The sequence below is a fragment of the Xenopus laevis genome, chromosome 8S (genome assembly GCF_017654675.1).
Source record: "Xenopus laevis strain J_2021 chromosome 8S, Xenopus_laevis_v10.1, whole genome shotgun sequence".
NCBI classification, from domain to species: domain Eukaryota; kingdom Metazoa; phylum Chordata; class Amphibia; order Anura; family Pipidae; genus Xenopus; species Xenopus laevis.
The window spans coordinates 34,942,468-35,074,606 of record NC_054386.1 but is presented as its reverse complement, the minus strand read 5'-3'; the positions used below and the strand labels follow the sequence as shown (position 1 = coordinate 35,074,606).

The window sequence follows — 132,139 nt, the reverse complement described above, 5'->3', positions numbered from 1 at the left end:
TTGCATTGAACACAAATTCAGTACCCTCCAACCTCACACTTTGGGAAGCGCACAAAACTGTGATCAGGGGCCAGCTTATTTCGATAGCTTCATCCAGGAAAAAAAATTTCCAAGCTAGATCCAAAGAGTTGGAACAAGCGCTTAGAAAGGCCGAGAGACGGTTATATGCCAACCCAACAGTTTCACAACTAGCCAAAGTTATGGTCTATAGGAATCAACTTAAAGACCTAGCGATACACCATGTCCAAAAATATATGTTGTGGACCCGCCACAGATATTTTGAATATGGAGACAAGGCCCACACCCTACTAGCTAAGAAACTCAAAAATCAGCAAATGATCAGGAACATCCCGGCAATCAGGAATAAACAAGGGGGCACAGAATACATCACGGAGAAAATTTTAACCGTTTTTCACTCTTATTACCAATCTTTATATAATTTGAATGATGCAAATAGAACCCCGCAGGGTGACCGAGCTCTCATAGAGGCTTTGAAACTTAAACTCACATCTTGGATACCGCCAGAGGCCCTGCCATCCTTATCGACGACAAAGAACGATATCCTTAATGGGCCCATCACTGAATTAGATATACAAGAAACGCTTAAAAAACTCCCAACTAAAAAAGCTCCGGGCTCAGACGGTTTTACATACTGCTACTATAAAACTTTCAGCCACCTCTTAACTCCTCACTTAGTGACGATCTTCAACGAATTCTTGAAGGGAGAACCGGTACCGACCGGTATGAATACTTCTCACATCACAGTTATTCCAAAACCGGGAAAGGGTCCTTTGGAATGTGGCAACTATAGGCCAATTTCGCTGATCAATTCTGACCTAAAATTTTTTAGCAAAATCCTAGCTGATAGGCTATCAGTTATCATTCCTTCCTTGGTGAATGACGATCAAGTTGGCTTTGTGAAGGCAAGACAAGCAGGCGATAACACAAGGAAAGCAATCGACCTCATTGACCTTATCAACGCCAAGAAGGAACCTGTGCTGATACTGAGTCTAGATGCAGAAAAGGCCTTTGACCGCCTGGACTGGACTTATATGTTGGCACTTCTAGAATTAATGGGATTCCAGGATCAGTTCCTACAGGCGGTAAAGGCCCTATACTCCACCCCTTCAGCAGCTGTAACCCTTAATGGCACTCGCTCCCCATACTTCCGTATCTATAATGGAACATGACAGGGGTGCCCCCTCTCCCCTTTACTGTACATACTGTGTATCGAACCACTGGCCATAGCCATCCGGGAGAACCCGGACATCAAAGGCATCCAATACGGACATACTGAATTCAAAATTTCACTTTTTGCCGACGACGTGCTCCTGACGCTAGCCAGACCCGCAATTTCCCTGCCCAACCTACACAAAGTTATACAGGAATATGGTCTTCTTTCGGGTTACAAGATCAACGAACGTAAAACGGAGGCTCTTCCGCTACATATTCCCCCACATTTGCTTAAAACTCTAATACTTAACTTTAACTACAGCTGGTGAACACATTCCATTCGTTACTTGGGAATCTACTTAACAAAGGAATACAGCCTGCTATACGAGCACAATTACCCTGCCATAATTAAAAAAATTAAGGCTGAGATGGTACTGTGGAATCAAGGCACATTGGCGTGGTTTGGTAGGATAAACGCAGTTAAAATGAACGTCCTTCCGCGATTATTGTATCTGTTTGAAACACTCCCCATCCCGGTGCCTAACAAAGTTCTTATCTCCCTCCAATCTATGCTTATACACTTCATCTGGGCTGGCAAAAAACCAAGAATAGCTAAAGGAGTACTGGCGAAAAGACTATCACAAGGAGGACTATCTGTACCGGACATTAAGGCTTACTATTTAGCAGCCCACTTACGACATATCACTTACTGGACCACCTGTAACCCATACAGCAAATGGGCATTACTTGAAACTTTAGTGGTACATCCACTGCACCTGGGTACCACGATATGGGGACAGAGCCACCCTCCACTACTTAGTAGTTGCCCCCTACATTCAATCAAGTTTACCATATCGCTTTGGAACAGAGTCGTCAAACAGCATCACCTAATATCTAGACCCAGTCTTTTACAGTCCATCACTGGTAACCCGCAATTCCCGCCAGGACAGTCCATGTCCCTTCGGCGGGTCTGGCATGACCCTTTTAGCTTTCACTTATGGGACATTAAAAATCCTATAACGGGCAAGATTAAACCACAGCCGCAGATACAGGAGAAGATGGGGACTAAAACGATACCATACTATCAGTACGTCCAAATCACGAACTATGTCAGAACCATAACTAAAGGACAACTCAACCTATCTCTTCATCCTTTTGAAAGACTTGCCAAAGGCGGGCCCTCCCAGGGAAAACTGATCTCTAACATATATAACATGCTGGTCACACTGCCTACAGAACCCTTTCCGAAACACGCATATATGCGCTATTGGGAAGAGAGCTTGTCAACTAACTTACCCTATGAGGATTGGGAAGACATATGGGAAAATGCCAAAAAATCCTCCACATGTGTTCGGTATAAGGAGAACGTATACAAAATTCTACTTAATTGGTACTACACCCCAGATAAACTCCACGCCATATACCCAACCGCAACAGACAGATGTTGGAGAGGATGCAAACATCGAGGCACATTAGCACATATAATGTGGTTCTGTCCTATAATCGTCCCGTACTGGGAAAGAGTATCAACACTTTTGAGTAAAGTGATTTTCCGGACCATACCACTGGATCCCTGGATGTATATACTGGGTAAACCCCTTGAGGAGAACTCTAACGCAGACCAAAGGTTAATGAACCACATACTCACAGCGGCTCGGAGACTTATATGTTCAAAATGGAAACAAAGAGTAGCCCCTACGATGACTGAAGTGCAGGATAAGGTGGAAGATATACGTAGAATGGAATATATGTCGGCTATACATAGCCACAACAAGTCGGCTTACGATAAGATATGGACAAACTGGATATACCATTTTCCCAATATTTGCACTACAACTTAGTTGCTCCAACCTTTAGGAAGTTTGGGGCCCAGAGCGCCCTCACTACATATGTAGTTTGTGGCTGCAGAGAATGGACACAATTGCGTTCCTCGAGTAGGGCTGATCTGCGGCTACTTCCTCTCCGTTCCATTTATTCTGGGATGCTGTAGGCCTCCACCTCCAAAATTGATAACCCTTTTTGACTGGTTTGCCTAGATATTACACTCCAAACTCTGCTGTAGGGTGGGTCTGCACCTTGTGAAACCTTATAAAGCCATGACATTGCATTGTATTTAGTCAATCATATCCACAACTATGCATACTTCAGTTTCTCAACTGTGTAATTTTTTTTCTTTTTTCCTTTATGTTTTTTTTTTTCTGTTTTCTTATGTCTTTTATTATGTCTTACTTATTATTTGTGTAAAACTCATAAAACAACTTAAATAAAGAGTTATAAAAAAAAAATGAAAGAAAATTTGTGATTGGCTGCTGTGAATTACTGCACTGGGGCAAAGGCAAATGGCCAGTATAAATAAATGAACTTTTAGGGGACACATTTAACCCCCCCCCCAACACTACAAGCAGAGAATCCTCTTGTCACTTGGGATGTCATGCTTATTCCTTCTTATTAATGGTGTAGCAATGGTGCCTGTGTCAAGCAGCTTTTACTGTAGCTGGTGTGCATTATATCTAGCTATTATCAAGTGTCTGGGTGCCATCTACTGGAGAAGACAAGTGTGTGACACATATAACCACACTGTAACCCTGTTCACATGCAAACCAAAACCTGCAGATCCTAATATTGTCAGATCCCAAAACCCCTAATTAACTGATCTCCCTATGTTACATGGTCGCACCCCTTATGAATGCCTGAATATGAGGAAAAAAAAAATATGTGTGTGTGTGTGTTGTGTGTGTTGTGTGTGTGTGTGTTGTGTGTATAATATATATCTAGGTTACTAGTATAAATTGGACCCCAGCAACTAGACAGCAGCTGAAATTCCAAACTGGAGGGTTGCTGAACGAAAAAACATGGTGATTTAAACTTTCCTTCTCCTTTAACTTTTATTTCAGGGGACCCAAATTAAGTCAGTGAAATCAGCTTTGAACCGTACAACTAACAGTAGTTTTTTTAGTCAGCACTCACTCAATTTCCCCCTCTTTTTAGATTATGGTGCACGTGTCCAGTGGTCCACTAACCAGCTGAGTTAATTCCAATCCAGTACATGACACAGCTCCATGCAATGTTAGTTTAAAAAGCCTTTATTTGCTCATGGCTTTAGATCTACAGCATTACAACGTTTCTGGCCAATATCCAGCCCTTTGTCAAGTTACTGATACATTTACGGTGTAACAATTTATACTTCTTCTTACAGCGCCATCTCATGGCTACATTGTATCATAACTCCCAACAGTGCTACAAAAGAAAACAATTATTTTTATATCACTTATCTGAGTAACATTTAGGTTCAAATTTCTGTCTCATCAGTCATTCATTCTTAATAAATCTGTTTTGTTAAGGTAATCCGCACAGATCAGTCCAAATCTGTAAAATAGTAAAATACAATAAATATACATTAAAAACAACCTAAATAAAAATTCTCACCTATGACATGGGAAACTACCTAAAGATGGGGTGGAGATCATATTCCCGATTAAGGCCATGGGGCTCCAATGTTTCTAGCAAATGAATCCATTTAGCTTCTTTTCTTAATAGTTCTTTATTTCTATTGCCCCTCCCCGCCGTAATGTGGGGGCATGATCTATTATTTGGAATTTTAATTGGTGCACCCCATGGCCCTTTTCGGTAAAATGTGATGAAACAGCGCTTGATGATGAAACAACAGTTTTTTTAATTTTATGGCTGACTTGTGTTCAAGTCCAGGTCAGAGGGACGTAAATGGGGTCTAATGTGGCCCTGTCATATGCAAACATCTTTATGAACAATTTTGAGAACAGATATGTATACACAAATGAGAGTTTCCAAAAAAATTGCCTGTTATGGCTACAGCACTGGTCATGTGCCTTATTATAATACTATGTGCTACTGTAGAAACTTAAAATTATTAAACAGGACCACAGAGGCCCATCTTTGGGGCCTGACTTATAGATTTCTGGGACAATGATGTCTTCGGCTTTGTATTGTCACGTTCATATTCTCTTTAACAGTAGATTGAGAGTGGGACCCTAAGCTCAGGTAAGTGACAGTGCAGCCCAGAGCATGTGCTGGGAATCAGTAAAAAGAAGATGGTTTGTGATGGCCTTGGACTGGTACAGAAGCCCAAAACATAATATACAGCATTTCTACCCTACTTCTTTGTTAAAGGAATAGTAACACCAAAAAATTAAAGTGTTTTAAAGGACAAGGAAAGTGTATACATAAATCCTGCTTCAGATATAGGCATACCTTTTGTGTAGTCAGCCTTGCCTTCCAATCGTCTCTGTGTATAGCCTTTGGTGACATCTGCAGGCTGCTTACAGAATTAACCGCACAGTACTGTGTAAAAAAATCCCATGATGCATCCGATCTCAACACAGACAAAGGCAGAGGATTCTGCACACTGAAAGCGTTCAAAGGGAGCGCATGCGCAGTAGAGCTCATATGTGAACAAGCTAACAGAGCAGGAGGACGTGCAAACTGTGCACGAAGCTTGTCCTTGTGCCCTCCCACTGTATGCGCGCACCAATAGCAACACGTCTAAACGGTTGCTATGGTGACGCCTTGCCGGACTGCCTGTTACTTGTTAGGATCCGTTTTTTTTTTTTTTACTTTACTGTGACGCTCGCGCACGTGATGCGCGTAATAGATTTGGCGCATGCGCATATGAACAACCGGCGCCATCTTGAAGAAAGAAAATGTCGGCGCTGATAACGATGTGCTTCATTTACAGACTAGGATGCGGAACAGGAGAACAGAACGGATTTTGCACTAAAAAACCTAGCGACCAGGTACTTCATAGGGTGGACTTTACAATCATGGGGGATAAAAAAAAATACTTTCCTTGTCCTTTAAAGTTATAAAAATATAATGCAGTGTTGCCCTGCACTTGTAGAACTGGTGTGTTTGTTTCAGAAACACTACTATTGTTTATATAAATAAGCTGCTGTGTAGCAAATGGGGCAGCCATTCAAAGGTGAAACGGTTCAGGTTACACAGCAGATAAGCTCTGTAGAACATAATGTTATATGTTATCCACTATTTAACCTGTGCCATATAGCCTTTTTTTTATAATTCTCCCATTGCTACATAACAGCTTATTTATCAGGGCTGGATTTGTGGAAAAGCCACCAAGGCCCAGGCCTAGGGCAGCAGGATTTCAGGGGGCTGCATGCTGCCCAACCACACCCACATTGGTACAAAAACACTGGCGATCCGCAGGAGATATAATAGTTTTTTTTAAATTTTCAGTGCGCCAATCCCCATTTCTCTGGTTCAGATGATAAAAATTTGCACAAACAAAAGGGAGAGGACTGGATGACAAACGTCAGCAGGCCTAGGGGTGCCCACTATGTAAATCCAGCCCTGTTATTTATATGAACTATAGTAGTGTTTCTGAAGCAAACTCATCAGATTTACCAGTGCAGGGCAACCGTACATGATATTTTCATTACTAATTTTTTGGTGTTACTGTTCCTTTAAGGCTTAGTTCTCCTTTAAATAGGAGGCCATGAGTATTTTCCTGTTCTACAGAATAAATACAAAGGAGAACAGCCTGCCAAAGGATTTGACCAAGTACTGAACCAAAATGCTAATTTGCATATTTAAATGTAAGTTTGCAATGATTACAATACTATTCAACGCAATGTTTTGTCGCCTGAACACATGCAACAAAATACCATGACCCCTAAACTGCTTGCCTGCCAGGGATTGCATATTCTATGGCTCTCATCTGTCTGTGATCTGTCAGTGCAACAGAATATTTTACTTTTCTGGGTTCATCTTTGTTCTGTGCTGTATGTGTTTACTGGCAACACGCACACGCCTTTGTCAGGGAATGGGTTCCGTGCACCTTAGTACCGTTGTAAAAATATAAGGTGTTTTGTTTCTGTACTTACAGGAAAGCAACTGTAAACGACAGGGCCATATCCAGGATTACAGGTATTTACTGTATATATTAACCACTGTCCCACCCACCCCCGGTACATTGAGTGCACTGCCGCCATCTCTTCTGCTGTCTTAGCAATAATAACAGACTTGCTTCCCTATCAGTCCATTACCCTTTAAGGTTAATGACAGCCAGGGCAGCAGATTCCACCATCTGTTCCAATCTACATCCATAAATGGTTATATCTGTGTGCAAGAAGCCAGGAAGCACCACTCAAGTATAGGCTGGAAAAAAACTAAGACATTAAAATGATATATTGGATGGAAAATCCATATTTACTAGTATAACATGATATTACAGCACAGTGGCATCTTCACAGCTTATATTTGTGTCAATAATATCTGGCTACTACGGACCTGGCTACTGACATGGGTCAAGCACAGATCTGCTCGACCAAAGCCTCCCAGGTCTCTACGTCCAGCTACTGTTACCGATTGTCCAGCAACAAAAGCAACAAAATATACATTTATTATACAGTTTCAGTGAATTTAAAGTTAAATGCAACTGCTACTGAAAGCATATCTGAAAGTGTATCTGTCTCTGCACTGTTGGCTCTCACTTCTGAAACAATGTAGCAGGGAGCCAGTTGATTCACAGTACTGAAGGGGAACTGACCTGCTACAGTGTTCAAGAGTCGGAAACAGAGAGGAGAAAGTATAAACAAATACTGCTTTCAACAGTATTTCATTATTAATCACCAAACACTAATAAAGGGATGTGCTTGTCACATGACAGATGAATGCTCCACAGCGTTATACTCATCCATTATCAGCAGGTACATAGAGCCTCTTATCACAATGCTTATCAGGAAGGAAAACTGCAGAGGAACATCAAGGTCTAACCTTTATTATAGATGGAGTACAATCACTTCATTGTGTCCATAGAAACACTGCACTGTTCTGTGCTTGCCATTGTACATAGAATCACACAACTGCATAAATATACATAATATATATAGCCACTGGTAGTGTGCTGCCTCTGCATGTTATCACCTTCCAGCTGTATGGGCTGTGGCATAGTAGCCAATTCTCAGTGTTTAGCTGGCTTGGCAGCATTAGTATGCACGTCAGGCTTCCGTGCTTTGGACCATATTAAGCTTATCTGATCTTTGTGCCAAACTGCAGGCCTATGGGGACAGGCCAGGAAAGGACTGCCTCAATTTGCTGATGTGGTACTCCTTTGATGGGATTTTCAAAGCTCCTTGATAAATAACTGGCCAAATTTCAGCCTTCATGGGTCCCCACTTACCCAGGCCTGAGCAGCCTCCTGAAAAATTCAGACTAAGGACTAAGCAAAACTTACGTATAGCTCACTGGGAGGGGCGGGGGATTGCATACATCAGGAGGGGGCCTCTGGAGATCCCGAGGGGGCTCTTCACGTTGTGGCCCTATTGGGCCTCTGATGCCTCAGTATGATGCTGGGTAGGCTGCTGGGAGAGCTCATACATAAGCCAATAAACTGCCAATTTGTTAAAGATATTGGCATTATGACAGCGGGCTGGTAGACAAGAGGTTAAACTTGTAAAGCGCTGCTTCTAACTGTATTTCATGATGTTAGAATGAGTCCAATATGCTTCCCATGGCATGGTTCATTAATAAATCCACTCTCCCGTGGCAACTCCCACGCACTGCTGTCACCTATAACTATGTTAAAACAAGCTTTACAGTCAATCTTAGCTAGAGAAACACACATTGCTAGAAAGTAAACCAAAGTGAAAAATGATTAGGGGCATATTTATTAAACTGTGTAAAAAAAAGGTGCCATTAAAATACAGCCAACATCACCACAGACAATCAGTGGGCATTTCTCCACCAGCAAAGCTTCTGCCACCTGCACCCTTAGGCTGAAAGATGTGATAGGTGACGCACCTGAGAAGGGTGCAAAGATGGGAGTGGGGCACTGGGACCCATTCACAGAGAAGCATTAGGTGGGATGAGCATACCTCCCAACATTTTGGAAATAGAAAAAGGGACAAAAAAAATTCTGCAAGGAGCGCAGTAAAATTTTTGACTATGCCCATTTTTGTCACAACACCACCTAATTACCATGTCCATTTTACAAAATTTGGCAGGTGATGAAAGTTTGAACTAATTTCTGTTATTTATGTGGTATTACAGTTTTGCTAATGAAGGTGAATTGTCCTTTAAGCTGTGAGTCTAAGTTCTCCCAAGAAATTTTCTTAAATTGTTACAAAAGTATCAAAGTATATATTCTCGGCTCTCTGCCAAAAGTCAATTAAGTTAGGAACTTCGTATTTTTCTCTGGCTGTTCAGTGCAGAAGATCAAAGAGAAAGTCGGGTCATTTCAGTAACAAACCCGGGACTGCGGGTTGAGCTGTCAAAATCGTGACTGTCCCGCAATAAACAGGACAGTTGGGAGGTATGTACACTACTTTACACAAAGGTTTAAGTACCTGTAGGGCAGACAGCAGTAGGCAGCAAACAGAAACAATGCTAGCAAAGGCTGCCATTGCAACATGTGAAACACTACACGGGAAGCTACAAAGGTCAGTGATATTTAAGGCCCTGCCCTTCCTGTCCTGCCTTTTTCAACTCACTTCCTGTTCTGTCCTTGTTTAAAGTGGACAAAGAAAGGACTATGTGTGTCTGTAGACTTCACTTTTTTCATCTTTAGTTCTCTCACAGTATTAAGCTTCCAAATATGTGCTGCCCAACTTCATTTCCCCAAAGGGGAATCCTTCTAGCAAGCACTTTTAGGTACTTCCTTGTTTGTTCCCAGTTGCCACAAGTGCCCAATAATTGTCTAGAGAAGGGGCACCTGGTAAGCCTGGAGGTCACTGCAATTTGGGCTTTAATGATGTTTTGTCTTTAATTTTCTCTGTCTTTTGCTAAAACTGCTGTGCCCAGTGCTGGTAGGCTGCTCTTTGCCAAGGGTATATAAACTGTCCCGGGAACCAGGGGTGATTCTGAAAGTTGTGATGGCTCCTGAGATGCCGCCCCTTAGCATTTACCTTTCCTGTGCCAGAGGTGGTTGGGGGCACCAGGCCCGGATTGGCAATCTGTGGGTTCTGGCAAATGCCAGATGGGCTGCTTTAAATTGCCATAGACAGACACTATTTATTGGGGGGGGGGGCTGTTTGGATGTCTGTGTGGGCCTCTGTGTACCTGGGCCTATTTTGATTCCCAGTCCAGACCTGGAGGACACATTGCTAGTTCAGAGAGCACAATAGCGCATCTGCTCTTAAAATTATTAGATACAGCTTTTTCCACATTGTCTGCTTTATTATTGTGCACCCCCCCCCAAACCTGTTCCAAGCCCTCAAACCAAGCAAGGGTGGGAGTTATAGGGACAGATATAAATGTGGCACTGACTGTGGCTAATGGTATAGCATATGGGGCCTAGTTGAGGCGTGAGTGGGTTTAAACCAAGGGTGTAACTACAGAGGAAGCAGACCCTGCAGCTGCAGGGGGCCCAGGAGGTATAGGGGCCCCATGATGCCCTAACTGAGTAATTTCAACATATATATTGGTAAAAAAGGACATCCTTTGGTTATGTTGAAGGTCCTAAAATTAATTTGCTGTGGGTCCCAGTAACATCTAGTTATGCCACCGGTTGAAACCCCAGGCCCATCAATTACAAATCTCAGGGAGCCAGTACCGATGGCATAAGTGTGGTGTTTATACAAATGGCCTGTAGATGTCACTGTTCTCAAGACTTATACTGTGCATACTTTCTATACAGCTTGTGGTGTTAGCGTTGCTTACTGTTGTGTAATGGCTGCATGAGCCTGCTAATAAAGCACTGTTATACTCTGCTCATCCTCGGCTACCAAAACATAACAATAAGTACCTGTGGAGGAGGGTCTGAGGCTGCACCAGGGCGCCGGGGAGAGTTACCACTTGGCTGCTATTCTACTGGCCCGGACAGTAAAAATTATGCTTTATGCCAATGTTATCAGTAGTGAAAAAGAATAAAAATATTGGATGGATGCTATTTTTCTCCAGAAAAGTTTGCAAACTCTGGGCTGCCCACAAGACACTCGCTATATAACTGGCTGTTACCTGGTGTCCATGGCACTTTTTCGTTTTTGTACAAAACTCCCTGTTTTCAGGGGCAACAGCCATTGGCATTTCTAGCTGATATGTTGACATATTTGTTAGGGGTCACATGGATTTAGACCTCCTCCCCAGTCAGTCCTAGGAAGTATGGCCCCCTGCCCAGAATTTCCCTATATGAAAGGTGTCAACCTTAACTGGGAACAGCACAATCTCAAATCTATTTCAGTGTCCCTTTATAGTGAGTAGGGATGTAGCGAACCGCCGATAATGTGTTCGCGAACGCCGTTCGCGAACACCGGCAAAAAATGCGAACAGTTCGCGAACAGTTCGCGAACTTCGAACATCCGAAAATCGTTCGATTCGAACGATCGAACGATTTTCCTTCGAATCGAACGAAAATCGTTCGATTTTAGCGATCGAATGGTCGAATGATTTTGACGCGAACGCCTATTGGCGAACGTCGCGCGACGTTTGCGAACTTGCGGCGGACGCGAACAGCCGATGTTCGCCGCCGAACAGTCCGCGACATCCCTAATAGTGAGTTGAGCCGCTGCAGGGGAATCTTTTAGTAAATGATTTCTACAGCTACTCATGGTGGAGCAATGACAATGGCACCTGTACTGATGGGAACAGCAAACAGGTTCTACATACATTATTCTTTACATTTTAACACACTATCTGTTCTAGCACGTTTGCACAAGCAATGTAATAGAAGACTCATGTCAAATTTGCATAGGTGGGTGTGAACCCTTTGGGGAACAGAGAAATTACATTATACCTCTAGTTGGAGTGTTAAACACTATAACTCCCTTCCCAGAGACTATTATCCCACTGTTTCTATAGGCACCATCTCTCCCTACTATACCTGCTACCCCACAGTCACAGTCCCTTCCAAGAGACTATTATCCCATTGTTACTATAGGCACCATCTCTCCCTACTATACCTGCTATCCCACAGTCACACTCCCTTCCCAGAGACTATTATCCCACTGTTACTATAGGCACCATCTCTCCCTACTATACCTGTTATCCCACAGCCACAGTCCCTTCCAGGAGACTATTATCCACTGTTACTATAGGGACCATCTCTCCCTACTATACCTGTTATCCCACAGCCACAGTCCCTTCCAGGAGACTATTATCCAATGTTACTATAGGGACCATCTCTACCTCATGAACGCATGAGCCAATCGACGCAGAAGCGTAAGAGCAAACCAACGCGGATAGTCCAGACAGGAGAGAGGGACCGAACTAGGGGGAAGGAGCCAGAGAAGGTACGTGCCTGGCACCTCCCCCCCCAGCTTTGCACCCTAGGCACATGTCTACTCTGCCTACCCCTAGTTCTGGCCCTGCTCCCTACTATATCTGCTATCCCACAGCCACAGTCCCTTCCCAGAGACTATTATCCCACTGCTACTATAGGCACAATTTCTCCCTACTATACCTGCTATCTTACAGTGACACTCCCTTCCCAGAGACTATTATCCCACTGCTACTATAGGCACCATCTCTCCCTACTATACCTGCTATTCCACAGCCACAGTCCCTTCCCAGAGACTATTATCCTACTGTTACTATAGGCACCATCTCTCCCTACTATACCTGCTATCCCACAGTCACACTCCCTTCCCAGAGACTATTATCCCACTGCTACTATAGGCACCATCTCTCCCTACTATACCTACTATCCCACAGCCACAGTCCCTTCCCAGAGACTATTATCCTACTGTTATTATAGGCACCATCTCTCCCTACTATACCTGCTATCCCACAGTCACACTCCCTTCCCAGAGACTATTACCCCACTGCTACTGTAGGCACCATCTCTCCCTGCTATCTCACAGTCCCTTCTCAGAGACTATTATTCCACTGTTAGTACAGGCAACGTCTCTCACTATACCCGTTATCCCACAGTCACATTCCCTTCCCAGAGACTAATATCCCACTGTTACTATAGACATCATATCTCCCTACTATACCAGCTATCCCACAGTATTCCCAGAGTATTTTATCCCTACTGCTACTAGTGTTGAAATGTACTGATGTGCGGGTTCTCCATGAGTCTATAAATACTGACTGCTGGAAGAAGTGGGGCATAGTAAGGGTTGGGTGTGTGGAAGAAATATCCTGTACCCACCCATGATCTGTGACAGATATGTGGATGTAGGCCCAAACCTGTCTGTCCAGCAGGTAAAACCACAGTCCCACAGGTTTAAGGCCAGCCTGCACATCTCCTAGACAAGTCAACACTAAACACCGCTGTGCCTGCATCCGACAGTCGTGTCGCATCAACAGTGCGAAACAATCCGACAATAGCATTACTAATTTCCTTTGCATCTGACATCACGCCTGCGTTTTTGCGCAGCGCGTCGGAATCGTCCGTGGAGTCCTGCCCTAACATACAGGACTAGACAAAATATGGCCCGAAAGAAATTTATTCAAACAGAGTTGGCAGATTATCAGCCTGTGTATGTAGGGTTGCCACCTGGCCGGTATTTTACGGGCCTGGCCGGTAAAAATGATGGTTGATCCCAATGTTATTAATAGGGAAAAAAGATAAATATATAGGAATGCCTGTATTTTTTTCCAGAAAAGGTGGCAACCCTACATGTATGGGGTCCTTGGGAGGTCCTGCCCAATTAATATCTGGCTGAAAAATTGGGCATTTTCATTGGGCAAGTTTTTAAAATCCTGTACATGAGGTCCAAATCAGCTCATTGATGCAGTCCTCTCCTGACAGGACCCATTAGACCCGTTGATAAAGTTGTTCTTCCAGTCTTCCAACTGTATGATCGGTTTGTGGGCTCATGGGCCAAATGATCAGATCGGTCCAGTGCATGGGTGGCCAGATTGGGCAAAGATCTACAACTTTTAAAAACTCACATCATAAAATGACCCTTCAATGATGCTTACCATGCTTAGCCTGCTTAGTTGTGATCTGAGATTAGTGCAAACTTTCCATGCCACAAACAATGAGTGTAGAGGTCATTACACACATCTCAAAGGACACAGAGTTTAAGGAAAGGAAAAGATTATACAAAGACAAACAGTTAATGTGGAGGTTATTCACACAGCCCCAACCCTCCCTCGCACCGTATCAGTGCAGGAGCAAAGCTGTGATGATTCACGTCTGACAAACAAAACGCATTCCCACCTCAGCGCCCAGTCACTGAGCACAGAGATATCTATAGAACTGACACTAAGGTTAAAGGGATTGGTATTGGGTCAGGTTGGAACATTTACAGAATACCAAGCATGCAGCTTACATGGATTTCACCACAACAAAGTGCAACAAGCCGGCCTCTGCAACAAAACCGTTCTGCACAAAGCTACAAAACAACACAAGTCATTAAACATTTATGTTAAAGAAGAAGGAAAGCTACAGAAGCAGTTTATTGCCAATAGATTAGCCACAATAGTGCAAGCTATAAGACTTTATTTATTCTGCAGAATGCTTTACCATACCTGAGTAAACAGCCCTAGAAGATTTCTCTGTTTGTTTAGGATAACAGCTGCCATATTAGCTTTGTGTGACATCACTTCCTGCCTGAGTCTCTGACTGCTCACTCATAGCTCTGGGCTCAGATTACAGCAGGAAGTGGAGGAGGGGGAAAAGGGAGGGAGACAGGAGCAAACTGAGCATGCTCAAGCCCTAGCCCTGGAGGTTTATGCTGAAAACAGGAAGTGTGATACAGAAGTCCATGTGTACACAAAAGAAGGAAAGAAATGCAGTGTTTCTTTTGGCAGAGGACTCAGAGCAGCATTACTTTACTTGTATATATTTATATAGACCTTTCTGATAAAGCTTACTTAATTTTAGCCTTTCCTTCTCCTTTAATGGTGTTTTTTTTAATTCCTATTTGTCCAAAGACGATCAGGGATCTGTGCTGGTTGCAAATTTGAAGAGGTTGGAAAAGTGGTGGATATTCGGTCAACTCAACCACAAAGCAACGATTGGATCACATAGATCAGCCTGGAGATGACTGCAGCCATGACCCTACTGGGTCAGGACTTCATGGAATTCCTAGCCTGGTAACACTCTCTCCCCACCTCGACAATTCAGCTTCCCACCTCCACTCGCAAAGCCATATTTAGGATTGGTATGTGTCTAGGGCCCTAGTGCCACCGTCACCATTCTCTCTACCCCTAGTTTTAGCCCTATGTATCACACTGATAGGCTGTAAGTGCATTCTCTTTCATTTATTCAATGTCCACTTGTCCATTCAATTCTCCATTGTCCAATTTTGGATTGCAATGCCTAGGCTTTCCTTGAGAAAGTAGCATGGTAAAAGGCACCAGCAGCATTTCCTGCCTTCATGTAGCAACGGGGTCCTACAGAACCCAGGATCCCAAAAGGAAACTGTCATGGGAGAACATGTTTTTTTTTCTCAAAACGCATCAGTTAATAGTGCTGCTCCAGCAGAATTCTGCACTAAAATCCATTTCTCAAAAGAGCATTTTTTATATATTTAATTTTGAAATCTTACATGGGGATAGACATATTGTCGGTTTCCCCGCTGCCCCCAGTCATGTAACTTGTGCTCTGATAAACTTCAGTCACTCTTTACTGCTGTACTGCAAGTTGGAGTGATATCACCCACTTCCCTTCCCCCCAGCAGCCTAACAACAGTACAATGGGTAGGTAACCAGATAACAGCTCCCTAACACAAGATAACAGCTCCTTGGTAGATCTAAAAACAGCACTCAATAGCAAAAATCCAGGTCCCACTGTGACACATTCAGTTACATTGAGTAGGAGAAACAACAGCCTGCCAGAAAGCAGTTCTATCCTAAAGTGCTGGCTCTTTCTGAAAGCACATGACCAGGCAAAATGACCGGAGATGGCTGCCTACACACCAATATTATAAATAAATAAAAAATACATTTGCTGGTTCAGGAATGACATTTTATATTGTAGAGTGAATTATTTCCAGTGTAAACAGTGTAATTTAGAAATAAAAACTACACCATAAAAATCATGACAGAATCCCATTAAGTTGCCATCCAGCCTCGATGAAGCTTCTGCAACAGCTTCCAACAGGTCCATGCTTTGTATTATTCAATAGCAGTGATTTAGGGAAGACACACCATTTGCAACCAAACAATTAAACTTGAAATGCATATAATTGCTGCAACGAGAACATTAATATTGTTCGGGGAGTGTTGAGTCAGTATTGTCCATGTGGACTCCTCCATAGGGCCTAATAGAAACAAACTAAAGTGACTTTCTCCATAGTTAAGACAGATGCAGAAAAAAGTACTACTTTACAAATAAAATGACTAATTTAAAGTGATTGTTACAGTATAGTAATAAATGACAAAAAAAGTAGAACTTGAACATTCTTTATTTTAATTTACCAGAATCTTTATTTCCCATTACTATATAAAACACCCCTATAAAAATAGCTGTATTCCCCTCAGTGCAAGCTTACTGATCACAGGACTTTGGCTTCAGGTATTATGAATGGAATGGCTAAAGTAACAGGCATAAAAGCTTTCTGTAATATGAGTCGACTGACTTAAGTACGAGGCATGGTTTACCGTGAAACAATTCCTGTAAATCTGAACCCCAGCGGGAGAGCACAGACCTGTTATGAACAACTCTGATGCGTCATGTTATTTTATAGTATTAAGACATAGGGGATGCTGATGGTCTAATTGTTACTGGTAACTGCTGCATCACTGGAGTAACAGTGAAAAAAGGAACAGATAAAACAGGAAGTAGCTTAAAGGGGAAGTTAACTTTTTTTGTACCTCTCCAAAGTGAAAAGTGCTTGCTAGGGTAGATTATTTCTCTACAATCAGAAAGCAGTCTGGTTTTATTGTCATTAAATTCATTGCTTATCTTTCTATCCTTGTTTCTGGAGTAAATACCGATTTGTTATAGTTGTTGGAGAGCTTCAGAACAAATTAAATAATTATATTACATATATAAATTAAATGAAAATGTTAACTGAAGGCGATATTCCCCTTTAAAAACAAAATGAAATGGAATCGCAGTAAACATTCACAATATGGGATAGTTTAAGACTGCCCTAAAACCTTACAAACCGTAATGTAAATGTATAACAGAAACAGGAAATAAAATAAACAGGAATGAAAATAAATTATTTGCAGTTCTGAAATGACTGCTTCAAAGCAGAGGGGCATAGTCTGTGTCCCCTGTTAGTGGCAATCTCTGAGTTTCCCATAGACTGAGTGCAAAAGAACAATTAATAGCATTTCTGAAGTCCCGCTGAGGGCCACTAGAAACGGTGCTTGTGAAGAAAGATCAGCATCGGCGCGATGAAGGGAAAGCTGAAGAACAGCCAAGGCCAGCAGGCTGTTCTGCACCCCAACTTCTATGCTGACTGTCCTCCGCTGGGCAATGGGCAAGCGAAGGCAAGTAGCCATAAGGTATCCGACCAGCAAGCCCACTAATGGAACACTTATCCCAGCTACAATCAATATAGGGGGCACTTGACTGAGAAGAGAAGAACCCATCTGGTAGGCCATATAAAGGCCTCCGACCATAAGCAGGACACTAAAAGGCTTGATAACGTGGAGGAGGAGCTGGGACACCTTGGGAAAACGCCACTTTATCAACATACCAGTCGAAATTGGAATGGCTATGAAAAGAAGAGTGCCTACAATTTTTAGGAAAGGAATGTGAAGCGTCTGATGTACACCAAGAAAATGTCCATAAAGAAATGAAGAGAGGGGCATTAAACCCACCGCAACCACCGTAGAAATTAATGTCATTGATATAGCTAAGGTAACATCACCGCCCAATAGAAGGCTATAGAGGTAACCTCCACCACCACCTGGAGAAGAACATGTAACAACCAGCCCAAATGCTACAGGCTGGGAGAGACCTAAAAGGAGAGAGAGAACATATGCATACAAGGGCATCAACACAAACTGTCCTATAATGCCAAGGATTACAGGGTGGGGTTGGTGTCTCAGGCCCTTTAACACTTCCACGTCCACTTTGCATCCAAAGGCACACTTGTTAATAAGTAGGAGGGGTAGCAGAGCAAAAAGGAGAGGGCTCTCAGAGAAATGACTAGCTGCAGAGCCCACATACTCCTGATCATCATTTGGGACAACCTGTATGGCAAAGTCCTTTCTTTCATCCAGTTGGGATCCAAGCAGCTTCAGCTGCATATGAAGGGGGGCTGTGCCAGGCATCCCAGAGTATATGTGCACCAAGAAATAGCCAGGCAACCCTACCGTCCCGCGACTCACATTCAAGACTTTAAGCACTGAGGTGTCCAGCGAGCTCACAGTGAGGTCTGAGTTCTGAGCTGCAGATCCGGAGCTGATCACAATGACACCCTCTCTGTGCTCTGGAAAGTCAAACTGCAAGCAGCATCCATCCCCTATCTGCAAGAAGCCAGAGGCTGAGGCAGTGGGAGTGGAATCATCCAAAGAGATAGGTGGGGTGGGTGTGATGGATGCAGTGGACGCATTTAAGGACTGGTCAGCGCTAGGGATCACAGTGAGGGAATCGGAGAGTTGTATTGAGCCATTCTGAGTTCCCAGGAAGATTTGAGGCAATGAGGGGCACAGCTCAGTCCTCAGGAGCAGGAAAAGGAAAACGAAGAGATTGTGCATTTTATAGGGAATGGGCAGAAAGATTAGAATGGAGTCTGGCTGCCCATGTTTGTTGGTGTCACACACCCCCTGGTTCCATGGTATCCTTGGAATTCCCTCTCCTTATGTCAGCCCAAGGCAGGCTTCAGCTGAAATTCCACAAGCCCTGTTGTCTGTCTAGCAGAGCCTATTTATGTGCTGCTGTGCCTCAGGGGGCTGCTGTGGTGACAGTAAGGGCTGAGATTTCTTCACGTTCCCTCATTACAGTCCAATTCCCATAATCCCATCCGGCTCACATCAGGGCGACAGGGGAGCCCTCCGTCCTGTCGTCACACAGATTCTTGGTCACTTTCTCCGGCTGTCACTGTTTGCCTGTGTCAGGCGCTCGCAGCTCTGTCTCTCTCTCTCTGGAGCTTTTGTTCGCCCGGGCTGTCATCCTGTCTGCTGCTGCCCCGCCTCTCCCCCATACGCACTTGCTCGTCTTTCTTCATTTACCAATTATCACGTGACACCAGCCACGGCAAAATCCCCATAGCGGCTCTTCCGCGTTCCAGCTTCAGCTCAGCCGCAAGGAAAGCCGGGAATTGTAGTCTGGGCGCGGGTAGTTTTAAATTAAAACAAACACTTCAAATAAATTGCATTGTGTGGTAAATTGGTCAGGAGCTTTCTGATTTTATTATTATTATTTAACCAAACTAAATTGATATTTTTCATTTTTACTAACAGGGTGTTTTCTCTCCACAAGAAAAGCAGTTTGAGTGTGTCCTGAAACTTAAGCACAAATGCTTTATCATGACCAGCAAGCAACAATTGTAATCCCAGTGGAAGAAGAAATTATAGAGATGGGAAAAACATGGAGTGAGATCAAGAGAATAGCAAAAAATAGATCTGAATGGAGAGTCTTCACGGGTGCCCTATACTCTGGGAGTGGAAGGAATAGATGATAAAGTGGCAATCCTAGTCACAGCCTGAACTTTAGCTTTTGGGACAAAGAGCCATATATACACGGTGGCAACCCTAACCCTAGAAAGCATTGGGAACAAAGCTATTTTTTTAACAGCAATTCCCAACAGCCTGTGCAGGTGTGCATGTTCTCTAGGGGTGTTTATGCTTCTGTTGAGACAAGCTAAATGGCAGCTGCTAGAAGCCGCTGAACCTATTAATCGGCTCTGGAATCCCAAGAGGCATCGTATCCCAGTGGTTATTAAAAAAAAACTGCTACCAGGGAGCAATCTGGAATTGTAATGATTGAAATGTGAAATCTACAGGCACCACTGCTATTTCCCCATGGAACACTGCTGGTGCCTGACTGTACAGCAGTAAAATGCATTGCCTTGTTTACAAAGGCCTTACTTGTCTTACTCCTTACCTGCATAACTTACGGTTGCACACTTGCTAACCAAGGCTTAACTGGTGATGCCCCACCTGCACTCCTTACAAACCCAGGCCTGTACGATCTTGGCTGCACAGACAAATCTAAATTGTGCAACAGTCAGAAACACCACTAGGGTGTCTACAAACATCTGGTGTCTTTATTGTTAACCCCTGCACAAAGGCATATGGCATTGGCAGCTACCAGCAGAGCACGGGGTGCTATTGCACCAGGGCCTGCATCCCTTCAGGGCCTGCTGGCTGTTCTCATGCCCGCGTAGCGAGCAAGAAAATAGCTTCTGTAGGAGGGGTGGAGTCCCTGTATGGCCCGCACCTGGGCCCGGTGCCAGCTAGTTACGTTACTGCAGCCTAGTTTTCTAAATGGCTGTCCGGGTCAAAATTGCCCATTTTTCCAAATCAGGAAAACCGGGCAGGATTCCTTAGGAGATGCAGCGATCGGCCAATTGTTGATCGCCACGTCACAGCTCTGCCCCTAACATCACAACTCCGCCCAGTCACTGCCTTAACCCGATTAAATAAAAGCCCGCCCCCTGCCCGGAGTTAGACGGACCAAAAGGTGGCAACTCTAGTACCTCTTGCAGAATATTCTGTTCCTATCAACTTTACAATTAGTCTTTTTAATTATAAGCCTTGCTTTTCTATCTTTTTCTAGCTTTCAGATGGGGCTCATTGACCTCAGCAGACAAAAACTATTGCTCTCTGAGGCTACAATTTTATTGTTTTTACTTTTTTATTTTCCTATTCAGACCCTCTCCTATTTATATTCCAGTCTCTCATTCAAATCATTGCCTGTTTGCCATGGCAAATAAGATCCTAGCAACCAGATAGCTATGTAAATAAACTGGAGAGCTACTGAACAAAAAGCTAAATAACTGTGTGGGTGTGCAGTCTCCCCCATGCCAAAAACTTACACAGTGCTTTTCCTAGTGTCTGTGACAGGGATACTAGACCGTAAGCTCCACATGCATCTGTCGAATAAAAAACACATTAGTGCAATATAAATAAAGGTTAATAATCTTCTAGTGCATATTTGCCCCCAAAAGTCAGCTAAAAGAAAAACCTTTATTTAAAACATAAACTTAGTAGCAATGGTTCAAACTGAAACATTTTTATTGGTGAAAGTTTTGAGGATAGCCTTATCAATAATTACCCTTCCCATCATGCACTTCTGCAATAAAAAAAACATACATCCTTTGCCTATATACAGTATCTAGCTCCCTGGCTTGTGAATGCTCTTTCTGATGCATCACACAACTGGACAGAGTGTTAATGAACATGTACAATAGGTCAAATTTGTTATTCCCTGACAGACATTTATAAAGCCATATTTTTGCGCAAAACAAATAACTGCTCATTGCAGGTACTAAAACAACAAATGATTGAATGATGGGGGTTTCGATTGCATTGTAATGGTTACAGAGCCTCTTCAACACAGTGTTACGGGCCTTGAATTTTAAGAATATGCTGGTGCATGGATAGAAACTCTAAAATATTTCTGAATTTTCAATTAAAAAAAGGAAAAAAAATAATAAATTACAAGAAATCATTTTTCTCAACAGAAACAGGACTTGCAAGTATTTTCCATCACATAAAGTGCTGGTACGCTGCCAGATTCCTTGTATCCTTCTTAAGCACAAGGTTTCAAGTAATGCGATTCTCAAGCCTCATCCTGTAGTAATCATTAAGACTCTTGTGGTGCGAGCACGCTGGAGCCGGCTTTATGATCCACAGTCATATCAATTCAGATATCCCAAAGGAATAAGTCAGGGCTGAGAATGACACAAAGAACGGGGGAAGGCATAAATTGTGCCAGCAGCCGACTCTTTATGAGGAAGAATAGGCAGCAGCAGATGGAAGAATATCACCATGTGCTGACATTGCAATATGCCCAATATGGGCCACCACTATAGAGCACCTTTGCTTCATTAATATCTCTCCCATCACTCTTCTTCCACTGTGCGATGTGGGATACACCCTTCCAGTTCTACGGCTTCAGGCCAGCCCTCATACTTGTTGGTGTTTTTATTATTCTTAATGAGCTACAGAGAGAACAAATGAGATGATGTTGAAATGAGCAGTGTTTTTTTCCTGTGGTCAGAGCCCCCCACAGTTCATAGAACAACACTGGTTTATCATCCAATATCTCCCCCTAAACTGACAGTCATGCTGGACTTTCAGGAGTATCTAGATAAGCCAAAATGAGCCCCACTGTTCTAAACCTTCCACTAAGAGCAGCAGAAGTAACCGAATGTTACACATACAGAAAGGGTTTTCTAGCAGAAAAGACAATAGTACCTGTTCAAATGGGCTTTTGTCCTGCACACCCTTTGCTCCAACAAACGCCCAACTGTCTCTGAAACCAACGTCTTTAATTGAAGCACTGCCCAGCCCTGCAAATATCTTCCGAGCATCTTCATTCATCCTTAAATAGTCATACACAACAGAGAATTTGCCAGAGACATAACTTTACATACAGTTGCTATACGTGAACAAATGTAAAACAATACAATAAAATCTAGAATTACCCCCCAATGCCAAAGTTCACCCTTCATTTAGTCTCTCATAAAGAAGAAAGGTAACATAAAAAAGGGGTGCTAATATGTTAGCCCCCACCCTTTGGATAAAATTGTTCACTTACTACCCATGGCCATTACTACTTCTGTCAAACAAACTAGTCCAGGGGATCTTCCGGTTGTTCCCCTGTTCTTCATGTTTTTTTTGTTTCCCGGTATTCATGGCTGATCCTATCAAATGTGGGGCCCAATTGGGACCATGTTGGCGGGGCCCCTAGACAAAGTGTTGCTGGCTACTGACACACCAAGTATTTAGGAAAATAAGGGCATACAGGCACAAAATAGAAAGGAAAGGGGCAGACAAGGTAAGAGAGTGAGAGGGATGAAATAGGGGCACATAATAGGGGCACACAGGGTAAGAGAGAGAGGGAGGAAATAGGAGAGTGGACTGGGCCAATTAGTTTGGGGCAGGCTGGGCCGATTCAGCTTGGGAGCAGGCTTGGTTGGATTGGGGGCAGGCAGGGCCTATCAAGGTTGGAGGAAAGCTGGGCCTATGAGAGTTGGGGGCAGGCTAAGACCTATGGAGTTGGGGGATAGGCTGGCTTATCAGAGTTGGGGGTGGGCTGGACCTATGGATTTGGGGATGGGCTGGACAAAGTTGGGGGCAGGCCAGGCAGCATCATGTGCTGAGGGAAATATTATCTGTGCTGCCCTGTGGTGCGGGGCCCCCAGAGGTGCGGGGCCCTATTGGGCCCAATTGGTCCAATAGGCCTAAGGCCGGCCCTGCCGGTATTCATTGTACGACTCACAGTAAGGCAAATAGTAAGGTCCTTCTTGGTAGCTAGCAGTATTGAAAATGTGCCCAGCTAAATTGGCACAAAGGTGTTTGAGTCATCTCTTTCCAAACTTACTTTGTTGCCGGATCGTCAAAAGAAGCTACCAGTACGACAGTGCCCTCATGGATAGGCCGTAAGAAGTTCAGCAGCTCTGTCACATCTATAGAGAAGGGAAGCTATCAGTACGGGGGTAGATTTTTCTATCCACGGCTCTGTTAGACTATTAAAGGAATAGTTCAGCTTTAAATAAACTTTTAGTATGATGTAGACAATGATATTTTGAGATAATCTTGATCTTCATTGTATTGTTTCTGGTTTTTGAAAACCAGCAGTTTTCCAGTTTGAATTTTCAGCAGCTATCTAGTTTCTAGTATCCATTCTACCTTAGCAACAAGCAGTAGCCTGATTTAGTACGGTAACTAGAAGATGAATAGACAGAGGACTGAACAGACAGATAAGCAATTAAAAGTAACAATAATAAAATCGTAGCATCACCAGTTTTTTTTTGGACTACTGGGTTCAGTATCCCTTCATTTGAATTTGATGAACTAAGGAAGAAGCGGGCAAATAATTCAAAAACTATAAAAAATAAACAATTAAGATCTACTGAAAAGGTGCCAAGATAAGGTGATCCTATTACACACTAGATGTTAACTTAAGGGCGAATTACCACTATAAGTTAACAGTATGTTATAGAATGGTTTGTTCTTGGTCTTAACTTTTTTTTACAGTATTTTTTATTATTTGCATCCCTCTTTGCATCTGTCTCTTTCCAGCTTTCAATAGGAATTAATTACCCCCATAGCTATAAAACTATTGCTCCGCGAGGCTAAAATTTTATTGGTACCATTACTTTTTAATTCTTATTAATATCTTCCCATTCAGGCCCTCTCTTATTTGTCTTCCTATCTCTTACTCAAACCATGGCCTGCTTGCTAGGGTAAATTGGACCCTATCAAACAGATAGCAGCTGAGATCCCAAACTGGTGAGCTGCTGAAGAAAAAGCTGAATGATTCAAATTTTGATTCCCACCAACCCATAGGCAACACAACAAGCAAATTGCTCCGTAAACTATTATCAGTGCACACTTGATGATTTTCCTAGAATATTTTAGATTAGATTTAGTAGCCTTTTAGCAGGCCACAATCCAACCCACAAGCAATAAAATGCACTAGCTTACCTCCGCTCCACATATCAAAAGTTCTTGCATTGATGAGCTCTCCATTAACTCCTAAAAGGAAAAACAAAAATCACAGTTTTAACCAATTGTTATAATATTTTACTGCCCTCTTTGCTACGCTGTATTTTTCTATTTACACTTTAATACACTGCAAACAACTGGAGTTTGACATAATTTCATACACTAGTTCCATGCATTGAGAAACTTCGGCTTCCTGGCATTAAACTCCTTCTGTGCCACTAAATATCATACACAAGTTGCTAAGGGAAAGCTATAGCTCTCCATACATGACCATAAATCTCCCAGGTGGTGGACTAACAATCAAATAATAACAAGGGTCTATGCCCACCCATTGGAATATGATACCCAAAAAACTTGCCAGAAAGTATCTAGGTTACCAATGGCCATAATGGTTGTCATTATGGCTCCATACACTGGCCAATAAACTGTCCACGTATCTTGTTTGGCAGTCAGTGGCAGACTATGCATGGTCATCTTTGAAGTACACTTTCCAATCATTCTCGCATATTTTTTTGAAAGAGATTACAGCAGAACCCCTCTTTTATGGCTTTTATGGGACAACAAAATATGGTGTAAATCAGGGATATGCATTATATATAGGTGGGACAACAAAAACAGTGTAAATTGAGGGGAGACTTAAAATTGTGGTATGTAAAATTTGAGGTTTCATTGTTTAAAACTTCCTAACAGATATGCCATTTATAATTATCTGCTGGAAAAGGAAGTTAAGGTTGAAAAACAGTTCCATGGAGCAAAATCCCCACCCATTGTTGTGGTCAGGCTCTTTTATATGCAATTATGCTTTGTGCTGCAAACCTGTTGTACAAGTGTTCCTTGTTGAGGTGACTTGCCAAACAGGAGTGGATTTCTGTGATTAAAAGGCAACAACGCACCACAAATCACTAAACTTGAAACTTTTTTTTGAAACAATTTAGCCGGCTATAGAAGGGTCAAATTGAAATGGGTGTTCATGCTATAGTCACGTGGGGAGCCATGGCATTGACTATTGTTTACCTCCTTACTAAACCTAGCACTGTGCAAATGCGAACCTTTATGTCCTATTCCATCTGGCTCCATGGTTATATTTATATAAACTATTACATAGCCTCTAAACCAGGCAGCTTATTTAGTACAGTGCCTCTTAAAGGCTCACATTCCTCATATTACTGACCATTCACAAGAGCCACATTGAGTCCACGGCCCACATTATTCTTGATGCTGCTCAACAACCTGTAACAGGACAGAAAGAAACTTAATGCAAGAGACTTTGGAGTTGATGAGCATTATAACAAAGGTACCAGATATGTTGTAAGAGTGTGTTCCAGTTTTGCACAGCACTTACATTTTATCTTCCAAACAGATTTTTGGTCCAATGACGTTTGCAGCTCCGCTCACCACACGGAATGCAAAGTGCTTCTCTGGACAGGGCCGAGGCAGGCCACATTTAAACCTCCGAGGACGAGGGTCTGAGGGGTAGCAAGAGGTTTTATTGGATAAGTAACACAAACACTTGATAATGGAAGCAGCAATAAATATAGAAAGCTAGAGGGAGGGAACTAGGATGAAAAGCAAGGGGTGACCTGGAATGGAATGCAAGGGGAGGCCTGGAATGGAAAGCAAGGGGAGGCCTGGAATGGAAAGCAAATGGAGACCTGGAATGGAAGGCAAAGGGAGGCCTGGAATGAAAAGCAAGGGGTGGCCTGGAATGGAAAGCAATGGGAGGCCTGGAATGGAAAGCAAGGGGTTGGCCTGGAATGGAAAGCAAGGGGAGGCCTGGAATGGAAAGCAAGGGGAGGCCTGGAATGGAAAGCAAGGGGAGGCCTGGAATGGAAAGCAAGGGGAGGCCTGGAATGGAAAGCAAGGGGAGGCCTGGAATGGAAAGCAAGGAGAGGCCTGGAATAGAAAGCAAGGGGTGGCCTGGAATGGAAAGCAAGGGGTGACCTGGAATGGAAACAGGGTAATCTCACATTGGGATGCACAAGTTTTATCATTTTATCATGCAAAGAGTCCTTGTTAAAGGACCAGTAACATCAAAAAAAAATATTTAAAAATTCGTTAGTGCACAACGAAAAATAAACACCAAGACAAATGAAACTTTTAAATAGCAAAGCCTTTATTAAGAAGTAACTTACAGTATGTCCACTTCCTGTCCTCTTCAGAAACGGCGAAAAGGGGACCATCCATACAGCAGAGATTGATTTCTCCTCCCTGGCTATTCACTGACAGGCATCGTCCTTCATCCTCCTCCCGGTGTCCAGCAGCAACATTGTGGAATGAAGACTCCATTTGGACCTGAGCACACGGACCAAGCCAGTGCTCTGAAACTTAGTCCCTCAGCTCATCCCTCAGCTGGTGCGTTTGCGTCGCGGGCCACTGACATTATCCAGCACGGAACTACTCTGAAAGCTTCCGGTCTCCCGCAAAGTTTCCTGGCCAATCCCAGGCGCCTCTGCCGATTGAGGGGGTGGTGAACTCACGCGGCCGCCTGCTCGTGGATTGCAGGGAAGAGAGGGTGTCTGACCCCCTTCGGATGAGCATAGAAGCCAGTGGAGCTGATGAACATGCTGTGCGGATGATGATGGGGGGAGCCGGCGGCTGGGTGCTGCTCCCCTAACATGGCAGAAGTGGTCAATTCCCTCCTGAGGATGAAGTCCCTGCTGGTAGAGTAGCGAGAGTGAGGGTGAGCGACGCAAACGCATACTGGAGAAAGACTACTGCGCTTGCAGGAGAGGACAACCCGTGACACTGTTGCTGCTGGACACCGGGAGGAGGATAAAGGACGATGCCTGTCAGTGAATAGCCAGGGAGGAGAAATTGATCTCTGCTGTATGGATGGTCGCCTTTTCTGAAGAGGACAGGAAGTGGACATTCTGTAAGTTATTTCTTAATAAAGGCTTTGCTATTTAAAAGTTTCATTTGTCTTTGTGTTTATTTTTCGTTGTGCACTAACAAATTTTTAAATATTTTTTTTTAATGTTACAGGTACTTTAAAGGGAACCAGCCACTTGATGGAACAATGAAATAATCAAAGACTGATACTAACCTGCCGTGCTCATAGCTTCATGGCCTGTGACCAAGAAAGTAAATATGAGAAGCGAGGCATAATAAATACATTTGCTTGCACAATTAGCTCTGCTACATGGCAAAAACAATACAGTGTAAATAGCAATTCACTTTTCCGGCAAACACAATAGTTGACAGCTCCCATGAGTACCACGATCCAAGGGAAGCCACTCTGTGTCCATAGCATTAAGCTGGCTAATATCCATGTTAAATAGAAACCTTAGGAAGCATGGATAGTAGGAATAAAAGGACAAGCCTACCGCTTTCCACGATGGGTCCGGGTGCTCATGCCCCAGACCTTCAGCAAAGGGGAGCAACACACAGAAAACTTGAGTAGTGGGCAGCCACCACTCTGGAACACCAAAAATCAGTCAATCAGTAGAATCCATGAGCTCAAATTTTTGAAAAAGTACAAAAAGTCTTTACTTACATCATGTATAAAAGATAAAAGCCTGATGCGTTTGTGTCCTCCAAGGACACTTATCATAGGCTAACTTACTTCTGATACATACACAGTATTTAAAGGAAAAGGAGCCAATAGAAAATGTCATGGGCAGAGTCTTAATCAATCAACAGATATCTGTATGTCATTGCCCCCTAGTGGCTCCTTTATAGAAAGCATTCTAGTCCTTGGGGGACACGAAACGCGTCAGACTTTTATCTTTTATACATGATGTAAATAAAGACTTTTTGTACTATTTCAAAAATTTGAGCTCCTGGATTCCGGAGTGGTGCCTGCCCGCTACTCAAGTTTTCTGTGTACTGTACTGTTAGACCAATAGTAAGTAGAATCACAATAATAAGTACAGGACCTGACTTAAAACATGCTACTAAATGTTAATACCCTTTTGAGCTTAGCTAATGTATATACACATGGTTACAATGGCAATTCTAAACATCATCTTTTCATGTATATGGGGTAAGTTTTGTATTATTTACGCTGGTGTAACAAACCAGGTTTTCACGTATAGTTAGTTAATAGTTAAATAGGGTTGAAAAAAAGACAAAGTCCATCAAGTTCAACCTCTCCAAATGAAAATCCAGCACATACCCAGCATCCATACACACACCCCTCTATACTTTTTACACATTTTTTTTTTTTTTTGCATCTCTTTATTCTTTTTTTAATAGTTTTCCTAGTAGGGTTGTCCAGTCACTCAGCAAGCTCTTTGGGGTAACCAGAGACTCTCCCCTTTCTTCCTATAGTCACAACAATGCCACAGTAACGGGTTGGTCTGTCCCTCTACCATAATGACCTACCCACATCTGCCTAGGAAGCAAGATCCATATCTAGCCATCATTGTAGAAGGGGCTGATGAAGTGGAGACTCACCTCCCATTAGTGCTGGGATCCGAGGGAAGCCACTCTGTGTCCCCAGTATTACGCTGGCTAATATCCATGTTAGACCGACCGTAAGAATAATCACAATAATACGTACAGGACCTGAAAGGAATACATATTTTTACATTAAATTCCAAACTGAGCAGCAGTAAGACCACGTCAATGCATCAATGTGGTCCACACCAGACAGGATTTTCAAACCTGCACAATACGTATCTGGTCAATTTTCATCCAGGGATTGGGAGGGCCCCATAGATGTGCAGTTAAATGCCTACCCAGCTGGTTCTGAGCCTGCACTTTTTATTGGCCTGGGTGTGTTCATTTTAATAGATTAAGAGGGCACTGGTTTAGGGCTTGTGGGAATGCAGAGACTACACTTCCAGAAACCACAATATGGTCTATCGCTCATCTGTGCCATGTCCACATACCTAACTTGAGTGATAAGAAAATAAGGAATAAGAATGTACAACCTAACGCAATCCTCATCACAAGGACTGCACAGACACAATGCTTAATGAAACGAAATTGCCAAAATAAAAGATAACTTGGCTTCAGGGAAGTGAACAGTCAGATCCAATTTCTGGCTGCTAAGGTTTCCTATTTCTGTACTATTTTTTTGCCAGCATGACCAACTGAGCAGGTTGAACTATAATACTCCACCTTGTTGAATATCAAGACCTAGATCACATCAATTCCTGTTTTAGTGGATTTATAATAGTTGACTTGGGGGGGGGCTGATAAATAAATGGAATAACATTGGGTCCTGCTTATCGTTTCAAGAAGCAGCCGTAGGTAGGAGTGCGGATAGCAGGAAGGGAATGGTTTAATAGCAGCAGTAATTGTTTTGCCTGGGTCCTGCTGCCACTAATGACAGCCCACATTTGAATATAGCATTAGGTATTATGATTTCCCAATGTCTAAATACAATACAAATCTCTTTAATTCCTTTCTCTCATTATCCCTTAATAATGAGACACTTACCTACAATCCGCATAGTGCAGAAGGGGCAGCTACACTGTGCAGTCCAAGCTCTCCTGTTTCTGCTCTGTCTCCAGTCACTGGCAAAAGAAAGGAATGAGTTGTCAGTTGAACACTGTATATGTAGGAATAGCTACAGGCACATACCTGTACATGTACAACAGCAAGAGGAATGCAGAGGAAACAGTCGCACAGCACCCACCCCACACCGGCACTGCCTTAGTCTGCAAACACAGACAGCAGGGAGTGGATAGTGTGCATTGATGGTTGCCATATGTCATCAATAGTCATTATTTAAAGAGCACAAAGCTGAACAAGGGGTGTGTCCTCTAAAACATACCAGAGAGTAACCGGAGGTAGTGGCTAGTTAACATCAAGAGGGACAAGCCCATGTAATGGTTAGGTATGTAGATGGCATGCATACCAGTGCCCTGTAATCAACAGCCACACATAACTAACCATCCATTTATATGTTTGCCTTATAACACAAAACACCATATAGCTTAATTTGGAGGGGACTGTCTTGAAATAGAGGTAAGACAGGTTCTTATTGGCTCAGCCAATAATTTTGCCCCAGGGAAAAAAGATTCCCATGATCGAATACAATATCATGTATTTCTCTCTGCCCGGGGTCTCAAAGCAGGTGGTTTTTTTTTTTTAATTCCAGGCTTGGTTGTTCTAGTGCAGTGATCACCAACCAGCAGCTCGTGAGAAACATGTTGCTCTCCTACCCCTTGAATGTTGCTCTCAGTGGCCTCAAAGCAGGTGCTTATTTTTGAATTCCTGGTTTTTAGGCAAGTTTTGGTTGCATAAAAACCATGTGTACTGCCAAACAGAGCCTCCTGTAAGCTGCCAGTCCACATAGGGGCTACCAAATAGCCAATCACAGCCCTTATTTTGTACCCCAGGAACTTTTTGCATGCCTGTGTTGCTCACCGACTTTTTATTTTTGAATGTGGTTATATGTGATCAGCAGACAGTCAGCTACTGGATGGCTATAGGATTGCCTTGTCGGCAGGTGACGTCCCTGTATGGTCGACAGATGTCTAAGTATAGTCACTTTGTGAGGAATCAACAGATAGGGATGCCACCTAGCCGGTGCTACAAAGTTACCAGCAATGTACTTTCTTACTCTCCTTTTCTTTCCATCCATCTTTCTGCAATTATGCACCTGTTCTGCTCTCTTAAAAGAACAGTAACACCAAAAAACGAAAGTATGTACTGTTGCCCTGCACTGGTAAGACTGGCGTGTTTGCTTCAGAAACACTACTATAGTTCATATAAACAAGCTGATGTGTAGCAATAGTGGAATATGAAAAAAGGCTATATGGCACAGGTCAAATAGTGGATAACATGCCCAGGTTACACAGCAGATAGCAGATAAGCTCTGTAGAACATAATGGTATATACATGCTGTGTAACCTGGGCCTTTTCTCCTTTGAATGACTGCCCCATTGCTACACAACAGCTTGTTTATATAAACAATAGTAGTGTTTCTGAAGCAAACACACCAGTGCAGGGAAACAGTACATTATATTTTTATTACTTTAAAACACTTTTATGTTTTGATGTTACTGTTCCTTTAAGAGAGCAGAACAGGTGCATAACTGCAGAGAGATGGAAAAATTAAATTCTCCATCTCTTCAGACCTGCATCCGGTACGCCCAGTCCCCTCCCTGTGATGTAATTGCTGGCCAGTAATAATTGCTTGCAACATTGGTTATCCAATTGGCAGACATGTATGCCCATAGTCACTCTGCAAATGGGCGTCGCTGACCCCATCTAAAAAGCAAATGCTCTGTAAGGCTACAAATGTATTGTTATTGCTAATTTTTATTTCTCATATTTGTAGCAAGTTTGTCTCCTATTCATATTCCAGTGTTTTATTCAAATCAATGCATGCTAGGGTAAGTTGGACCCTAGCTATCAGATTGTTTGAGCTGCTGAATAAAAAGCTAAATAACTCAAAAAACACAAATAATAAAAAATGAAAATCAATTGCAAATTGTCTCAGAATATCACTTTCTATATCACACTAAAAGTTATCTCAACGGTGAACAACCCCTTTAAACAGCAGAGGCCTGAGAAGAAAGAGTAACAATAACATTCTAGCCTGAAAATAGTAATGGTTTTCTTTGATTGTCAGTGTCAGCGACCCCTACCAATAAGATTTTGAAGTAAATTGGAAGCTGGAACATGGCAATACAACAAAGAATAAAGACCAATTAGAGTGCTTAAAAGTCATAAGGAGAAACCCGAGTGATCTCCTGTCAGGTCACGTGACTCACTGAACCATGTCTATTATAAGAAATAATGTCTTGTCTATTATAAGAAATAATGTACCAGATGCTATAAAATACATTCCCTGTCCAACTGAAACACTGCTGAAATATGCACTAATGGTTAGTACTATATGAATATATAATTATAATTAACATGTGAATTATTAAATAAACTTGTAACTAATCATTATGACTAACCAGTGATTATACCTTTATGGATACTAGTTTGGTCTGACTTTTTTTTAATTTAAAATTAGAAAAATTCGAAAATTCGATTTGGCTTTCACATGACAACCAGAAAAAGTTTTGGTGTTTGCGCGACTACTCTAAAAAGTCGCGGTTTTGTGCGACAATCTGAAAAAGTTGGGATTTCTGCATGACAATCAGAAAAAGTTGGGGCTTCCGCATGACAATCTAAAAAAGTTGCAGTTTTCCGCATGACAATCCAAAAAAGCGGAGGTTTTCGTGTGACAATCTGAAAAAGTCGCGGCTTTTCACGATTCGATTTTTTTATTGGGTTTTTTAATGATAAATAAGGGTAAATCTTGGAATCTAGTTTGGTCTGACTTTTTTTTATTTAAAACATGAGAAAATTTTAATTTGAATTTTTGATAAATAACCCCTTCAGTGTTTCGAAACGTTGGATATATATACACACACATTGAGTCCAGGAAACGGCTTTTTCAGAAGGCCAACCTGAATCTGAATCATTAAAATCACGTGACTTTTTGTCACACAAACAAGTAAATTAGAAGAATAAACATTTTCCATGAAGGATTTGCCCAAATCCACTCAAATGGATTCTGTGCATCCCTAATATACACTATCCTTAATTAGAACCATAGTAACATAATAAAAAGAGCCATAGATGTTGAGATTTTTAAAAGATCAGATCCTCATCGTGAGACCACGATTTTCTCGGAACTAAAAAGACCAATTTGCCAGGAAAACAAAGCTGCCTGCTTGGCCCTGCAATCATAGATAGATTGCACTGGGACCGACAAAGACTTTTTGACCTGGCCGATCAATTTCCTGACAGATGTCGGCCGAAAAATCGTAAGATGAACGATCGTTCGAATCCCACTAACCACACGATAATTTCAAAGGATTGGTCGGACTTCCCTAAAATCGGTCGTTCGGCAAGAAGAATCGTCGCATCTATGGGGAGCTTTAAGGTGGTGTGTACCTTGAAATTAAGTTTCAGTAGCCTGTAGAAAACAATATTTCAAGGTCCGTTGCAATGTCGTTTTGTAATTTGACAGATCTTCAGTTTACCATTTAAACTGCATCTGTTGCTAGGGCACAACTTACCCTAGCAACCAGGACATGTTTTTAACAACAGATTAAAAGATAACATAACAGAGAGGACGATAACAGAACAGAGAGCCTTTGGAGTGAATGAACTTTCAGCAGTTGTGAGGCAGAGCAGAACAGAAAACTGTACATAACAAATAAAACAAAAAGGACAAGGACAGATTGTCTCAGGCAATGAAATAGTTTGTGCAACTTCCCAAAATACAGTGATTGCACATTTAGTTGAAATTGTTATTGAAAGCAGTGTTTAGGCCTTCGTGTGCTCTGGTTCTGACTCTTGAAACAATGTAGCAGAAGTCAGTTCTGCTTCTTTACAGTGTTGCACGAGTCAGAGCCAGCAGAGCAGATACTATAAACAGACAGGGCTTTCAATAACAATTCCATGTATCTATGACTTTAAATCCAAGGAATTCTCTTTTATGATACAACAGTTTATGGGGACCAGGCTGCCAACACAAGATTCGTTTCCCAAGAAGAGGCGTTCACCTACCTACTGTTCTCCTCACGTAGCGACAGCCAAATAATACCCCCATCAACAGGTTTGGTTTCCTCCCACAGCCGGAAGTATAATTCCTCCAATAAAGTGCGAGAACACCTAGTTCCTACCGTCTGACATCAAGGTCACATGACCCCACCATGCGACCGCCCCTCGGAGGATAGCTGTCATTCAGCGGCAGGAAAAGGATAAAGGAGAGTGCGGTGCTCTGTTATAATTTGCAGTCTGGAACTAAAGCCTCCGGGTATTAACTGTATGCCAATTCATACTCTAGGGTGGGAACCCTGTGCCACTTGTGGGGGTATGCACTGACTGTACCATTTGCTGGGGGGGGGGCAATGTATTACTGATTCTTGCCTTTTATATTAATTCATTCTTTAAAATAAAAAATGAGAAGTTTTGTTGGAATCGTTTGGGCAGTTTATTGGTTTTCCCTATAGTATTGGGAGTGACAGGGCGCCATATGATACTTACCCAGAAATACTATACCCCGAACAGTCTTCATTGTATTTTAAGTCTCTCGGGGAATGCTGGGTGCTGTAGTTCAACTGTGCAATTACTTTCAAATTATTTCAATCACTTGACAAAGCCATAACAGGAGTTTACTCTGCTAATGTAGACAAGGGGTATATTTATCAAAGAGTGAAGTTAGAGATCACCACAGTCCACTAGTGTGAAATTCCGCCACTCTCCATTCATTTCTATGGGATTTTTAGAAGTATTTATCAATGGGTGAAAGTTTACCCTTTGATAAATATGCCTGTAAAAATCCCATAGAAATAAATGGAGACTGGTGGAATTTCACACTAGAGGACTGTGGTGATCTCTAACTTCACGCTATGATAAATATACCCCAAGGTTCCTAGACAGGATTATAGTTTGCTTACTGCTGGATAAACTGACTAGTTTCTAGGATCAATGGTAAAGACATTCTGAAACTTGTAGTTCTGCAACACCTGAAAGGTTAAAGCTGGCCATAGACGCAATGATCCGATCGTACGAATCGTCGTGGATTCGTACAATTTTCGGACCGTGTGTGGAGAGTCCCAAAATTTTTCGTCCGGCGGAGATCAGTCGTTTGGTTGATCGGACAGGTTAGAAAATTTCTGTCGGCTGCCGATAAAATGCATGTATTGCCGATCATACAATTTTCAGTGGGAGACTGTCACTAGCTTTATCAGACATAACTATCGTACGATTGCTGTCAGAGGTAGAACATTGGCTGATCTGTTCTTTTACTACTTTATTTGATCGGAATGGTAAGACTTTGATCTTTATGGTTAGTGGCAGGTCGTGAGATGGGAAAGTCCGATTGTACGTTGATTCGTATAATCGGATCTTTGCGTCTATGGCCATCTTAAGGGGATCAAACCCAAAATAATTATTTATCAAATAAGTATTTAAAATTTAAAAAATGTATTTAAAATGTGAAATTTCAAATCCACTAGAGGGCGGCAACACCTTAAAAATGTCCGCTATCAGTGCAGCTACGTGGTGGTGGCAGCAAGTTGCAGAGTATATGAAATAAATAGGAACAATCATAAATGGATATTGTTTTTGGACTAAACCGCCGTAGCTGGAATTTTAAGAGCTGCACAGAATCAGTGTAGGAAAAAAGACAGTTTAGCTGTGAGGGGTGATGGGATTTGTAGTTCATCAGAGCCGGAGGTTATATAGTGATAGGTGTAAGCAATGCATGTACCAGGGCACAGTGCAGGCCCTGACTGTAGATCCTGACAAATGCATGGGGGGGTCACATTAAAGGAACAGTAACACCAAAAACTGTAAAGAAAATATAATGTACTGTTACCATGGACTGGTACAACTGGTGTGTTTGCTTCAGAAACTCTACTATAGTTTATATAAACAAGCTGTATAGCAATGGGGGCAGCCATTCAAGCAAAGGATACACAGTAGATAACAGATAAGTACTTCTATAGTTTATATAAACAAGCTGCTGTGTAGCCATGGGGGCAGCCATTAAAAGCTGAAAAGGCACAGGATACACAGCAGATAACAGATGAACTCTGTAGTATACAATGGGATTCTTCAGAACTTATCTGTTATCTACTGTGTATCCTGTGCTTGAATGGCTGTCCCCATGGCTACACAGCAGCCTGTTTATATAAACTATAGTAGCACTAATCTGTTATCTACTGTGTATCCTGTGTGGGAATGGATGGTCCCATGGCTACACAGCAGCCTGTTTATATAAACTATAGTAGAGTTTCTGAAGCAAACACACCAGTTGTACCAGTGCAGGGAAACACTTTTACTTTAGCAAAAAGAACCACTTGATACAGAAAAAAGGGACTCCAGGCCAATAAAGGGGTAATGTAATAGGTAGTATTTCACCTCTTTTGGTTCATATTTCCTTTATTCTATGCAACTCTTCATTTGATAGTTGGTTTCTAGAGTGTGGTTACCCTAGCAACCAGGTAGCAGTTTTCAAGCCTGAATGGAAGATGAATAGGAGAAGGCCGGAAAAGAAAGTTAAGCATTTAAAAATAAAAGTAACAAGACTGAACCAACGCATTAATTTTTTTGTTTTTTTTTGGTTGCTGGGTTTAGAGACCTCAACAACCAAGTAGCATTTCCAGTTGCAGGTTGAAGATTGTCAAAACAGGTAACTGTACCCTTTAAATTTTTTAGACATTTTTAAAAGGTAGTTGGTGCCTGTGGGTGTTTAGTAAGGAGGGACTGTCCCTTTATTGTCCATATGTTTTTAAATGGCTACAACTGGTCAGACCTGTCCATCTAGCCTTTACATCATCTTATGGCCATTTACTATGCATACTTCAAAGGCAAATGGAATCGACAAAGGACAAAGTGTCATCCTTAGATGGCTAATATACACCACTGCAGTTAATTGCTTGAGTTTCGCTAAGGACAGTGTTGCATGATTACCAGGCCAGCCCAAGGAACAGAAGCTAAAGGGAAAGGTGAATATAAAGGGGGCATTGGCAAAAAGTAAAATATGTGCTTGTGCCTTTAAACAGAAAAATATGTAAAAGTCAAAAGAAGTGCCACACTTACACTAGTGCGCTCTTTGGGGCGTCGGGTGCACAATGTAATCCTCTCTGCAAAGGTTAGTTCCACATGAAAATAATGACTCAATCATTCCGATCAGTGATTCAAACTTTTATTCATGCCACTAGCAAGGCAACATTTCGGGCTATACCAGCCTTTTATCAAGCCTTGATAAAGGGCTAATATAGCCCAAAATGTTACCTTGCTAGTGGCACGAATAAAAGTTTGAATCACTGATCGGAGTGCTGCTGGAGTCATTATTTTAATGTGCCTTTCAACAGGGGCTGTTGTTGAGCAGATTAGGGTCATTTGGGACATTTTTAAAAAGTAAAGTCACTGCTGTAACTGCATAGGGGAAATGGTCAAGGAAGGATCATTACTCTCAAAAGATGCTTCTCCTTGCTTTATGGCTGCTAATGAAACCTCAAAAAGCTGCATGTAAACTTTCAAGTAAATGGACCCCATTACTACCCCCTAGACGGCCCTAGAGAGATTCCAGTGATGATTTAAGCCACTGGCCCGACATAGTGATTAGGTTAAGGTAAAGGTAAGGTAAAGGACATAGTAGTCCACCAAAGATTTCTCACCCTTACTCAACGTGGAGACCCAGATGCCGAGGCAGGATATAGTATCTATAGAAGGGATCTTCATCTTGGGTGTACCTTCATTGGAGCTGTTTGGTTGGGTTGAGAATCCTACCCCCATCTGAGGTGGAGCTAAATGACCAACAACAAGTGGTTTCCTGGTTATATAACTCATCATTTATTAATGGGATTCTGCCATTAAGGAAGTGTCAGGTCTTTTCCCTACAATGGACAAGGAGGAGGAGAAAATAGCCCAGTTTCTGCCATAACATTTCTGGTGTCTTTGAGAGGGGGCTTGATCCAGTTTATAAATATGTACCCATGGCAATTCCTATTGTTTTGAAAAAATGAACAGCCAAGATGTTCCCAAATGTGACAATCCTACCTTCACTTGATTTAGAAGTGCCCAGTGATTGGCACTTAGTGGTCTTGGGTTGTAGGGAACTATCCTTGGACTTCTTGATGATATGATAATATTATTCTTCTTCTCAATCGCAGTTAAGCTGATACCAGCACAGTTGAACAGTATTGTTTTTTGTGTGACTTTTTTTGGTTTAAACGGTCCTTGGGGTTCAGATGTTGGTTAGCACCCCATTCAATTCAATATGGGCTATTTTGGGCTGATTCAGTCATCAGGACCCTGGACCACTGATAGTCATAAGGAAGCTTTCAACATCTGAACAAGCCTGGATTAGATATCAATCAGAGATGTCATTGTATTGGCCCCAAAACCAGGCCAGCCTATTCATGACAGTGGTGTCTGTGGCCAAAATATGGCAGTCTTTGGCTCACTTTATCTGCGTAAAGTTCTATAAGGACAGCAGATAAAATATTTGGGTAAATCCATTAGTGTGCATGGGGAGGCCCATTTATCAATGGTCGAATTTCGAATCACGTGAATCTTTTTTTAATTCGAATATACTCACAATTTGACTGGGAGGTTATTTAAGAAAAAAATTGAATGTCTATTATTCAATCTAATATTTCCGACCAGAAAATTAGATTTGTATTCAATTCACATGAATCAAGTTTTCAAATTTACATTCCAATAGGGGGATTAAAATTCGAATGTGTGGATTTTGAAAATTTGAATTTGAATTTTACTATACGACCCCTGATAAATCTGCCCCCTAGTGTTGTGTTCCAGATATAGCTCACATCTCTAGCAGAACATTTGAATAAATCACATTGTTTTTCCTATCAGCAACCAGTGAAAAATAACCGTATTCAGCCTCAATAGTGCAGACTGAATCCGGATTAACAGGCTGAGAAGCAGTGCAGAAGCCTACTTTGTAAGAGTGGGTCATGTTCTGCTTGTCCAAATACGTCTGCTATGCTTGTCCAAATACGTCTGCTACCTCTTGTGTACTGTCCTTCAATTACGTATCTTAAAAGGGGAAGTTAAAACAAAAATAGATTTTTGTTTTTTAGAGACTGAATATGATCTATTCAAATGATACCATTAATAAACATTCCTGGAAGATTCTTGTTGGCCTTGCATCACCAGTGAGAGAACTTACGTTAGTTCAGTCTGATTGCGTACCTCATGAATATTACATTATATGCTAATAGCTAAAGAACCAGTTACAGTCTTTCTAGGAAGAATCCTGTTGATGTCAGAAGTAACAACTCTGCATGATGATTGGCTTAGAGCATGCAATTAATTTAATGCATATAAATGAGTTAAGATGGCAACAGAATAGCACTTTTCAGAAGCAATGGCATTGACGTGCAACATAGCTGGCAAGGTATCAAGTGATATTATATGTCCTTCTCTATGTGCCATTATGCAGTGTGATTAAACCTACTGTTCTTGTTCAACGTGAGTTCAATGAAAAGGGCTTGTTGGTGCACTGGGCCAAAACTAGGTGAATGCAGGCACAAGAGGTACATGCCCAGCCGCCCCTACTGTTGCACCCTAGGCACATGCCTCTTCTGACTACCCCTTGTTCCTGCCCTAGTGCCGAAAATATTTTTTTTGGCCTGTTGTATTAATTAGGAATAAATACCAGTGCCCAGGTAAACCCCCTACATAATGAACTTCGGTCTCCTTATAAGCCAAAACACTCACATCAAATGATGAAGGGAGTGAGTTGTTTATATAGAGCTTATTCTATATGTTTAAACTAGCTCTGCTAATTACAAGTGAGATATTAAGTGTGAAAGACAATTCCCTGTTACTACTTTATAATAGGGGGTAGCAGGTAAGCTCGTAGCAGGGCTTATACATTCCAAGAATTTGTAATCTATTTATTCTGATGACAGTATCTCGTTCTTCCTACTGGATGCTGGCTAACTAATGTAGATACAACAGTGCACCAGTGTGGTTGCCTTAAGCAACCAGTAAGACCTTTGCTGTTGTTTTCTAACTTGTAGTCATCTGATACATGCTTCTCTATTCACTCCAGTGCCAGAAAATGTATAATTAAGCCAATCTACCCTCTCTATCTTCTGTTTTTTATGTTTTATTCCTGCCTTTCTTGGCCTTGCTTTCAACTATACTATACTATGTCTGTGGCTATGGCACAGGGATAGATGTTGGTGGTGCTCAGTTTGCCTGGATTTGCAAATTGAAATGCAACTAATATTATACTGTGTGGTTCTGCTAAATTATGCTGAGGGGATGGGTCATGGACCCAGTCAATTCTTGCTGCTTGGGGGCCCCATAGTTCTATAGATGGAAAAACTAGGAAAATTAGAAGTGGGTTCCCACTTTCAGAGCCCCACTCTATTCTAGTCCTAAATTGTTGTTGGGTGAGGCAGTAACTCAGTGGTTGGCAACAACTGGGCAGGGTTGTATAAAGTGGTCTAGGGTTCTTTTAATCATTACCCTAGCTCTCTAGGAATCCATGCTTGTGTTGACAAATTATCAATTGTCCAATGTAGTATTAAAGAGAAATATCAGTATCCCTATTAAAATCACCCAGTAACCACAAGATTTCAAACAATAAACGCACAGGTTAATGTGTGGTGCACTGGTGCTTGGAAATTATCAGGGATGTTAAACAAGTTCTGATTAATAAATGATGAGCAGCAGCATGTCCATACAGTTTGCTTGCCTGGCACACAACCCATGGGAAATTTATAGCCTTGGTCACACTTAAATATCTTGTTACTTGTTACTGCCACCCAGCCTATGATGCCAACTCAGTCCTACAATATTTTTTTGCTTCTTCTGTTGCTTGGCAAAGATTGGGAGATCAGCCTTTCTTTTTTTATCTCTGCTACTTCTACTGGTAATATGTTTCTGGTAAGCCTTACACAAGGCTAAACTATTGAATAGTGCACAGAAATAAATAAACTAATACACACAGACCAGCTGTGGGCAGAGGAATCTGGAATTTGGCACACACATAGGATGCCAAGGACAAGCTGTTGGAACAGAAAAGATGGCCATACTTTGCTATTTTCAGCCATCCTTCCTGATCCCTGGGTCCTGGTGGACTGAAGATTATCTGTCCTGATGAAAAACTTCCTAAACCTCCATTCAGGTGGCCAATGCAAAGATGGACATACATGTGTATAGCTGCTCTATTAACTTAACCTGCAAATGGGATGCACTAAACCCAAGGTGCAGTTTGGTGCAACTGAGAAAACAAAAGATTTCATGCACAAAGTTCACCAACCGCCCTAGTCAAAATGCCAAGGAAAGCCAGCTAAATCAGCAAATCGGTGGACCGGGGGAGTGGGTCGGGGGTCGGGAGGGGTCGGCGTCCAATTTTGCGTGTCGGCGTCCAATTCGGAGACCCAGTTGAAGACTGTCCTCGGCACGGTACTGGGCCGCGACCCGGCAGTTGCACTGGGCAAAGCGCTGTACAGCAAAACAATGAATTAGTATTAACAAAGAAGGGGTAATTGCAATAATAAAGTGCATTATTAACAATACAATTCACATAAATATAAGATATAATTATAATACAGATTAAGTGCTCAGTGTCAAGGAGAAAAAAAGACTAAAGGACCCTTTAAAGGTTAAAGTTTGAACTCATATATAGAGGGTTTGCGCTGGCCAGCAGAGGTAGAAAAGACAGAGAAGAAAGAAAGTAAGAAAGTACTGTCCTCCACACGTATCTCAACAACAAAAAAAGAAAAATGTATTTAAGTGACATAACTCTGTCACACAGGGGAAGGCTATGAAATGTAGATGACTCATGCTATCCACACTCAAAAGTTAAATTAAAGTTAGGCACCTACAGAGAATCTTTGCACCCCTGGTACTGACCCGCTGTCTAGTACAATGGACCCTTGCACTTCTTAATACTACCTAGCATTGGTATCTGAATGTGCGTAAATAAATGCAGCTCAATCCTAAACTCCTTCTATGAATACGGTGCTACTTAATCTTCAGAAAAATTGGATTAAACATTTATATGCACCATATTGACGTAGTAATAACGCTCCTGAACTAGAAGCATTCACCCTGTGCCGGTGTAAAAACCCCAGGTCCCAAGCTTGTGGATTTACCAACTCCTGAGGCAAAGCTGAAATTTGAAGGAAAATGCACTCACCAAATGATTCGAGAGGCCAGGGTGCATTGCCCGAACCCATAGCAGGAGGTGACTATGCAATTGAAGAAAAATCGGCAAGCACTCCGGACGCCACTCGTGAAGTAAAAAGCAACTTTATTTCAGCAGATTAAATTCATGAAATCCTGACGCGCTTCGTATCCTAAAATACGTAGTCATAGGCATGATTGTCTATAGCAGGGGTGCCCAAACTTTTTGCATCGAGGGCCAGATTTAGTGAGGTGAAAATCTGTGGGGGCCGACCATTCAGCCCGACATTCTTTGAACCATTAAGATTAAATTACAGGAATCGACTAATCGTAGCAGTAATATTTGGGCACATTAGTGAAATGATCTGCCACTTGGTCTATACTGCTGCCTGTGTGTTGAAGGTGTTAGTAATAGACACGTACTGGAATGTAGTGACGCCATACTTCTTAGGTTTACTGTACTGTCACGTCAGTACATCTATTGACACCTTCAGCCCTAAAGAAGTATCCGAAACAGCGCGTCTCTACGTTCCAGTGTCTACCAACCAACACCTTCAGCACACAGGCAGCAGTATAGACCAAGTGGCAGATCATTTCACTAATGTTCCCAAATATTACTGCTATGGGATTCCTGATCGCACTGTGCTGGGGGGCCTTATTATTATTAATTTCATGATGGAGGCTGAGGGCCGGTGTAAATTTGAAAAAGGGCCGCAATTGGCCCCCAGGCCGCACTTTGGGCATGCCTGGTCTATAGGATACGAAACGCGTCAGGATTTGATGATTTTAATCTGCTGAAATAAAGTTGCTTTTTTTTACTTCACGAGTGGCGTCCAGAGTGCTTGCTGATTTTTCTTCAATTGGTATCTGAATGAGCACAAGCTAGTATGCATTCCAGTGGAAGCCCACATACCACAAACTTCCACCCCGGTATACAGAGTTGGGCACAATAATAACTGTCTGTTCAGACTACGGGTGGGTGGTTTGAATAACTAGCAGATCGGCAGTGCATAGCCACCTTAAAGCTTCCATTCACAGCCTATAATTTATTCCAAGTTTGGTTCCATTTAGTGCTTACTACACTTTTAAAGACCAGATAGATCTCTTAAAGACCTGAAAAGTCTAATTAAACACAGGAAGCCCTTTCCAGTAACTAGTAACATGGCCTAAAACTGTAAAACAAGTATCCTTGGCATTTACTGTAAATATAGGTGTTTCCTTGTAAAATTCATACCTAATTGGGTAGTTACATGGAAACCGATCTGTACATGGCAAGTAAAACCATTAAGAGCTTGTAAATACAGCAAAGTACAGGGTTACCCTATTACCAACATTTGTAAGTAAAAATTAGCTTCAGTGCAGTAGCTGGTAGCAACCAAACAGGCACATGTCAAGCATCAGTTGCCATAAATTGTCTTAAACTGGTACCTTGACTATTCAATGATCCCTAGTGATAGAGTATTGTACAGAGAGTAAACAAAGATTAGACCAAGGCCAATGGCAGACGGAGCATCGGCAATGCTTCTTTCAGCCTGCATATTTTCTTCAAGGTGAGAGAGGCAGATCCTCTCTGTGCCGCAGCTCCATACAACAGAACCGCTTCACATGCAGTGGAGCGGAGGTTGACGTAAAAATGCCAGCTTTTACCTATTTGGGCCAACCTCCACTTCTTGTGATTAAATGGAAGCGGTTCAGTTATATGGAGCTGTGGCACAGAGCCGATCCGCTTCTCTCAGCCTGAAAAAATATTCAGTCTGAGATCAGTAGAGCCAAGGTTCCCCCTGCCCTTGGACTGAGACACAAAACCCCTGGTCAATGTACTGTACCCCCTTGATGTCTGAACTGATGAGGGTGTTTCACAAATTACTTTATGTAAGTCCATTTGAGGCACTGGACTTTCTGCAGCAATGTCTATAAAGATTTGATCCTGCTTATGTGACCAGACAACGGAGAACAAGGGTAACCAGGGCTGAAGTTGGCAAAGGTTTTGTCCTGTCAAAGTTTAGGGCATGCAGCATGCTACAGTATGCCACTGTTTTTTAACCCTTTTGGCCACTAAAACTCTATATTCAGGCTGACTGAAACTTCAGGATTCTAGCACTAATTCTTATCAGTTTCAGGTATGATGGCATTGTGATTAATCTACTTGTTGGCCTCAGGCCAGCGAACAATGCATGTCCTGTTCACACTGTTCTGCTGGAGGCAACAATTGGAGAGAATCCGGGTTCCTCCTCTCACCAGATGTAATTTTAGAACCCAACTCAGAAATCACATTGAGCTCAGTTCGAATGCTGAAACTGTGTATATTGTGTAAATAAATTATAGAGTGCTTGCATGCTGCTGAGGGTTCTAAGGTTATTTTTACCATATGGCCATTTGAGGAATGCCCCCTAAAGTTGCTAAACATATAGCCTAGTATATTGATATAATAAGCTAATAACCACTGTCTGCATAGCCATTTCAACAGGCAATTATTAGCAAGACAATGTAAACAATGTGGATTAGGGAGCACCATCCATCAATTAGAGAAACAGTAGATGGTTTGCAGGGTCCGATATACCAATGAAATGTGAAAAATAGAAAATAGTCCAAGGAGAATTATTTATTAAGTATTCACTAAAATAGGGGTATTTACTTATCCACAAAACTGGGAGGGATGATATGTGGGTGAAGGGGTTGGTGATTGGTGTGGATTGAATGTGATACTAGCTGCCGGACTGTGCTGTAGATGCATTAGCACACACCGGTAAGGCAGGCAAGGTAACCACTCTTACAACAGCACCTATGTGTTAACCACCTGTTGCATCTTGTCAGTCCGTCTTTCTGTTCCTTTCCTTTATTCTAAACAATTCTCCTTACTGACTATTTTAACTAATTTATTAAAAGTTATGTTTTAACCTTCATAATTGAGATATCGGATTTGAGAGATTGGAGGGTGCAGTCTTATGGGTCAGTTATTTTCTCTTTTTCACATTAGTAGCAATACAATCAATAGACATTGTTCTCCTGGTACCCGCACCCAAGGAGCTACTAGCCCACATAAACTATAACTAACTCCTATAATTAGTATGTTAGGAAATGAATTCAGCCGTGTGTTATTCATTAGACATATTAATATAATGAGATATGGGGGGAGAAGTCAATTGAGATCTTTGCAAAATATTCTGTACACTGATAAGCCAATTTTCATGTCCTTCATAGGGTGGGTGGTAGTCTATCCTGATTTCAGAAAGAATAAATATTAACTATAAACGGTTCTCATTGCAAGTGGAATCCCAACTTACTCAAAACTTACTCAAAAGAAAGCCCTGACTATGGTTCCCTTTGTCCTGTGCATGTTCTGTGCACATAAATTAATCTTATCTGTAGAAATAAATCAAATCAACTGGACTTGCGTTTTTTCTTCAAGAAGTTTCACTGGTTTTTTAGAAAGCCAGTTGGGTGACTAGTGAAACGTCGCCAAGAAAAAAACACAGCAAGTCCAGTTGATTTCACTTATTTCTACAGATATACCATGACCTGGATGAATGAGAATCTTCACAAACATGAATTAATTTTCATCATGTCACATCACTTCAAACAGTGGTGTAACTAGATGTTACTGGGCCCCACAGCAAAATAATTTTAGGGCTCCCAAAATATCCAGTGGCAATCTCCGGCCATCTATATCGACATCTATATCGACATATATATTAAAATTCCTAATTAATTAGAGCCTTATGGGGCCCCCTATGCCTCTTGGGCCCCCCTGCAGCTGCAGTGTCTGCTTCCTCTGTAGTTACGCCCCTGACTTCAAAGGTAAAGTCAAATCATTCAAGGGGCAAGCCGTAAGGCACCCCCTAGTGATTCTAATGACTTACTTGCTACCCCAGCATGGCAATCCTCTGCTAAAAAAAATGCACCAGTTTGCTGAGCACCATACCGCCACCTTCTTTTGTTCTCCCGCTCATAGTAGACCACATACGCAGTACATTAGCAGTGCCATATTGATGCCCTAAATTCAGATGGTCAAATCCTTAAAGTTTAGACCAGTGATCCCCAACTAGTGGCTTATGAACAACATGTTGCTCACCAACCCTTTGGATGTTGCTCCCAGTGGCCTCAAAGCAGGTGCTTGTGTTTAAATTCCTGGCTTGGAGGCAAGTTTTGGTTTCATAAAAACCAGGTGTACAGCCAAGTAGGTGTCCAGTCCACATAGTGGCTACCAATTATGGCAATCTCCGGCAATCTATATCGACATGTTTCTCCAGCAGGTTATACCATCGCTTAAACCTTGCCTTACAGATACTACCGAATTTTTAACACAACTGAATAGCCTGAATTTACCATCTGACAACTTTACATTATGCTCCTTGGATGTCAAGTTCTATACCCTATTCTGAAGGCATTGATTGCATGCGCAGCTATTTGTCAGATTTGAACATTTATTTGTCAATTACTTGATCTGGTCTTATCCAGGAATTACTTCACACAATGATGAATATTTTTTACAACTGCAAGGCTGTGTCATGGGTGCCAACATAGCACCTGCATATGCCAACATATTCATGGATAATTTCGAGAAAGCTTTCATTTTCTCCCACCCCGCATACAATCAATTTATCCATGAATATATGCGATATGTGAACGACACATTCTTTCTTTGGACAGGGTCGTCCAAGAAGCTAAAAGTATTTGTCTGTGACCTAAACAGTGTTCACCCTACTATTAAATTTACTTACGAATCAGATCCCTCCAGATTACATTTTTTGGATGTTGATAGTCAGGTGGCGGATAAGGTGCTGGTCACTTCACTATACAGTAAACCAACTGATAGAAACAACTTGCTCATACCTACTAGTTTCCACCCACCAGGTATATTTAAGGGGTTACCAAAAAGCCAGTTTATGAGGGTAAAACGTATTACATCTACACCTGAGTTATTTAAATCAGAGTCTTTGGCTATGGTGCAACGCTTTGTAGAGAAAGGTTATAACCAAACTGCATTAATGGATGCAAGAAGGGAGGTGGAATTGATTCCTAGGGAAGATGTCCTCATTAGAAAACCAAAAGTTAAGCCTAAAACCCAAAGAATCCCCTTATGACACAAATTCTAAAAGCTTCAGGAATATTATTTTAAAACACTGGAATATCCTGAGCACAGATCAGAAATATGGGCATTTATTTGGCTTACCACCCCTGTTTTCATATAGGAGAGGCAGAAATATTGGTGAACTGATAAAGAAAAAAACAAAGAAAAAGCAAGGTGTGCGCACTCTTTTGGGGACCAAAAATTGTGGAACCTACCCCTGTAGGAATTGTGGTCACTGCAATGCTATTACTCCTGGACCTTTTGTAATTTATCCACATCAAGGCACCAAACATGCAATACAGGGCTTTTTTTACATGTGATACCAAGGACGTAATTTATAGCATTAAATGTCCATGTGGATTATTATATATAGGACAAACAAGCAGGGCCATAAAATTAAGGTTAAACAAACACAAATCGATCATCCGTCACTACACAGTTACTACAGGGAATCGTGACCAAAAAGAAAAAGAAAAATTTAAGGGTGAAACTTTACTTGCTAAACATTTGTATTCCCATGCCCATCAACTTTCACAACTTCGATCGCAAATATTAGAAAAAGTAGGAAGATAGAAGTTGAATTGGTATTAATAAATATTTACATTATATATATTCTATTGTTAAGATGTAACTGTGTGGTTTGACCAAAGAGCTATTATGCTGTTGATATTTATACATTTTGTACTAGCAATGAAACCTTAGTATTTACTGTTACTTATGTCATTTGTTACTTAGTATCCTTTGAAAAGTAATTTTAGGTAATTTATTGATGGATCGATACATTGTATATGCACTTTTGGTAAGACACGTTTTTGATACATTATTTTTCACTACATTGGACACTTTTACCTTTTTTGGAAAGATATTTTATGAAATATACTATTGCGCTGGAATTTTCCACTTTTTTATGTAATGTACATGAACTCATTGTGCCAACGCCATATTGGATTATTTCGAAACAAAAGAATTTATCACCACACGGACACTTTCATTCGCGGTTGAAGGATATCTCACATCCTTGGACAATTTTTGCGTTTGCTGGAACTATTCACTCTGTAACTGTGGCCTTTTTCACTTTTTAACTCTTTCAAGTTTTTTAAGTTTCTAAGTAATTATGTTTGCTAATTAGAGCCTAATTTGTAATCCTTTAAATACTGTGTTCACTAACATCCGGTATGCTTGACAAAGGGGTTACGCCCCGAAACGTTGCATCCGCAATAAATGAGCAAAGGTTTTCCCTGCTAGAAATAACCCATGCTGTGCCAGTGATTTTTCTTCTCTTCACTACCAATAGCCAATCACAGCCTATATTTGGAACCAACAGGAACTTTTTGCATTTTTGTGTTGCTCCCTAACTCTTTTTTACATTTGAATGTGGCGCACAGGTAAAAAAAAGGTTAGGAACAAACCAAAGCTTGTTCAGACTGGGATTCAAAACAGGCACTGGCATTTCAAGTACACAGAAGCTCAAACAGCTTCCACATAGTGTATTTTTTGCAGCAACAACAATGAAATAAAAAGATTGTAGGCTCAATTACTGATTGCTCACTGTGAGAATAAAGGGATTTGTCCCATTATTGTTTGCTTAAAGCCATGTTTGAATTCTATCTCCCACCAAACAGGCACTTGGTAACAGAATACATGACGCAGGACAACCTGAGCTGCCCCCCTGCTGACTGATGTCAGAACCTTCACGGGTGCTTGTCTTTCCCAACCACACCCAGCACGCATGTAGAACCGGCTTGATTAACCCTTTTTCAAGGGACACATTGTGTCCCCACAAAGAGGCACAGCGAGCATTTGCACATAAATTGGCATGCCTTCTCTGTTGCTCTGTAATAAATAAGAGTGTTAAAGTAAAGGGAGAGTATACAAGGGATTTATGTCTAATTATAGTCTTATAAATGAAGAATAAGAATTTGGTTATGGTGTGAACAGATCTACCCATGACTTTGTGTAAGGGGAGATACCACAATGCTTGCTTATGCTCTACAAAAAGCATGGTGCCCGTTGGTCCATATGGCCAAGGATACATATGTTTGTTTACTTTGCTGGTCTTTTCTATTTCTTTACAAACACCAACATTCAAAGGCATCAATCCTCTCCTGTCCAACTTATTCATTGTCCAATCTTTGGTGTTTTGCTTAGGCTACCCCCCTTTTTTAACAATGACTACAGCATGCCGCATCATTTGTGAATGGCTTCGGGGGACACAGCACCCACACAAGCACCAGAGAAAACTGAATGGAACTGAATTTAACAACAGATTCCTTAATAGATGTCACTCTGAGGCTCAATAAAGTTCATTAAACAAACCATCAGATGCAATAATTGTTTCTGTCTTTGTGTGAAGTGGTAAATTACTTCCTATGGTTTATTTCTGAGCACATTACAACACATTCTCTCCCAGTATTCCAGCAGAACATGCATCCCCCCCTTCATTCCCCCCTCATTTGTATTGAACCCTAAAATTACCACCATGTTCAGGCTGACTGTAACTTCAGGGTTCCTTTGCTCTAATGTGTGTATGCAATTCATTAGAGTGGTCTAAAGGGCATTGACACTCTCTGCAACTTACAATCGATGCATGGGCGCAAGTACATTTCTAAACAGTGTCCATGCATGATCAATGATACATTAATGTTAGCCCTTTGCACTGCATTCATAAATGAACCCTTCCAAGGTCACTATTGAGGTTCCTCAGGAAAGCAGTGATCAGTGGTCCATTCAAAAATATATATATATTTTTTTCAATCCCCATTACTTGTCTCTTATCATTCTGTCCGGTCCACCTTACAGATTGTGCACTGTGGTTCCTCTTCCTTCTTTATGGTATCCCTTTTTCCTTATCCTCTCTCCTTCTATTTTGCTTAGCCATCTCCTCTTTTTTATTCTGCACCTGCTGTTGCTCCATTTGCCGACATGGTGCCCCAACAGATTCAATTTTCAAACCTGCCCTGTCAGCCCAACTCACCAGAATTTATATGATTTTATTGGTTGCTGCCTTTAATAGAGTGCATAACAAATGAGGAGTTGGGGTTCAAGTTCATTATGGCAAGATGGTGGTAGTAGCACTTAAAGTGGACCTGTCACCCAGACACAAAAAAATTGTACAATAAAAGTCCTTTTCAAATTAAACATAAAATCTAATTTAAAATTTTTATTAAAGCATTCATAGCTGTTGTAAGATGCACAAACAAGCATCTGAGTTGATGCAAGGCTTGCCTTAATAATAGTGTCCACAAAATGGCTCCTGCCTGCTTGCTATAATAATGAATTCCCAGACTGAAGGAAACAAGATTCAAATAATTTATATAGTGTAATTAAAGTTAATTTTGGTTGACTAATGTGATAAAATAGGATTTTGAATATTATTTTTTGGGTGACGGTCCCCTTTAAGTAATAGCTAAAAGGTTAGATGGTCCTAGTTGTACAACTACAGAGGAAGCAGATCCCACAGCAGCAGGGGGGAGTCACGGGGTACAAGGGGCCGATGGATGTAATTGGTAACCCACACACAGGCCTAATTGTGGGTGAATCACAATTTTGCTTGAGTCATTGGTGAGCTGAGATTTTGCTCTCATTATGAGTTACCCATGATTTTATGCAGTGTTGGGCCTAGAATTTTTTTTCACAGGGGGACTATCTAGTCAAACATTGCTCCCACAAAGTTTGGCTCACATCTCGCTTCATAAGATGCTGTTTGTCTTGATTAGGATTATGGCATGCAAATAATTGCTGCAAAAAGCAAGAAATTATTGCAAATCCCTTCCCATTATAGTATTATAGTACATGGGGAATGCCTGCAATTTGACACTAGGGTACCATTATCAGCTGACAATGCAGGTCGGCCGGTTCCTGCCCATTCTCTTTATTCAAAGCATACAATTACAGAGAATGCCTGCTTGCTAGGGGTGTGTCTAAATGTTTCATTTCCAATCTATACAGCTGAAGAAGAATAAACCACAAAAAAAATGAAGCCCAAATGAGAAATAGTGTCGGACTGGCCCACTGGGATACCAGGAAAATTCCCGGTGGGCCCAGGTGTTGATGGGCCCTCCTGCTTCTAAACATTTGGTCTGTTTCATGGTCGTTGCCTACTTCTGTATGGGAACAAAGAGGCCAAATAAATAAAAATAATAGATTATATAATAAAAAGAAAAGAGACTTGGAGAATAGAAGTTGAGTGAGGAGAGGAAGAGGAGAAATAGTTTGGAGAGTGGACCCAATGTTTTCTGGTGGGCCCTTGGCATCCCAGTCTGACACTGTCTAAGAATGTCATTGCAGGTGACGGTGCAGGGTTCCAGCCAGTTTGGCTGAGTTTCAGCCGGGTGTCTGTATTTATAAATATGTCTTAACCTGAATGCACCAGAAAAAACTTGCACTTGCGATTCACTATTGTAGTATTTGTCCCTGTGTAGCCATGCATAGAGGTTTGTGGCTTAACTGGCTTTTTGTATTATCCTTGAAGCTGGAAGACTTGTATCTTTTAGATACTGCTTCTGAGGATTTAACAGGTGCTTCCATAGACCACACATAAGCTGAATTTTAAATTTTTGAGCACAAACTGGCATGTGCTGTTTTTTCAACAGGGAAATTTACAAGTGTCACTTCCTGCTCAGCAGAGCAACCGCCTGCTGTGTGATTTCTTTTATCTGTTTCCTCAAAAAGGCCTGCTTGTGGATACGTGAGCTTTCGGGAATCAGTTTAGTTTTACTTTGTGTATTGGGTATTTCTAGGTCACAGTGTAACTGTAAAGAATAATAGCTGTCTGATAGAATGTAGATTATGTCTGGTGGAGTGAAACTTCTTAAATAGTACGAATGCCATTAAACACCTCCTGTATTAAGAGAGGGTTGTAGGTTAGGTCTTCTGTTAATGGGCAAACCATAGATATCTAATAGAAATCATGCTACAAGTGTATCGTTAACTTCCCCATTGATTGCCATACCCTCATTTTGCATTTCATCCACTTATAGTGCATTGTGTAGTGTTATTCTTGGGAACCTTTTCCCCAAGGAACAGCAGAAGGATGGAGGGGATGGTGAAATGTGTAGATTAAGGAGGAATAGCCCCAGTGAGTGTGGTTCCCCTAAGCTAGGATGGCTCAGCTTGAAGGCCAGTTGGGACAGACTAGGCCTCAAAGCACATGGCAGGATAAATGTAGTAGGATAAACAAATAGCGATACAAGTAGGGGGCATCCAGGCACTCAGAAAACTCCACAAGGGCCACCAAAATATAAAATATATTGTTTATTGTAGATTCATTTAAAAAATTATTCATATATTTATTGGCCCTATGTGTAGGGCCAATGGAGATACTATTTTTAAATGAACCTACAATAAACAATATATTTTTTATACTATTTTGGTAGCCCTTGTGGAGTTTTCTGAGTGGCTGGAAGACCCTACTCGTACTGCTGTTGGTTTGTCTGCTCCCTAAGCTGCTCCACCTGTTCCACGTGACGAGTGATTCATACATTGTGATCTGTGCCCCTGTTTTGTTTATTGTTATAGGATAAATGTAGTACCTTGGCCAAATGTTAGGCCTCAATGAGGGGCTTGAACCAAATAAGAAGAATAGGACTATGCCACAAAAGGCTTACATGTTGCTTAAATATATTCCAATATATGGACAAACAATCCCTGTTTTGATTAAAGGGTAAGGCATTTTTTAGTAGAAGTATGCACAAAATGTCTATGTTTTAAATATATTGATAATGGGTTGAGTGCAGAGGACTCTTGTATTTGTCTATATGTATTTTGTGGTCACAGCCTCATTGCATCCCCGCCTAATGGTTTTAAAAATTAGTGGTGAGCACAAATTTCCTTTGTTTGTTATAGTTATACAGGAGCAGTGACCAGCTCCATGTTGTAGCGCCCACCCTTCCCAACTATAGTCAGGTGATCCCACTGGTGTCTAATAAAAGGGCAGCCATGTTTGGGAGTTTTACTTTGGAAGCCGCTAGTAAATTGCATGTAAAACTTAGTCCCTTTGTAAAATGTATAATGAAGCAATAGAATTCTTAATGAATCAGATGAAAATTGAGTGTAGGACTGGCCAGATATGGGATGACTTTGACGTAGTTGGCCAGTTTAAATATATTGCAATATATGGACAAACAATCCATGTTTTGATTAAAGGGTAAGGCATTTTTCAGTAGCAGTATGCACAAAATGTCTCTGTCTTAAATATATTGATAATGGGTTGAGCGCATTATTTGTCTTGTATTTGTCTATGTTGCTTGTAAGCCCCAAGTAGCACTATCTAACAGTTATTACTACATTGTTCTGGTTGCGTTTTGTAAGACCAAGATCCACATTGTTCTGGTATGGGTAAAGTATGATGAAGGCTTTACTTGAAGACAATGAGTACATTGGGATGGCAAAACTCCACTAAAATGCATCAGTTTCAGCAGGGGTTGTACAAGTTAATTAATTGCCCATTGTTCTGCCCTAGTATTGGATAGTCACTACACTTCTGTCTGGTCAGTCTACTTTTAATATTGTCTTCTTTTCATTATTCTGTATTTGCAAAATTCTGGAGGGTAATAACTGAGATAGACCTGGGCAATTGGGCTGAGTGTGCAGGGAAAAAACAAAAAACTAAGAACAGTCCCTTTGCCATAGATGTCCTGAGGTGCACAGTTGCTGTGACATAAAGGTGCAGAGACACATCTCCTTGAGTCTGCTCTAATGCTTCCACGTCACTGATCACCTGTAAAGATCATTTGTAAAACTCAAAAGATAGTTTTGTGCCTGAATATCAGCATTCCACATAGGGCATGTAGGACTAACATATTAGCAATTTCACATCATACACCAACAATCCACACTGGAGACAGAACGACTGGAAATCTTGTACTGCAAATGGCAACAGATCTGAATGGAATGAAAGCAATTAAAGTGATTGTTTCCCTTTAAATTAACTTTTGGTATGACGTAGAGAATGATATTCTGAGACAATTTGTCATTGGTTTTCATGTTTTTATTACTTATGGTTTTTAGGTTATTAAGCTTTTTATTCAGCAGCTCTCCAGTTTGCAATTTCAGCAATCTGGTTGTTGGGGTCCAAATTACCCTAGCAACCATGCATTGATTTAAATAAGAGACTGGAATATGAATAGGAGAGGCCTGAATAGAAAGGTTGAGAAATAAAAGGTAGCAAGAACAATACATTTGTAGCTTTACAGAGCATTTGTTTATTTAGATGGGGTCAGTGACCCCCATTTGAAAGCTGGAAAAAAAGCTATGAAAATAAATAATGAAGACCAGTTGACAAGTTGTTTAGAATTGGTCATTCTACAACATACTAAAATTTTGAACCACCCCTTTAAGCTGCCCAATAACATCACTGCTTGTAATAATGTAGTTGTTAACGTCAATGGCATCTGACCAATGCTACATACATAAGGCAGATTTCAGGCCAAAACTTTGCATTTTCAGGCATAATTCACTCTAAGTACAGAGTGCCAGGTAGATGCCAGAGAAGTCACCAACTACTTGTATGGGCAGTACAGGAAGTAATTCCTACACCTTTTCTACCAAAGATCGAAGGATTTCTATTCGATGTGCAAAGACTTAGAAAAGTGCTGTAGAAGGTCCCCCATAGGCTAACATTGCACTTTGGTAGCTTTAATTTGGCAAAGTATGAAGTCATAGTACTTTGATTATCGAATGGTCGAATGTTCGAACGATTTTTACTTCAAATCGAAGTCGAAGTAAATTCGAAGTCGTAGTATCCTATTCAATGTTCTAAGTATCCAAAAAGCTACTTCGAAATTTGAACTTTTTTAACTTCGAAAATTCACTCGAGCTTAGTAAATCTGCCCCTTAGAATTCTAGGTGTTTGCCAGCGAACTAATGTCATATGGGGACACAAATTCTTCAAACTTACTGTTTCCTATGGGACACACAGCGATCTGTGTCATATAAACATTACAAATAAACCTCTATTAAAGTCATTTTCAGACTATCGATTAATTCAGCCTTTCTCTGAATTCAACTTGAAACTCGTTTTCAGAGTAGAATGGTGGGAAGCAGTGATGCCCAATGTGGAAACTGATACCTTTTGTTCTAACTGCTTATTTAATTACTTGACATTATACTGTGCCAGGATCTTTCTCTCCTGGGAGTTTATTTTATGCATTGTATATAAGATTGGATTACAGAGATAAACAATGATAAACTGGGCACAGCTAGGAGATCTTCCATCAGCCCATTCCCTCTATCTAATTATGGGAGAGTGAGCCGTAAGAGACCTGACACTATATGGAAATATATATATATATATATATATATATATATATATATATATGTGTATATATATATATATATATATATATATATATATATATATATATATGCACTCCCGTATATAAAAATATCAGTTTTTATTTCTGTTATTTCTGTAACAGAAATAAAAACTGATATTTTTATATCCGGGAGTGCTGGTTCTTCAGAGAATTCAAATGCATATATTTTAACCGTGCACCCCAGCTGGAGAAGCTATACCAGAGTGCATCGGAGTGCGGATACTCATTGGAACGTGATATATATATATATATATATATATATATATATATATATATATATATATATATATAAATATATAAAGTCCTCAAAAAAGTTTCTGAAACAATTAAAATAGGAGGCTTTTTGGCAGAGAGCCCAGAACACTGAGCAACTGCACTTCGATACATATGTCACAATATCAGCTAAGTAAAGAAACAATTGTAACTATTTAAGATACACAGGTGTCACGGTCGGCACCCAACACCAGAACAAATGCCAAGCAGGGGGTGCGATTGGGCCAGGGCCCGCACCCCCTCAGGGCCCCCCCGGCAGCTCACGCGCCGCGATTCCCGGCCGTTTCCGGGTGTATGGAGGGGGGCCCGGCAGCGCGTTCCGCGCCAGGGCCCGCCCCCCTCTAGTTACGTCACTGCTCGTGCTTCACCTGTAGTGTGACGGCCTTTGGCCTCGGGAGGAGCCGTCAGTTACTTGGATGCCACCAGGACTTAAATGAGAGGTGCAAGGCTAGAGGTTCTGGATAGGCAGAGGGGCATGACTGTTAGCTAGAGTCTTTAGGCCGAAAGGTCGCGGTACAAGACGTAAGGCAAAAGAGTAGTCAGATCAGGCCGGGGCAGGCAGAGAATAAACGTAGTCAGGCAGGCAAGGGTCAAACCAGGAAGTCAATTAGAAGGTTAATCAGAATCGAAGTCGGCAATCAGGCAAAAGGTCAGGATACAGAAGTCAGGATAGTCGAATAGCCAGGCAGGGGTCACAACAGGAATCAAAATACAGATTAAACAGAAGCTCTAAAGCACAGAAGCACCAGGAACAAGATCCTATAATGGGAAATGTGCAGAAATGCTTTGTGGCTTTAAATACTTTCAAATTTTGCGTCACACGCCAGCGCTCATGCACAAACAAACCAGGACGCGGTGCGCAGCGCGCGCCCTAACTATTACTCTTTTGCGACCCAGAGGAGCGGCAGCGTGGCGGGTGTCCCCGCCAAAGAGGCTGCAGGCGTCCCTGCAGACCTCCTCCCACTAGACCACCAGGGTGAGTTATCACAGCAGGTCTCTTGGGGAAACTGAGACTCACAGCTTAAAGGGCAGTTTCAACCTTCATTAGCAAACTGTTATAACACATAAAACATAGCCCCTTAAACTCTCAGAAATGTGTTCAAACTTTCACAACCTGCCAAATGTTGTTAAATAGACATGGTAATTATGGAATGTGGCCATAAAATGGGCATGGCCAAAATAATTTGCTGCTAGTATTGGGACTAGTATTTTGTCCCTCTTTACATTTTTCAAATGTTGGGAGGAATGGCGCAATTGTGCTAAATGGACACAAAAGCTGTGCTTATCATTTGTTAAAGGAGAAGGGGAGAACATGTTGCATTGTGGGTAAAAAAAGGCACCATAAATATTTACAGTCAGTTTTTGCTGCAGGGGTTTGTGTGTATGTGCTGCAGTTTGTTTATGCAAATCCATTGCTATATGCAGTACTTATGTATATGGAGTGGTGGTTACCCAGAGGCATCTCTCCCATTATATCTCCATACCATCATGTTTAGTGTAAACAAACAATTAAGTGCCTACTGTAGCAAAGTCATGTACTCACTTCGGCCACTAAGGGGAAACAAGTGAAAGACTCACCATTCACAAGGAAGGAGGAGAATGGGGAGGGCATAACCGGTTTGGTGACTGGAGATAAAGACAAGGGAAAGCACAGGCAAGGCAGTCTGAAAAAGATCCAGTGCTACTTTAGACCTAAGAAATGAAGGAACATCCCTTGCGGGGACTGCTATCCTGGATTTTTAGAGACCCTGGCAGGCAAAGTGGGGTGCTGTTGTACAAGCAGGCACCTAGACTAATAATAGGCTTATACTTTATTAAGAAGACAGATTCAACATAGTCTTTGCAGGCACAGATACACTGAAAAGGAAAGATTTCCCCAACTCTGTAAGATGCCCACACTCTAACACCTGGACTCAAACAGAATCCTTGGTCAAGAACAGAATTTTGGCATTGTAATGGGTGAGAGCAGGCTAGAGTCACTTCTGCAGCTGAGGAGCTGTGAGGTTCAACTGACATTATCTGGCAACAGTCTAAGCTGGACTTTTCAGAAGGGAAGGTTCTGCTGGGGCAGACGGGGTAAGTGAGACATTCAGATTTTTCTGTTTTTTTCATTACAAACTACTGTTTATTGGTGCCCTCCCTGCTCCACGCCAACACAGTGGCTTCACATGCTTGCAGCTGGATGAAGTCTCCTATAGGGATTGCAGTTGTGTCTCTTTATCAGATATGGGACATTTAAAGCCATGGCATTACCTCCTATTAACATATTTAAATGTACATTTTAGGGATCTACCATGTGTTGGAGATGCTGCTTTGATATGGTCATGGTAGACCCTTCATTTTACTCATCCAAGAGAGACCTATGATTGGGGAGAGGGGAATTCTTTTACTGCAACCTTTCTTTCCTTAGCAGCCAATGCATACAATTTTGATGTAATTATTGATGATTATATTAACAGATACATCTTCATCTAACTGGCTCCCAAGCACAAAGACTAAAATGAAACTTGCAGCCAACTCATATGTGGAATGGATTTAACTTAGAAACCTCCAGAGATGGCTGAGTAGGATTATTCTAAAAACCAGAAGAAGCTCCACAAAAAACCAAAGAAATTCAGAGAATGGCTTTTTGCCTCTAACCCTCCTGCCGTGCTCCATTGAGGTTTTCTATACCTATTATATAGCATGAAGTTTCAGTATTACATGCCTTTGTACAGAGGCTTGGATACCCCCATTGTGCAAAATTTTGTTGACCCTCAAGCTAGTTTTATATCTGCAGCTGGTTTCTGGGACTAAGACAGAACAGTGATAATTAGTACCAGATTCTCCACAAGCACAATCAAGTGTGGAGGCACAACCTTTTAAAAAGTGGCACTTAAACTTACAATACAACAAGTATATTATTTTAGAGCTATCCTGTCCAACGTTTCACAAACAATGAGCTGACAATTCCATATCGCACATGTTTTCTGTAAGACGGATTATAATTGATTGCATCATACAAAGACATCCATGGGCCCAACTGATAGGGCTATAGAAATTCCTTAAAGGGCGCCATCTAGCATATGGACCTCCAGTTGGACAACCAAATCCTAGAGAGTTTTCCACTGCACAGGGCTGGATTTCTCATAACTGGTTTTATATTAGCAAGATAACGATGAAAAAGGGGAAGTGATATGTTTACTGATTATTAGATTAAAGCAAGAATTTATTAGTATTTTCTTCTCTGCACTCAACCCATTATCAATATAATTAAGACAAAGACATTTTGTTCATACTGCTAATGAAAAATGCCTTACCCTTTAAACAAAACAGGGATTGTTTGTCCATATATTAGTGCAGAGGACTCTTGTATTTGTCTATATGTATTTTGTGGTCACAGCCTCATTGCACCTCCACCTAATGGTTTTAAAAATTAGTGGTAAGCACAACTTTCCCTTGTTTGTTATAGTTATACAGGAGCAGTGACCAGCTCCATGTTGTAGCTCCCACCCTTTTCAGCTATAGTCAGGTGATCCCACTGGTGTCTAATAAAAGGGCAGCCAAGTTTGGGAGTTTTACTTTGAAAGCAGCTAGTAAGTTGCAGGTAAAACTTAGTCCCTTTGTAAAATGTCTTTGTCTTAAATATATTGATAATGGGTTGAGTGCAGAGGACTCTTGTATTTGTCTATATGTATTTTGTGGTCACAGCCTCATTGCACCCCCACCTAATGGTTTTAAAAATTAGTGGTGAGCACAACTTTCCCTTGTTTGTTATAGTATTTACTTCTCCTTGCAAAACATTTTCCAGTAAGACAATTAAAAAATATTCTGGCCAAGCTTTGGTGACCAAAACTGTAGGCTGTCGCCAGGACAATTGTGCCCATGATTTGGTAATCATGTAACTTTACTGCTGCCTGAAGAGTAAAGCTGGCCATAGACCTGCAGATTTACCTTCATATCGGACAAACGATCAGTGCCATCTCCCGACCTGCCACTAACCATTCAGATCAAATAAAGTGGTAAAAGAACAGATCAGACAATGTTCTGCCCCGACAGCAGTTGTGTGAAAGCTATATCCAACAAAAGCTGGTGACAGTCTTCCACTAATATTGTCAGATCAGCAATACATGCAGAGATATTATCGGTAGCCGACAGAAATTTTTAACCCGTCCTATTGTCTGAATGACCGATCGCCATGGCACAAAAAATGACTGGACACTCCACACACAGCCAAGATTTGTACGATCAAATCTTTGCATCTATGGCCAGCTTAAGACTGGCCTCTCCAGGGTGACAGCTGGCTTTCTAATGGTAAATTGTTCAGAACCATAGGGACATTTTGCTTGTTCTTGGTCTGTTTAATAATGATAGATATGGCCTTTTTACCCTACAGGTCCCACGGTCTCCATTCCGGTGAATGAGATTGTCAAGGTGCATCAGGGAGACACGAAGCAACAAAGCAAGCCAACTGATGCTCCTAGTAACCTCTTCACAGGTAACAATCTAACATTGAGTATCAGGACAAACATATAACTGGTGATGGCTCATTTCTAGAGGAGGCATATCAGTTACAGAGATTACACATCATGACTTGATTAATCTGAATGTTTGTTTGTGGAGAAAACTGGAATACCCAGAGGAAACTCACACAGACATGGAGCTGAACTGGTGCTTGTTCTATTGAGTTAGTCTTTGTCTTGGACATTTAGAGCCCATGGCAAACACTAAGCAAAACCAATATAATTTTTTTTTTATATCAATAATTTTTTATTGCATTTATAAACATACAATATTCATGCAAGACTGAAATATTACAAAATGTCCTGAAACATGTATAAAGCATATTATTTTACATATAATGCTCTAACGTTATCATAATAAATTTACTTAAACATAAATCCTAAAAATTTTTTTAAAAAAATATAAGAAATCTGCCTTTGCATACTCAACACCAATGAATCAGAGAGTCCTAAGCATAGATCCACAAGGTGAAAAGGAATGCTACACTAGGCAATGATCCAGAATTCCCTCTCAGGAGACAAGCATATATTCTACATTGGTGATCTTACAGTGGTGAACTTGGTTATTATGGTTATTGTGTCAAGATAACTTGGACTTCCTAAGCCCCTTCTAGTCTTTGACTCAACAACATCCATGCTTGGTCTTAACTTGACGAAAAACTGCTTTATATTTTGGTTCCCCTTCCTCCTCTCCTCATCAGAACTGCACCATTGGAGACCAGGCCAGACCAGACCCCAGCAGTGCAGTTCAGGAAGAGAGAGGGCTCTGTAGGGGAGCACGCTATTAAACTCTCTAGGTCTCAGCCCACACCTGGGTAACTCAACCCCAACAATACTATATGGTATACAGTATGTCCTTGTCATTTGTATTCAAACTGTATTATGATTGAATCTAGATTTATATATACATAATATCCACAACCATCATCCACAGTTTGCAGATATTATTAACCAATGTCATCCGACCCTTGTACTTAATTCCTGGTATACCCTCATAATGTAAGAGTAGAAAGTGTCAACCCAACCACAAGTGACTGGCAAGTACAAAATGAAACCACATGGAAAATGTATTTTGAACCAGAGGAAGCTAGTTCTTATTCTGCTTCTATCTTTTGGTCATGATAGCATATAATAAGTGTACCTGAATAAGGAGTATGTCTTTGAGACTAGTCATTTTATTCTGTCTATATATTTTATAATAGATTTTAATGGGGCTGCTTGAGCTGCTTTAATGTACATAATTAAATGCAGTTTATGACTGTCATAAAATTCTGGTTTGGTAACTGTGCAGATAAGGACATGTACTGTGAACCCAGTACCCAGGTATTACTGTGTGACATGAAATTATCAGAATCCATCAGTGCTATGTATGGCATTTATTCACAGAAAATTCCTTTTATACATATATTTGCATTTATTTTTTGGGAGATGGTGTATCCATACATCTTACAGGTCATTTAAATGCATAGTACAGCATCAGAAGATGGGGCTAGTCCATAGAGCATGCCATATAAACAGCACCCTATAGTGTCCCTAGGCATTTGGAATCCTTAATTAGTGTATCATACAGATAGGTGGGTGCCTTAGTGCCTCTGCCTGCATTTCTTAAATAGAGCACTTCTCAATGCAAAGAGGTTTTTTATTTAAGGAGGGGGCCACAGATGCCCCCAAATAGAGCCCAGGTACCTGCAGCATGTTTGTTCTTAGAATTAGTGTATGTGTCCTTAGAACAAACTGTGCCCCTTTGTTTTCTTACTCTGGACTTTGTCCATCTGGGTCATTGCACACATGGTTTAAAGTTTATCCTGAAGTACATCATTACCTTCTTGGAACAAGGTGTTATTGTATTTCCTGGTAAAAATGGCAAGGTTCTCTTATTTAGTCCTACTCCCATTAAACACACATTTGAGTTACACATTAACTTGCCTTCTAATTCAGGGATAAAATGTAATTGGCTTTGAGACAATAAAAAATAGAAATAAAATTGTTTGTTTTTGCCTCGAAGCAAAGTAAATGAAAGCAACCCTGGAAAATATTTCTTTAGGCAGAATACTGAAAGCAAATCTCTGATTGGTTGCTATGGGTTACTGCACTGAGGCAGATTTGTCCAGGGGTACTAATTGAGCTCCAGTGTTGGGTATTTTTTATAAATTCCCAGGATGTTATTATTTCGATGAGGACTGCTGATCATGTGTAAGGGCTACCAAGGCCGGATTTACATAGTGGGCGCCCCTAGGCCCACTGCCATTCGTCGCCCCTTTCCCCTCCAGGTGGACAGTAGCAATGGGGATTGGCACACGGGAAATTTTAAAAAATTATTATATCATCCCCAGTGTTTTTGAACCAATGTGGGTATGGTTGGGCAGCATGCTGCCCCCCTAAAATCCTGCCGCCCTAGGCCCGGGCCTAGGTGGCCTTTCCACAAATCCGGGCCTGAGGGCTACGTCAGATGTTAAGATCTCCGTGTAGATGTTTGTATGCACCTGCAAGATAGAGTCTGTACAGGTTGGCTGGTGATCATATAAACTTGGCACTAGTTATATTCTTGCAGCTTTCCTAAGGACCCATCCATAGACATGACAAAGCTTTACTTGTCAAGGTCACGGCTGTCTAACTAGAGGTCCTGAGCAAGGTGCAGTCCTTCAGGGAATTTGTATGGCCTCTCCAGTCTGATCATAGATTCCAATGACTTAAACTTTAAAATTACATTATTATTATTGTTATATATTATTATATTATTTGGTCTGAGAATATGTGGTCAGTGTTGACAGATCCACCAGGATACCAGGAAAACTGTTGGTGAGCCAAGGTGTCAGAGGGTTAACCCAACCAATTGGCTTGTTAAGTTAAGTAAAGAGAAAAAAGTAAATATAGCCTTAAGAGTGGGTTGGTGTTCTAAGGTTTCCTGGGGGGCCCCTTGCACCCCAGTCCAACACTGTCAGGGGTGCTGCTGCAGCAGCCTGCACGTTACTAGGGGAAGCAAAAAGCCACTCCTGGTAACTTCAATAAGGGTAAGTGTAGGTTGTGAGGGTGAACAGCAAGGGGGCCAGGGATGCCCCTAAAGACTGTATGTGGTATGTCAGCTAATTGGCCTACTTCATGTTGGGTTGCCACCTTTTTTGGAAAAAAATACCGGCCTATATATTTAGATTTTTTTTCATAACATTTGGGTCAAGTATAATTTTTACCGGTCAGGCCAGTAAATTACTGGCCAGATGACAACCCTAACTGCATGTAGAAGATTGCCCAGCCCTGTTTCACAACAATTTACTACAACCTGAAGTGCTTCCTAGAAACTGTAAATACACCTCTTATGAGCAAGTCAGGAGCTTGCTGATCTGTGTATGGGGTAATCCTGACAGCCTGCCCTATTGCCATGGACAGACCTGCATAGGCCTCTATTATGATCTGATCATTGACCAGAAGGCCAAAAAGCAGATCTTGCTATGTATGCCCAGCTTTATAGGTTTCTTTAGAATTGGGTGGTGTCATCACTGTACTGCTGTAATGATCCCCTAGTTTTTCTTGGCATGCATATGCACAACAAGTGGTGATAAATAGAGAAACATCACACTGTATGACAAGGACTAACACATTGATACTGTATATGTTGAAAGGCAAATAATTTATATTCCTTTTTGTTCCCATGTGTGCCAAGTGCTTGTCACAGTGGTGTGTTATATGTGTGTGCTGTCAAAAACTTAAGCTAGCAGGCAGATTGTTGGTTTTTTTTTCCTCGACTGACGTCTATTTTTATGTACTTTTCCATTGACTTCAGTGTTTCCAACCCCCAGGGGTGGGTGAGTAGGCAAAAGGCTTACAAAGTATTTTCACACAATAGGGAATCCAAATTGTAATTGTCTGTCCATGGGAGGTGCCAGGGTAACACACAGAAAGCCAAGCGTTATTTAGAAAGCCTTGATTCCCTCTGGTGTTCCGTCAAGCCACCACGGCTTATAGTTTAAGAAATGATTGGCATGTTGTGTTTGTGCTGCTAATATCTTGCAGCTTATATTATTATAGTCTTTTAGTTATCATGTCCCCTAGCAGGAAAAAAAATAATATCCCATTTTTACTTTCTTTAATGAAAAAGAAACCTATCTCCAATATAGTTTAATTAAAAAATGTGTACAGTTTTTATAAGAAACCTGACTGTATGCAGTGAAATTCTCCCTTCATTTACTGCTGTGGAAAGGAATTGTCCAAACTTTTCCTTAAAAGGTCAGCGCTAATTTAAAGCTCAAGGGAAAAAATAAGATGAAAAAGAGGAAAAATGATTTTTTTATAGTGTAGTATTTACTGAGAGTTGTAGTTCCACAACCAAAAAAACTATTTGGTGCAGTTACCCTTTACGATTCACCACAGGTGGCTATTGAATGGGTACTTACAAACGTTTAGATTTAGCATATGCACATCACGATTGGTAGAGAATAAAATTGTAGGGTAATCCTTCTGAGCTGGAAGAGGTTAAAAATGCGCAAATATAGTGTAAAAACCCTTTTTATTAAATATCCTAAAAAACCAACTGGTTGCACTCACATTTTAGTAGTTACAACAGGCATATAGTCACTTATCCGTGCAAGTCCGTACTGCTGCAAGTCTTTACTAGCGGTTGCTGTTGGGGTTCCGACCAGCGTTTCCTCCACAATCCGCTTGCCGCTTGTTGCTTCCTGGACGCTTGGGTGTGACGTCAGCCGTCTATGCCTTACGCGTTTCGTCGTTTAACGACTTCATCAGAAGCTTCCGTAAGTGTAGTCCCCGCTATGCCTCTGGCACAGGAATGAATCAAGTTCCCCAATGAGTGAACGACACTGACCATAAGTGAAGTTGCCTCTGTCCGTGGGTGAAACCGGCCCGCAGCTCAGAAACATCCCTTGCCCCTAGGAACGGCCCAGAACCTTCCGGCCTTCTCTTCGCCTTCTCCACACTATAAAATCCGATTGTCCCAAAGCGGAGGCAACCAAGGAATTGTCAGATGGTCCCTAACTGCTGAGCAGGGAAACAATAATCTTATGAACAGCAGGTGGAGCCCCCGCCTTACTAACCAGCCATTCAGAATTCAAACAGCTTTGTTTATGACGATCCCTAAGCAGCCCAGACCACACTGAGCATGTGCAGGGTCAGGCAAAGATATTTAACAAAGTTTCAAGATGACAGCCCCCTGTGGCCAACTTTGAAAGCATAAATCATTTGTTTGATTAGGCTTTGTGGTGCAGTAAATTCACGCTTATGCTTAGCATACAAAATACAGCATTTCTAGCCTTACTCTATTTTAGACTTTCCTTGTCCTTTAAGTGTATTAAGATATAAATATGTTTTAGGTAACCCATGAAAGGCACCAAACCTGACTGTTTGGTACACCCCCAAAAGGTTGTATTTAACACACTAAACTCAGGGCTAGGGATCTATTCACTTGGAATTACCCATTTGTGTCGGTTGCTTGTTGATGCCAGAGCAACAAACAAACAAATAAACATATATAGTATTTCCATAATTGGTCTTACCCAAGAATTCAACCGAGTCAAACAACAGGTCTCATTTAACTGATTTGGGTTGATTTGTTGTGTATCAAGAGAGGCCTCTGCTTGTGAATGATCATTTTAAGTCCTTACTACACAGACCAGTGTCTCTCTTCTTAGGTTAATGGCAAACTAGGAGTTTACTAGCTAGTAATATCCTAAATTGCATTTTCAGTTGATATGTGTCTGTCATTAGGCAGCACCCTTGGTCTGGTGGTGATTCCCATTCATTGGGATGGAGGGCAATTTTAGCACTTAGTCCTTGGTTGATGTGATTTGTGCTTATCACTTCCACAGTATATGACATCTTGGCTATTTATAATACTTTTTTGGCCCCTATTCATTTTTGTTGAATCCTAAGGAAGGTTGGAGTTTTCATGCAAGCATTGCACAAAATTGTATCCTAAATAGTTTTTATTGCCTGGATGGATTAGCGACACTAGTGGTGGGAAACGACAAGGACTTTCTACCTCAATATTTCTTCCCATGTATTCTCACACTCTGTCTTTCTCTCTGTTTTCCAGTTTACCACATCTCTCGGAAGTCAGATCAGCAATGGATTCTGGAAGCCTCCACTTTCACAGCACACAGCTGCCAAGAAGCCCATGACTGGGTAATGGTTTTGCAGGACAGGATCCAGAACTGCGGTAAGGAAAGGGGCTGTGGGGGTTAAACTTGCCATCACTATGTACCAACCAAATTCTTGACGTTGTAGAGGTCTTGCAGTCAGTTGAATTGATTTACTACTCACTGACACTTAGGATAGCCCATCATAGCAGACTTACTGAAGAGCTGACTCACTCATTGGAATGTAGCCATTCGGTTTAAAAGGCAGTATGACTGAAATACTTAGTACTATAAGAAGCCAATGTGTGGCAGCAAGTAGACTCTGTAATGGCAAATTCTTTGGCTGGTTTATAATACTATCATTCATCAGCTGATGTCATTTAACAAGAACTATGCCAATCAATGTAGGATTGGTCAGTAGATTATGTGATTAGTTAGCAGATATACTCCATGATTAGCTGTTCATTGTCAGATAGGATTATGCATTAGGTAGCAGGTTTTTACCCTGATAACCAAACTGGCCTATTGGGTAACAAGCTCACACAGTTCTAAGTATACCTCTGTCCAGCTCACTCACTGATCTTTTGGCAACAAGCTCAGTTTCAGGGCAGAAGCTTATTCACTGGGTAGCAAGCTCACTATTCATAAGCACACTGATTCAATGGGTAGCAAGCTCACTATTCATAAGCACACTGATTCAATGGGTAGCAGGGTCACTATTCTTAAGCACACTGATTCAATGGGTAGCAGGCTCACTATTCATTAGCACACTTATTCAGTGGGTAGCAATCTCACTATTCATAAGCACACTGATTCACTGGCTAGCAAGCTCACTTATTGGGGGTTGATAGATCGATTGGGATGCCAGCTCAATCCTTACAAAGATAGCCATTATTGGTGGAGCAAGCTCATTGACTGAATGCAAATTGATTGGTTTTAAAGATGGCTGAAGGCTTGGTATGCAAATCAGCCTAATCCAAAGCTGCCTAATGAGTTGTGACAAAGTCTAATTCATTATATTGGGCAACAGAATCTTTCTGATCTATATGCCATTTTAGAAAATCTTCCTTCTGGGCAAGACTTGCAATGTAGGAAGCAGCCTTATCAGTCTTAATCATTCTTAAACAATCTGATTCATTGTAAAGGCATTGCAGAGCTTCCACAGAGTAATCATGCATCACATAAATCAGTCAAATTGTCATTAATTAGTAGGCTTACTGACCCAGGCACCCACTTACTTCGGCAGCGATGGGGGCATCAATGTATAGAAATTTTGCATTACAAGTCAAACTCAATGATAGATTTAGTAATGACTACAAATGAAAAGAATTAGGCTTCATGATTCTCTATGGGTATGTTTTCACATTTATTAGTTTTCTTATGGATATGCACCCAAGGACTGGGGTGAACTGTGAGTAATATCCTCCTCCTCATATTTAATTTTGTTTATTATATATTACTGATATCCTTTCCACTGTGGTAGTACTCATATTGGCTTCAGGCACCCTCTTTTTTGTTACAGTTTATTCAGTCCCTTTTTATGTTTTCACTGGCAACTATGAAGTATGGCTAACTGCAACTTGCACTATTCACAGTTATTATTGTCCAGACACTGAGTTCAAAGAGACCTCAATTAAATATAAGCTACTAGGAAAAAACAACGGCAGATATGTTGATTATTAATAGGGGGCACCTAATTTTAACTACATCTACAAAGTTGTTTCAGTGCTTGATTTGAGCTTTGAATTTTGTCATTATTATTGGAAGAGTACACAAAGCACCCGAGGCTGGACATGTACAAGTAATATGTAGTGTGTGCTCAGGGCCTCTTTCCTTTATACAACTACACTTTCTTTGCCTTATACTCAATATTTAACCCCAACAGGTGCAGAAAGGCCACGGAAGCTGCTTATATTTATAAACCCATATGGAGGGTGCGGCAAAGCTGGAAGAATTTATATCAATAAAATATCCCCCCTTTTCCAGCTGGCAGGAATCGAGAGCGACGTGATTGGTAAGTCCACAGTATGGGCCTTATTCTTTCCACTTATTCATTTTAGAGAACTCATACCCCACTAACCCTTCTCTCTCTTCTTTTCAGAGACCACAAGGGCGAATCATGCTAGAGATCACATTATGGAAACAGATCTAGGAAAATATGATGGGTAAAGAAGTATTTTCAATTTCTACAACCCTTCCCATAGCCATGTATGTAGTTTAGCCATGCCAGGGCTACTTGTTGAGTCGATCTTTGCCATAGCTTGGCAGGGCATCAGCCTGACTGTGCCAGTCACTTTCTAGCTTGCCAAAATCTATTGCACCTCACATGATCATTGTGCTAATTCTTTCCCTATTTCTGCAGGGTGGTGTGTGTTGGGGGTGACGGCATGTTTAGCGAGTTGCTGCATGGAGTGGTGAGACGGACGCAGAGTGACAACAAAGTGTGTGAGAACAAGGAAGGGGTAACTCTGACCCCTTGCAAGCTTCGCATTGGTATCATTCCTGCAGGTAAGTGTTCAGGAATTCCTAATGTACAGTCCAGATCAGGGTTAATATCAGGAGCTCATATTTCCCTATCCCCTACTTAAAGGGGTGGTTCACTTTTAGTATGTTATAGAATGGCCAGTTCTAAGCAACTTTTCAATTGGTCTTTATTATGTATTTTCAATAGTAATTATTTGCCTTCTTCTTCTAACCCTTTCCAGCTTTCAAATGTAATAAATGTTCTGTAAGGCTACAAATGTATTGTTATTGCTACTTTTTATTATTCTTTTTTCTATTCAGGCCTTCTCCTATTCATATTTAATTCTCTCATTCAAATCAACTTATGGTTGATAGAGTCATTTGGGCCCTAGCAAACAGATTGTTAAAATTGCAAAGCTGAATAAAAAGCTAAATAAATAACTCAAAAATCACAAATAATAAAATATAAAAACCAATTGCTAATTGCCTCAGAATATCAGTCTCTACATCATAATAAAATAATGCATAGTAAAATAATGTTGGTTTTTAAGGCCACAACTATTACAGAGCTACCTACATTTTACCCTCTGATTGTTGCCTTGGTTGGTAGATAATGTAAAACTGCTGGATGGACTCTTTTTACAGTGCAACTAGCACCCACCAAACGAGTGGCCAAACACCCAATGACATGTGAAGCTAGATTAAAGGAGAACTAAAGCTTTTCTAAAAAAAGTAGTATAGTGCATTATTTCTGAGGCTTCTCTACCAGCCCAAGGCAATCACAGTCCTTTAGCAGTAAGATCTGTGTCTCCAAAGATGCCCCAGTAACTCCCCATGTTCTTTTTTGCTGATTCAGTCACAATATACAGTGCACATACAAGAGAAATGTCATAATATAAGGCTGATTAGTAATTAATACAGATAAATACTACATGGCAACGCAGAAACCAAAGCAACTATTTGGTTAATAATTTAATAATAAGCCCTGTAGCATCAGCTTATATTACAGACAACCTCATTTTCTGCTTGATAATTTGTGATGACCCCTAAGCTTAGCTTCTCAACAGCTGCTCAGAGCCCACTGAGCATGTAAGTGTTGCAGACACTTTCTAAGATGGTGAACCCCTGTGACAAGTTTGAAGTTCTGGACCATTGCTGTTATTGAGATGCTGAAACTTTAGGCTGGTGCAATAAGTTCAGTATAAAAAATATGGCATTTTTAGCCATATTCATTTTTAGGGTTTAGTTCTCCTTTAAAGCAGAGCTGCAGGTCATTGTTCTTGCTGAAAGAATGTTGTCTCACAGCTTTTGTCTTACAGCCCTGCAACAGTTGCATCCAATATTGAGCTTTCCTTTAATAATAAGCTGTTTATAGCTTTAAGGGAACCTTACAGGTTTGGAGCTACTGAAATAAAAATGTTTCATTAGTGTGTTATGATCCTGCAGAATGTAGTGGAAAGTGGAGTTGTCAAAGCTACTTACTTTGATTTATCAAGATCTATATTTGACACTTTTTGAATCAGTTTCAGCAGAAACTAACATGCTATCCAGAGCTTCTATCCTGCAATCGTTCGTGTGGGCCGCATCTCCCTTTTCACGCTTATTTGTTATAGCAACTAGCTAAATTAACATATTTGACCAGTACATGGATGCCTATACAGGAAACTAAAATGTTGGGAAGTATGAACTGCCTTTAATATGTACAGTAGGAAGTCAAGAAATGCAAGCTAATGTAGAGGAAACAAAAGCATTGTAGGTTTATTGATAGACTTGTACCTTGTAAATGTGTCTTTATCCCCCACTACCATGTTTTTGTGTTACAGGCTCTACAGACTGTGTTTGTTTTGCCACTGTTGGAATCAATGATCCGGTCACTTCTGCACTTCATATAATCATCGGTGAGTCTTCTGGGAATGTGTGGATGGAGGATGCTGGGAGTGGCAGAGAATACCTGAATCTAGACTGTAGAAAGATATTTTATCTATGAATGTACCTGTGTTTAGGGGACACACAACCCATGGACGTCTGTGCATCGTACCACTATGGAGAGCTCATGAGATACTCGGTGTCTCTCATCGGATATGGATTCTTTGGGGATGTTTTGCGAGAGAGCGAGACCTTACGCTGTTTAGGACCTATCCGATACGACTTATCAGGTGAGACATAATACTATAGAATGAGGATACTAAACTGTTGATTGGTTGCTATGATTTGTTGTACTCGGATAAAATGGGGACATGAAGCTCATGGTTGTTTTTGGTTATGCTGTTACAACCATGGAATGGATGTAGCTCTAAGATGTTCAAAGTAGCCTTCAGTATATCTCCACTCTTTGCCAGTGTGTCCATTCAGGCCTTTCCTTCAGATTTACTAACACAGAGCCTGTTTTTGAAGGTTTTAAGATGGTGCTCAGTAACCGCTTCTACAGGGGGACAGTGGAGTTCCTGGAAGCAGATGACAGTCGGTCCAGTCCAAGAGACAACACTCGCTGCAGAACTGGGTAATGTGCGTCTTTGTTTTCAGGGCTCTGTCCATTACATGTGCCTAGTGGCTGCTGAATAGGTCTCTCGTCTTAATAACCTGCCCTGACCACTATGAGCCTTACTGGCCATGTGGAAGCTTCATGCCTCGACACAGGAGTGGCAGATTTTCATGAGCGTCCTATGTACAGCTTAGCCCAACCCAAGCAACTACTATAATGGTCCTCTAAATGAATCTTGACTACAAACCCGATAAAGTCAACAAGTTGCTGAATTTCCTTCCAAAGGAAGATACTAGGAGTTGTAGTACTGGTGCAAAGAATGCTTGGATTCCTTGCAGACTTTTTATTTCTATTTTCTTTACAGGTGCCAGGTCTGCTCTGAATCTTCAGAAAGATGGAAAGAGGAGGGAGATGCAGAATCCCACTGTAAGACCATATTCTTCTACTCAATCCCGCACATTGTTACTATCACACCTTTGCAAAAAATAATACTCCGCATGTTCCTGCCCAATTCTGTCTCTAGTTAAGATGCTTTTGTGGCAAATAAGGCTCTATCGCACATGCACCATAGACTCCCATTTTGATTGGAACCATCTTGCTCATTTTATAATTGTAGCTTCTTCAGGGGCTGGGCTTTTAAAAAAACGAAATGTTGGCACTGCAGAGCATCTTGCCAGACACGGTGTGTAAACCAAGTTTCTAGTAACATGTTGTTCCTTGTTCCTTTAAAAAGCTTTTGGGCACCAAAAATCAGTTGACTGGAAAGTCAAAAACTGACCCTGGCCACTTTCTCTTACCTATTCAATGGCTCTCTTTACTAAGTGGGAACACATACATATAAATATGCACACAAGAACTCTGTGCACGAAAACAATAAATATCCTTTTAAGGCTCCACTGGTACCCTAGCCTCCAAGCTTTAAGCGTCATTACTTTCCACTGTTCAATTACTGATGAAGTCTAGATGCTATTGAAACTTTCAAGCCATAACCAGTTTGTAACCATCTCTTTTTTTTCCCCCAGGCTGTGACTCAGACTGTGACACTTGGAAAAAAATATCTGGCTCCTTTGTGGCTATCAATGTCACTGGCATGTCCAGCGCATGCCCGAAAAGCCAGGATGGGCTGTCTCCAACAGCACACTTGGCCGATGGCACGGCTGATCTAATTTTGGTGCGAGAGTGCAACATGTTCCAGTTTGTGAGGCATCTCAAGAGACACACCAACAAAAATGATCAGGTAAGACAAAGAGACGTGACTATGAAGCAGTTGCTTGAACATAGCTAGATATATATCCTTTTGGCTGTGTCACCTTGTGGATAAGCAGCCACTGCCATCTGCTGCAATTGAGATTTTGTTGCTCTGCAGCAACTGTTCAATATGCCCTATACAAACATAACCTGTGTGTGCAGGATTGGCAAGCTGTAGATTTTGGCAAATGCCAGATGTGCAGCTATAAAATGCTATAGACTATTTATTAGAATATTTGTGACATCCACCAGATTTCATACTGTTATTTCTCTACAGTTTGCATTGCCCTATGTGGAAGTGCATCGTATTCGCGCTGTGCGTTTTACCCCTGAGAAACTGGATGAGGAGGAAGCCACCCGCCGGCGAAAGGGCTTCTTTTCATCACTCTGTGGTGCACAACCTGAAACCAGCAACTGGAACTGTGATGGGGAGATCCTAGACTGTGCACAGCTCAGCGTCAGGTGAGAAAAATATGGAAAATGGTGGTCCATTGGCCTAAGCCATAAAAAAAATGTATTTCCTTTTGTGAATGAGACACATGCTAATATGACTGAACAGTTTGGCAGGTCAGCTTTAGCATTGGTCTACACAATTTCTCTCTCTGGGAGTGAATGAACTGTAACATCTCCCAAAGATCCAGAATTGTCCTGATGTTGGCACCCTGGGTAGAATTTATTAGTGCACAATATTCCCTATAGTGCCCAATTACAGTAAGTGGTTGCTAGATAAAAGCCTCTGAAAAGAGAATTCAAAGTTAGCCCTATATATTCTTAAAGATCTGCTCTTTTGACAAGGTCACCAAACAAGCGTATTTGGCCCAAATATGGGTCTTCTATGGGTGATCCTTGTGAATAGCATTCATATCATACTGCCAATGTGGTCCTCGCACAATTTGATTTTCAAACCTTCCTGATAAAGATGTGTTCATTTTTTGGCAAGGTATCTTATTGTGAGGGCTTCATACGTGCACCAGTATGCTTCTTACTCGGTCTGGAGGGGGAGAGACAGATGTTTTTTGTCCTGTGTATGGCCAACTTTAGATGACGTTCTCTGAAGTAACCATTCAGCCATATCTTACCTTACAATCCCTTGGTTTGGGCATAATTAGCTTTTTTTCCCCCATTGTCATGGAAATATTTAGAAATCATGTAACTGCTTCCTTATGCTTTGCTTTCCCAAACTTCTGTTCAGTGCTCACATGTGCCTCAATTCTTCACTGGCTGTTTGGTCCCTGCCTTCCTTTTAACTTTGCATAGTCCACTCTGCCAGTAGTATAATTTGGATTGTGGCTATTCTGAAACTATCTGCAAGGAGCTTGTATGTTCTCCCCATGTCTGTGTGGGTTTCCGCTCACAACCCAAAAACACAGGCAGGTTAAATGGTTCCTTACCATAAGTAGTAGGGACTACAATAATCATACAATAATCGTCGTGTGTGTGGTGGGAGACATGGCAACCAATATTGTTAAAAAGCCTTGGATATCGGTCGTCTCAACGATCAGGCAGGACTGAACATTTTGAAGGTACCCGAACATTGTATAGTTAATGCTAAATCTTCAGATAAACCTAGAGAATTCTTTTTCTTTTTACCTGCATATCTGACGATTAAGCCAGGGGTGTAACTATACAGGGCCGGATTTACATAGTTGGCGTCCCTAGGCCCACTACAGTTCGTCACTCCTGTCCCCTCCAGGGGAACTGGAGCAATGGGGATTGGCGCACAGGAAATTTAAAAAATGATTGTATCTCCAGCGCATCCCCAGTGCTTTTGAACCAATGTGGGTGTGGTTGGGCAGCATGCCGCCCCCTAAAATCCTGCCGCCCTAGGCCCGGGCCTAGGTGGCCTTTCCACAAATCCAGGCCTGTAACTATAGAGGAAGCAGACCCTGCGGCCGCAGGGGGGACAAGAAGGTATAGGGGGCCCCATGAGGCCCTAATTCATATACAGTTTCAATAAATATTGGTAAAACAAGTCAACCTCTAAACATTTTGGGGGCCTGAAAAATAATTTGCTGTGGGGCCAAATAATATCTAGTTATGCCACTGGATTCAGCTCTTAACGTTGAGTGGACGAAAGATCTTTCGTATGACTGATGGTCGAGTGAAAGATCATTATTGTAGCATGTATGGCCAACTTAAGTGTAAGCTCCACTGGGGATGGATCTGATGTAAAAGAAAGACTGCATAAAACCCTCATCATTGGTATTCCTCCTGTACTGAATACAATTCTGCCTAAAAATTTAAGGGTCAACCCTTAAGCACGCCCCAATAAATAACACTAATGCTTTCCTGAATATGACAGAAGTTGAAAAAAGGGCATATTTCATATATATAAGGTGGGAGGATTGAAAATGCAGCTCACTGACCGATGTCTGTTTCTACAGGGTGCATCACCAACTTATCCAACTTTTTGCACGAGGAATTGAAGGAACCTCGTGTTGCAGATGAGCATCAGGCACTATTTCTACACCCTGCCCCTAGTGCTTGGAAGAGCAAAATTATACAATTTAAAAACCACATGAAGTGTATTGAGATGTCACGTGGACCCTAAATGAAGATGACAATTCCTCACTAACTGCTGCTGGAACAGCAGAGACTGACACAGCAACACCACGGGCACAGTCCATGATCCACAGAATACTGCCACTTTCAAAGACTCATGCACTTGCTGACATTCAGGGAATTGAATTTAGAGATGAAAGACTCCATACAGAGTTTAATAATATTAAAATTATTTACATATTTTGCAATTAGTAAATTCAATCCATACTGTGAACGCTCTGGCGGCTGCAGCGAAGTTCAAGTGCCTTTTTAGAGTACCTCATCTGAAAAACGTTTAACTTATTTAGAGGAAGTTCTATTGCCAAATCCAGGTGGTACAGAAAAGGTCCAATCTTTAAGAGATGTCGAGGTATAGTTCCGGCTATATCTATATAGATATGTGAACTTTTGATATGGGACTGTTCCACTTATGCAACTGCAAACATGACAGAATTGATTGCTGGACAAGGCAAGATCACACAATAACCACGGTGAGAATAATAGTACATCTATTAGGGAACATGATCATTAGTTGTATTAAAAAATCATTTTTCATTTCATGTCTAAGTGAGCCCTGAAATTGGTGATGAACTTCTATTAGTGAGTTGTATATAGAGCGGTATCTATAAAAATATCATAGCAACAAGTGCTGTTGGTCTAGTAAACAGCGTTGGATTGAGGAATCAAGGGTCAAACCAGGGGGCTGCAGGTCTCTGCCCTCTTTTCCAAAGCACACAGACTGAAGGTTAGACCATTGTCTCTGTTAGGCATTTAGAAGTGGAAGTTATGAAGTGGCGGACAGCACAGGCTGAAATGGGGCCCCATGGAAAGGGCGTGCCTGCCAGGTCAAAATAGGCCTTGCTACAAGTACACAGAGGCCCAAATAGTCCTCCACGGTGCACTAAATAGTGACTGCCTATGGGACTTTACAGGAGCCCCTCTGGCATTTGCCACAACTCATAGATTGCCAGCCTGAGCCTGGTGCCTGCACCTCCTGAGACTGCACGCCTGCTCCTCCTTCCTTCTAATATAGAGAGGTGAGAGATCCCATTATAAGGGATAATATGCCTCTATTTAGCCATACAATGAGCATCTGAAATTATACAGGTGGGCACTTTTTAACGAGTAACCCTAATAATATACGTAAACCTTGGTGTAAAAAAAATGTTGATACAGCAGTAACATTTGGCACTTCCTTATAGAGGAAACTCAAAGAAGACCAACAAATAAATTATTGCTGAACACTGCAATAAAGTAACTCCACCTTGTAGTGACGCCACCCAAAATGATGACCTGACACCTTAAACAAGCAAACACACCTTTGCGTTATTTTAGAGTCAAATGCATAGTTGATTAGGTCAGGGCTAGGCAAAAAATGCTTTGTCAGATGTTGCTGAACTACACTTCCAGTAGATGCAATCATCTAACCAGCTCATTTGTATATTAAATGACACAAAGTGTATAATTAAGTTCAATCTACTGGTAATTAGGATTTCTCATTCATTCTGCGTCTGCAAATATTTGTTGAAAATTGAGGTTTCACTGTGTGTGTCTAAGGACTTGATGAGAAGCTTTAAAGTCAAACTATAACAGTGGCTTAGGCATTAATTATGTATAATGAGTGCGCTCGGAGGGGATTTTATAGTAATCTCTCAGCAGCTGTTTGGTATGAACATTCATTCGGAACATGCAATCTCTTGTACTAATTATGGGTTATTAAGTGCTTAGGGGAAATGCAGCAATCAAAACTGGCATCATTAGAAACTAGTGATATGAAGAAAGAGGAATTTTAAGCAATGACAAGAGGGGCTGCTGTACCTGCCAGGGCCTATTTTGACTCTCAGTCTGAACATGATGAGGATCTTCAGCATGTCTCTCATAGTGGCATTATAAGAAGTGGTTCCCAAATTGTGAGGCTGGTCCCCCTGGGAGGGCCTGAAGAAGGGGAACAGGGGTTCAACCGAAAAGCCAGTTAGGTTAAAGAATTTCTATTAGAATGTCTATAAGCTTTCCTAGATACACCTGAAACTCAGTTTGAAAGTCACTTCTCATTCATTGTTCCCTTATTTTAAACACATGATAGGATACAGAGCAGCATGAAGAATAAACCAAAAAAGTCAAGAGAAAGTCTTGTTGGAAGGTAGATCCTTCTTTGAAACTTATACCAAAGCACACCTTTTCTTGCATATGTGATTGCAGTGCTGTCCCACACACAAATAAGAGATTAGATCGAGTCATGGTACAGGTGCCAACAGTGTGAATATATTTAGGGATGCACGGAATCCAGGATTCGGTTCGGGATTTGGCTTTCTTTAGCAGGATTCGGACGAATCCTTGTGCCTGGACGAACCAAATGTGAATTTGCATATGCAAATTAGGGGTCGGAAATCACATAACTTTTTGTCACAAAACATGGAAGTAAAAATGTTTTCCCCCTTTTTCCCTTCCTTGTCCTAATATGCATATGCCAATTAGGATTTGTTGCAGTAATCAACCAAATCTTTCGTGAAGGATTCGGCCAAATCTAAAATAGTGGATTCGCTACATTCATAATATATTTAGACCTGGCGCTACACTAGAAATGGCCCCTGTCCTGCCAGATTACCTATGCGATTGGTGCATGTGCAGGACACTCCATGCTCCAGTCTCATAGGGGAAGAGTACTCCACTCTCAGCTCCACATATGTTCAGTGGTAGGCATGTTTTGAAAACTCTGTGAAGCTGCTCAGAGGTCTATATAGAAAAGGTGAGCTGGGTACAGTTGGTACTAATCATGTAAGAGCAGCGGACATAGTACAGTTGCACCTCTGGGCCCTGGACTCAATTAACCTGGATAACAACCAACCACATTAGACATCGTTGCACAGTTTACCTTGCATATGGTTGCGTTGGCATAGAATAAAGAAACCACAGCAATATCCACAAACTTATTTACTACTAATCCAGCAATATTAAAATAAAGCAGAAAAAATGGGAACACCTCTATAATTACCTATACAATATATGTGTAAACCCCCCAATATGAAAGCATCTGCTAACTGAACCTCTGCCAAAGTGCATCATTGGCATCTACAGTAGATTAGCAAAAGCAAGTAAAAAAAAAGCAAATGAGACGAAGGAAATGGGGAAAAGATATTTCCTGCCAATGAAACATACACTGCACATTCTTTTTTCCTGTTAAGTGCAATTCTGTAAGTTCCCTCTCTTGCAGATAATGCCATTTATTGCCAGTGCAAAATGTTCCTTAATTAGACATGAGTAATGGTATAGGGAACCGTTACTATTATAAATAATCAAACTCTAGTGGGTATAAAATTAATTTGTCTCAGACTATTTTCATTATTTTGTCTTTGTCTATACAGTACAATTTATTTGTCAACATAACATAACAGAGTCACTGACAAATGTCACCTTGTCGAAATGGATGAATCCTGATTCAAGCATGAGCCAGCAATTTGCAAAATACTACTGACAAGCAGCATGGCAGAGTTTGCAGAAGAAAAAACAACCATTTCTATACCATTTGTATCGCAAAAACAAATGATAAAACCTATTTGTTAAAAAGGATAATTAAGTACCCATTACAGTTTAGAGAATATGCTACAATAGTGGGTTACCCTTTAAGCTAGATATACATGGCCAGGCTTAATCGGGCAGTGTGACCAGTTTTGATCATACCTGAGCATGTAGTGGGGAGTCTTGACAAATGATTCTGTAATCCAATATTATTGGTGTCGATATGTCCAACTCCAAACTGTAAATATTTCTGCCAGTGCACCCTGTTTGTAAGTATACGGTACATCAGCAAATCAGGAAATGAGAGAAGACCATGCTCCTCATCACTTCCTGTAAGTCTTATGATTCAGGCTATTAGCTGAAATGAGGAGGAAAATGAATATGGCTATGCATGTGTATGGCCACCCTGTACAATATGAGTCCATTTGGATCTCTTCAAACAAGTAGGAATGAGAAGCAACTAAGATTGGCTTCAACACCTGCAAGAAAAAAATTACCAATAGTGACATCTACAGGCAACAACTACATAGAACAAGACAAGGTGATTTCCCAAGCCACGACTTGTATGGACAGGAAACCTGTAGAGTTTCAGGGGATACAACACAGGACGTCCATGGGGAGAAGAGAATGAGTCAGAAGTAAACTGTCAGATCTTGTTGGGGTTCACCCATTTGTAGGTTCCTGCATAATGGAAGCCAACCTTCTGCATTAGCTCATCACTTTCTGGGGGCCCACGGCTGAAAAAAATAAAGGCATTATAGAAGGACTGACATCCCAGGTCTCTCACGACAGAGGTACAATAAGGATAAAAGGTCCTGTATCTTCATTCACAGTTGCGATTGTTCATGTGATGATTTATAGCATTATCAGGGATTTGAATAAACACAGGAAAGTTTTCCACAACCCTATAACTCACAGCAAGCAAACAAATTTTTGCTCTCACTATTCCAAGTGCATAGATCAGTAAAAGATGACTGCCGCTTGCCAGAGTTTACAGGGCTAGGGTAAGCTTTGCCAGTGTTTGTACATAATATATGTATTAGGATGAAGAGGTGATTGTTACTATTATAGTCAATTAGTCTGTGGATAAAGAATTGCTACCTGTTTATTTTCACAGATTTTTTTTCTTAAAATAATCACACGCAGGAGGAGGTTCTGAGCTGCTTACCTTCCATATTTATAGGGATGGGGTTTGATCTTTTCTCTCTCCAGTTGATGGAGAATAGGGGTGAAGATCCTCCAAGCTTCCCTCAGTTCATCACTGCCAGAAAGGAAACCGGTAACAACATCAATGACACATATACCCTAAAAAGTTCCAAGACATATACATGTACTGTACAGGGCACTAGGCAATACACATGCACAAACCTGCGTACAAAGTGCATCTGATTTCCACAGAACACATCCAAAATAAGCCGCTCATATGCGTCTGGCAACTTCACATCCTGTGTAAGGCAAGACCATTAAAGGATTATGCAAGGAGCTATATGATTCCAACTTTGCTTTCAGACATGCTCTTAATTCCCACATTCCCGTAAAGTTGAATTTAAGAAGAAGGAAAGTCTTTTTGCACTTGGGGTGCCAAATGTTAGGCACCCCCAAGTCATTGTATTGACTTACCTGACACCCCGGGCCGGTGCTCCTATCAGCAGAAAACTGCACCGGCCCTGGGTTATACCAGTGAGATCCACGGAGAAATTTGAGATCCGGGAAATTTGAAGACAGAAGTGAATCGCTCCGTGGTGCTCACTGGTATAACCCCAGGCCGGTGCAGTTTTCTTCAAGTCAATACAATCACTTGGGGGTGCCTAACATTTGGCACCTCCAAGTGCAACAAGTCTTTCCTTCTCCTTTAAGGCCAACAAAGGTTTCTAAGGCTAACTCTAACCCTACAATGTGTGTTAGTTTACCTGGTATCTGTTGCCATATGTTAAGTCTAGCTCTGACTCCTCAGGGTTAAAGAACATTCCTGGCTTCTTGGTCATCATTTTGGTGTATACGGCTTCATTTGGCTGCACTCGGATCACCAGTTCATTTCTTTTGCATTGGCTTTGGAATATATCTCCTGGTACATCTCGAAACTGCAGTCGTGCCTCTGCCTTCCTCTCATTCAAGGCCTTGCCACAGCGCATGATAAAGGGGACACCTGAAATTTGAAAACAGAAAGAGCCTATTAAGAGTCTTATTATGAGGAATGCACAGCCACTGACAGGACTAACACAAATAGAAGGGCACACCATTTATTATGCATGGCTTGGAGCTCTGGTTAGAACAATACCAATTCACACTTCTAAATACACCTAACAAGGAAGACAGCAACATGAATGATGGTGCCTACTGGACTGACACATACCATCCCAACGCTCATTCTGCACATACAGGACTGCAGTGGCAAATGTGGGGGTCAAAGATCCTTTTGGAACAGTGCGGTCATCCAAATATCCTTGTTGAGCATCTCCTTGTCCCTCAGGATCCCCAATATACTGCCCTACTACAATATTATCTAGTGTGAGGGGAGCCACTGATTTCAAGACTTTCACCTGAAAGAAAATGGATTACATCATTCAGAAAACATTTATAAGCTGGCTTAATATTTCACGTATGGGTACCAGCTGCCGTATTGGTTTTCTTGGCTGAAGAATGATCAGAAATCAATTTCTGTCACTTTAATTCTGGCAACTAGTTTTGGTGTTCTGATACAGTTTATGCAGCTCCCTATCATACATATCAATGTATGTTAAAAAAAGTGCTGGATGAATGAATTTTCCACTGCCAGCAATGATAGGTGTTAGGAGAAAATTTTATGTGTTACCGTAACTATCTTGCCTTTGTTATACATACCGTTCTACTGATTTAACTCATTCCAATTAACAAGAAGAATCTGTGGTGCACGATGGCATTTCTGTACCATACTGCATACACATTCTGCACAGCAGATTCTCAGAGGGAGCATAACCCAGGGAAGTTATCTTAGCTAATATTGCTGTAAACGTAACTGACTAATAATATGGGTTCCTTTGTGTTAGAACAGAAAATGCATCATGACTGTTTAATTAATGCTTAGTACCTTTTCATCTCTAACATCATCCGAGTTGGTTGAGACTGGCTTCTCCATAGCTATCAAACACATCATTTGGAGCAAGTGGTTTTGCATGACATCCCTAAAGAAAACACAGACCAGAGATACAGACATCAGAAAAGTAGGCTAAAGCATACCGTATATGGATAAATTGCAGTAACAAAAAAATAAAGTTACTCACCGGATTATACCAAATTCATCAAAGTATCCTCCACGCCCCTGTGTACCGAAGGGCTCTTTAAATGTCAGAATCACAGCACTTATGTGATCCCTGGACCAGAGGGGGCTGAATATCCTGTTACCAAACCTAAAAAAAAAACAAGACAGATATAAAGATGCTGGATTATGGATACTGAAAGATTAAGGAAAGGAAAGGAAAGGAAAAGATACTGGGTGATGGATATGTGAATATGAAATAGAAACATTCTAACCTTAAGATCATGAGGTTCTGTACCATCTCTTTGCCCAGGTAATGGTCGATACGATAGATCTGGTTTTCCTTGTATAAGGAGGAGATGTGTTCTGACAAACGATTGGAACTTTCCAGATCTTTGCCAAAAGGTTTCTCCACAATAACACGGTTCCATCCCCTGCCAACAGTAAAGGAGAAAACTGAAGAGCAGAATAGCAAACATGAATGAACAAACGCTACCAAGCTGTTATGGTCATGGCTTTACTTATGTAGACCATCCCATATATTAATTGCACATACTGTATTATACTGAAAATAACTAAATAAATATGTGTACAAGATGCATTTGCCACTAGATGGCAGTCACATTGTATTATCAGTGGTTTAGGCAGACAGATAACCACATACATTGGATGCTATGACTTTCCAACATGCTCTAGGAAAATACTCAATTTTGACTGGGTAATGAGAACATTTTGGGCCCAAATACAGACTAACATGCTGTTGCATTCATTCTTTTAGGAGAAGATTTATAGTTCTAATTATAATTTAGTTTATTTATGCAGCAACTAGGGGTTGACTGCCCTAGATGTCGCACAATGTGACTTTGCAAAGAAGCAATTTTAGGAAAAAAGAGGTAAAAACAGTAGGCAAGATGGTGACAACAGAGCCAATTAACAAAAGGAAACGCAAAACTGGGGTATTCATTAACTGTTTTATCTCCAATCATTTCAAACATTAACCACCAAAAATGATATTTAAGGAGTGGAAAGGAAAAGATGGAACAGAAGATAGAGAGGATGGTAAACAACTATTTGCCACTTACACAGAGCTCATGCAGGTCTCCCTGATGTTGCGGGTAACATCATGATACACACTGGGTGGTAGCGCAAGGTAGAAGAGGCGGTTGGCTTTTGCCCCATTGGGTAAAGAATTGATGTGCTGGTTAAGGTTTTGAAAGGAGGCTGCACCCGAATATTGTCCAGAAATATAAGAGTTGCGCTTGAAAAATGAGTCTAGTTTATCAGCATCCTCTGCTGATGCCTGCAATGCAAAAATTGAGTGCAAAGAGGAAGAAGATTAAAATAAACCCCCGGCGGGTAGGGCCAGGTAGCGGGTCTGGGTAAGTGCAAAGCAAATACCAGACATTTTTAACCCTAATTGGCCTACAGGCCATGACCCATCTTCCACTGTTTGCTCACCATTTGAAAGCCCAATGAATAGAGGGCATTAAGGAACAACAAAAATATCATGTTTTAAAAAAGCTTTTACAAAATTTTGTATTTTTATTACTGCATCACCTTGAAGTACGACTCGCTCTGTTTTCTGATATCCTGCACGGTCAGCTTTGAACGTGCAAAGCCTACGATGTAGGTGTCTTCCGGGAGCAAACCATCGTTGTAAAGCCACCTGCAATACAAAGGCACTGGGTGTGGGATGGGATTATCTGAAGTAGGCAAAGCTAGTTCCGACAGAACCAATATAGGCTATTTTTCTAAACAGGGCATATGGCTTCTTGTCCTATATAGTACATATATCCTATACATTATAGTTTCTGGTTGAGTCTGTCATTAAACAGATCACTATTATAAATCGTTAGTAATTGAATAGTAAAATAATTGATAATAATTAGTCCTCAGGTCAACTGTGCACACTGGGAGGTGGGCCCTGCCCAAACTACACACCATTATTTTAAAACCTACCCCATGATGTGCCCAAAGCAGTTACTGGTTCCTGGGACAGGCTTACTGGCTGGTTATTACATATTATTATTAGTGGGCTTCTATACATTATAAATTAAGAGTACTGAAAAGAACCTGACAGTAGCTAATCACTTACCATAGAGTGGGGTAGATCTTCTTTTTGGCCAGATCTCCCTAAGGGGGTAAAAACAAACAGCTATTGTTATTTTCTCAATGGAGACCCACATAGTAGGGAGGCCTCTGTATCCCCCATTTGCACAGCATTTGTGAGAGGCAACACTGCAGCGCAAGCAACTCACTTCCGTACCGGGCAATCACTTTATAAGCAAAGCTGCATCCTAGGAGTCCTATTCTATCAATTTTTTTTTACTGTGGACAAAGATTGTTACCTTCCATTTAAATGAACCTATATTGTAATGTAGACAATTAATTAAGTTTTGAGATATTCTGCAGCAGGATCCCCTTTTTGCAGGCCTGTTTTGTTCTGCATCCCTTCAGTTTCCAAACAGAATTTTCTGGTTGCCATCGTCACTCGCACTAGCAACAACTCCTTTAGCAGAATGTACATTCTAATGTATGTGTTTATGGTTAGCTTTAAGCAGCAGCCCCAATGCCACCCCTCACTTAAGTCTCTTGCAGGGCCGGAACTAGGGGTAGGCAGAAGAGGCGCACGAGCGTCCTCGGTTGCACACTGCTGCGGTGGGGCTGAACTGGCCAGCCGGGTTCGGCACTGGTCTCTTGTGGTGGGTTAAGCTCATCTGACCTCTCTGCATGTAAGAAAAATAATAGGAGTGGCACATTGAAAAAATTTTTTTTATAAAATACAAACTGAAAGGGTGTCACAAGACTGGATGAGAAGGCAGACTCCAGACAAATACTGGGGGAGTTGACAAGGGGTAAATTTCCCCTTTAAACTCCCATCATCCACGATGGAATTATTTTCAGGAGTTATTTTTTTTTTATTGTTGTACTTCCCCTTTTTCAAATAAGGATGCACAAGGAAGGATAATTGCTTAAGGTAGTTGCTAAATCATTACATTCAATACATATATATGACAACATGCTGAGCTCTGGGGGTGCCTAGTGCATTTTAGATGTTGGCCAGGGTCAACTCTTGCTTATAATACCTGACCATTATCAATGATGTTGCTCCTTGCTCAGGCACCGCCATCTGGTTTTTTAGCATGGGCAATGATTAATCCAAAATTGCACGCCTGCACCAAGGAATTATAGGAAGTGTTATCCAGATATCCCCTTTATACAGTGGATCCATGTACCCACAATACGGCACCTTACATGGAATTCCCTAGCCAACAATCTCCTGTCCCTCAGGACTATACCTCATGGAAATTGCCATGACTTGATAGAACATTGCACTTAATCATAGGGGTGCTGTTAATCCTGAACGGGACAGTTTAGAAGTGAAGAAGAAAAGCCAAAAAGGAACAGAGTGATGGATTAAGAGAAAAAGAGTCCAAGAGAGAAAAAGCAGAGGAAAGAAAAAAAGAGACAAAGTGATCAGGCAGAAGAAGGGTCAAGAGGGATATAAGCCAGGAGAGAGAAAAGACAAGTAAATGTTAGGGAAGGAGAGACCACAGACAACACCTAATAAAAATAAATGCTGGCAAATAAAGGCTAGAACAGTGACTGAGAGGCTACAGGAGTAGTTTACTTTCAGGATATTATAGGATATTGTATTCTTTAAAATGTTTCAACTGTTCCTCATTTTTCTAATAGTTATAGGGGGCAGCAGCGAAAAAAAAACTACTGCTCTTTGTGGCTATCATTTATTTTTTTATTCCTTATCTTTCTATTTAAGCCCTCTCCTATTCATTTTCCAGTGTCTCTTTCACGCCACTCCCTGGTTTTTAGGGTAAATTGAAAACAGTTTCTAGTAGACTTAAGGTATGAAGATCCAAATTACAGAAAGATCTGTTATCCGGAAAGCCCCAGGTCCCGAGCATTCTTTATAAAGGTCCAATACCTGTACACCAGAGTCAATAGCATTATTTTAACAATTACTTTAAACTGAGAATAAGGGAGGAGAATGATTATGCATGTGTACAGAAATTGCATTTTGATTGTAAAATGAAGTAAAATATAATTCTAAGCAACTTTCAATTATGCATTTATTACAAAATGTCAATGATGTGTGTAACTACAAGTGCAAATGAAAGCAGTATACTGTATATGTGTTCCTTTCTGCACCATTGGTTCTGTCTCTTCAAAAAATGTAGCAGGTCTTAACAATCACAGGTCTGTGAGTCCACTGGCTTCTGCTATATTGCTACAAGTCAGACCCACCAGTTACTATATGTAACATGGCGCTGCTGTAACAGTTAATAAAGATCAGATAAGCAGTAAAGTACTGCAGTTTGTACAATCGGTTACAGTCTATCAATCCCTTAGTGACTGTGCATTTTTTTTACATGTATAAAAAAATCAAACAAGAGTTATTTGGAAATGTGTTTATTGTGGGAGGGGGAGATTGAAAGCTGCATATCCAGAGGCTTAGCAAAGGCAATACATAAAGGAGGCCGGGAGTGGCATGTTAATAGGTAATTGCAAATTATTATTGGCCTCCTGCCCAAACAGACCAGGTTATATCAGGATAATTTAGCTGAGTAACTCTGACTGGGTCTAAAGAGTCTCACAGTACCTAAGCTGGAAGAAGAAAGGCAGAAGTTTTAATACCATTGAAACAGCACGTATGTGTTACATTATAATGGGGGAATGCAAAAAACTGTGTTAATTATATTCCTAAGTAAAGGTGGCCACACACAGGAAAAGATAAGGCGATATTGGGGGTCGCAGAGTAGCGATGCAATGGTCATTTGTCTTAGCCCACTCTAAAGATGGCCATGCACTATTAGACCTGCTCGTTTGGCAAGGTCGCCAAATAGGCGGATCTTAACCTGATATGCTCACTAACGGCAAGGCGATATCGGGTTAATATGTGCGTTTGGCCCTAGGGCCGAACGATCAAATTACAACGAAGCAAATGGGCGCCGACGGGTCATAGGACTGCATCAACTAGCCAATGTGGTCTTCAATCAAAGGAAAAATCAAACCTGCCCGATCGACATCTGCCCGATTTTTGGCCAGATATCGATCAGGGAGACCCATCGGACGCCCCCACACACAGGCAGGTAAACTGCCGGTCTAAAGGACCGATATCGGCATCTTTAATCTGCCCGTGTATGGCCAATTTAAGGTCCATGACACACGGGGAGATTTGTGGCCTGTACTAAATCTGTGCTATCATAGTTGACAAACCTCCCGAAAATGGTTTCTCACTATCAATAATGTAAATCGACGATGGGAAAACACTTGTATTGCTTTGTTTTCTCAAAGTCTCCCGAAGTTTCCTTGCGAGGCATCTTTGGAAAAACGAAGTGACAACTAATCTCCCTGTGTGCCATCACCCTAATCCATGCTGATTCAATCTGCACCCAACCCAGCACAAAATCTTCCTGCAATATTTTAACCTGCCACCCTCTGGTGACGGAAAAATGAAGGTGGGGTATCTGTAGACACGTCACTGGAAGGTGGTGGGATAAGGGTGGAGCAGCGAAACTGGTGGTCTTTATATGAGGAAAACAGGCTGGAGCCCCCGAAATGTTGTGCATGCCACACACTGCATTTTATAGCTTCCAGTAAAAAGCAATGTGGTGCTTGCCTTTACTCTATTGCATTCAGTAGGAGAAATTAAACATGCCATGTCAGCCAACCCTGACCTGTAGCTTTCGGGCTGGTCCAAGCACCTCTAAAGGTGAGCATACATGTACAGATATTATCGTACAAAACAAATTTTAATTGGGCGCCTTTGAAGGCACCAGAACATTGCCCGCTGTTAGTGCAGAATTATCAGATACAAGTAAAATTCTATTGCTTCTACCTGTATATCTGACAATTCAGCTCTACACGAGTTTGTTGAAACGAACGATCTTTCTTGGAAAGATCTTTTCCAGGAAAGAAATTGTTAAATCTATGGCCACCTTAATGGAGTGGTCTGGTAGACAGGCTTTTCCAGGGCAACTACCTTACCTTTGGTTCTCTTTTAGAAAGGTTATGAAATTTCTCCCATTGATACGTCACGTTCATAGAACATGGTATTGAAACTAATAGGTGCACATATAGATATAATTGAACTAACCACATAGCAACCATGATTTGTGTTTGCCCTGCTGTTTGTCTACAGATTATTGTATAACCTGAGCACATACACTCATAAAAGAATAAATTCAATTCACTGGAATACCTTCCATGTCAAATGATAACAGGCCAATAACACCAGTAGGGAGGACTATTATCAAGAAGTATTCTTGTAAATATTAACAGACTTAAGGTGGGTATACAGTATACTGAGCTTGTGAGATGCTCTTATTAGGATAATCAGTGGACATATAGTAACCCATCACAGGCCATCTCCTTTAGAATTTTGGTGGTCAGTACAGGCCCTAGGATTAGTATGAACTCTATATGATAATATGCATAGACGGAGGCAGGAGAGTGATGGATAAATCACATTGCTAGCAGGCCCATTGCTCCACTGGGATTAAGCAAAGAATTTCATCTGAAGTTACACAATGCACACACAGAACACACACAGTCTGTGACACACTTGGCTTAATACTCTCATATATTTAGTGCAATGCTGCATACATTTACATTTATGTGTATTAGTACCTCTACGCCAGGGTAATGGCAAATATAGCATTTTTCAACTGGGGATAACAGGCATTATCTATTCAATCAAATTTGTCAGATTACTGAGAGAAAGCAATCAGAGCAGAGCTTGCTGCTAAGTGTTCTTTATTCGACACAACATTTCTGAGCCCAAGATATTTACATTATATGTACGGCTAATGGTAAGAATAATGGGCATATGTTTTCCTTCCATAATAATTGAGTAATTTATCAGGTTGTTTTTGTGGTAGGCCCAGAAATGGGCAGTTCCTTGAGTATTATACCCTTTTTTTCATTTTTTCAACATTTATTTGAAGAGACTATTTGGAAATGCTTCCAGAAAATGTCAGAGTGTGGACTGAATTAATCAAGGACATTATGCATAAAGGACTCACTAATTACCCCTAATGCTTGCACTTTTTATTGATCCACTTATCTTGATGCGTGACCTCACTTCCTGTTTTACCCTTTAAATGTTTGTTAACACGGACTATTTGTACACTTGATAAAGGGCACTTGCCCGAAACATGTTGTGTCGAATAAAGAACACTTAGCAGCAAGCTCTGCTCTGATTGCTTTCTCTCAGTAATCTGACAAATTGGATAAAGTTTAGCACCTGGAGCGGGGGTGTTCACTGAGATTGAGAGCACTAAGCTACCATTCCCCAGTTGCACATTCTTTTCAGAAATGTATTGGGTGTTTCTTCACCAGGTGAAATACACCAGCAGGCTTTTGTTGGAACGGATAAAGAGGTCCAATGGTGAGATTAATAAAAGAGGAGAGTATGAAAGGTTATTTTCCATTGGACAGTGTGTATAAAGGACTGACAATTGAACAAAAGCAAATAGATGCCAAGTTTTGCACAGATGCAGAAGTAGCACCGAAGTGAGCCTGCAGTGGGTGAGACAGTATTTAACTGCGATAACAATGAAGGCAATGGATACAGTGGCTGCTGGAAGGCAGATGTATTGGGTAGGTAACTAATATGCAGTTTCAATGTCTGCACCCAAAAGAAATCAGATTTCGGAGATGGAGGAGCCTTAAAAAAATTATGCCCTGGAGCAAGTAATGTTTAAATATATCACTAGTGTCTGACTCATCTTGCATACAGTACTCCCTTTGCTTACTCCCTTTGCTTAATCCCTGGTACCAATATGGTAATTCCCTGACCGGTACTTACCTCTCATCCTCAATCTAGCTGCTGCTAGTGTGTCTGCTCTGCCAAGCTTCATGATGCTATTGCCCACTAAGTATTCAGCACCAATTCAGCTGATCAACATCACAATCTCTCTTTAGGCTACAGACACACATGTGGATTTAGCAAGCGTTTTCAGCACCGTGGTGGAGGGAAATTGAATGTCAGAGTTTGCTCTTGCCTTGCAATTATTACAGGAAATAAAACATGAAACACATACTTTTTTACTATGCTGCTACTATTCTGGCATGCAATCATTACAATCAGGCAGGGTTTGTGGGACCTAAATAATAATAAACTGATGAGATGCAAAGAGAGTTGTCTCTTCCCAGCTGGGAATGGCAATAAAGCTGGCTGCCCCATCAAAATAAAACACCCACTGCTTTTTTTTTAAGGGATATTGCATAATCAATATGGGGAACCCACGCTACTGCACTTAAAGAGGTGGATTCACTTACCGAAGCTCCAACCACGATGAATATGTGCGTCTGAGACTGGTGGAACTCTTGTTCACTAAAAAGTTCTTTCCTCATCATACCACACACCTCCGACCGACTGAGGTGTACTTGCTCGTGTGCTGCAGCCATCTTGCTGTAGAGGGACATAGGGGTTACAAGGCAATCCTGATAATTATTTACAAAGACAAGTATGAAAGGATAACACGAGGGACTGAAGAAGGGTGTGCACTATACAGAAAGTCCCACAACATCAAAAGATAACATTAAAAGATAAACTAAAGAATCATTTAAAGGAGAAGGAAAGCTACTGAAGCAGTTTATTGCCAATAGATTAGCCACAATAGTGCAAGCTATAACACTATATTTATTCTGCAGAATGCTTTACCATACCTGAGTTAACAGCTCTAGAAGTGTTCTCTGTTTGTTTAGGATAGAAGCTGCCATATTGGCTTTGTGTGACATCACCGGGTCTCTCCCAGCTCACTCATAGCTCTAAGCTCAGATTACAGCAGGGAGGGGGAGAGGAGCAAACTGAGCATGCTCAAGGCTGTGCCCTGGAGGTTTAAACTGAAAACAGGAAGTCTGATACAGACAAGTCCATGTATACACAATATAAGGAAAGAAATGTGATGTTTCTTTTGACAGAGGACTCAGAGCAGCATTACATTAAGGGTTTACTGGTGTATTTATATAGACCTTTCTAATAAAGCTAACTTCATTTTAGCCTTTCCTTCTCCTTTAAATAAATTTTATTGACATTTCCTGCAGTCGTAGCCCAGGACTGGTGCATTTATACGTCCACTCTAAGTTGTAAGGACTAAAAACTGGATCTTCCTGTGTCTGCTAAAACTAAATATTAAAGTATTGTTTATTATATTAACAGAAGTTATACAGTAGAATGTTTGATATGAAGCATAACAAATGGGGTGTAAAGGTGATACCTTTATCTAAGATGATAATCACAGCAAACTTTCAGGACATTGCAGTTCCTATTCAAAGCTGATTACAAAGAAGCTATGTTGGCACTGACATCTATACAGCATTTTGTTTACAAAAAAAACTGTGAGGGACAAAAGGAGAAACAACACATAAGCATAATTTATAATGCAAGCAGGGACAGACTTACAGCGAAGTGGGTTATGTAAAGTAGTCCAGACCAGGCACGAATAAGACCTAAGGTGTGAAGTAGATAACCGATGCCTGTAGCAGTTTGTTGTCTCCACAGATTCATACATTTAAAAAAAAAAAAACAAATCTGCAGAGACAACAAACCATACCTCCCAACTTTTTAGGAATAAAAAGAGGGACTAAACAGTTGGTGCGCGTAGTTTTTTTAAGTTATTACAGTTTTGCTAATGAAGGTGAAATGCCCTTTAAGCTGTGAGTCTAACTTTTCATGTCTAATCAGCCTTATATTGTGACATTTCTATTGTATGTGTACTGTATATTGTGAGTAGGTCCCTAAGCTCAGTAAGTGACAGCAGCACAGAGCATGTGCAGTGAATCAGCAGAAAAGAAGATGGGGAGCTACTGGGGCATCTTTGGAGACAAATCTTTACTGCTAAAGAGCTGTGCTTGCCTTGGGCTGGTACAGAAGCACAAAACATCATGTATAACATTTCTACCTACTTCTTTAGTTAAGCTTTAGTTCTCCTTTAAGGTGTGCTTTACTGTCTGCATATACCACATGGGTTAAATAGGCAATCAATACATTGACCAATTTATGCAAGCATGGGGCATGCTGTAGCAGCACAGAGTGGGCGTGCACGGGCCGGGGCAGGGTGGAAGGGCTTACCAGGTACACATTCTCTAAACAAAGAGGAGAGTGAGACTGCCAAATCCATTTTGCAACCAAACACAGGCACACAAACACAAAGGGCGAGGTACAGTCAGCATGATACAGCAAATATAACACCCTTCCTAGCTGGAATCCAGAAGTAAATCAGTGTTTAACGCCTTACCAAGCTACTAATAGTGTATGACAGTGTAACCCCTTCCCTGCTGGAACCTGACAAAACCTGCTGAGCCAGAGCATTGACCCACCACTACCAATGCTATAGCGAAGGCTTCCCTTGTTGCATAATATTATGTACATATCTTTTCTTCTGTAATTTAGCTTGACACAAAGGAGAAGTGTCCAAAACACTCAATAAGTACAAAATAGGAAGTTGGCAAGTTACACCTTCTGTCCCTTGGCAGCAGATTTATACAGGAGACCAAATGTTACTGCCTGCTCCACCAGATTGATGGCATGTCCAGGATTATCCAATCCTATTATAGGATCCAGTTCTGCAATAGTTGCACATCACGGTTTCCCAGTATAAAACATTACTTTCTGTTCTGTAATATGGCTTAAAGGGCATATAAACCCAAAAAACCTAATGAAAGAAAATTTCATTTAATTCACATGTGAAACCCCAAATATATATTCAATAAAAAAAAAGAAAGAAAATGTAATTCTAAGCAACTTTCCAATATCCATTCATTAATATGTTCAATGAATTTAAAGTTATGGTATTAAATGCAGTGTCCCCAGCTATTCTCTGCCCTTGTAATTCTGACTGTTGAAACAATGTAGTAGACACCAGCTGAATAACAAGCCAAAGTTGCTGCTTTATAAGTCAGCAACATCTAAAGAGCTGACCATTGTCTTCACCAGCTAATGTCAGTATCACTTGCCTGATGACCCCAGCAGATGTGAAAATGCCTTTGTTCCAAGTGCCAGTACCTGAGAAAAAAAATTGTAGGGGACATAGGGAGGCAAATTGTTCCTGACCAGTTGCAGCAACTATGGGATATAAATTGCTTGTGAATTATCTTCTTGTTGTGTCAAAAGGCAAAACAAATACAAATAGTAATAATGATTAGGTCACAGATGAGATACGCAGTATAAAGTGACCATTTAACAAATACTAGCATGGGGATTGCAACCCAGTAAGCCTCCTGTTGTTTCTACACTACAAATAACAGCATGCCCAGTTATCTGCTGTTGACTGCTGGCAGTTGTAGTGGGAAAACGGCAGCCAGCAACACATAACTGGGCATGCTGGGATTTGTAGTGTAAAAACAGCAGAAGACCAACTGGATTGCAGTCCTCATCCTAGGGTCACTTTATATTGTGTCATTTGTGAACTGCCCATTATTATTAAAATCAAATCAACCCATTTAAAGGAGAACTAAAGCCTAACTAAAGAAGTAGCTAGAAATGTTGTACATTATGTTTTGTGTGTATGTACCAGCCCATGGTAACCACAGCCCTTTAGCAGGGAAGATCTGTGTTTCCAAAGATGTTCCAGTAGCTTCCCATCTTCTTTTCTGCTGTTTCACTGCACATGCTCTGTACTGATGTTACTTACTGAGCTTAGGGACCCACTCACAATATACAGTACACATAGCATAGGAATATCACAATATCAGGCTGATTAGTAATTAATACAGATAATTACTACATGGCAACACAGAAACCAGTGCAATTAGCATCAGAATTTAATAATTAGCCCTGTAGCATCAGACTATATTACAGACAAACCTCATATTCTGCTGGATAATTTGTGACGACACTAGCTTCTCAACAGCTGCTCAGAGCCCACTGAGCATGTGAGTGTCACAGACACTTTCCAAGATGGTGACCCCCTGTGACAAGTTTGAAGTCCTGGATCATCACTGCTATTGATAAGCTGAAACTATCAGCTGGTGCAATAAGTTCACAATATAAAATATGGCATTTTTAGCCACAGTCATTGTTAGGGTTTAGTTCTCCTTTAAAACCTGCCACATATTTAATCTACATCCTGCATGGCTAATTAGAAATGGATTTAGATGGATGCTGCGTTAGCTAATGTGCAACCCTGCTGCATTCATAACTCCACATGTGATTTTTATATGTGTTTGGTTTTAAAAGGAGAGGTACCCTGCCCCAGGGTGTTCAGCATGATGCCAGCATATGATTTACTCACTTTAATTTGGCTTCAATGGATTCTAGGAGGAACCCATGGCTGTTAAACTTGCCTGTATAAAGCTGGAGCTGTTTATATTTTTGGAATTTTCCATTGTTTTTTCCTAGGACTGAACAACATTACAATAAACATGACAACCAGTTCTCCCTAAATTCACAGACAATGAAGGTGCTTCCTTTTTAGTAAAGTGAAACAAGACCCAGCTGTACCCTCCCCAGATTGAGACCCCCCACCCTATCATTGCATAACAATTTGGTTACTCACTGAGGGGATGCTCTGCCGACTCAGGGGAATCAAGTTTAGCTTCTGCCTCAAGATGTCAGTGCTCTGTGTGTGTGTGTATGTGTCTGCCCTAGAGATGCCAGAAGCGCCGTGTTTGTCTGAAAGGGCGGAACATAAGGGCAGGCCCATGTCTTGGGACTCCCAGCCTACTATGCAAATTTAGCCACTCATAGTTACATAGTTAAATCGGGTTGAAAAAAGACAGTCCATCAAGTTTAACCCCTCCAAATGAAAACCCAGCATCCATACACACCCCCTCCCTTTCACACAAAATATTTATACCCATCACAATAGCTCCCCTTCATCAAATCCCTCCCAAACTGAGTATTCCACTGATCTACCACATACCCCTTCCTCTGCCTTCTGTACATGCCACAGTAATGTCCGGGACTGCATTCTAATCCAGAAACCTTGGTTCAAATCAAAAGCCCAGAAGAGTTTAGAATGTAATTCCCGATCACATACACAAATTTCAGTTTGATCATGAGCTAATTAACCTGTCTTCTATCTTTCATTGGATGTAGGAGGAAAGGAAACCCACAATGAAGCAGGAAAAGTCCTTGCAAATAGAGTCATGACTAGGGTTGCAACCTTTTCTGGAAAAAAAATATCAGCCTTCCTATACTTTTATCTTTTTTCCCTATTAATAACATTGGAATCAACCATCATTTTTACCGGCCAGGCCACTAAAATACCAACCAGACGGCAACCCTAGTGCTGCCTGATATTGAACCTAGTACCCCAGTGCTGTAAGGTAGCCTTGCTAACCACTTACGGCAACATGTTGTATGGCCAAACAATCCCTAACTGTGGGGTTGGATCCTAGAAAGGTTGACCCAACTCTAATGTGGCTGCTCCCATCTGACCTGGTGAGTATTTGCACCCATCTCTGACGTTACAAAGGAGGCAGGGTGGAGCAGGGGCACACCTATAAATACAGTTTACCAGACAGCGTCAGACTGGGGGTTGCTGCTGCCTCAGGGGTCCCCACATCCCCACACAGGGCTGCCTCCCCAGGAAAGTGGGGAGTAATGTAAGTTAGGAATTTCACAGTTTGCAAAACCTGCTCATTGTCCTAATTCCTCCATCTGTTTAATAAGAGTTTGATGCACCTCCCTCTCTCAGGTATATAGTTTGACAGGGCCGGGCCGCAGTGAATGAATGGGCGAGCGCAGACAGCCGAAATGGTGCAGCCCAATGTGAGCTCTGCCGTCGAAAACAGCCTGTGTGAGGAGGGCAAAGGGGACACATCCCTGGGGAAATCTGAAGCCTTTCAGAGTATATAGGTGGAAAACCATTACCTGAGACAGTGATATATGATGGAGGTCCACTGCATGCCTCCCACTTACAGACCTACATCTCACAGTCTATTCACGTCTGCAAAGGTACCAGCTTCTGTTTGCAGCCCACCACTGGCCTGCAACTCTGATGCCCCCCTAGGCAGTAAAATCATTGGAGAACTCAAGGAAAGTGCAGAGGGGCTGAAGAAATTAAGGAGTGGCTCATTTAGCTTATTCAACCCACTGCACTCTGGGAAAATGTACGGGTAGTTAGCATAGGAATTAGTGATCCCATCCGTGACCTTACAATGCCCTGCTTCTGCTTCCATGCTTGTCTTTTTATACTCTAGCTGTTGTGTGCCCCTTCCATGATGTCAGAGCAGGGTAGAGTCTCTCTTTTTCAATAAAAAAAAATATATATATATATATAAATAATTGGGTGTGGCGTGGGTAGACTGTGTTGACCTGCACATGACTAAAAGGAATATAGAGAATAGTGTGCCAGTGTTTTGCTGGAAAATGTTTTCCAGCATTCATCAATATTCCACTTCCACTAGAATACTGCTACAACTGAAGCACTGAAGGACTATATGATTACACAATGACATTAATGTAGCTTACAGTTGGCAAATGGCAGTAGGTCTAAGTGTGGTGTTTGCTCGATAAATAATATTCGCTAAACTACAGTAGTAGTGCAATGAAGGCCAATAAAAATCCATCATGAATCTCAGCCAGCCATGAACAAATGATAAATCCATAATAGCAGTGTCATTGAATCTGTTATCATTTCCTGCTTGTACAGCTCATAAACTATGTTGCCAGAAATACCCTGGTTCTTGGCATAGTTCTATGAGGAAGAAGCTGTGTTTTGTTTCCGAGGGATAAGGCCGCATTTTGAGATTGTTTAGGTCAGCCATTGTAGGTAGAAGAGTATGAAGGCCGACTGCAGGGCAAGATGGCGATGTTCTAGGGTGATGGCAGCAATAGGGCAAGATGGTTTCACTTTACATCTTTGTTGCCAAACCTGCAAATCTAAAAGTTAAGCAACCACCTATATCCAAAGGCAAACATGGCTATAATATAACCTGTTTTTATCAGAACATTTTAACTCATAGGCTTCTTTTCCATGCAAATCAAAGATGAGGTCTTTTGAACATTTGTTCAGCTCATAACAAGGTTACAAATCTATGAAGATATGGTGATAGTAGCCACTCTCTAAAGTTCTATTGATATCCAAAACTGTAAATAAACTTTCCACTAGTTTTGGACCTCTCAAGGACAAATAAGAAAAATGGCAGTTGTTATCGTAAGGTACACTCATAAGGTACTAACATTCAAATCAGCTTCTAGTGGCTTATCTATATAACCTTTATTATGCAAACACCCACTTCTTACCAATGGAGGGTAAGAGTATCATGCATCCACATGCATATAGAACTCATTTATTGGCGCTACTGTCCCTTTAACACTCGCACTGCTAAGTTAAGCTCCAAACAAGATTCAGTCTTCCGTGGATTTCTCCCCATGGCAGTCGCACTAGAGCAGAGCAACATGATGTTATGCAAAGGCCACAGTGAGCTGCTGAAGTTTCAGGGGTCCCAGAGGAAGGAGAGAGAGTTCATCATGTACAAGTTTTGTGAGGCATGGAACCTGGTACTGAGACTTACAAACAAACACAACTCTCTGCAGTCACAGCTGGAGGAAGCTATGAAGCAGCACCAGAGATTAGAGAAGAAAAGTCAAGAGCAGACACAGTAAGAAAATACCATTTTGACTGGCCAGAGACTCCAGGTACTTATTGTTCTCACTAGTGGCAAAATTCAGGAACCAGAATGTGCTGCTTCAGTCCATTTTCATGGAATACACAGACACCCTATACTTTTAATTATACTTTATTTTTTTATTTTTTTTTGTTTTCAATAATTTTATTGAGTTTTCCATAAACACAATAGAATATATTACGCAGATTGAGTATGTCAAGATAACAAAAGAAAAGAATATACAATGCTGTACAACATGCCAAAGATACAAACACATATCTATAAATTTATACTCAAAAGCACACATTCCAAAGGAAAATAATTAACATAGTAAATAAAATAATGAAGTAAAGAAACAATAATAAACCAAACTTCACTCAGTGGATTTACTAATTAATGTAAAAAGAATTATCAACAAAAATGGCAGTATCAAGTATCCAAAATATGCATGAACTGATAAAGCCACCTTACATTTCAATATATTTAGATTTGTAATAGTTCTAAGACTTTAGTTTTTTGACCAGGATAGTTTGAAAAAAAGAGACCAGTCATCCATGAATTTGCGCTTTAAATGTGGTTCAGCTGTTTTTGCCCATATAGCTTCTTGCCAACACAAATTATTTATCTGTGATAAAATATCTTTCATGGAGGGGGGAGATTCTAAAAGCCAATATAAGAATAAAGTTTTTTTCGTAGCAGCAACAAAACGAAGGATTAAGTTGGCTAACATTTTAACATTGGCATTGCATTGATTTATCTTAGAGAAAGAAGGTGAGCCAATATTTAAGAGGACATAAGCTGGAGAGAAATTAAAGCATATTTTCAACTTTGAACTAATGAAGTCTTTTAGTCTTTGCCAGACCAACTTAATCCGTGGACAACCCCAAAAGTAATGGAACAGGTCTACATTCTCATGCTTACATTTTGGGCAAAATGAGACATGACCCAATCCCTTACTTTTGCGAAAAAGCTTCCCGTATCCCAGGTGGATCAGTTTGAAATTATACTTAATTCCTATGCATTGATCTAGAACAGTGATCCTCAACCAGTGTTGCTCAACAACTCCTTGTATGTTGCTCCTGGTGGCTTCAAAGCCAGAATTCCAGGCTTGGGGCAAGTTTGGGTTGCTTAAAAACCACATGCAGAAACAGAGCCTCCTGTAGGCTGCTAGTCCACATAGGTGGTACCAATAATGCTCATAATTGACAACCCCAGGATTTTTTTTTTGCATGCTTGTATTGCTCTCAAACTTTTTTTTTCCATTTGAATGTGACTCACTAGTATTCTGATCTAAAATAGGGCCAGAGGGTAGCTTGACTGCTGGAGGAGAAGGTCCAGATTGAGATTCAATCAGGCAGACTGTGCCAGATGACGAGGGGCCAGCCCCAAACAAGCAGGTGAGATACATAGACCTCCAATCACGTCCACTTCACAGCCCTGTATATGTTCCAAGTGCAGGGATTATGGTGATGGTTCTGATGGGTTGCCACATACACACACATAAATATATATAAATAAATATATATAACTCCTCCCACTGGTTTGGGAGTGCCTTAGTTTAGGTGAGGAATAACAAAAACAACTACAGAGTCTGCAAGCACAGCTGGAGGTAAGAATTCCACAGTGGTATTATTCATGATATATGTGGATTTGTTGTATCTCTAGGTTCTACATGTACAGAATTGCATGGCCTAGTGACCTACTCTGATGAAGTGTCAGGTTTACTGACACGAAACGCGTTAGATGTGAATCCCCCTCCTCAGCTATGTTAAAGCGCTCAATAAAGCCATTTATTTGATACTAACAAGCCAGACTCCAATAATGCTTTGAACAGCGCTATACAGCGATGACAGAGAGTGTGTGAGTAGAAGCCGGCTGGAAGGAGCCGATTCATCGCGAGAGCAGCAGTTCAGCAGGAGCTGGCGTGCAAGGGCAGAGCTCCGCCATTAATCACATCGTATTTCTTCGTTCCTAGTGACCTACTGTATACTTTATATGGAAGAGATAGAACATCATTTGTAGCTGCCTATTTTTTCCTGCGTCCAGTAGATGGCACTTCTGCACTTTTATCCGAAAATATATATTTTCAGATAATAATGAATCACTGCTCTGGATTAGTTCAATTGGCAGTAAAATAAAAAAGTACTGTGATTAAACAATTATAACTTTAAATGATTAGTATACTTTGATTTGTACCTAATTTGGCACCCCTAAAAGATGGGGAAAAAACTGGTGTAAGGGTATGGCTCCCTCTGCTGACCAGAGAGTTGACCTGCAGCCAGAAGTTTAAAGGGGAACCAAGATTTGTATGAATAAATGCCATTTTCTATGCTACAATCCAGCTGGTTAACAGTTCTTCTCTTTCTGCATCATTTGAAATCCTGGCAGGGAAGGAGGGACTAAACACCGATGTTACAAATTGTAACAACTTCTCCACAGCTTACAGACAGCATGTAGGGACTACATAACCCACAATGCATTGCACTAAGATGCTCTGTTCCTTATTGAAATCATGTGTGCAGGGAATAGTGGGGTTAGGAGGATGCAGGGGCTAGGCTTAGGGAACTGTCAGAAACCATTAAAAATCATGAAAAGTCTTCTTATTTTTTAATTGATATTAACATATATTGCAAAGTTGCTTGAAATTACGTTTACTAAAAAAGCTTCAAAAAGCTTAAGTTATGTTTTTGTGGAGTTACCCTTTAAAAAACAAAAATAGTTCTGGTGCGTGGTCTTCCAGTTGGAGTGCCATGGGCCATTTGTGAGTTTTCAAGGTATGCTATGCCCCACTCACTCATCATTAATGCAATCTGACTCATGAACATCTATAGCAAATAATGAGCTAAGAACATTTTGGGACAGTACATATGTACAGAATAAAGCCAGACTTCTGCAGCAAGGCAGGAAATGCTCTAGATATAGTATTAGGATTGGTATAATGATTGTATAGGTAAATATTTAGCTGAATTTACTGTATTACTATATAAGTTGCTATACAATATCTTGGTTTTAATCTTGCAGCAACTGTCCGAGGAGAGGAATTCAGTGAAAGCCCAGGGGACTTCTCTTTTGGGGGAGCTGAAAGAGTCAGACAAGTCTGGAGATTTGCATGCAGGAAAAGAGAGAGCTAGAGGACAGGTTAGTACATCAGAACTGATGATAAATGCCTGGAATGGTCACCAAGGAGAAGAGGTAGGATCAGGGAGTATAGGCAGCAGTTGTTTACTGTATGTGAACACCTGATTGAGCCATGTGACACTGAGCATCCATGCCTGCGAAGTTGTCTTATCTACATTTGTGTATGGAAATCTTGGTTGACAATCTCCATGGTGTCATATTTTGTTCCTCCTTCTGTTGAAAGGGCTGTAATAGAAAAAGGTATCGCTGCCCCTTCAAAATCAGCAGTGTTGTGTGCGCTACCCTGGCATATAAGGCAACAATGTTTTGCTCTGTAGGAGAAATCTGGTCTATACTTCTGGGAGCATCTTATGTGTAACTGGCTTGAACTTCTCTCTGCAGCCTCCGTAACACCCTTGAGGAGAAGAAAGGGTGGAAAGCACAAGCGAAGCAACAGGTTGTTCAACTGGACCAATGAATGATGCAAGTGCAGTATCTGGAAACAACACTGAAAATGGAGAGACAAAATGCCACAGAAGAGAAGAACAGACTTGTTATAAAGGCCCAAGGGTCATTAGCAGCCTGGTTGTATTTGCCTTGGGGTCATTACCTACCTTAGTTATAAAGGCCTGAGGGTCATTAGCTGGCCTGTTTGTTATTGCCTGAGGGTCATTAGTAGCCTGGTTATAAAAGCATGAGGTTTAGTAGCTGACCTGGTTATAAGGCCCTGCAATGATGTTCAGCTGGCCTAGACAGAATTATCTTTTTTACTTGTTAAAGGAGAACTAAAGCCTAACAAAAGAAGTAGCTAGAATGTTGTACATTATGTTTTGGTCTTCTGTACCAGCCCAAGGCAACCACAGCCCTTTAGCAGAGAAGATCTGTGTCTCCAAAGATGCCCCAGTAGCTCCCCATCGTCTTTTGCTGCTGATTCACTGCACATGCTCTGTGCTGCTGTCACTTACTGAGCTTAGGGACCCACTCACAATATAAAGTACACATACAATAGAAATGTCACAATATTAGGCTAATTAGTAATTAATACAGATAATTACTACATGGCAGCACAGAAACCAGTGAATTTAATATTCAGTCCTGTTGCATCAGCTTATATTACAGGCCAACCTCATTTTCTGCTTCATAATTTGTTACAACCCCTAAACTTAGCTTCTCAACAGCTGCTCAGAGCCCTGTGGCAGGATTGAAATCCCTGATCATTGCTGCTATTGAGACGCTAAAACTTTAGGTTAGGTCTTAATATAAAATATGGCAGTTTTAGCCATATTCATTTTTAGTTATCCTTTAAAGAGGCAGCATAAACAATTAATATTAATAGTATCCAGCGACAGGTTTGTGTGCTGTTTTGGGAATTTGTTCCCTCCTAAGGCAAATATTTATGTTTCGCTATATAACTGTATATACTTCTGACTCATTAATTGGCCTGGCAGTCATTAACTGGCTGGTTATGCCCAGGACTTATTAGAGACCTAGTTAGTGCCACTTGGGACCTCAGCAACTGACCAGGTATACACTCATCCTCCTGACGTCGCACATTAAAGTGAGCACGCAGCAAGAGAAGCACACCAAGGTAGGTTGCATGGCAGACCTGGCTAGAACCATGCATAGAGAATTGTGCATTGACTAGACTAAAGAAGTTATTACTGGTTTATTACCATTTAAAACCATCACTGCTTCCAGTAACACTCAGTAGAAAGATCATTGCCTACATAAGCATAGATCAAACTACACAAGAATTGTCCAATTTCAGCTGTATGATGCCGTTGACATTCCATATTTATGGTAGCTGTTTGGGTCTCAGTGTACTTCATATGCCAGGAAATATTTTTCTCCTGTAACTCCTGTCTCCTGTAAACTAGATATTTACACCACCCTCAGGAAACTTTATGATACTCAGTTAGGTTTTGCTGTGTTTCACAATACCCCACGATAATCCCAGCAGCAGCAGTTTCTTGGTGGTAAAAAAAAAATCCAAAAACAGCCAATCTTAAAGGGGAACTAACTCTAGACTATATTGCCCAAATTTATTGCAAGAGTTGTAAGTATTCATGATGCATAGTTATAATTATATCTCAGTGACAGTTACCCTTTATATTCAGCAGACAAGCAGATCCAGGAGCTGAAGCAGCTGCTGCAAGAGGTAGAAGCAGCTCGTCGCCAAACAGGAACTGATCGATAAATTAAAGGAGGAGGCAGAGAAACAGAGGGCTGAAAGCACAAGTGAGACATATACACATGCCGATATTAGGCTGTCAGAACTTGATATGTAAAGACACTGATAAGTGATGCAATGTCCCAAAACAGGTGAAGATATACCGGGCAGAATTTCAAGATGGGCAAATTACTAATTAATTACTAATCAGCCTTATATTGTGACTACACATTATATTCTATGTGTACTGTATATTGTGAGTGGGTCCCTAAGCTCAGTAAGTGACAGCAGCACAGAGCATGTGCAGTGAATCAGCAGAAAAGAAGATGGGGAGCTACTGGGGCATCTTTGGAGACAGATCTTTACTGCTAAAGGACTGTGGTTGGCTTGGGCTGCTACAGAAGCACAAAACATAATGTACAACATTTCAAGCTACATCTTTAGTTAAGCTTTAGTTCTCCTTTAAAGGGTCGATCCTGTAGTTATCGGTCAGCCATTTAACAGGCAGCCTGTTTTCGATGCCAGCCCAAAACGTATACTCACATTGTTAGTAACACAGATGTTATGTGCCTTTTATTGTAAATGTTTCAAAGCTGCTAATGTTAAAAATAAGACAGTCTTCAGCTGACTTTTCTTAATAAACAATAAATCTGAATACTATAACAGGTCAGTGCTTTCTCTTCCCATACCAGTAAACTTGCAGCTTTGAGGAGCAGTTATCCAGAATGCTTGGGTTCACCTTTAAGTTAACCTTTTAGTATGTTCTAGAGTGACCAATTCTAATCAACTTTTCAATTGGGCATCATTTTTAATTATTTTTTTTTTTAATTATTTGCCGCCTTCTGACTCTTTCCAGCTTTCAAATAGGGGTCACTGACACCATCTAAAAAAAATAAATGCTCTGTAAGGCTACACATTCATTAATGCTACTTTTTATTACGCATCTTTCTATTCAGGCCCTCTCCAATTCATATTGCAGTCTCTTATTCCAATGTACACATGGTTGCTAGGGTAACTTGGACCCTAGCAACTAGATTGCTGAAATAGCATACTGGAGAGCTGCTGAAAGCTAAATACCGTATATACTCGAGTATAAGCTGTCCCGAGTATAAGCCGAGGTACCTAATTTTACCTTGAGTATAAGCCGAGGGTGAGAAATGCAGCAGCTTCTGGTAAGTTTCAATCAAAAAATTGAGGGTTTCTGCTCCCATTGGAGGTGCCGGTCTCTCGTTTTTGGATGCCGGCAACCATTCTTGGAGACTATTCTTGGACGCTGGCGACTATTCTTAGGCGCCGGCGACCGTTTTTGCGCTTGACCCAAGTATAAGCCGAGGTAGAGTTTTTCAACATATTTTGGGGGCTGAAAAACTCGGCTTATACTAGAGTATATACGGTAACTCAAATACCACGAATAATAAAAAATGAAAACCTTATGCCAAATTTAGTACACACGGACCAATCTGGCTTTCCGCACAGACCTCGGATAATATTAGCAGACTCATCAGCACAATAGATTACGCTAACTCACAAGCCTTACAAATCATCATTTTACTATTGGATCTAAAAAAGGCCTTTGATTCGGTGAATTGGTCACACATCTATCATGTTTTCCGATTATTCTGAATCAAAGGCAATTTTATTAATATATGATATGATATGAGTACTTTATTCTACTCCCACTGCAAAAATTAAATGTATGGGCCTTCTTTCTCCTAATTTTCCAATCCCACGCGGTACACGCCAAAGTTGCCCTCTTTCCCCACTAATATTTGCATTGGCCCAGTTAATTAGACAAGACCAGAATATTGGAGGAGTCCGAATCAAGGGTACAGAATTTAAAGGGAGCCTTTATGCTGATGATATTTGCCTCACGATTACTAAACCTCTCCCTACCTTGTTTGCATTATTGGATAGATTCTCTTGCATATCCGGCCTAACGGTGAATATCTCTAAATCCCAAGCATTACCATTGAATACCCCTAAACATGTAATTAAACTCTTGGAACTTAACTTCCCTTTATAGAATACCTAGGGGTTAATGTTAAGACAGATTATGCAACACTTTACAAACATAACTACCCCAAATTAATTAAGAAATTACGTAAAGATCTTGAAGAGTGATCCCGATATGCTATATCGTGGTTTGGGAGAATCCCTAGTACCCAGAATATTATATAGGTTTCGTACGTTACCAGTAACAATTAAAATAAAAGATATTACTTATCTTCAAAGCAAAATTAATATATTTATTTGGGCACATAAACCACCACGCATAAACAAGCGCACTATGTATAGATTTCCCAGAAACGGTGGACTAGGATTACCTAATCTAGTGATGTATTATAAAGATGCGAGGATCTCCCAGACCACACAGTGGCATTTGCCACAGAGCGAGAATAGATGGGTGAAAATAGAGGTGCTCTTGGCACATCCCATTTTATTTATGGACGGATAAGACACAAATTAAATCCATCCCAATAGCCTGATCAGTATTGAAGCATACCATCAAAACGTGGCATGATTGTTTGCAGAAATTTCAGTTAGCGGAGACTCATAGCATTCTCACTCCACTACATAATAACCCACTCTTTCTCCCTAGCTATGCTACCTCTGCATTTCAATGGTGGAAAGCAAATGGTATTAATAGAATACAGGATATGCTGTTATCCACAGGGATCAAATCACTACAGTATTTGCAGTTTGCGAAAACTATGCCAGAGAAGGAAACATATCGATACCAACAATTATTTCACTTTATTAAATCCATAGATGCTTCCTTTAAAACACGACCTCCAACTTTGCTAGAAACATGTTCTCGACAAGCTGGGAAAAGGAAAGGTACTATCTCCCTATTATATAAATATTTGGTATCGGCAAATACTGGGGTCCCCTAAAATATATGGTAGATTGGGAGAAAGATTTGGGACATTCAATATCTCAGCATGAGTGGACCTTAATCTGGAACACCGTCTCTAAAATCTCTCCTAATACTGCTATCAAATAATATGGAAAACATAAATATGATCCTTCTACTCCTAATTCTTGCTTCCGGGATTGCACAGAAATTGGAGATTAGATACATATCTGGTGGACATGCCCATAGCAGTATCGTATTGGGAAGAGGTTTTTCAAATGCTCAGAAAGGTTTGTAATAAACGTATTATGCCTGAGGCCACTATAGCACTTTTAGCTGGTTCAACCAAAGAATTTACAAAAACCCAGAATATATTAATTAGGGCAAATTTTAGCTGCAGCAAGAATCAATTTAGCGAAACTCTGGCTACAAACGACTATAGACACTCATGGTATAGTGGGAAAAATTACCCAGACACAGAAAATGTTGTATTTAACAGCTTTATTAGCAGACACGGTAGAGAAAGAAACATATGCAAGTCTGGGCACCATGGGATATGTTTATACAATCGTGAGAGATAGACAGTAGACCAAATATAACAGAAGATAGTACTGGTGAAAACAATTCAATATCGAAGTTATCCTATACTAATGTTCCCTTTCCCTTTGAGAATTTTGTATTGAAAATATAAATGCTTACCATTTGTTAATGCATCCGTTTTTGAAAAAAATATAAAATAAAACCTATTGCAAATTGTCTCAGAATATCACTCTCTGCATCATACTAAAAGTTTAAAGGGGGAACAACCCCTTTAAATCTACTAAAAATTATTTAAATCAACCCAATAGGGTTTTGCTTCCAATTAGGATTATTTACTGTATCTTACCTGGGATCAAGTACAAGGCATTACGATAGAGAAAAAATAAATAGTTTTTTAAAGTTTGAATGCTTCCGAAATTTCTGGCAAAACGGATTTGCAGATAATGGATTGCATACCTGTATTCCCAAGACTAACATGGCTCTTCGTGCGAGGGTGGATTTTAATGGCTAGTATAAATTCTAATGGACCTTTTACTGGGTGAATGTAGAAATACTCTTGCTTTGCTTATTCCTGCCTCTGTGTTCCTGAAGTGTTTATAATCGCCTTGTAAAAAGCCCTATCTTTTTAAGGACCTGACAACACTAAGGGTAGATTTATATGGGTAGGACTCCACTGGCGATTTCCACGCGATCCTACATGCTGCGCAAAAACACAGGTGTCACGTCGGATGCGACAGAAATAAGGTAAGAGATTGAAATGTCGGATGATGTTGCAGTGTTGATCTGAGTGCAGATGCAGCGACCCATCCGACAATGCTATCACTTACCTTATTTCTGTCGCATCCGATGGGATGCCTGCGTTTTTGCGCAGCTTACCTCATTCTGTTGCTCTTGGGCCAAGTTTTGAGCATGACCCAAGATCCCAACCCTGGAAACAGTTCTAATTTGCCACTTAAAACTGCGGAGTTCATTTACAAGTCAATGGCAGAGGTCTGTTGAACCATTTGAATCCGTTAATTGCCTTTCTTGCATTTTTCGGAGGAAAACTCGATTAGAATTTTCGGGTTGTTTGTTTTCGATTGAATATTAGACATTCAAGTTTTTTTCCCGCAGGAAAACTCAATTCGAACAAATGAGACATTCAAATTTTTTCATAAATAACATCCCATTCAAGTTAGGAGTAAATTAAAATTTATTATAAAAAAAATGATTATTAAAAAAGTAATCACTTGGGGGTGCCTAACTTTTGGCACCCCAAGTGTAAAATGGTATTCCTTCTCCTTTAAAGGTACTTGCGTCAAAAGGTGCTTCATGCACTTCTGCATGGTTGCACTTGGCAACACTTCTGTGTTCTGATTTGAATGGAGAGCAGTGCTCCTAATGACCCAGGGGGTCCTGCAACCCTACAAAGAAAGTGTAAGCAGCAAGGTGATGCCAAACTCTTTTGGCAATGAAAGCATTAATGTGAACCTTTATCACAACCAGGCTAATTATTAGTGTCCTTCTTAACCAATATGATGATTAATGAGTCTTAAAGTGCCATGGGTCCAACTTCTCACTCTTTAGTAAGGGCATGGTATCTGCACTACAAGCACATTCCTGTTCCTTCCTGCAAGCACTATGGACAAACCCACTGACCAGGCACAGTTTTATTTGCACAATGCTATAGGGACAGAGGACATGGTAAAAAAAAAAAAAAAAAAAAAAAAAGCCAAAGGGGGATTGCTTACTCCCCTGCTACAGAGTAATAGCTCTGATCCTATGTACAGTAAACGTACTCAGACAGCACAAGCTACATTGTGGATGATGTATGTACCTGCTCACCTGCATGTAGGGATCTTCAGCTGATGGATAAAAGAAATCAGTTGTTTGAACCAGAGAAAGGCCTCGGTGCCTGAGTGGGATCACACAGGAGTCCAACCCAATACCTGCAATTTAGAGATGACATGAGAACAGGGTGGATATCTGCAGCATATACACTTGTTATATCACATATGGTCCAGATACAATATGTCCCTGTCTGTGCTTTTTGCAGGAGAACTACAGCCTAAAATGACAATGGCTGGAGAAACTGTATCTTATAAGCGTAGTATAATTCCCCCATCTTGGAACTTGTTAGCACAACTTGCAGGTTAGTGGCACTGCACATGCTCAGTGCGCTCTGGGATGCAGTTGGAAGCACACACAAAGGTGAATCCTGTGGTTAAAGGAATAGTAACACCAAAAAAAAAAGCTGTGTGTTTGCTTTAGGAATTCTACTATAGTTTCTATAAATAAGCTGGTGTATCCATGGGGGCAGCTATTCAAGCTGGAAAAAAGGAGAAATGCACAGGTTACATAGCAGGTAACAGATAAGCTCTGTCCAATACAATGGTGTTTTCTCTGTTACCTGCTAAGCAACTTGTGCCTTTTCTCCTTTTTTTCAGCTTGAATGGCTGCCCACATGGCTGCACAACAGCTTGTTTATATAAACTAAAGGTAGCCTTTCCGAAACAAACACACCAGTTTTACCAGTGTAGAGCAACAGTATATTATAATTACTTTGATACACTTTCCATTTCTGGTGTTACTGTTCCTTTAATGAACAGCTGTTTAACTTACCAGGAGCATATCCTTTAGATGACACAAAAAGTGGTAATATGCAAATTCATATTATACTTCTCTATTAATTGTCATATTGTAAGAGAAATATGTGGCATTTAAAGGAGAATGAATGGCATCTGAACAACTTATTGCCTATTAAAAGGGCTCACGCTCCTCTCCTAAAATGCCACTATTTTCTTTCTGGACCAGATTTCTTTATCCAAAAAAAAAAAATAGAATAAAAATCACGTGACAGATTCTTCCGCCCCTGCTCTTGCCCACACTGAGGGATTCTCCCGATCTCATCCTACATCATCACACAGGCATTGTGATGTGCAGCCTCTAGAGGTGCCACAGAGCTCCATAGCTTGTCAAAGGGAGCTTGCTACTAAACTACTATTTAAACAGACCTGTCCCTGTCCTTTAAAGGAACAGTAACACCAAAAATAACAAGTGTCTTAAAGTAAATAAAATATAAATTTATTGTTGCCCTGCATGAAATATAATTTATGGTTGCCCTGCACTAGTAAAAATTGTGTTTGCACTTCAAAAAACCCTACTATAGTTTATATAAACAAGCTGCTGTGTCGCCACAGGGCAGCCATTCAAAGCTTAAAAAGGACAAAAACCACAAGTTAAATAGAAGATAAACTCTGTAACAGCCCATTGTATTCTACAGAGGTTATCGGTTAAGCACTATGTCACCTGTGCTATCGGGCACTATTTTGTGGTTATAAGCTGCTAATTTATAAAAACTTTAGTAGTCTTTCTGAAGCAAACACACAGTGTTTACCAATGCAGGGCAATAGTATTTCTTATTTTAATTACTTGAAAATATTTTCTTTTTATTTATTTTTTTTGGTGTTACTGTGTTACTTTTTTTTGGTGTGCAGTGTTACCATGCGGCTGCACCATGCCTGAAGCAAAATGAGACACTTGCCTGGGAAATGCTGGAGCCTTCGTGGTCAGTGGGGCTCATGGGTTGACGCCTGCATTAGATTTGATTTTTTGGCAATACTAGCCCCTTACAATGCATATAGGACAAGCTTCAGAACTTCCACTCTGTCGCACAGCAAACTAAAATAAGACACCTCTTAAGTAGCAGTTGATTCTCTGGTTCTGACTATTGAAGCAATGGAGCGGAAGTCAGTCCTCTGGCTTCTGCTTCACTTGTTTCAGGAGTCAGAAGCAGCAGGGGCGGGGAACAGAAGCAGCAGCAGGGGAGGGGACAGAAGCAGCAGCAGGGGCGGGGGACAGAAGCAGCAGGAGCGGGGATCAGAAGCAGCAGCGGGGATCAGAAGCAGCAGCGGGGATCAGAAGCAGCAGCGGGGATCAGAAGCAGCAGCAGGGATCAGAAGCAGCAGGGATCAGAAGCAGCAGGGATCAGAAGCAGCAGCAGCAGGGATCAGAAGCAGCAGCAGCAGGGATCAGAAGCAGCAGGGATCAGAAGCAGCAGCAGCAGCAGGGATCAGAAGCAGCAGCAGCAGCAGGGATCAGAAGCAGCAGCAGGGATCAGAAGCAGCAGCAGCAGCAGCAGGGATCAGAAGCAGCAGCAGCAGCAGCAGGGATCAGCAGCGGCAGCAGGGAACAGCAGCGGCAGCAGGGAACAGCAGCGGCAGCAGGGAACAGCAGCGGCAGCAGGGAACAGCAGCGGCAGCAGGGAACAGCAGCGGCAGCAGGGAACAGCAGCGGCAGCAGGGAACAGCAGCGGCAGCAGGGAACAGCAGCGGCAGCAGGGAACAGCAGCGGCAGCAGGAACAGGGCAGCAGGGAACAGCAGCGGCAGCAGGGAACAGCAGCGGCAGCAGGGAACAGCAGCGGCAGCAGGGAACAGAAGCGGCAGCAGGGAACAGAAGCGGCAGCAGGGAACAGAATCGGCAGCAGGGAAAAGAAGCGGCAGCAGGGAACAGAAGCGGCAGCAGGGAACAGAAGAGGCAGCAGGGGCAAGGAACAGAAGAGGCAGCAGGGAACAGAAGAGGCAGCAGGGGCAAGGAACAGAAGAAGCAGCAAGGAACAGAAGAAGCAGCAGGGAACAGAAGCTGCAGCAGGGCAGGGAACAGAAGCTGCAGCAGGGCAGGGAACAGAAGAAGCAGCAGGGCAGGGAACAGAAGAAGCAGCAGGGCAGGGAACAGAAGAAGCAGCAGGGCAGGGAACAGAAGAAGCAGCAGGGCAGGGAACAGAAGAAGCAGCAGGGCAGGGAACAGAAGACGCAGCAGGGCAGGGAACAGAAGACGCAGCAGGGCAGGGAACAGAAGACGCAGCAGGGCAGGGAACAGAAGAAGCAGCAGGGCAGGGAACAGAAGAAGCAGCAGGGCAGGGAACAGAAGAAGCAGCAGGGCAGGGAACAGAAGAAGCAGCAGGGCAGGGAACAGAAGAAGCAGCAGGGCAGGGAACAGAAGAAGCAGCAGGGCAGGGAACAGAAGAAGCAGCAGGGCAGGGAACAGAAGCAGCAGCAGGGCACGGGTCAGAAGCAGGAGTTTTCCTGCAATTACAAGCAAAAAGGAATGTTGAATGAATGTATATTGGGAAATGTCTTAGAATTAGATTCTAATGCAAAAATATAGTATTTTTAGGAGGAGGAGCCTATTGCTACAAAGTCCCACTGAAACACAATGAAGCAGCAAGGGTGGAAGCGCATTCATTACCAAGCCTGTTTTGTCCCCCGTCCTGTCCGGTACAAGCCACATCCGGATCACGGATCGCACCCCCCCTCCTCTTAGTCCAGTCAGGAGCCTGAGCAGCGCCTCCCGCGGGACTTTGCAGCCTCATCCCTTCAGGTCCGAAAAGGAGGTCAGACGTAAACCAGCGTCCAACCCCACAGACACGGGGTCGAAGGGCCGGTAACCGGGGAAGAACGGACACACCGCAGAAGGGAGCGAACCTCCAGGGGCAGCCATGACAACACACTGCGAGGAGCCTCCCGGATTCAGGTTCTAAAGTAGCAACAATGTGTTCTCGCGAGCGCGCCACCTCTCCAGTTGATGGGCGCATGCGTCAGCTGTCAGCTGAGTATCATAGATAGGCGTGGTGGGTAACAGACCGCCCGTTGCTGTAGAAACGATGGAAAGTCCCCTGGTAGGTCTTCGCGAACACCATAGAGCGCCGGCGGATGTTGTGATAGAAACTTAGAAGATTGGAACCACCCATAGAGACTCTGGGGCAGTGTCCCAGTTCTAGTATGAGTAGCCCACCTCAGGGTTCCTCCCTGGCCTCCCCTGTCCAAGCAGCCGCAGTGACAGGGGATAAGACGACTTTGCTGAAACTTATCGCTTCCAGTCCAGAAGTGATTGACCAAGAGGACCAGTTGGGAAGGACACCATTGATGTACAGCGTCCTGGGGGACAGGAGAAGCTGCGCAGAAGCCCTGCTCAAACATGGGGCCCAAGTAAACCACCCTGACAGAAGTGGAAGGACTGCCCTACATCTTGCTGCCCAGACTGGCAACCATCGCTTGCTAAAGCTCCTACTGTCCCGCAAGGCTGACTGCACCCACCGGGATCTGCGTGACATTACAGCTGTGCACCTTTCTACCCGCCACCAAGATACGCGATGCCTGGCTCTGCTTCTGAAATACACTCCGCCCGGTCAGGTGGATGCTCAGGATCAGAGGAAACAGACAGCCCTTCATTGGAGCGCCTATTACAACAGGCCACGGCATGTCCGCCTGCTAGTGCGCCATGGCTCCAATATTGGCATACCTGACACAGAAGGAAAGATTCCGCTTCACTGGGCCGCAGGTCACAAAGATCCAGAAGCAGCCTTAACAGTGCGCTGTTTGCTTGAAGCAGCCCCTACTGAATCCCTTCTCAACTGGCAGGACTATGAAGGCCGCACACCTCTTCATTTAGCAGTGGGAGATGGTAACCAAGAAGTAGTACGACTTCTCACTTCCTATAGGGGTTGCAACGTAGCACCATATGATAACCTCTTTCGTACTCCTTTACACTGGGCAGCACTGCTAGGCTACACTCCCATTGCTCACCTACTTCTTGAAACAAACAATTCCCCTAACATTCCTTCTGACAGCCAGGGTGCAACACCTCTGCATTATGCTGCTCAGGGAAATTGCCCAGACACAGTTCGAGTGCTGTTATCTCACATTTCTGTGAGGGATGAGGCTGATTTGGAAGGTAGAACTGCATTTATGTGGGCTGCTGGCAAAGGTAGTGATGAAGTAGTGAGAACTATGCTAGAGCTAGACCCTGAGTTAGAGGTCAACAGGACAGATAAATATGGAGGAACTGCTCTGCATGCAGCCTCATTATCTGGGCAGATTACAACCGTACGCATCCTCCTGGAAAATAGAGTTCAAGTTGATGCTGTGGATGTAATGAAACACACGGCACTGTTTAGAGCATGTGAGATGGGTCACAGAGAGGTAATCTCTACCCTTATCAAGGGTGGTGCAAAGGTGCACCTTGTAGACAAAGATGGGCGCTCTCCTCTCCACTGGGCAGCATTAGGAGGAAATGCTAATGTCTGCCAAATTCTCATAGAAAACAATATAAACCCCGATGCTCAAGACTATGAAGGCAGGACACCCTTGCAATGTGCAGCTTATGGCGGTTATATAGGATGTATGGAGGTATTAATGGAGAACAAGGCTGATCCCAACATCCAGGACAAAAATGGCCGCACAGCTTTGCATTGGTCATGTAATAATGGCTATTTGGATGCTGTAAAGCTTCTTTTAGGATACAGTGCTTTTCCTAATCAAATGGAGAATACAGAAGAAAGATATACACCCCTGGATTATGCCTTACTTGGTGGTCACCAAGAAGTAATACAATTCATGTTAGAACATGGTGCCCTTTCAATTGCTGCCATTCAGGACATTGCAGCCTCCAAAATTCAGGCAGTATACAAAGGCCATAAAGTACGCAGGGCCTTTCAGGAACGGAAAAATCTATTAATGAAGCATGAGCAATTAAGGAAGGGTGCGGCAGCCAAAAAGAGGGAGGGTGAGAACAGGCAAAAAGGGAAAGTGGGACAAACAGAGGGCAAGCAAAAAGATGAAAATCACGTGATGAGGCAAGATAAATCAAATGAACACATTCAGAATGAGGTCATGCGTGAATGGTATGGTGAAGAGACTGGGAGAGCAGAGGACAGAAAAGAAGAGCACCAAGAGGAAAATCAAAATATTGAACCTAAGCAATTAAAACACTCCAAACATATGGAACAGAACAGTAAATCTATAGCAAAGAACCAAAAAAGAGCAGGTCATATACAAAGCTCTCCAATAGAACACGTGCATACAAATAGCATACAAACAAGAATGAGTCCCAGTAGGACATCTATTTCTCATTCATCCCCACTGGGAAATGAAACACCTAAAAACATGTATTGGGATGATAACCCCACCCAAAACAACACTCAACCTAGGAGAACCTCCAGACCTCAGATAGAATCTCCAAATATCATAGTGCACAGAATTGAGGACCTTGTCCAAAAGGAAAGTAGAAGGAAATCCCACAGGGAAGAAAGAAAGGGAAGTCACAGACAGAGAGCGTCTAGTCATCATAGGCTGCAGGCAAGTGAAAGAGAAACGGCAGGCTCTGTGATCCATGGAGAGGTAGAATTTAAGAAAAAAGAAACAAAGAAAGGCAGAAGAACTGCCGCTGGTACTTCCAAAATTAGAGCTTCTGGCGAAGCTGGAAGATTGTCTCAGAGTGAAAAAGAATTTTCAAGTACTGGAATCCAAGGAAGGGTGGACTGCATTACTTCACCTGAATCTTGTGAAACCCCAAGCAGAGTTTGTCGAGAAAGAAAAATGATCTCTGCCAAAAGCGGTCAAAGACCCTTAACAGAAACACAGTCTCCAGAAAAGGCATGTCAGGGTTCATCTGCCTTAAAGCCCTCCTTGACCAGCCACACTAAACAAACAGCCATTGCCAGTAAATGTTTAGACTCTACACCTAGTTATATTGGCTTTGGAGAAGCCATAAAGCCATTAACTCCAATGGGCATTTTAAGGGAAGGGAGTTTTTCTTCTAAATGGCAAAATATAGATATTGAGCTCATCCCCTTAGAGGCAAGACTACAGCTGGTGGAAAAGGAGAAAGCTAGAAAGCAGCTCTTCCAGCGCAAAAAACATGCTGCCACTGTCATTCAGAAGGCATGGAGAACCTATTGTATTAGGAAAAGCTCTCGTAAAACAAGACACAGCCATTTACGGAACAATCCTCGAGCCATGGTTTAAAATCTATTTGGGGGGGAGGATTTGCGCTCTCCAGTGTTGTAATGTAGGCAAAGTGTTGTTGTTTGGTCTTGCTCACTTAAAATAATGATATCTGGTAGTCATGGCTTACTTGAAGGGGCAAAGTTTTGCTTATTAAAATGCACTCCTGCCCCAAACCCTTTTCTTGATGGTTATCTATGCAGTCAGAAAGGCTGTGTTGCTGAGCAGCATGGCCACAAGGCTAACCTCACCATAGCCATAGTAAAAAGTTTACACCGCTGAACCTAAATGGTAATGTGACCTCTGCACAGGGGTACACAGCCAAGGCTGCTTTAAGCAACCAGCTGGGTTGTCATATTCCAAACTGTGGCTGATGATCTATAAACATGGTATTAATGCAATGCCTATACCTAAAATATGGTAATAGACTGGGCCTAGATGGAGCCATAGCTTCTTGAAATGATTTACACGAAGGTCAACAGCTACTTAGAGGGGTTGTTCATCTTTAAATGAACTTGTAGTATAATATAGAGAGTGGTATTTTGAGAAAAGAGCAATTGGATTGAATTTTTTTAATTACCCTAGCAACCATGCATTGATATGAATAGGAGAGGCCTAAATAGAAAGATGAGTAATAAAAAATAGCAATAACAAATTTGTAGCCTTATAGGGCATTTGTTTTTAGATGGGGTCAGTAAGCCCTGTTTGAAAGCTGGAAAAGTTTAGAAGAATGGGAAAAAAACCCATTTTATAACATACTTAAAGTTAACTTAAAGGTGAACCACCCTTTAAAAAATATGGTGTCGGAGATTACTTGTGTACGCCATTGTCCCAAAATCAAGAGGATTTACTTGGTGCATCAGCCACTCCTTGGAATTGGAAAACTCTAATATTTATATTTGCCTATAAAGAAAAATGACTCGCGTATAGACAAATTTACATTTATAATAAATTCACATATGCATACTCTAATTTTCAGTATTATATAATTTGTTTACGTGTATATAACCTATGAACAGTGTATACATAGTCAAGATTTGCAGTTTGTATTATCTATGTCAAAGTTAGTCTTTATAAATCAGCTGCATAGTGACTGATCTTGCAAACAAATGCACTTAGTCTGTTAAAGGAGTGGTTTACCTTCAAACTAGTTGTTTTCAGATAGATCACCACAAAGGACTTTTTTCAATGACTTTCTATTTTCTATGTGTGACTGTTTTTCTAATATTGAAGTGTAAAGTGTCATGTTTAACATTCTGTGGATACATTTAGTTGATACATTTCTTATCTTTGTCCCTGCTGAGCAGAATCTCTGGATTTCATTACAGGCAGCTGTTAGACTTGATACAATAGTTGCCAATGCTGCTGAGAAATGTATCAACTAAATGTTGCAAAATTGTAACAGTTTAGAGTCTGCACCAGAATTACTGAGCTGCCAGATTCAAACACCAGAGACAGGAACATTCAACTTTAAACTTAGATTTTGGAAAAACATTAAAAAATAAATAATGGAAAGTAATTGAAAAAAAGTTTTTATTTCTGGGGAACAATCTAAAAACAACTGAATTGAAAAAAGTGTTTGGAAGGTGAACAACCCCTTTAATGAACCTTCCTGCCAAGTATACAATGCTGCTAAGTAATAATACTTTGTGTTTTACGTTTATCAAGTGCCTTATGATATTTATTGCTTGACATGGGAGATGATGCCTGGAATGTAATATTTAAAAGGCCCGGAAACTAAATGAAAAATGTGAAAATCTTCTGTAAGTGTACACGGAGAGGCCCATTTATCATAGGTCGAATTTCGAATTCATGTAAAAAAAAATTATATTTAAATAAACTCACAATTAGACTGGGAGGTAAAGAAAAAATTTGAATGTCTAATATTCGCTCAAATGATTCCAACCCGAAAATCTGAATCGTATTCGATTCGTACGAATTGAGTTTTTCGGAAAAAAAAACTTGAATGTCAGGAAGGCTATTAATATATCCAATAGATCTCTGCCATTTAACCAATATTCAAATTAGGACTGATTCCATGGTCGAGGTGTGATAAATCACATTCAAATTTACATTCAAATAGGGGGATTAAAAGTCAAATGTATGAATTTTGACACTCGAAAATTAGAATTTACTATTTGACCCTTGATAAATCTGCCCCTTGGGGTCATATCTACAACATTCATTTTATTCTTTACAGAATGTGCACAACTTGCTTAAAATTTAGACAAGCAAACTTTTACAGGTACTGGTACGGCATCTGTAATCCGGAAACCCCTGCAGGTGCGTCAGTGCAAGGGAATCATTCATTTTTGTGGTTAGAAGCTTTATAAAGGAAAACCTATTATTTTTAAAAAATATATAATTTAAAGAGATAAGCTGTCAAAAATATTGTCTTGATGCACAATGACTGTATATATAAAACGGATTCACTTAGTAAGCATGTGTTGTGATAATTATTATGATCATATCCATACAATGTGAATTTCCATTCCAAGCGACACCTTTGCTATTAGTCTTGGTAAATAAGTGGTTGAGAGGAGTCAAGTGTAAAGCTGTGTCAACATGACACTGTACACTGTGTTTCCTAAAACCCTTTGTACTGGTCTGTGGACTCAATTAGTTTACAGATGCAAAGGGAATTTCTTACAAAGTTACACTTTTGTGCAATCCCTGTCCCTTCTTCCAAACAGCACCAAAGATGCCCCTAAGAATGACCCTGCTCCCCATTGCTAACCTAAAAAGGTACAGTGCAAACCAGGCACCATGGCTGTCCACTTCCTATCCCTGGCAGAGATTGCATACACACTTAGAGATAGTGACATCATAAAATAACCATTATTATTATCTATCATAACAGTGTCTTTAAATGCTATTTAGAATTTTGCCATAAAAGTATTTGCCTGATGCTTTTACATTACCTTTCTTACGACCCTGTTGCCATATTTGTGCAGCAGTAGTCCGTTAGCATTAGAAACAGGTTAGAAGGGACAGTCAGGTTTAGGAACTTCAAGTGACAATTACTTACAAAAGCAGAACTATCATTGAAAAATGATCAACATGACCTATAAGTAACGTTTAAATTGATTAATATCTTGAAAGGAAAATTTTTTGAGTCAGTATCACTTTAAAGCAACAGATCGGCTACAAGTGCCCGTGCTCTTGTTTGTCGATCAGTACCAGTGGCAAGAAGTGAAGCAGCCAGATATGGCACTGATACTACACAGCTCTTCCTTTTCAGTTCAGTAATGGGTTAGCGGTGCCATATAAGTGCTGCTGTATTGCTGGTTGTAGCTGAGGCTTATTCATCATTGTTTGTATAAAGAAAAGCAGGATCTAAAAGGTCTACTACTACATACTGCTTGGAGAATGCTTTTACCCCAGCAGGCTAACTAGAAATTCTAGACTGCAGGTTTTACACGCTCCTTCTCATATCTAGTTGTTTTGTCATCACTGATTCAAACAATGCAATACATTATTATAATCATTTATTTATTTATATAGTATTCTGCAGTGCTTTGCAGAGATAATACATAATTCCCAGCACTTCCTGCCCCAGTGAAGTTTACAATCTAACACACATTAGGTCAATTTTATCAGGAGCCAGTTAAGCTGGCTGTATGTTTTCGAGTGTGGGTGTAAATTGGAGTACCTGGAGCAAGCCCATAGACATGGGGAGAACATACAAACTCCTTGCAGATAGTGCCCTGGCTGGAATCAAACATAGGACCCCAGCACTGCACGGATGAATGATCAGCTTAAGCTCATTTCTAAAAAAAAAAAAAGACGAATAGGTAGAAGAGTGATTCTAATGGGAGATTCAGCAAAACACGTGTTTAGACACTGCCAGCATCGATGCATCCTTATCAGTAACAACAATGTGGCAAACGCCACAGATTGGTATGGCATGTTTTTTTCATACTGTCGTTGACATTCAGGCACATAGGAGGAAAATTGGTGCAGTGTATGGAATGGGTAGCAGTATCAGTCCAGGAAGCCAAGGTCTGTGGCTTCTGAATACTGTGGGTGTAAAATCCGCGTTGCTAGCCGCTCTATATCATCCAGACTGAGAAGGGATAAGCTACGTTCATAGTCCTAAAAGTAAACAGATCTTAGATTAACACTTAAGAGCTCATATTGGCCGTTACAAGCACACATCTAGTTAATAATTTCAACCTGATATACAGCAGCAATAGGTGTCTGACCATAACTTACCCAAACACCTCCACTTTTACTACTGTAGGTAACAGAGGGGAGGGGCCTCACAACAGATAGCACCGGGTGGAAGGAACAAACCCAGGGGCTAAGGTGGCAGGTTTAGTAATACAGGCAAGTCTGAAGCACCCCTGGACCTGCCTGACCCATATGTCCTATGGATTTCAGCTGCACATAACCATTTTGGTGGAGCTATTGATCACAATCCATAACATTCCCTACTTCTCATTTTTCATTATCTTTATCAATACGGATTAATGAAACCTCCTCACCTTCTGTACATATTCCAGCACTCTCTCTGCATCAGCTGGGCTGAAATGCTTCCTCAAGATGACACTAAGTGATTTCCATGCTGTATTATTCCCACTGTTGCCCTCTGGAGCCACCTGCTCTTTCACCATGAGGTTTAGCCTTGATCCAGGACCAATAGAGTAATGTGAGAGGCAATGCTCATCTATTGGAAAGAGAATGGTTTGTAAAACTGCTGGTTTGTCCCTGAAATGCATGTATGAGGCAAGACGTAATCCAATAAGCCATATTACTTCCCTAACTGAGGAACAGTCTGTACCCTTTTGGATAGATGGAAAGTCTAGTGACAATTAGGGAGGGGCGAATTTAACCCATTTTGCTTTGCCAAAAATTTGTCAAAATCCATTAAAGTCTATGGACGACAAATTTTTTTTGATACGCAATGTTTTTTTCCTCCCATTAAAGTCTATGGGCATCATTTCCGTGGAGGAACACAGCGAAAAAATTTGCTCATACCTAATGATTATAAAATTTTATCCCAGAGTAAAAAGAAAGCAAGGTTCAAAGGAGAGTGATTGGCGGTGGCTTTTTACCTGCTAAGGCTTTGCCTCTGAATAATAAACGTTGCTGTGACACTGGAACTTTCAGCTTTTCTTCCACTAGTCGTTTCACTGCTAGGACTGTGTCCCCTTCAGAGACCTGCCACGTGGAGAATCTTCATTAGGCAGGATTCATAATTAACAATACTAATGTTTTACTTTATATATAACATTTTAATTAGCAGTAGGACATACTGCAGCAATGCCACTTTCTAATCGAAAGTGCTCGTCTTAATATTTTTATTTTACTTTAAAGACTACGTCTCACTAGCAGCTTCAGTGTAGCTTATGCAAAACTCCTTGTAGTAAATGGCAGTTTTAAACAAAATGTCATACTTGCAATAACGGCATCATTACCAACCAATGCTAGCTACTGATCAAATCTTAAGTATGCAAGACTTTTGGTACCTAACTGCATACCAACCAGCCTAAACTGAATCCCACTCAATGTCATAATCCTAAATAAATAAACTAAATAAATAAATTAAAAGTTAAATTGTGAGTAGCATCTTGCTAGATACATGTATTATAATATTGTATGAGATCCTGTAATTCCAGAAAAGGACTGCCTGGTGACCAATGTATACATTTCCTATACATACCTCCTACACCCCAGTCCCTTCCCAGAGGCACCATCTCTCCCTACTATACCTGCTATCACACAGTCACACTCCCTTCCCAGAGACTATTATCCACTGTTACTATAGACACCATCTCTCCCTACTATACCTGCTATCCCACAGTCACACTCCCTTCCCAGAGACTATTATCCACTGTTACTATAGACACCATCTCTCCCTACTATACCTGCTATCCCACAGTCACAGTCCCTTCCCAGAGACTATTATCCCACTGCTACTATAGGCACCATCTCTCCCTACTATACCTGCTATCCCACAGTCACACTCCCTTCCCAGAGACTATTATCCCACTGCTACTATAGGCACCATCTCTCCCTACTATACCTGCTATCCTACAGTCACACTCCCTTCCCAGAGACTATTATCCCACTGTTACTATAGACACCATCTCTCTCTACTATACCTGCTATCCCACAGCCACTCCCACAGCCACTCTCCCTTCCCAGAGACTATTATCCCCACTGTTACTATAGACACCACATTAAACACTACAGTCATGCCTCCCACTAAACACAATCAATAAATACCCTTTCTGTAATTCCACTGGCAGTAACTGGCTATACACGCAGCTATAATATACTGGACCTGAATATTGGCCTCTTTTCCTTTCAGTGCTTTCACCGTCAGCTGCATCTCTGAAGCTAGCCGAGATAACCATAGAGATTAGTAACTCCCTGTAGCAAGAGCGCCCTTGTTAAAACATAAACACCGGCGAGTCCTCCAACAGGGATCAAACGTAAAACACTAGGTGGCATGACAGCCTCAGAGTCCTCATCTCTATGGCAAAAAAAACAAAAAACCTTACCGCGCGCTTGAAATGGTGCTGGTAGGGGGCTTACTAGCCGCAAATGACTCGTCTCTATGGTGAAACACATCATTGTTGTGCGCCTGTAATGGCGCTGGTTTAGAGACCTGTTTGGTGGGTTATGTTTGCAGTGAAGGGGGTACATAATTTAACACATAATCGTCATGGTTGGTACGCGACTAATAATTTGTCTGCGCTATATAAATAAATGATGATTTTTGGTAGGGCAGAGAGTATTTGGCTGTTACCATCAGCTTATTGCACCAGACTTGCCAGTTTGTCCTTTTTATTGGAGTCGCCCTGATTCTTTCATCTGTACTTTTTTTAATGATCCATTGCCATTTGCTTGGGTGGGATAGGGCTGAGGCACACCCAGTATATAAAGGAAACGTATTGTGTAAGAACAGGAATGTGCCAGTGCATTATAATCTTTTAAATCTAGGACTGTCCTTAAAAAAAAAATACAAGGGGGGCAGCAGGAGCACTCCAGGCTAAAAAAATATGTTTAAATACAATGGAAGTGCAACTAGGGTTGTCACCCGGCCGGTATTTTACCGGCCTAGCCGGTAAAATACCGGCTAAGGCCGGGGCCAGTATTACAAATTTACCGGCAATGTAGCTGCCGGTAAATTTGTAATACGCTTAAAAAGACTCCTCGGCCTGCCCCCAATACCCTGGAACTTAACCTTTCTATTGCATCTTGAAGTGTCCGTGGCGCGGCCCCACCCCTTTGTGTCCCCGTCCCCACCAGCCGGTAAAGAATTTTAGAAAAGGTGGCAACCCTAAGCGCAACTAACATCTTATTAATCAATGCTAGGCTTGCCACTTGGCCGGTATTTTACCGGCCTGGCCGGTAAAAATGATGGTTGATCTCAATGTTATTAATAGGGAAAAAAGATAACTATATAGGAAGGCCGGTATTTTTTTCCAGAAAAGGTGGTGACCCTAATCAATGCACATTCCGTGGTCCCCTGTCTCACAAGTAATTCAGTAGATATGCAAGTGCATGTGTGAATAAAAACAAGGGTTTTTAGTTACAAAGTTATGATGTTAATATTGGTAAGCCACCATACCACGTCAAGGTAAACCCCATACAGTGGTCCCTAACTGTTTACCTCTGGTCATAGTGTAAAAGTAATAATCCTTGGGAGCAGCGTCTCCTGACCTCGGCTTTGGTTTTAATCATAGGACTTGATCCTCCCCTGCCACTGACTAATGCGGCTTTTAAGAGAGAGTGATTGCCCCATTTTTTAAAGGCATGGGGCCACTTTAGTTGAAGGGGCGGGTAGGGGGTGCTACAAACCACTTTGAAGCAGCGCCTGCTTCTAGCTACAAAACAAAAATACAAGGGGGGCAGCGGGAATCTCTTGGACTTGGACTTGGGAATCACTTAAGCTGGCCATAGATGCAAAGATCCGATCGTACGAGTCAACGTACGACCCGCCACTAACCATTCAGATCAAAGTCTTACCATTCCGACCAAATAAAGTAAAGATCAGATGAGCCAATGTTCTGCCCCTGACAGCAATCGTACGATAGTTATGTCTGACAAAGCTAGTGACAGTCTCCCACTGAAAATCGTACGATCGGCAATACATGCAGAGATATTATCAGCAGGCGAACGAAAATTTCTAACCTGTCCGATCGTCCAAGCGACGATCTCCGTCAGACGATAAATGTCGGGACTCTCCACACACTGTCCGAAAGTCGTACGAATCCACGATTCGTACGATCGGATCGTTGCGTCTATGGCCAGCTTAATGCTGGGTCCAATGGGATGAATTCAACTGATCAAAATGATTCTTCTACCCAAGCTGAGATACATCTTGCTCCAAGCCCCCTACTAGTGGCTAAGAGGTTTTTACCAAGCTGGAATCACTATTCCGGCAGTTGGTGTGGGCCAGATCCAGACCTAAATTAATCTTGACTACTCTTACCAGAGATAAGGGCAAAGGTGGAGAAGCCTTTCCCAATCTATACTTGTATTATTTGGCAGCACAGTTGAGTCATTTTGCTTTCTGGAAGAGTCACACCACCAAACTTTGTTTCAACTGCATAAACACCTTTCAGGTATCTCAGCTACTCCTTTACAATGGCTTCTCATTAAAAAAAACCACCAAGCTTAGCATATCATAATGTAGTACTGCAACACACTCAATTGTTATGGCTGCAGGTAGTAAAAATGTTTCAGTTTGCTGGGTTCTTTTCGCAAACCTCACTATGGCGTAATTAATGTTTTCCAGGAGTTGCGAAACTAGGAAAAAAAACAATATGGGAAAATTGTGGAAACCATAATATTAGCCGTGTGTGGCAAAATGGGGAAATGGTTACGTTTGATACTCTTAAGCAAGCTTTCCACCTCCCCAGTAAGCAAAGGTTGCGATATTTACAGGTAAAGAGGAACCTAACAACACAACACACTAGATGGTCTATTCCAATATCTTCTACTTAATTATAGAACAAGTAATGTGTGGGTCCTCTAATGGTCTTATATCATCTTTATATGCTGGTGTGCACAATAAATTGAGGGCCACATGGGAACTTCACCTGGGGTCCCTAAATGATGCCAACTAGGAAGAGCTCCTGGTCTCCCCACTATGGTTTCTCTTAATTACAGGGACTGAATGATTCAATTATATTTTGTTCATCGAGCATATTACACTCCTGATAAGCGATAATTATGATATTCGATAAACTAGATTCAGTTCTAGAAAAGAACATTCCAAGAACTCCCCGCACCTGCCTACTGACTGTAGGGCTTAAAGAATTACTCTGCCGATGTTTATTTGTTAGTGAATGGTTTATTCTTAGCCAAAAAATTAAAAACACGGAAATGGGAAGAGACACTGTCTCTTACTTTTGCACAATGGCATTAGCGCTCTGAAGCGAGTGAGTATTTGATATTGCAATCAGGGAGAAATGACCAGTTTATTGTGAGAGCTGTGATCAGAGAGAAGACGGGATCTGTCGGGTGAGCTCCGCCATTGCCGCATCATATTGGTTTGTTATCACAATGGTTATCTGAAGTTAATCATCAATGCACATTGGAAAATTTAATATATACAGCTAGAGGCTCCAACAAGAAATATAAAAACATCTAGAGTAAATGGTTGGAGCTAGCCACTTAATGGAAATTACTCTGCAGCTTTAAAACAATAAGGAAAAGAAATGAGAGATACCAATGATGTTTGATTATTATGATGTACAGTAGCTATTTTCTTACAAGATTGTATACCACAGGCTATTTAAATGTGCCTATTATTTCTACTGTATGAAGCTTACCAATGTGATATAAATAAGGAATAAACCCCTTTTTAATAACCGATGACACAGCCTCAATAATAGTCACTAATTACTCTGTAATCCGTGAGAAAATAAAGTGCATTCGGCAGCCCTATGGTACTGTATGCAAGCCTTTTTATTTAATTTGAGGGTGATACTATCATATAACAGGTCTTATCTTCATCTCACAACGTTTTTAGGAGTACTTTTGCCAGAAGCCCAGTTGATACCCTCAGCATAGGAAGAGTGCTGTTCAGTTACAGTGTATGGCAATGGACATATACTGTTACAGGCGGGAGAAGGTTAGTTAAGATGGCTATAAGAGACACTCCTTGTGGAGGTCTTGCCCCCAATATGCCCTCTTTGGATGGACAACATAAGGCTCATCCAAGCGGTGGCCCTAGGGCCAAACAATCAGATTACAACTTCGTGAATATGAGCTCAACATCAACTAGCCAATGTGGTCCTCAAAACGATGGCGACATCAAACCTGCCCATTTTCTGCCCAGATATTGGTCGGGTGGGCCGAAAGGAGGACCCCATGCAGATAATCTGAAAAGACCTCAAATCAGCATCTTAAATCTGCCCGTGTATGTCCACATTTACAGAATATAGACTAAACTGTTAGCAAAGGGCTAGAATTTAGTGTGTACAAAAGTGACATCGATGTAGATTTAAGGATGCAGCCAAGGTACACAGATTAACCTAAATATTAGTGGGAACATGGAAAGGCATATAATGTAGCCTAATGATCAAGGGGAAAGTTCACCTTTGCCTTATTGCTCTATTCCTTTACTCTTGCATGTAATGTCTACTTTAAGACATGAAGAGTTTCCATGCAATGATATTGGGGTCTGAGTAATTGTGTCCATTAGACACAAATGGGTGGATCTCTGTCTTAAGCAGGCTGTCCAGATCAAAACTAGACAGCTGTCAATCCTAGCTATTTTAATAAGGAATATTCATTTTATTATATATTGACTGCTGTATGGCTATGTCATGTCCCCATTTCTTTTTAGTTGGGTAATATTGAAAACACTAAAAGCTAAATAAAAAAGAACAACCACTGCACAAAGCACCATCAGCTGTAAAGTGACATGACCAATGTAATTCTGCTTAACACTAATGGCCTGACCAAATCCAAATTCTCCTGTGCTGTAATCTTGAATAGAATGCTATTTTGAATCTCAGTCCAGTCCAGATAAAATCATGGCTGTTCCCAGTTGTTTACATTAGGATAAATGTCCTGATTAATATAGTTCCCTATTAGTAACCCACTTTAACCCCACCTTTTTCAACCCGGGCCAAGGTGGAACATTTCTACTTGTGCCTGACGTGAGTTATTTGGGAGCGTCAGTGATGACCTCAAATTGATATAGGTTTGGCATAACAATATCTCACCAAGAATTGACATCTTCTAGTGGTTTTCAGCCAGAGAGGAAAGAGAAAGAACCCCATGAGTAAAGATGGGCATAGATCCGCTAATTGGCCATGGTTTCTAAGATTGAAAAACCATCCTAGGAGACTGAATGTCCACTAAACACCACCCTTGGGGGTTTATTTTGATTTTTTGCCATCTATGGCATCTTACTGCAGCCCCTGCAGTATATATTTGACAATAGCATCTCTCCATCTGCTTACTAAGGTCAGGGAACCCAGCAAGCAGGAAATAGATACTAATAAAGATGGATTTTTATTACCATTGGTTAAATACAAAATCCAAGCAGAATGAATCACAAGTCATAAAAATGTAATTGTAATTGCAAAGCAGCGCAGAAGGGCATTGTCCCCATCATCCTAAAATGTAATTCAAAAGTAAAATTTCCTTGTAACTTAACAGGGAGCCAAGATATTGGAATATCATTATTCCATTTCTTTATAAGTGTAAGAAAGAGATAAAGCCACACAGGGTCGAACTGGGGGGCCCAGGGGCCACTGGGGCTGCTGCTTCGTGGCCCACCATCACTCCCCGGGCCTCCCACCCCATTTGCAAAGTGTCCTCTGGTCCCCCTCTACCTACCTTCTATTTCGTTTAGCCGCGGTGAGGGCCAGGGAGGGAAGTTGGCTTCCATGCAAGGACTGGCTGGGTTTTTTCCCTGTATCCTGCTGGCCCAGTCCAACACTGAAGCCACATGTAGTGATAGGTGAATCTTTCCCGTTTTTTTTCCCAAAGAAAAATTGCGAAACAGCAAAAAATCGGAGAAAAATTTGCAAACGCATTGAAATCAATGGGTGTCAAAATTATTTTGACGTGCAACAATTTTTACACGAGTGACAATTTTTATACACGTGACTATTTCAACAGTGAATCTTTGCCATGGTTTTGCAAAACATTCGCGGGCGGTGAAATGCAAAAATTCATCGCAAATCCATGCCTGGCGAATAAATTCGCCCATCACTAGCCATGGAATGAAACTGACCTTGAAAGCAAAGTCATTCTAATTTGCCCACTGCAGTGCCTTCTCCATTACTGCCACTAGATGGCAGTCATGTAACAGACATAGTATTACAGCACTAGGGAATACTTACTGCCCCATAGCCATTTATTATAGTACTGTAAAAGATGTGCCATGTTACATACAGCACTGTACAAAGATATTTATTGCAGCTGAGTACCACAATTAAGGCCCTTGTTGCCTTGCAATAAGATAACAAAACTGAACGGGTGCTGAATTGTGGGAATATTTCCCTGGTCATCTAAACCATAGTAAGCAATCAGCAGTTCACTTTTACTGTACTATTACACAGTTAGAACAATGAAAGCTAGTACAGATATGGGATCCATTATCCGGAAACTCTATTCAGAAAGCTCCAAATTATGGAAAGGCAGTCTCCCATAGACTCCATTTTATCAAAATAATCTTAATACATTTTTAAAAAATGATTTCCTTTTTCTCTGTAATAATAAAACAGTAGCTTGTACTCGCTCCAATATATAATTTATCCTTATTGGAAGCAAAAGCAGCTTATTGTGTTTATTTAATATTTACGTTATTTCCTAGTAGACATAAGGGATGAAGATCCCGAGCATTCTGGATAATGTCCCACACCTGTATTGGATTGGTAAATGTATGTTGCGATTAAGCTTCTAATTGGTTATGCCCATGCACTAATCAGGCACAGTAGGTTTGAATTTAGAGGGTCATACTAGAGCACATATAAATTCAAATTGTCCCTATTTAGGTTGAACAGCATTGTCTACAATGGATGTTGGTTATCGAAACAGTGGAGAAAGTTCAGCCATTCATCCTGTGTCCTACATTCCCAAGCTGAATTCCAAACTAAATCGGAACCCAAATGAATCATCTCTGGGTGCCTCTAGTTGCCATAGCTGAACAAAAATAACAAATAAAAAAACAAACAAATAATAAGTGATACCTATATTGGCTAACAATAAAAATACAGTGCAAGCATCGTCAGACGAAGGGGCCTTGGTGCTCCGAAAGCTTGCAATGTATTTTTATTGTTAGACAATACAGGTATTATTTCTACAATACTTTTTGTATTTGTTTTTTTTTTTTATTTGTTAGTTTTGATACTGGCTAACACGGTACCACAGTTTTTGTTTTGTGCATAGCTGAAAACAAAGCCTTTGTCCCAATCCTGCAAGAAAAAAAAATACTGGGATCTGGGCAGTTTCTATGTGAAGGATGGATTCAGAGCATCCCTGGTGGGAAGTGAGACAGGAATGAGAATTCCTGGAAAGCCACATTACAATAATAATTTCCCTGGCCCAGTTCAGCTGTAGGAGAGTTGTATAAAACTGACACATGATTTAGACAGCATTTCTCTGCTATGTAGGTGGTCCAAAATTACCGCAGTGGAAAAAACAAATGTAAGGGAGTCACACAAACACAAATAAGGGGGTAAGCTCCCCACCTTCAAAAGAATTGGTGTTTGCGCGACTCCCTTAAATTTGCTTTTCCTACTTGATTGACGTGTGCTGATCGTCTAGGGGCTCTGCACCACCAGGCAGGAATATCATAGGAAAGTACAGGAGCTGTGGAAATTTTCTGTATTGGACTGCCAAATTTACAGCAGGGCACACAGAAAATAAGGAGACGATCTGATGCAATCATAAGAGTTGTACTACTGCACAATAAATGGTGGCGGTTAGTCTAAATCAGGGCTGTCCAACTGGCGGGCCGCATGCAGCCCGCGACCCCCCCTTATATGGCTCTCCACATCAAAGTCTGCCTGCTGTGTCTGTTTACCATATGTAAATTTAAAAGGTATCACTATAGAGATTGACTGCCCCCTGCATTGTTTAAACCTCAAATTCAGACTAATCCCCTGTAGTGTTCACACCTGTGATCCCCCTGTATTGTACACATTTGTGACACCTCTATTGTTTATACCCTAAAACCCTGTACTGTTCACACCTGAGACCCAGACTGAAACTGCCCACATTGTTCTCCTGTTCACAGTTTATTCAAAATGGGGCACCAGCACTGTGTAACTGTATGTAGTACATATTAGACTTGATTAGGTCCTGATTCCTGTCTCCTGCTCTGTTCTGCCTTCTATATGCTCCCTGTGTGTGTCATCAGGGCCGCCATCAGGGGGGGACAGGGGGGACAAGCGTACCGGGCCCGGGCATGAAGGGGGGCCCGGCAGCGCTGCATTTTTTGAAGATACGGGCCCCCCTTACGAGCGCCCGAGCCGTACGTCTTGCCTCTTGCGTGCCGAATGCGGAAGTGCCGAAAAGCCGAAGCCGATGCGCCGAAAAGACCCGAAGTCACGGAAAAAGCCGAAGTCACGAAGCGCCGAAAAGACCCGAAGTCACGAAAACAGCCGAAGCCGAAGTCCTGAAGCAGCGCAAAGACCCGAAGTCACGAAAAGAGCCGAAATTGAAGTCCTGAAGCGGTGAAAAGACCCGAAGTCACGAAAGGAGGCGAAGTGGAAGTACTGAAGCCATGAGTTCAATCCTACTGAACACCAGTTTGTGGTTTTTTTTTTTTTTTTAATCCCCTGGCCACCAATGTATTATTTTAATATTCTATAGGCCCCTGCCTCCAATCTTTTTTTAAAACTTTTTTTTGGGGCCCCAATTTTTTTTTTAACTCGTAAGGGGCCCCTTGCCACCATTGTTTTTTTTTTTTTTTAAATTTTAAATTTTTTTAATTTTTTTAAATTGTAAGGGGGCCCCTGCCACCAGTTTTTTTTTTTTTTTCAAAAAAAAATTTTTTTTTCAAAAATTTTTTGGGGCCCCAATTTGTTTTTAACTTATAAGGGGGCCCCTGCCGCCAATGGTTTTTTTTTCAAAAAAAATTTTTTTTTTTCAAATTTTTTTTGGGGCCCCAATTTGTTTTTAACTTATAAGGGGGCCCCTGCCACCAATGTTTGTTTATTTTTTAGTTTTTTTAAAAAAATTTTGTTGGGGCCCCAAGTTTTTTTTAACTTATAAGGGGGCCCCTGCCACCAATGTTTTTTTTTTTTGGGGCCCCAATTTTTTATAAGGGGGCCCTGACCATCAATAGCTTTTTACAACTTGTGTGGGGGGGGTTACTTTTTTAGCGCTGATGTCTGTGTGGTCTTTTAACTGCGATGTGGAGTGGGCGGGATATGGGGTGGAGCTTGGTCGTCAGTGTGGGCGGGGCCCAGGGGGCCCCAAAAATTTTGTTGTACGGGGCCCCGTGATTTCTAATGGCGGCCCTGTGTGTCATACTTTGGTATTTGTTCTGGGGGTTTGTTAGCATTTGAAAATTATTGTTAGTGGCCCCTAAGGTGTTTAATCATATGCTGGGGTACTGTATTATACACAGGGGAGGAGGAGGCATATGGATTTATGTCTTATATGCTTTTTTCACATATGAGTGACATCCTTGCCAGGGCAGGCACAAGGTAGTTTGGCACCCTAGGCAAGAGCTTCACTCAGTGCCCCCTGTCCTGCATTACCATTTCCCCCCTTATCATGATGGTTTTTAAATAAAGAGAGCAAGAAAGTGTACAACATTTTTTCATTTATATTACTGCTCCCTGTACCTGTACCAGCAAGTCCAGCAGCCATCCATAATACAGCCCCCCCTGTACCTGTGCAAGCAAGATGAGCAGCCATTCATCATACAGCCCACCTGCAGCCATCATATTGCCCCCAATCTTCACCTGTGCCAGCAGCAGCCAAAAATAAATCTGATCACATCATATTGCCCCCAAGTATTTATGTACCTGTGCCAGCGCCCAGCAGCAACAGCAAACATATGGGCCCCAAATCTGTACCTGGCTGTGCCAGCAGGAAGCTTCACACTTTACAGTAATATAAAGAATGTCTTCAGTTCAGTGAAACTGTGCAAGGCTGAGAGCAGCGAGAGCCACACCACATAGGCCGCCAGCTCTCTGCCTCTCTCTGTCTCCCAACACATCAGTGATGTCATTGACACGTGTACGCACATCGCGCTGCACCGCACAGAATGAGCTATTACTTGCCGGCAAGAGGGAGAAGGGGAAGGAGATGGATTCCACCCAACTGGGTGACCATGATTACTGAAACAAATTATTAAATAAACGCTTGAAATAAACGAATAAATTAAAAAATGAAAAAAAATCCCCTTAAAAGTGCGCCCCTCAATGATGGCGCCCTAGACAGCCGCCTACTCTGCCTACCCCTAGTTCCGGCCCTGATCCCTGCAGTGAGCACCAACCATTTGGCTTTTTGGTGTGATATTAATATGGACATGGCCTTGCCGTAACATGGGTGTGGTTTAAAGTGGGTGTGGTCTAAAAACAGGGAGTGGCTAACACTGGCTTCCGTTATCGGCCCTCCACCATGTAGATTAGAAAAATTCCGGCCCTCTGTACCATAGAAGTTGGACAGCATTGGTCTAAATGGCAATACCCAAAGGAGGCACAGTCACCTATAACATGGTATAAGGGTTGCCACCATTTTCAGAAAAAAATACCGGCCTTCCTATCTGTTTATCTTTTTTCCCTATTAATAACATTGGGATTAACCATCATTTTTTAAAAAAAAAAAATTAAAATACCGGCCAGGTGGCAACCCTACCTGGTATACATTTTTGCCACAGAAAACATCTGCTGTGCCATTAGCCAGAGAATAAAGCCCATAGGATTCCATGTTATCTAAATGATACTGTGGATTCAGCAAGCTATGGAGAATGAACAGGGGCCAGGGTTAAACAGGGCTAACAGGATACCTGGAGTAAACCCCAGCGAAAAAGCTGAGTGGGACACTGACTGATGCTGACAGTGGGGTCTCGGTTAGGATTGGATAATATAGATGTTGCAATCTCCTTTCTTCTTTGTTGGCGGGAGAGTATTTCTTACAATGTCCATCTGGCCAGTTTTACTAGGACAGTAAATGAGAATTTACCCCAGAAACTCAATAGGGCTTCAGCTATTAACCCCTCTTGTGCT

General features: G+C 41.3%; 6 protein-coding genes and 1 long non-coding RNA gene across 15 annotated transcripts; 3 read left to right on the top strand and 4 right to left on the bottom strand.

The window, feature by feature from the left end:
• Positions 1–4,031: 4,031 nt before the first annotated feature.
• fam3a.S (FAM3 metabolism regulating signaling molecule A S homeolog) lies at positions 4,032–34,258 on the bottom strand. Of its 5 annotated transcripts, none has more exons than XM_041574328.1 (11): positions 30,166–30,188; positions 30,022–30,098; positions 29,032–29,142; positions 27,680–27,703; positions 25,979–26,102; positions 25,808–25,866; positions 24,616–24,666; positions 23,510–23,594; positions 22,381–22,507; positions 20,997–21,053; positions 4,032–4,539 (listed from the first exon to the last, which is right to left on the bottom strand). In XM_041574328.1, exons 1-10 carry the CDS (start codon positions 30,171–30,173, stop codon positions 21,030–21,032), a joined length of 690 nt encoding a protein of 229 aa, XP_041430262.1. In that variant the 5' UTR covers positions 30,174–30,188; the 3' UTR covers positions 4,032–4,539; positions 20,997–21,029.
• LOC121397548 (P3 protein-like) lies at positions 16,446–20,995 on the bottom strand. The gene has a single exon (XM_041574381.1). It carries the CDS (start codon positions 18,712–18,714, stop codon positions 17,284–17,286), a length of 1,431 nt encoding a protein of 476 aa, XP_041430315.1. The 5' UTR covers positions 18,715–20,995; the 3' UTR covers positions 16,446–17,283.
• A 23,221-nt stretch (positions 34,259–57,479) lies between the features above and the next one.
• On the top strand, positions 57,480–75,760 carry LOC108699970 (ceramide kinase). Its single transcript, XM_018232740.2, has 13 exons — positions 57,480–57,954; positions 60,254–60,355; positions 66,424–66,546; positions 68,352–68,480; positions 68,568–68,631; positions 68,829–68,974; positions 70,753–70,827; positions 70,933–71,085; positions 71,324–71,429; positions 71,776–71,837; positions 72,434–72,648; positions 72,937–73,121; positions 75,044–75,760. The coding sequence occupies exons 1-13, from the start codon at positions 57,834–57,836 to the stop codon at positions 75,105–75,107; spliced, it is 1,545 nt and encodes a 514-aa protein (XP_018088229.1). The 5' UTR covers positions 57,480–57,833; the 3' UTR covers positions 75,108–75,760.
• Positions 75,761–78,118: 2,358 nt separating this feature from the next.
• Positions 78,119–111,784, bottom strand: g6pd.S (glucose-6-phosphate dehydrogenase S homeolog). Of its 5 annotated transcripts, XM_041575023.1 has the most exons (14): positions 111,439–111,784; positions 108,028–108,139; positions 90,253–90,385; positions 84,047–84,084; positions 83,509–83,617; positions 83,034–83,251; positions 82,227–82,385; positions 81,977–82,102; positions 81,784–81,877; positions 81,070–81,256; positions 80,627–80,862; positions 80,085–80,161; positions 79,885–79,977; positions 78,119–79,453 (listed from the first exon to the last, which is right to left on the bottom strand). In XM_041575023.1, the coding sequence occupies exons 1-14, from the start codon at positions 111,782–111,784 to the stop codon at positions 79,363–79,365; spliced, it is 2,019 nt and encodes a 672-aa protein (XP_041430957.1). In that variant the 3' UTR covers positions 78,119–79,362. The 5 variants fall into 5 exon arrangements, with proteins under 5 accessions (XP_041430957.1, XP_018088228.1, XP_018088225.1 ...); XM_018232739.2 differs by lacking the exon at positions 111,439–111,784 and having other exon boundaries at positions 108,036–108,465; XM_018232736.2 differs by lacking the exons at positions 108,028–108,139; positions 111,439–111,784 and adding an exon at positions 94,473–94,599.
• On the top strand, positions 97,031–101,503 carry LOC108699969. The gene is made up of 4 exons (XR_001932907.2): positions 97,031–97,561; positions 98,830–98,927; positions 100,552–100,668; positions 101,050–101,503. It is a non-coding gene; the product is annotated as an uncharacterized LOC108699969 (long non-coding RNA).
• Positions 111,785–111,848: 64 nt separating the features above from the next.
• Positions 111,849–115,150, top strand: invs.S (inversin S homeolog). The gene is given in 1 exon segment (NM_001085761.1): positions 111,849–115,150. A coding segment is annotated over 1 exon segment (3,024 nt). The 5' UTR covers positions 111,849–111,971; the 3' UTR covers positions 114,996–115,150.
• A 3,295-nt stretch (positions 115,151–118,445) lies between these two features.
• LOC108699967 (ubiquitin-like protein 4A) lies at positions 118,446–121,450 on the bottom strand. Its single transcript, XM_018232735.2, has 4 exons — positions 121,264–121,450; positions 120,032–120,137; positions 119,462–119,643; positions 118,446–119,069 (listed from the first exon to the last, which is right to left on the bottom strand). Exons 1-4 carry the CDS (start codon positions 121,309–121,311, stop codon positions 118,959–118,961), a joined length of 447 nt encoding a protein of 148 aa, XP_018088224.1. The 5' UTR covers positions 121,312–121,450; the 3' UTR covers positions 118,446–118,958.
• Positions 121,451–132,139: the final 10,689 nt, after the last annotated feature.

Excerpts from the sequence above, each read along its gene's own strand:
- fam3a.S (XM_018232133.2), bottom strand. Across the intron at positions 26,103-27,679 it reads TGAAGCTATGAGCACGGCAG|ACCCTCGTCCTCGGAGGTTT; the intron begins GTTAGTATCAGT and ends GCTACCCCTCAG. Across the intron at positions 23,595-24,615 it reads TTTTGATATGTGGAGCGGAG|ATGTGACAGAGCTGCTGAAC; the intron begins GTAAGCTAGTGC and ends CCTTCTCTATAG.
- g6pd.S (XM_041575023.1), bottom strand. The coding sequence starts at position 111,784 with ATGCGCCCATCAACTGGAGAGGTGGCGCGCTCGCGAGAACACATTGTT. Across the intron at positions 83,618-84,046 it reads AAGATCTACCCCACTCTATG|GTGGCTTTACAACGATGGTT; the intron begins GTAAGTGATTAG and ends TTTGTATTGCAG. Across the intron at positions 81,257-81,783 it reads ATGATGTTAGAGATGAAAAG|GTGAAAGTCTTGAAATCAGT; the intron begins GTACTAAGCATT and ends ATTTTCTTTCAG.
- LOC108699970 (XM_018232740.2), top strand. The coding sequence starts at position 57,834 with ATGGGTGAGAGCAGGCTAGAGTCACTTCTGCAGCTGAGGAGCTGTGAG. Across the intron at positions 68,481-68,567 it reads AATCGAGAGCGACGTGATTG|AGACCACAAGGGCGAATCAT; the intron begins GTAAGTCCACAG and ends TCTTCTTTTCAG. Across the intron at positions 73,122-75,043 it reads TGTGCACAGCTCAGCGTCAG|GGTGCATCACCAACTTATCC; the intron begins GTGAGAAAAATA and ends CTGTTTCTACAG.
- LOC121397548 (XM_041574381.1), bottom strand. The coding sequence starts at position 18,714 with ATGCACAATCTCTTCGTTTTCCTTTTCCTGCTCCTGAGGACTGAGCTG.
- LOC108699967 (XM_018232735.2), bottom strand. The coding sequence starts at position 121,311 with ATGCAGCTGACGGTGAAAGCACTGAAAGGAAAAGAGGCCAATATTCAG. Across the intron at positions 119,644-120,031 it reads CAGAGGCAAAGCCTTAGCAG|ATGAGCATTGCCTCTCACAT; the intron begins GTAAAAAGCCAC and ends TCTTTCCAATAG. Across the intron at positions 119,070-119,461 it reads TGCTGGAATATGTACAGAAG|GACTATGAACGTAGCTTATC; the intron begins GTGAGGAGGTTT and ends GTTTACTTTTAG.